The sequence below is a fragment of the Cyclopterus lumpus genome, chromosome 24 (genome assembly GCF_009769545.1).
Source record: "Cyclopterus lumpus isolate fCycLum1 chromosome 24, fCycLum1.pri, whole genome shotgun sequence".
Lineage (NCBI taxonomy): Eukaryota > Metazoa > Chordata > Actinopteri > Perciformes > Cyclopteridae > Cyclopterus > Cyclopterus lumpus.
The window spans coordinates 120,490-260,000 of NC_046989.1; the positions used below are offsets into that span (position 1 = coordinate 120,490).

Genomic DNA, 139,511 nt, shown 5'->3' on the forward strand with positions numbered 1-139,511 from the left:
GCCAGAGGCTGGATGCAGGAAGCGGGGGCAAGGACCCAGGACCAGCTTCAGACACCTCCAGGTCCAATGGACCCTATGAGGCGTGAAGTCACAAAGACTCCGGGGAGGAAGCAGAGTTAATAAGGTGCAATGGAGAGATGTAAATTCATCCATAAGGAGAGAGAGAAGAGGAGATAGGTGCTCAGTGTATCCTAAAACATCCCCCAGCAGCCTATAAGCCTATAGCAGCATATCAAGGGGCTGGACCAGGGCAAACCTGATTCAGCCCTAACTATAAGCACTATTAAAGAGGAAAGTCTTCAATCTACTCTTAAATGTGGTGACTGTGTTTATGTATATGGGTTTCAACAAGAAAGATTATAGTTGACTGTGAACTGTAGCCGTAGACAGCTGGCTAGTCTCTAGAGCTGGCTAGGTAGTTAATAGCTGGCTAGTAGCTAATATCTGGAGCTAGTTAGCTAGTCTCTGGAGCTACGTAGCTATTATCTGGAGCTAGTTAGCTATTATCTAGACCTATGTAGCTCGTCTCTGGAGCTAGTTGGTTATTCTCTGGAGCTAGTTAGCTAATTTCTGGAGATTGTTAACTAGCTTTTCTCTGGAGCTAGTTAGCTAGTCTCTGGAGCTACGTGGCTATTATCTGGAGCTAGTTAACTCTTCTCTGGAGCTATGTAGCTCGTCTCTGGAGCTAGTTAGCTATTCTCTTGAGCTAGTTAGCTCTTCTCTGGAGCTAGTAAGCTAGTCTCTGGAGCTATGCAGCTATTGTCTAGAGCTTGTTAACTATTCTCTGGAGCTAGTTAGCTATTATTTGGAGCTAGTTAGCTAGTCTTTAGAGCTATTTAGCTGTTATCTGGAGCTAGTTAGCTAGTCTTTAGAGCTATTTAGCTGTTATCTGGAGCTAGTTAGCTAGTCTTTAGAGCTAATTAGCTATTATCTGGAGCTAGTAAGCTAGTCTCTGGAGCTACGCAACTATTGTCTGGAGCTTGTTAACTATTCTCTGGAGCTAGTTTGGTATTATCTGGAGCTAGTTAGCTAATCTTTAGAGCTAGTTAGCTATTATCTGGAGCTGCTCCTGGTAAAGTAGTCCGGTCCTGGGGGGAGCAAGGCATAGAACCGTAGATTCATTTTCTGTTAGCAGTGTTAATGTTAGCAACTCACAGTTAATGTTCTTCAATGATGTCGACTTACAGTAAGAAGACATTCATCCCTCTAATGTGGTTCATGTTTACCTGTGAAAAAGTCTATATATCTTATTATGTTATATTATATCTTCATAAGCGTCATTTAAACTCAATGTATTTCACCTCTAAGGCAGAAAACACCGTCACCATGACAACAGATGCAACAACAGAGGCTTCATCTGAAGCGACTCCTACACCCGAACTCGACAGAAGCACTGCCCCCGCTAGCCCGCCCCCTGTGGAGGTGGAGGTAGAGGAGGAGCAGGAGGAGCAGGAGGAGGAGCAGCAGGAGGAGGAGGAAGAGGAATGTGTCAGCGCTCTGCAGCTTGTAGGGGGTCAGTCCAGGTTTTAATTCTGAAAGCCTACAGGAAGAGGAAGTCATAGACCCCGAACCCCCAAAACCGTTAACTAAGCAGTGTTAATAAAGTTTTATGGACAGTAAAGTTCATCAGAAGAGAAAACCATGACCAACACATAGACCAATTGATTGATTCATTGATTGATTGTGTTTTCCAGATTACGGCTGTGAGGAGGAGGAGGTCTTCTAGGTCCTGCTGACCTTTGACGTCCAGCAAATGAACTCCGTCTGGTTAAACTGAGGCAGCTCCACTGAAACTGATCAATGTTACAGAAATCAATAATTAATATCAGTGATAAATGAAAACATGTTATATTATCACTTATGAGATTCAATTATTTTAATAGATTTTATAACTCACGTTCTTATCATTGTAACTTTTAGATGTTTGTATATTTTTATATTGATCCATTTGAATGTAAATAGAACAACACCGGTTGTTTTTTTTGTGTGTGTTTCTTGTGTACTTTTCTCGTAAATGAATGTGTGTTTTTTGTGTATTTTATATTTGAGTTTGTTGTTTCTGAAAAGAGAGAAAACATTGAGAGAATTAAAAAAAACTATGAAATTAGAAATAATACTAATAAACAAATAAAAATGGCCTTGATATTTTATTTTTGCTGCTTTGATGTTGGTTATCTGGGCTCTGATTGGTCCTGACAGCAAGAAGACAAACACACTGAACCGTCCAAACTTTATTCACACGATTCAAACTTTAACATTTTGGAAAATGGTTGTTTGTTTTTTAACTTCAGATGAAGCTGGGCTAACACTTTCCCTGCTCCCAGTCTTCATGCTAAGCTAAGCTACAGTCAGACAAGCTCCAGGGGGCGGAGTCTCTCAGTATCCGAACACCTGTTTGATTGCCTGGAAGTAGAACCGCGTCCAGCCCTCTCTGGTGGAGTCCTCCTCCCCTTCAGGTACTCCTCGACACTCCATCCTCAGCTCTGTCTCGCCTCCTCGGTCTTCCAGGTCCAGCCTGATGGCGGCGTAGTGTTCTGATGGAGACAACAAAAAAGCTCAGATGTCAGATTGTCCCTGAACGCAGCAGCAGAGAAGGTTCTAACGTGTCGTGACCTCATCACAGGAAGACGTACCGCTGGGCCATGTTCTGAACCGCCACCTCATCTCAATCTTTCGGTTTGGTACCTGCGGGGAGGGGAAGGGGTTTGGTTACCGTGGTAATACCGTGGTCAGTACTGATTGGCTGATCAGCGGTGACCTCACCAGCTGTGTGAACTCTCCTCTGACGCTCCCGTCCAACATCTGGAACCTCCCTCCACGCCGCCCATCCACCTCCGCCACCGACCGGGTAAACACCTGCACGAACTGAGGAGACGGAGGATTACCTGCAGTACTGCAGTACTGCAGTACTAGTACTACTACAATACTGTACGACTACACTGATGAGCGTGTCACAGTGCTACTGGGAAAAGCCTACTGATGGGTTCTAGTTCGGCCTGGTTTTACCCTGACCGGTTCTGTTCTGGTTCGGCCTGGTTTTACCCCGATCGGTTCAGTTCTGGTTCGGCCTGGTTTTACCCTGATCGGTTCTGTTCTGGTTTGGCCTGGTTTTACCCTGATTGGTTCTGTTCTGGTTCGACCTGGATTTACCCTGATTGGTTCTGTTCTGGTTCGACCTGGATTTACTCTGATTGGTTCTGTTCTGGTTCGGCCTGGTTTTACCCTGACCGGTTCAGTTCTGGTTCTGCCTGGTCGCACCCAAATCGGTTCTGGTTCGGCCTGGTTTTACCCTGATCGGTTCTGTTCTGGTTCAACCTGGATTTACCCTGATTGGTTCTGTTCTGGTTCGACCTGGATTTACCCTGATTGGTTCTGTTCTGGTTCGGCCTGGTTTTACCCTGACCGGTTCAGTTCTGGTTCTGCCTGGTCGCACCCAAATCGGTTCTGGTTCGGCCTGGTTTTACCCTGATCGGTTCTGTTCTGGTTCGACCTGGATTTACCCTGATTGGTTCTGTTCTGGTTCGACCTGGATTTACCCATATCTGTTCTGGATAGTACCTCCTGGCTGATGAAGGTCCTGTATAGTTCATCAGGAGAGGTTTGGAAGGTTTCCGTCAGATTAAAGGTGCAGGTTGAGATAGGAACACCTGGGAAGGAGGGGGCAGGGCCAGAGGAACACCTGGGGGTGGGGCTTTTCTATAGGATAATTCAAAGAGGTCAGAGGTCACTTTTACACCTGTGTCAGAATGTATGGATGTGTAACTGAAGTATACCTGAGCTTTACAGATCTGTTTCTTCTGGGTCTGAGGTTCAGGTAGCTGCGGTTGGTCGGCCACCTTAGCAAGGATCATTCCTTGACTGAACTCTGTGAGGTCACTCAAGTTACTACAGGGGTCAGCACTGATTGGTTAGTGCAGATGCATTCTGGGTAACATACCTGATTTGAGCTGGAGGACGAACTCGCCCAGAGCCCTCCGGACTTCCTGAACGCCGCACTTCTTCATGAGGTCGAGGAGCGGCGTGTCGGGCTGGTCTTTGCACAGAGACACTGAGATCTGGACGGGAATACGATTATCAATACGATCATCAATTCAGCGATCGGTACAGTGATCAATACAGTTCACCAGGAACAGGAAGTAGTTGACTTACGTCAAGGTCCTCCATGTCGTTCTCGTCCGAGAGGTTGGACACGTCAACGGTTCCTCTGAACTTCACGCCGCCGCTTGTCGTCCCTGCAGACAGGAAACTGTTAACTCCACAGAAGAAGAGCGATGGCTCCTCTTCCATCTGCTCACCTGACAAATACACAAGTTTCTAATCTTCACGTGTCACGAAAAGACTTATTCAACAAACAGGCTTGTTTTACTGTACTGTTAAAATACAAAACACCACATCCTGAGTTGGGAGAACATCATTAAATTCACTGATGTGTCTGGTTTTTAAAATTTTAAATGGTATGGCTCCGCCCCCGCTTAGTGAATTTGTTAAACAAAGCAGTCAAAGCAGCAGACTCACTAGATCTGCTACAAGAGGTGATTGTGTCATTTCATATAGGTCAAGCTCGTTTAGCAGGTCACTCGATGCTCTGCCACCACACATATGTTCACAAAACACGTACAAAACGTTCCAGCAGAACCTGAAGGAATGGCTTGTTGCCAATCAGGTGTGCAGTCATTGATGTGCTGTCTGTCCTGATGCTTGTTTCTCCTATATGTGCATTTGTTTTGTATGTGTATGTTGTATTGTAGCTGGGTTTGTTCTGCCTGATGCTGCAGCCCGTTATGTCTCTGGTCTATTATTGTACGCTTTCTTTTTGCTGTGTATTGGTTTTGTTTATATGTTGTCAGTTTGTCTATGAATTTTATTTCCATTTTATTTTGAGATGTTGTTATTTTAGGCTGCCTCACAAACATCTGGCCAGGGACAGCAGATGGAAATTAGCTTCTCTGGCTCACTTACAGTCCTACTGTTGATTAGTGTGCATTGTCCCTGCAAAATAAATGAATAAAATAAATAAAGTACTGGTTAAATACAGGTAGTACTGTTAAAATACAGGTAGTACTGGTTAAATACAGGTAGTACTGGTTAAATACAGGCAGTACTGTTAAAATACAGGTAGTACTGGTTAAATACAGGCAGTACTGTTAAAATACAGGTAGTACTGGTTAAATACAGGTAGTACTGTTAAAATACAGGTAGTACTGGTTAAATACAGGCATTACTGTTAAAATACAGGTAGTACTGGTTAAATACAGGTAGTACTGTTAAAATACAGGTAGTGCTGGTTAAATACAGGTAGCACTGGTTAAATACAGGTAGTACTGTTAAAATACAGGCAGTACTGTTAAAGTACAGGTAGTACTGGTTAAATTCAATTCAATTCAGTTTATTTTGTATAGCCCAATATCACAAATTACAAATTTGCCTCAGAGGGCTTTACAATCTGTACACATACGACATCCCTGTCCCAGGACCTCACATCGAATCAGGAAAAACTCCCCAAAAATAACCTTTCACAGGGAAAAAAGGGAAGAAACCTTCAGGAGAGCAACAGAGGAGGATCCCTCTCCCCGGATGGACAGAAGCAATAGATGTCATGTGTACAGAATGAACAGCATTTACAAAGTTACATAAACACATTACATGAATATGACAATGTATGAATGGAACTCCAATCCATGAAACAGAAGGAGGTAGAGAGGAGGGGGCGGGGCATCAGCAGGGCCAAGGTGGGAGGCCGGCTCACCAGCATCAGACACCTCCAGGTCCAATGGACCCTATGAGACGTGAAGTCACAACGACTCCGGGGAGGAAGCAGAGTTAATAAGGTGCAATGGAGAGATGTAAATGTATCCATAAGGAGAGAGAGAAGAGGAGAGAGGTGCTCAGTGTATCCTAAAACATCCCCCAGCAGCCTATAAGCCTATAGCAGCATATCAAGGGGCTCGACCAGGGCAAACCTGATTCAGCCCTAACTATAAGCACTATTAAAGAGGAAAGTCTTAAGTCTATTCTTGAATGAGGTGACTGTGTCTGCCTCCCGGACTGAAAGTGGAAGCTGGTTCCATAAAAGAGGAGCTTGATAACTGAAGGCTCTTGCTCCCATCCTACTTTTTAGGACTCTAGGAACCACAAGTAGCCCCGCATTTAGTGAGCAGCTCTCTAGTGGGGCAATATGGTACTACAAGCTCCTTAAGATATGATGGTGCATCACCAATCAAGGCTTTGTAGGTGAGGAGAAGAATTTTAAATGTGATTCTTGATTTTACAGGGAGCCAGTGCAGCGCAGCTAATACAGGAGTCATGTGATCTCTTTTCTTAGTTTGTGTGAGTATACGAGCTGCAGCATTCTGGATCAACTGGAGGGACTTAAGAGACTTATTAGAGCAGCCTGATAATAAGGAGTTGCAGTAATCTAGTCTGGAAGTAACAAACGCGTGAACCAGCTTTTCTACATCTTTTTGAGACAAGATGTGCCTGATTTTTGAAATGTTACGTAGATGAAAAAATGCAATCCTTGAGATTTGCTTAACGTGGGAGTTAAAGGACAAGTCTCGGTCAAAGATAACGCCTAGATTCTTTACAGTGGTGTTGGATGCCAGGGAAATGCCATCAACAGAAACCACATCACCAGATAATTGATCTCTGAGGTGTTCAGGGCCAGTAAAATAACTTCAGTTTTGTCTGAGTTTAACATCAGGAAGTTGCAGGTCATCCATGTTTTTATGTCTTTAAGACATTCTTGAATTTTAGCGAGCTGGTTGGTCTCCTCTGGTTTGATCGATAGATATAATTGAGTATCGTCTGCATAGCAATGAAAGTTTATGCAGTGTTTCCTGATAATATTGCCCAAAGGAAGCATATATAAGGTAAATAAAATTGGTCCAAGCACAGAACCTTGTGGAACTCCGTGATTAACGTTGGTGGTCATTGAGGCTTCATCGTTTATAAATACAAATTGAGATCGATCTGATAAATAGGATTTAAACCAACTTAGTGCGGTACCTGAAATGCCAATCGACTGATCCAGTCTCTGTAATAGGATGTCATGATCAATGGTGTCGAACGCAGCACTAAGGTCTAATAATACCAGTACGGAGATGAGTCCTTTATCTGATGCAATTAGGAGGTCATTTGTAATTTTCACCAGTGCTGTCTCTGTGCTGTGGTGTTTTCTAAATCCTGACTGAAACTCCTCAAATAAACTATTTTGATGTAGGAAGTCGCACAACTGATTTGCGACTACTTTCTCAAGGATCTTAGAGAGGAAGGGAAGGTTAGAGATCGGTCTGTAGTTAGCCAACACCTCTGGATTAAGAGTGGTCTTTTTCAAGGTTTAATTACAGCTACTTTGAAGGAATGTGGTACATGGCCTGTTAGCAAAGACACATTAACAATATCCAGCAGAGAGGTGCCAATTAAAGGCAACACGTCTTTAAGCAGCCTCGTTGGGATGGGGTCTAAGAGACAGGTAGACGGTTTAGAAGTAGAAACCGTTGAAGACAATTGGTCTAGGTTAATGGGAGAAAAGCTATCCAAATATACACCAGGGCATACAGCCGTTTCCAAGGCAACACCTCTTGATGACAGATCGGTAGTAGTTAAGGGCAAGAGAGCATCAATCTTGCCTCTAATAGTTAAAATCTTTTCATTGAAGAAGTTCATGAAGTCATTACTACTGAGGTCTATAGGAATACACGGCTCCACAGAGCTGTGACTCTCTGTCAGCCTGGCTACAGTGCTAAAGAGAACCCTGGGGTTGTTCTTATTTTTCTCTATTACTGATGAGTAATAGGCTGCTCTGGCATTACGGAGAGCCTTTTTATATGTTTTATCTCGCCAAACTAAGCGTGATTCTTCCAGATTGGTGGAACGCCATATGCTTTCAAGCTTTCGTGAAGTTTGCTTTAGGTCGCGGGTCTGAGGGTTCTACCAGGGAGCAAACCTCCTTTGCCTCACTGTCTTTTTCTTCAGTGGGGCTATCAAGTCTAGTGTCATTCTCAGTGAGCCTGTAGCACTATCGACAAGATGATCCATCTGGGACGGACTAAAGTTAGCACAGGAGTCCTCCGTCACATTGAGACGTGGTATTGAATCAAATGCAGAAGGAATCTCTTCTTTAAATGTAGCTACAGCACTGTCAGTTAGACATCTGGTGTAGAAACTTTTGACTAACGGTGTATACTCCGGGAGTATGAACTCAAAAGTTATGAGGTAATGGTCTGACAGAAGAGGGTTCTGTGGGAAGACCTCCAAATGCTCAATGCCATATGTAAGAACAAGGTGGAGGGTGTGGCCAAAGCAGTGAGTGGGTTTCTGTACTCTCTGACAGAAGCCAATCGAGTCCAACAATGAGATAAATGCAGTACTAAGGCAATCATTATCAATATCCACATGAATATTAAAATCTCCTACAATAATAAATAGAGGTAGTACTGTTAAAATACAGGTAGTACTGGTTAAATACAGGTAGTACTGTTAAAGTACAGGTAGTACTGGTTAAATACAGGTAGTACTGTTAAAATACAGGCAGTACTGTTAAAGTACAGGTAGTACTGGTTAAATACAGGTAGTACTGTTAAAATACAGGCAGTACTGTTAAAGTACAGGTAGTACTGGTTAAATACAGGTAGTACTGTTAAAATACAGGTAGTACTGGTTAAATACAGGTAGTACTGTTAAAATACAGGCAGTACTGTTAAAGTACAGGTAGTACTGACGGGTTAGTAGAGTGACATCATCAGTGGCATCTTCACTGACCCAGCCAGCTGGCCCTCAGCTGCCACTCATAGAAGAAGAAGAGCTTCCCTCTGCGGTTGTTGATGGAGGACTCCCCCTCCACCTTGGTCACCTCCGTCAGCTGGACCACGCCCTCCGGCCCTTCCAGACTGACCCCCAGCAGGAGCTCACGGAGGAGGACTGAGGACCAGGAGCTCACATCACGCTCTGTCCTGGGGGTGCATGAGAATGTATCATAACGATATTAGTGTTATTATTAACTTACAATAATAGTAATGTTACATTCTAGTAATAAACAACAACAAATGAGAATAATAAATAATAATAATAATAATATGAAATAATAACAACAATACTGATCAATAACAACAACAACAAATACCCGTAATAATAAATAACAATAACAAATAATAATGTTAAATAACACATAATAACAACAATAAATAATAATGATAATAATTACAGACCAGTGCCAGTTGTTGACGTTGGTTCCATCTACTCTCTGCTCGACGATCCATCGAGGATCTCCTTCGCCCCATTTAGCCATCAGGGAGTACTGACTATATGTATATTACTGTGTTATTGATGTAGTATTACTGCTGTACTGACTAGTATTACTGCTGTACTGACTGTAGTATTACTGCTGTACTGACTAGTATTACTGCTGTACTGACTGTAGTATTAATGCTGTACTGACTATATGTATATTACTGTGTTATTGATGTAGTATTACTGCTGTACTGACTATAGTATTAATGCTGTACTGACTAGTATTACTGCTGTACTGACTGTAGTATTAATGCTGTACTGACTATATGTATATTACTGTGTTATTGATGTAGTATTACTGCTGTACTGACTGTAGTATTACTGCTGTACTGACTAGTATTACTGCTGTACTGACTGTAGTATTACTGCTGTACTGACTATATGTATATTACTGTGTTATTGATGTAGTATTACTGCTGTACTGACTATATGTATATTACTGTTATTGATGTAGTATTACTGCTGTACTGACTAGTATTAATGCTGTACTTATTGTAGTATTACTGCTGTACTTATTGTAGTATCACTGCTGTACTTATTGTAGTATCACTGCTGTACTTACTGTAGTATTACTGCTGTACTAACTAGTATTAATGCTGTAGTGACTGTAGTATTACTGCTGTACTTATTGTAGTATTACTGCTGTACTAACTAGTATTAATGCTGTAGTAACTGTAGTATTACTGCTGTACTAATTGTAGTATTACTGCTGTACTAACTAGTATTAATGCTGTAGTGACTGTAGTATTACTGCTGTACTTATTGTAGTATTACTGCTGTACTAACTAGTATTAATGCTGTAGTAACTGTAGTATTACTGCTGTACTTATTGTAGTATTACTGCTGTACTAACTAGTATTAATGCTGTACTTATTGTAGTATTACTGCTGTACTTATTGTAGTATCACTGCTGTACTTACTGTAGTATTACTGCTGTACTAACTAGTATTAATGCTGTAGTGACTGTAGTATTACTGCTGTACTTATTGTAGTATTACTGCTGTACTAACTAGTATTAATGCTGTAGTAACTGTAGTATTACTGCTGTACTTATTGTAGTATCACTGCTGTACTTATTGTAGTATTACTGCTGTACTAACTAGTATTAATGCTGTAGTAACTGTAGTATCACTGCTGTACTTATTGTAGTATTACTGCTGTACTAACTAGTATTAATGCTGTAGTGACTGTAGTATCACTGCTGTACTTATTGTAGTATTACTGCTGTACTAACTAGTATTAATGCTGTAGTAACTGTAGTATTACTGCTGTACTTATTGTAGTATTACTGCTGTACTAACTAGTATTACTGCGGTACTTATTGTAGTATTACTGCTGTACTTATTGTAGTATCACTGCTGTACTTACTGTAGTATTACTGCTGTACGTATTGTAGTATTACTGCTGTACTTACTGTAGTATCACTGCTGTACTTACTGTAGTATTACTGCTGTACTAACTAGTATTAATGCTGTAGTAACTGTAGTATTACTGCTGTACTTATTGTAGTATTACTGCTGTACTAACTAGTATTAATGCTGTAGTAACTGTAGTATTACTGCTGTACTTATTGTAGTATTACTGCTGTACTAACTAGTATTAATGCTGTAGTAACTGTAGTATTACTGCTGTACTTATTGTAGTATTACTGCTGTACTAACTAGTATTAATGCTGTAGTAACTGTAGTATTACTGCTGTACTTATTGTAGTATTACTGCTGTACTAACTAGTATTAATGCTGTAGTGACTGTAGTATTACTGCTGTACTTACTGTAGTATTACTGCTGTACTAACTAGTATTAATGCTGTAGTAACTGTAGTATTACTGCTGTACTTATTGTAGTATTACTGCTGTACTAACTAGTATTAATGCTGTACTTACTGTAGTATTACTGCTGTACTTACTGTAGTATTACTGCTGTACTAACTAGTATTAATGCTGTAGTGACTGTAGTATTACTGCTGTACTTACTGTAGTATTAATGCTGTACTGACTAGTATTACTGCTTTACTGACTATAATATGAGTACTGATTGTAGTATTACTGCTGTACTACCTGTAGTAGTACTGCTGTACTGACTGCAGTATTACTGCGGTACTTATTGTAGTATTACTGCTGTACTTATTGTAGTATTACTACTGTACTTATTGTAGTATTACTGCTGTACTGACTGCAGTATTACTGCGGTACTTATTGTAGTATTACTGCTGTACTTATTGTAGTATTACTGTGGTACTAACTGTAGTATTACTGCTGTACTTATTGTAGTATTACTGCGGTACTTATTGTAGTATTACTGCTGTACTTATTGTAGTATTACTGTGGTACTAACTGTAGTATTACTGCGGTACTTATTGTAGTATTACTGCTGTACTTATTGTAGTATTACTACTGTACTTATTGTAGTATTACTGCTGTACTGACTGCAGTATTACTGCGGTACTTATTGTAGTATTACTGCTGTACTTATTGTAGTATTACTGTGGTACTAACTGTAGTATTACTGCGGTACTTATTGTAGTATTACTGCTGTACTTATTGTAGTATTACTGCTGTATTTATTGTAGTATTACTGCTGTACTTATTGTAGTATTACTGCTGTACTTATTGTAGTATTACTGCGGTACGTATTGTAGTATTACTGCTGTACTAACTGTAGTAGTACTGCTGTACTGACTCTAGTATTACTGCTGTATTTATTGTAGTATTACTGCTGTACTTATTGTAGTATTACTGCTGTACTAACTGTAGTAGTACTGCTGTACTGACTGCAGTATTACTGCGGTACTTATTGTAGTATTACTGCTGTACTTATTGTAGTATTACTGCTGTACTTATTGTAGTATTACTGCTGTACTGACTGCAGTATTACTGCGGTACTTATTGTAGTATTACTGCTGTACTTATTGTAGTATTACTGCGGTACTAACTGTAGTATTACTGCTGTACTTATTGTAGTATTACTGCGGTACTTATTGTAGTATTACTGCGGTACTTATTGTAGTATTACTGCGGTACTAACTGTAGTATTACTGCTGTACTTATTGTAGTATTACTGCGGTACTTATTGTAGTATTACTGCTGTACTTATTGTAGTATTACTGCGGTACTTATTGTAGTATTACTGCGGTACGTATTGTAGTATTACTGCTGTATTTATTGTAGTATTACTGCTGTACTTATTGTAGTATTACTGCGGTACTTATTGTAGTATTACTGCTGTACTTATTGTAGTATTACTGCGGTACTTATTGTAGTATTACTGCTGTACTTATTGTAGTATTACTGCGGAACTTATTGTAGTATTACTGCTGTACTTATTGTAGTATTACTGCTGTATTTATTGTAGTATTACTGCTGTACTTATTGTAGTATTACTGCTGTACTTATTGTAGTATTACTGCGGTACGTATTGTAGTATTACTGCTGTACTAACTGTAGTAGTACTGCTGTACTGACTCTAGTATTACTGCTGTATTTATTGTAGTATTACTGCTGTACTTATTGTAGTATTACTGCTGTACTTATTGTAGTATTACTGCGGTACTTATTGTAGTATTACTGCGGTACTTACTGTACTTCTACCCTGATCAGCTGTCCTTAAACGTCTCCCGAGTCTGACTGTTCAGCTGAAATTTAAAACCACTTCACTCTGTCTACTTCCGGTATACATTTTCAAAGTAAACCTACACAATCAGAATGCAGCAATGAGCAATAATACTGTGATAATAAACGTCCTTACTACAGCTCTTTTCAAAACAAAATGCAAACTAAATCAAACCACTAATAAAGATAACAAATTAAATGTAATAAAATACTAGGAATAATAATATAATATACATATCAGATATTACAAACTAAATGAAATCACTGTATATACATACAATATATGTTTGTTTTATTTTTATATTTTATTCATTATATATTTGTTTTTATTCTGAAATAAATTGTTCATATTTCATTAGTTTTACGTCATAAAAACGTCTCTTCATATTTTGCTCCGATAAATATACTTTAAATTGAAACCGGAGTTTTCCGTTGATCACTTCCGCTGTTTGATTTTGACGACAACTCCCAGCAGCCTTCACGCGGCCACCGAAGAAGAGTAGCAGCTGAAGGTAAACACTGCTAATTGATTCTGATCGATTATCGCTTTTAAACAAATATCGGTTGGATCAAAGAGCTCGTTCTTTGTCCGCGTGAGTATGTGTTCTGTTCCTGCCGTTTGTCAACAGTTACTTCCGGTTAAAACTCGGTGTATTTATTAGACTGCTAGCATGCTAACCAGCTACCTCTCCAGCTGGGACACAGGATACACAGAATACACTCAGGATATACATATACACAGAATACACTAAGATATACACAGAATACACTAAGATATACATATACACAGATACACAGAATACACTAAGATATACACAGAATACACTAAGATATACACAGAATACACTAAGATATACATATACACAGAATACACTAAGATATACACAGAATACACTAAGATATACATATACACAGATACACAGAATACACTAAGATATACACAGAATACACTAAGATATACACAGAATACACTAAGATATACATATACACAGAATACACTAAGATATACACAGAATACACTAAGATATACATATACACAGAATACACTAAGATATACACAGAATACACTAAGATATACACAGAATACACTAAGATATACATATACACAGATACACAGAATACACTAAGATATACACAGAATACACTAAGATATACATATACACAGAATACACTAAGATATACACAGAATACACTAAGATATACATATACACAGATACACAGAATACACTAAGATATACACAGAATACACTAAGATATACACAGAATACACTAAGATATACATATACACAGAATACACTAAGATACACATATACACAGAATACACTAAGATATACATACACACAGAATACACTAAGATATACATATACACATATACACAGAATACACTAAGATATACATATACACAGAATACACTAAGATATACATATACACATATACACAGAATACACTAAGATATACATATACACAGAATACACTAAGATATACACAGAATACACTAAGATATACATATACACAGAATACACTAAGATATACACAGAATACACTAAGATATACATATACACATATACACAGAATACACTAAGATATACATATACACAGATACACAGAATACACTAAGATATACACAGAATACACTAAGATATACATATACACAGAATACACTAAGATATACACAGAATACACTAAGATATACATATACACAGATACACAGAATACACTAAGATATACACAGAATACACTAAGATATACACAGAATACACTAAGATATACATATACACATATACACAGAATACACTAAGATATACATATACACATATACACAGAATACACTAAGATATACATATACACAGAATACACTAAGATATACACAGAATACACTAAGATATACATATACACAGAATACACTAAGATATACACAGAATACACTAAGATATACACAGAATACACTAAGATATACATATACACATATACACAGAATACACTAAGATATACATATACACAGAATACACTAAGATATACACAGAATACACTAAGATATACATATACACAGAATACACTAAGATATACACAGAATACACTAAGATATACACAGAATACACTAAGATATACACAGAATACACTAAGATATACATATACACAGAATACACTAAGATATACACAGAATACACTCAGATATACACAGAATACACTCAGATATACACAGAATACACTAAGATATACTCAGAATATACACAGAATACACTCAGGATATACACAGAATACACTAAGATATACACAGAATACACTAAGATATACACAGAATACACTCAGATATACACAGAATACACTAAGATATACTCAGAATATACACAGAATACACTCAGGATATACACAGAATACGCTAAGATATACACAGAATACACTAAGATATACACAGAATACACTAAGATATACTCAGAATATACACAGAATACACTAAGATATACACAGAATACACTCAGATATACACAGAATACACTAAGATATACACAGAATACACTCAGATATACACAGAATACACTAAGATATACACAGAATACACTCAGATATACACAGAATACACTAAGATATAAACAGAATACACTCAGATATACACAGAATACACTCAGGATATACACAGAATACACACGGTTGTCAGCATTTCTGCGCCCTATCAGTGAGCCAGATGTGCAGGTCATGTCCCTTACAGTTGGGTTAGGTTTTCAACAGTATTACCTGGATCTATCCCTAACCCCTTAACCTTAACCCCTTAACCCTAACCCCTTAACCCTAACCCTAGCCCCCTAACCCTAACCCCTTAACCCTATCTAACCCTAACCCCTTAACCCCTTAACCCTAACTCACAGTTGGTAGCTGGTTCAGGAGTTACAGAGCTCCTCCCTCACATTCAAACCAACTGCATTCAGTCCACCTTCATCTGAGGGGGCAGTCTTCATTCTGCACTGGCTATGACCGTGTCCTGTCAGCTGTAGTCTTCTTCTTCGTGTTGACAGTTCAAATATTCTTTACTTTGTTTGTCCAGATGATGAAGAGTAAAGCAGACGAGGAAGACTACTGGAACAGCTCCAAGTTTAAAGCCTTCACCTTCGATGATGAAGATGACGAGTTTAGCACAGTAAGACCCAAATCTACACAGACCTGTACAGGGTTACTGAAGCACGGCGAAAGTATGTTCCATATGGAGCACGTTCGGTCAGATACAGGAGAACATTCCTGATGCAGGAGAACATTCCAGATACAGGAGAACATTCCAGATACAGGAGAACATTACAGATACAGGAGAACATTCCTGATGCAGGAGAACATTCCTGATACAGGAGAACATTCCTGATGCAGGAGAACACTCCAGATACAGGAGAACATTACAGATACAGGAGAACATTCCTGATGCAGGAGAACATTCCTGATACAGGAGAACATTCCTGATGCAGGAGAACATTCCAGATACAGGAGAACATTACAGATACAGGAGAACATTCCTGATACAGGAGAACATTACAGATACAGGAGAACATTCCTGATGCAGGAGAACATTCCAGATACAGGAGAACATTACAGATACAGGAGAACATTCCTGATGCAGGAGAACATTCCTGATACAGGAGAACATTCCTGATGCAGGAGAACATTCCAGATACAGGAGAACATTACAGATACAGGAGAACATTCCTGATGCAGGAGAACATTCCAGATACAGGAGAACATTACTGATACAGGAGAACATTCCTGATGCAGGAGAACATTCCAGATACAGGAGAACATTACAGATACAGGAGAACATTCCTGATGCAGGAGAACATTACTGATACAGGAGAACATTCCTGATGCAGGAGAACATTCCAGATACAGGAGAACATTCCAGATACAGGAGAACATTCCTGATGCAGGAGAACATTCCAGATACAGGAGAACATTACTGATACAGGACAACACTACTGATGCAGGAGAACATTCCAGATACAGGAGAACATTACTGATGCAGGAGAACATTCCTGATACAGGAGAACACTCCAGATACAGGAGAACATTCCAGATACAGGAGAACATTCCAGATGCAGGAGAACATTCCAGATGCAGGAGAACATTACTGATACAGGAGAACATTACTGATGCAGGAGAACATTCCAGATACAGGAGAACATTACTGATACAGGAGAACATTACTGATACAGGAGAACATTACTGATGCAGGAGAACATTACTGATACAGGAGAACATTACTGATGCAGGAGAACACTCCAGATACAGAAGAACATTCCAGATACAGGAGAACATTACTGATACAGGAGAACATTACTGATGCAGGATAACACTCCAGATACAGGAGAACACTCCAGATACAGGGAGGAGAACATTCCTGATACAGGAAAACATTACTGATACAGGAGAACACTCCAGATACAGGAGAACACTCCAGATACAGGGAGGAGAACATTCCTGATACAGGAGAACATTCCTGATGCAGGAGAACATTCCTGATGCAGGAGAACATTCCAGATACAGGAGAACACTCCAGATACAGGGAGGAGAACATTCCTGATACAGGAGAACATTCCTGATACAGGAGAACATTCCAGATACAGGAGAACATTACTGATACAGGAGAACATTACTGATACAGGAGAACATTCCTGATGCAGGAGATCATTACTGATAGAGGAGAACATTCCTGATACAGGAGAACATTACTGATGCAGGAGAACATTCCTGATGGAGGAGAACACTCCAGATACAGGAGAACATTACTGATACAGGAGATCATTACTGATACAGGAGATCATTACTGATACAGGAGAAAAGTACTGATACAGGAGAACATTCCTGATACAGGAGAACATTCCTGATGGAGGAGAACACTCCAGATACAGGAGAACACTCCTGATACAGGAGATCATTACTGATGCAGGAGAAAAGTACTGATACAGGAGAACATTCCTGATACAGGAGAACATTCCTGATACAGGAGAACATTACTGATACAGGAGAAAAGTACTGATACATGAGATCATTACTGATGCAGAAGAACATTCCTGATGCAGGAGAACATTCCAGATACAGGAGAACACTCCAGATACAGGAGAACATTCCAGATACAGGAGAACATTCCAGATACAGGAGAACATTACTAATACAGGAGAACATTACTGATGCAGGAGAACACTCCAGATACAGGAGAACACTCCAGATACAGGGAGGAGAACATTCCTGATACAGGAGAACATTACTGATACAGGAGAACATTCCAGATACAGGAGAACATTACTGATACAGGAGAACATTACTGATGCCGGAGAACACTCCAGATACAGGAGAACATTCCTGATGCAGGAGATCATTACTGATACAGGAGAACATTCCTGATACAGGAGAACATTCCAGATACAGGAGAACATTCCTGATACAGGAGAACATTACTGATGCAGAAGAACATTCCTGATGGAGGAGAACACTCCAGATACAGGAGAACATTACTGATACAGGAGAACATTACTGATGCAGGAGAACACTCCAGATACAGGAGAACACTCCAGATACAGGGAGGAGAACATTCCTGATACAGGAGAACATTACTGATACAGGAGAACATTACTGATGCCGGAGAACACTCCAGATACAGGAGAACATTCCTGATGCAGGAGATCATTACTGATACAGGAGAACATTCCTGATACAGGAGAACATTCCTGATGGAGGAGAACATTCCTGATGGAGGAGAACACTCCAGATACAGGAGAACATTACTGATACAGGAGATCATTACTGATGCAGGAGAAAAGTACTGATACAGGAGAACATTACTGATACAGGAGAAAAGTACTGATACAGGAGAACATTACTGATGCAGGAGAACATTCCTGATGGAGAACACTCCAGATACAGGAGAACATTACTGATACAGGAGAACATTCCTGATACAGGAGAACATTCCTGATGCAGGAGAACATTACTGATACAGGAGATCATTACTGATGCAGGAGAACAGTACTGATACAGGAGAACATTCATGATACAGGAGAACCCTCCTGATACAGGAGATCATTCCTGATACAGGAGAACATTCCTGATGCAGGAGAACCCTCCTGATACAGGAGAACATTCCTGATACAGGAGAAAAGTACTGATACAGGAGAACATTCCTGATACAGGAGAAAAGTACTGATACAGGAGAACATTCCTGATGCAGGAGAACATTACTGATACAGGAGAACATTACTGATACAGGAGAACATTCATGATACAGGAGAACCTTCATGATACAGGAGAACATTAACATTACTGATACAGGAGAACACTCCAGATACAGGAGAACATTACTGATACAGAAAGGAGAACATTGCTGATACAGGAGAACATTCATGATACAGGAGAACATTAACATTCCTGATACAGGAGAACATTCATGATACAGGAGAACATTAACATTACTGATACAGGAGAACATTCCTGATACAGGAGAAAAGTACTGATACAGGAGAACATTACTGATACAGGAGAACATTCAAGATACAGGAGAACATTACTGATGCAGGAGAACACTCAAGATACAGGAGAACATTATTGATACAGGAGATCATTACTGATGCAGGAGAACAGTACTGATACAGGAGAACATTCCTGATACAGGAGATCATTACTGATGCAGGAGAACATTATTGATACAGGAGAACATTCCTGATACAGGAGAACATTCCTGATACAGGAGAACATTCCTGATGCAGGAGAACATTACTGATACAGGAGAACATTCCTGATACAGGATATCATTACTGATGCAGAAGAACACTCAAGATACAGGAGAACATTATTGATACAGGAGAACATTCATGATACATTCCTGATACAGGACAACATTCCTGATACAGTAGAACATTACTGATACAGAAAGGAGAACATTACTGATACAGGAGAACACTCCAGATACAGGAGAACATTACTGATACAGAAAGGAGAACATTACTGATACAGGAGAACCCTCCTGATACAGGAGAACATTCCTGATACAGGAGAACAGTACTGATACAGGAGAACATTCCTGATACAGGAGAACATTACTGATACAGAAAGGAGAACAGTACTGATACAGGAGAACATTACTGATACAGGAGAACCCTCCTAATACAGGAGAACATTCCTGATACAGGAGAGCATTACTGATACAGGAAGGAGAACATTACTGATAAAGGAGAACACTCCTAATACAGGAGAACATTCCTGATACAGGAGAACAGTACTGATACAGGAGAACATTCCTGATACAGGAGAACATTACTGATACAGAAAGGAGAACAGTACTGATACAGGAGAACATTACTGATACAGGAGAACCCTCCTAATACAGGAGAACATTCCTGATACAGGAGAACATTACTGATACAGGAGAACATTAAATTAGATTAGATCTACGTTATTCATCCCCAGGGGGAAATTTCTTTGTAGCAGCAGCAATCATGTTTACAATAAAATAAAATAGCAGGGCATATTACATTTAAGAATTTAAATAATATAGAAAATAAAAAAAAATAAAATGTATACAGTGTATATAAAGTGAAGCGGTGCATGGGTTATTTATGTTGTTTAATTTGAGGAGGATCTGGCCAGATGTGATTTATTATACAGTCTTATTGCAGTTCAATTCAGTTCATTTTGTATAGGCCACAACTACAAACTCCCCTCAGAGGGCTTTACAATCTGAACACATACAACATCCCTGACCTTTGACCTCATATCAGATCAGGAAAAACTCCCCAAAAATAGAAAACATCATTTCACAGGGAGAAAAGGGAAGAACCCTTCAGGAGAGCAACAGAGGAGGATCCCTCTCCCCAGATGGACAGAAGAATAGATGTCATGTGTTCAGAATGAAAAAAGTTACATAAACATTCAACGAATATGACAGAAATTATGAATAATGAGTAGTAGGCATGGACCATGATCCAGACCTCCACAATCCATGAAACAGAAGGAGGTAGAGAGGAGGGGGGGGGCATCAGCAGGGCCACAGAGGCATCGCAAAAGAAAGGAGAAGGAGGCCAGGGACTGGAAGCAGGGGCAAGGGATCAAGACCCAGGACCAGCTTCAGACACAGCTAGGTCCAATGGACCCTATGAGACGAGAAGGCAAGACTCCGGGGAGGAAGCAGAGTTAGTAATGAGTAGTGCTGCGATGAAGAGACGTGAATTTGCCCATAAGTAGAGAGAGAAGAGGAGATAGGTGCTCAGTGTATCCTAAAACATCCCCCAGCAGCCTATAGCAGCATATCAAGGGGCTGGACCAGGGCAAACCTGATTCAGCCCTAACTATAAGCACTATTAAAGAGGAAAGTCTTAAGTCTATTCTTGAATGAGGTGACTGTGTCTGCCTCCTGGACTGAAAGTGGAAGCTGGTTCCATAAAAGAGGAGCTTGATAACTGAAGGCTCTGGCTCCCATCCTACTTTTTAGGACTCTAGGAACCACAAGTAGCCCCGCATTTAGTGAGCGCAGCTCTCTAGTGGGGCAATATGGTACTACAAGCTCCTTAAGATATGATGGTGCATCACCAATCAAGGCTTTGTAGGTGAGGAGAAGAATTTTAAATGTGATTCTTGATTTCACAGGGAGCCAGTGCAGCGCAGCAAATACAGTAGTAATGTGATTGATCAAAGATAATGCCGAGATTCTTTACAGTGGTGTTGGATGCCAGGGCAATGCCATCTACAGAAACCACATCACCAGATAATTGATCTCTGAGGTGTTCAGGGCCAGTAAAATAACTTCAGTTTTGTCTGAGTTTAACATCAGGAAGTTGCAGGTCATCCATGTTTTTATGTCTTTAAGACATCTTGAAGTTTAGTGAGCTGGTTGGTCTTCTCTGGTTTGATCGATAGATATAATTGAGTATCATCTGCATAACAATGAACGTTTATGGAGTGTTGCATGATAATATTGCCTAAAGGAAGGATATAGAACCAAGCACAGAACCTTGTGGAACTCCGTGATTAACGTTGGTGGTCATTGAGGCTTCATCGTTTACAAATACAAATTGAGATTGATCTGATAAATAGGATTTAAACCAACTTAGTGCGGTACCTGAAATGCCAATCGACTGATCCAGTCTCTGTAATAGGATGTCATGATCAATGGTGTCGAACGCAGCACTACTACTCCGGTCCTCCGCGACCTTCACTGGTTACCGGTGGCCGCCCGCATCCGCTTCAAAACATTGGTACTTGCGTACCGTGCTGCGAACAGATCGGGTCCTGTCTACATCCAGGACATGGTCTAACCGTACACCCCAGCCCGTTCACTTTGCTCGGCTTCTGCCAATCGGCTTGTAGCTCCTTCACTTCGAGCTAAACACTCAACAAAATCACGACTGTTTGCTGTGCTGGCTCCTCATTGGTGGAACGAGCTCCCCATTGACATCAGGACAGCAGAAAGTCTCTACATCTTCCGTCGCAAACTAAAAACACATCTTTTTCGACTATACCTTGAATAGGGAAGGTAGTAGCACTCTAGTAGCACTTAAATGTCCCTTACCGATAGCACTTTGTTGTTTAGCACTTTAGTAGCACTTAAATGTCTCTTACTGATAGTACTCTGTAGTTTAACGTTATTGAAGAAATTGTACTTGCTTGATTCTTGTTGTTCTAAGTTTGGACTCATGGTTTAATGCACTTATTGTTAGTCGCTTTGGATAAAAGCGTCAGCTAAATGACATGTAATGTAATGTAACTAAGGTCTAAGAAAACAAGTACAGAGATGAGTCCTTTATCAGCACTAAGGTCTAACAAGACCAGTACAGAGATGAGTCCTTTATCAGCATTAAGGTCTAACAAGACCAGTACAGAGATGAGTCCTTTATCTGATGCTTTAGGAGGTAATTTGTAATTTTCACCAGTGCTGTCTCTGTGCTGTGGTGTTTTCTAAATCCTGACTGAAACTCCTCAAATAAACTATTCTGATGTAGAAAGTCACACAACTGATTTGCGACTACTTTCTCAAGGATCTTAGAGAGGAAGGGAAGGTTAGAGATCGGTCTGTAGTTAGCCAACACCTCTGGATTAAGAGTGGGCTTCTTCAGGAGAGGTTTAATTACAGCTACTTTGAAGGAATGTGGTACATGGCCTGTTAGCAAAGACACATTAACAATATCCAACAGAGAGGTGCCAATTAAAGGCAACACGTCTTTAAGCAGCCTCGTCGACAGATCGGCAGTAGTTGAGGGCAAGAGATCATCAATCTTGCCTCTAATAGTTCAAATCTTTTCATTGAAGAAGTTCATGAAGTCATTACTACTGAGGTCTATAGGAATACACGGCTCCACAGAGCTGCTACTACTACTACATTACATTAGGTAATGCAGGGAACAATGCAGGGTTAAGTGTCTTGCTCAAGGACATATCGACTAGGGCGGGGATTGAACCGCAAACCCCCTGATTGAAAGACGGGCATGCTAACCACTGACCCACAGTCGCTACTACTACTACTACTACTACTACTACTACTACTACTACTACTACTACTACTACTACTACTACTACTACTACTACTACTACTACTACTACTACTACTACTACTGAGGTCTATAGGAATACACAGCTCCACAGAGCTGTGGCTCTCTGTCAGCCTGGCTACAGTGCTAAAGAGAACCCTGGGGTTGTTCTTATTTTTCTATATTACTGATGAGTAACGGGCTGCTCTGGCATTACGGAGAGCCTTCTTATATGTTTTAAGACTATCTCTCCAGACGTGGGTGTACGGAGACGCGGCCCTGCGGCGTACTGAGACACCAGGACTTGTGTTTGTGTTCTTCAGTTAAAAGAGTCGAAGCGAACGGTGAACAGCATTCGCTGCCTGGTGGAGGAAGACGATGATAAAGAAGAGGTGGAAAAGGTCAGCTGGAACGGAGAGCCTGTCAGCAGTAAGACATTACTGTGGTTATTAAAACAAATGTTTAGTATTGTGTGACGTGATTGGGTGCAGGGTTAGGATCACTGTCCTGTGTCTCCTCAGGTAATTCCTGGTCGGTCAGTGAGACGGCAGCGTCCAATCAGAGAGCAGAAAGAGAGCCCGCCTTCCCCAAAATCAACACAGTGACAATCAGCAAGAGTCACTCAGGATACTCTCTGAGCTCGCTGTTCAAAGGTGAGACAGATGGAAAGGTAAGCCTGACAGGTGAACCAGGAACATAACTGAAACGCACTGAAGGTTAAATCTGTTTCTCTGCAGGAAAAACTAAAGGAGGAAACTTCCAGTCGTTCACGGACTGTGAGTCTAAACTCATGTTCTAATGAGTGTGTGAATGAGTGTCGTGAGTGAGTCAATGGGTGAGTGAGTCAGTGGGTGAGTGAGTGTGTGACTGACGGAGGGTGGAGTGAGTAAATGGATTAGTGAGAGAGTGAGTAAGTGAATGGATGTGTGATTGTGTGAGTGAATGGCTTAGTAGGGAGGGAGGGAGTGAATGGATTGGTGAGTGATTTATGGAGGAAGGGAGTGAGTGAATGGATTATTGTGAGAGTGAATGAGTGGGTGAGTGAATGGATTAGTGAGGGATGGATGAATGGATTTGTGTGTGTGTGACTGGATTGAAGGTGTGCGAGTGATTTAGGGTGGGAGGGATTCAGTGAGTGAATGAATGAGTGACGTAAAGGACGATTGAATGAATGGATGAGTGACTGATGTTGTTTCTATGTTTTAGCGTTCAGCGACTCGTCTGTCAGACTTTACGCTCCAGAACTCCGAAAACCCAAATCTGAATACAAGGTAACACAAATTAAAGACTGATGGTCTGACTAAAGACTGATGATGTGACTAAAGACTGATGATGTGACTGATGGTCTGACTAAAGACTGATGATCTGACTAAAGACTGATGGTCTGACAAAAGACTGATGGTCTGACAAAAGACTGATGATCTGACTAAAGACTGATGGTCTGACAAAAGACTGATGGTCTGACTAAAGACTGATGGTCTGACAAAAGACTGATGATCTGACTAAAGACTGATGATCTGACTAAAGACTGATGGTCTGACAAAAGACTGATGGTCTGACAAAAGACTGATGGTCTGACTAAAGACTGATGGTCTGACAAAAGACTGATGATCTGACTAAAGACTGATGGTCTGACAAAAGACTGATGATCTGACTAAAGACTGATGGTCTGACAAAAGACTGATGATCTGACTGATGGTCTGACTAAAGACTGATGGTCTGACTAAAGACTGATGATCTGACTGATGATCTGACTAAAGACTGATGGTCTGACAAAAGACTGATGATCTGACAAAAGACTGATGATCTGACTAAAGACTGATGATCTGACTGATGGTCTGACTAAAGACTGATGGTCTGACTAAAGACTGATGATCTGACTGATGGTCTGACTAAAGACTGATGGTCTGACTAAAGACTGATGATCTGACTGATGGTCTGACTAAAGACTGATGCTCTGACTAAAGACTGATGATGTGACTGATGGTCTGACTAAAGACTGATGATCTGACTGATGGTCTGACTAAAGACTGATGATCTGACTGATGGTCTGACTAAAGACTGATGATCTGACTGATGGTCTGACTAAAGACTGATGCTCTGACTAAAGACTGATGATGTGACTGATGGTCTGACTAAAGACTGATGATCTGACTGATGGTCTGACTAAAGACTGATGGTCTGACTAAAGACTGATGATCTGACTGATGGTCTGACTAAAGACTGATGCTCTGACTAAAGACTGATGATGTGACTGATGGTCTGACTAAAGACTGATGATCTGACTAAAGACTGATGATCTGACTAAAGACCGATGATCTGACTAAAGACTGATGCTCTGACTAAAGACTGATGATCTGACTGATGGTCTGACTAAAGACTGATGATCTGACTAAAGACCGATGATCTGACTAAAGACCGATGATCTGACTAAAGACTGATGCTCTGACTAAAGACTGATGATCTGACTGATGATCTGATTAAAGACTGAAGATGTGACTGATGGTCTGACTAAAGACTGATGGTCTGACTAAAGACCGATGATCTGACTGATGATCTGACTAAAGACTGATGATCTGACTAAAGACTGATGATCTGACTAAAGACTGATGATCTGACTAAAGACTGATGATGTGACTAAAGACCGATGCTCTGACTAAAGACTGATGATCTGACTAAAGACCGATGATCTGACTAAAGACCGATTATCTGACTAAAGACTGATGATCTGACTAAAGACTGATGATCTGACTAAAGACCGATGATCTGACTAAAGACTGATGGTCTGACTAAAGACTGATGATGTGACTGATGGTCTGACTAAAGACTGATGGTCTGACTAAAGACTGATGGTCTGATTAAAGACTGAAGAAGAAGTTTATCAGGTTCTAGTGTATTAATGATGTCATCATGTTGTGATCAGGATTATGTCAGTGATTGGTCACCTGAAGAAACGGTCCACAGAATGCAGCAGGGAAAGGTAAGCCACCTGAGAGGTAGTATCACAGGGTAGTATAACAGAGGTAGTATAACAGGGTAGTATAACAGAGGTAGTATCACAGGGTAGTATAACAGAGGTAGTATCACAGGGTAGTATAACAGAGGTAGTATCACAGAGGTAGTATCACAGGGTAGTATCACAGGGTAGTATCACAGAGGTAGTATCACAGGGTAGTATCACAGGGTAGTATAACAGAGGTAGTATCACAGAGGTAGTATCACAGGGTAGTATAACAGAGGTAGTATCACAGGGTAGTATAACAGAGGTAGTATCACAGAGGTAGTATCACAGGGTAGTATAACAGAGGTAGTATCACAGGGTAGTATAACAGAGGTAGTATCACAGAGGTAGTATCACAGGGTAGTATCACAGGGTAGTATAACAGAGGTAGTATCACAGAGGTAGTATCACAGGGTAGTATCACAGGGTAGTATAACAGAGGTAGTATCACAGGGTAGTATAACAGAGGTAGTATCACAGGGTAGTATAACAGAGGTAGTACCACAGGGTAGTATAACAGAGGTAGTATCACAGGGTAGTATAACAGAGGTAGTATCACAGAGGTAGTATCACAGGGTAGTATCACAGGGTAGTATCACAGAGGTAGTATCACAGGGTAGTATCACAGGGTAGTATAACAGAGGTAGTATCACAGAGGTAGTATCACAGGGTAGTATAACAGAGGTAGTATCACAGGGTAGTATAACAGAGGTAGTATCACAGAGGTAGTATCACAGGGTAGTATAACAGAGGTAGTATCACAGAGGTAGTATCACAGGGTAGTATCACAGGGTAGTATAACAGAGGTAGTATCACAGAGGTAGTATCACAGGGTAGTATCACAGGGTAGTATAACAGAGGTAGTATCACAGGGTAGTATAACAGAGGTAGTATCACAGGGTAGTATAACAGAGGTAGTATAACAGGGTAGTATAACAGAGGTAGTATCACAGGGTAGTATAACAGAGGTAGTATCACAGGGTAGTATAACAGAGGTAGTATCACAGGGTAGTATAACAGAGGTAGTATAACAGGGTAGTATAACAGAGGTAGTATCACAGGGTAGTATAACAGAGGTAGTATCACAGGGTAGTATAACAGAGGTAGTATCACAGGGTAGTATAACAGAGGTAGTATCACAGGGTAGTATAACAGAGGTAGTATCACAGGGTAGTATAACAGAGGTAGTATCACAGGGTAGTATAACAGAGGTAGTATCACAGGGTAGTATAACAGAGGTTGTTTTGCCTGGCTAAATAAAGGTTAAAAAAAAAAATAATAATCACAGAGGTAGTATCACATTAGTAGTATCACAGAGCTAGTGTTAGTGTGTACTAATACACATGTTTTTAACAGCGTCTCAGTAACTCACAGGTAGTATGTGTGTACTAATACACAGCGTGTGTGTACTAATACACAGCGTGTGTGTACTAATACATACCGTGTGTGTACTAATACACAGCATGTGTGTACTAATACACAGCGTGTGTGTACTAATACATACCGTGTGTGTACTAATACACAGCGTGTGTGTACTAATACATACCGTGTGTGTACTAATACACAGCGTATGTGTACTAATACACCGTGTGTGTACTAATACACAGCGTGTGTGTACTAATACATACCGTGTGTGTACTAATACACAGCGTGTGTGTACTAATACATACCGTGTGTGTACTAATACATACCGTGTGTGTACTAATACATACCGTGTGTGTACTAATACACAGCGTGTGTGTACTAATACATACCGTGTGTGTACTAATACACAGCGTGTGTGTACTAATACATACCGTGTGTGTACTAATACACAGCGTGTGTGTACTAATACACAGCGTATGTGTACTAATACACCGTGTGTGTACTAATACACAGCGTGTGTGTACTAATACATACCGTGTGTGTACTAATACACAGCGTGTGTGTACTAATACATACCGTGTGTGTACTAATACACAGCGTGTGTGTACTAATACATACCGTGTGTGTACTAATACACAGCGTGTGTGTACTAATACATACCGTGTGTGTACTAATACACAGCGTATGTGTACTAATACACAGCGTGTGTGTACTAATACATACCGTGTGTGTACTAATACATACCGTGTGTGTACTAATACACAGCGTGTGTGTACTAATACATACCGTGTGTGTACTAATACACAGCGTGTGTGTACTAATACATACCGTGTGTGTACTAATACACAGCGTGTGTGTACTAATACATACCGTGTGTGTACTAATACACAGCGTGTGTGTACTAATACATACCGTGTGTGTACTAATACACAGCGTATGTGTACTAATACACAGCGTGTGTGTACTAATACATACCGTGTGTGTACTAATACATACCGTATGTGTACTAATACACAGCGTGTGTGTACTAATACATACCGTGTGTGTACTAATACATACCGTGTGTGTACTAATACATACCGTGTGTGTACTAATACATACCGTGTGTGTACTAATACATACCGTATGTGTACTAATACACAGCGTGTGTGTACTAATACATACCGTGTGTGTACTAATACATACCGTGTGTGTACTAATACACAGCGTGTGTGTACTAATACATACCGTGTGTGTACTAATACACAGCGTATGTGTACTAATACACCGTGTGTGTACTAATACACAGCGTGTGTGTACTAATACATACCGTGTGTGTACTAATACATACCGTGTGTGTACTAATACACAGCGTGTGTGTACTAATACATACCGTGTGTGTACTAATACACAGCGTGTGTGTACTAATACATACCGTGTGTGTACTAATACATACCGTGTGTGTACTAATACACAGCGTGTGTGTACTAATACATACCGTGTGTGTACTAATACATACCGTGTGTGTACTAATACACAGCGTGTGTGTACTAATACATACCGTGTGTGTACTAATACATACCGTGTGTGCAGGTCGTGTCTCTGGAGAAGTTCCGCTCTCTTCAGGACAAGCTGCTGCTGCTGGATTCCTGCGTCGCTGCTCACGATGGAAACGTCATCACGGCTGTAACTTCATTCATTTGGATCCTCGACCGTTTAAAAAACCTTCATCACTTCAAGTTACTGACCTCATGCTGCTTGTTTCTTTCAGGTTTTAATTTATTTAAAGAGGACTCTGAGTAAAGGTGAGCCTGTTGGTTCAGATTCTGGATCAGTCTGTGCTGGTCCTGGATCAGTTCGGCCTGGTCCTGGATCAGACAGATCTGGTTTTGGATCAGACCTGGTTTTGGATCAGACCTGGTTTTGGATCAGACCTGGTGTTATTGACTGTTTTCCTGCTTAGAGGTCTTGTTTCGGGAGCTGGAGCCCAGACAAACGGCTCTGAGTCATTTGATCCACTATCTGACTGAAACCAGAGACCAGAGGCTGCTGCTGGAGCTGCTCAGGTACTCTCACCTGAACCTGTGTCTGTGAACACCTGGACTCACCTGGTGTGATGTCCATGTGCAGTATTCATCTGATGTGCTTTCTTCTTCTGGTCCTCCTCAGAGCTCTTGGCAGGACGGAGGACGTGGCAGTACGTACAACACATCAGCAGTACACAGTTCTAGTACTAAAGTATCAGCAGTACACAGTTCTAGTACTAAAGTATCAGCAGTACACAGTTCTAGTACTAAAGTATCAGCAGTACACAGTTCTAGTACTAAAGTATCAGCAGTACACAGTTCTAGTACTAAAGTATCAGCAGTACACAGTTCTAGTACTAAAGTATCAGAGGTACACAGTTCTAGTACTAAAGTATCAGCAGTACACAGTTCTAGTACTAAAGTATCAGAGGTACACAGTTCTAGTACTAAAGTATCAGCAGTACACAGTTCTAGTACTAAAGTATCAGCAGTACACAGTTCTAGTACTAAAGTATCAGCAGTACACAGTTCTAGTACTAAAGTATCAGAGGTACACAGTTCTAGTACTAAAGTATCAGCAGTACACAGTTCTAGTACTAAAGTATCAGCAGTACACAGTTCTAGTACTAAAGTATCAGCAGTACACAGTTCTAGTACTAAAGTATCAGCAGTACACAGTTCTAGTACTAAAGTATCAGCAGTACACAGTTCTAGTACTAAAGTATCAGCAGTACACAGTTCTAGTACTAAAGTATCAGCAGTACACAGTTCTAGTACTAAAGTATCAGCAGTACACAGTTCTAGTACTAAAGTATCAGAGGTACACAGTTCTAGTACTAAAGTATCAGCAGTACACAGTTCTAGTACTAAAGTATCAGAGGTACACAGTTCTAGTACTAAAGTATCAGCAGTACACAGTTCTAGTACTAAAGTATCAGCAGTACACAGTTCTAGTACTAAAGTATCAGCAGTACACAGTTCTAGTACTAAAGTATCAGAGGTACACAGTTCTAGTACTAAAGTATCAGCAGTACACAGTTCTAGTACTAAAGTATCAGCAGTACACAGTTCTAGTACTAAAGTATCAGCAGTACACAGTTCTAGTACTAAAGTATCAGCAGTACACAGTTCTAGTACTAAAGTATCAGAGGTACACAGTTCTAGTACTAAAGTATCAGAGGTACACAGTTCTAGTACTAAAGTATCAGCAGTACACAGTTCTAGTACTAAAGTATCAGCAGTACACAGTTCTAGTACTAAAGTATCAGCAGTACACAGTTCTAGTACTAAAGTATCAGCAGTACACAGTTCTAGTACTAAAGTATCAGAGGTACACAGTTCTAGTACTAAAGTATCAGAGGTACACAGTTCTAGTACTAAAGTATCAGAGGTACACAGTTCTAGTACTAAAGTATCAGAGGTACACAGTTCTAGTACTAAAGTATCAGCAGTACACAGTTCTAGTACTAAAGTATCAGCAGTACACAGTTCTAGTACTAAAGTATCAGAGGTACACAGTTCTAGTACTAAAGTATCAGCAGTACACAGTTCTAGTACTAAAGTATCAGCAGTACACAGTTCTAGTACTAAAGTATCAGCAGTACACAGTTCTAGTACTAAAGTATCAGCAGTACACAGTTCTAGTACTAAAGTATCAGAGGTACACAGTTCTAGTACTAAAGTATCAGAGGTACACAGTTCTAGTACTAAAGTATCAGAGGTACACAGTTCTAGTACTAAAGTATCAGCAGTACACAGTTCTAGTACTAAAGTATCAGAGGTACACAGTTCTAGTACTAAAGTATCAGAGGTACACAGTTCTAGTACTAAAGTATCAGAGGTACACAGTTCTAGTACTAAAGTATCAGAGGTACACAGTTCTAGTAGTTCTAGTACTAAAGTATCAGAGGTACACAGTTCTAGTACTAAAGTATCAGAGGTACACAGTTCTAGTACTAAAGTATCAGAGGTACACAGTTCTAGTAGTTCTAGTACTAAAGTATCAGAGGTACACAGTTCTAGTACTAAAGTATCAGAGGTACACAGTTCTAGTACTAAAGTATCAGCAGTACACAGTTCTAGTACTAAAGTATCAGCAGTACACAGTTCTAGTACTAAAGTATCAGAGGTACACAGTTCTAGTACTAAAGTATCAGCGGTACACAGTTCTAGTACTAAAGTATCAGCAGTACACAGTTCTAGTACTAAAGTATCAGAGGTACACAGTTCTAGTACTAAAGTATCAGAGGTACACAGTTCTAGTACTAAAGTATCAGAGGTACACAGTTCTAGTACTAAAGTATCAGAGGTACACAGTTCTAGTACTAAAGTATCAGAGGTACACAGTTCTAGTAGTTCTAGTACTAAAGTATCAGAGGTACACAGTTCTAGTACTAAAGTATCAGAGGTACACAGTTCTAGTACTAAAGTATCAGAGGTACACAGTTCTAGTACTAAAGTATCAGAGGTACACAGTTCTAGTACTAAAGTATCAGAGGTACACAGTTCTAGTAGTTCTAGTACTAAAGTATCAGAGGTACACAGTTCTAGTACTAAAGTATCAGAGGTACACAGTTCTAGTACTAAAGTATCAGAGGTACACAGTTCTAGTACTAAAGTATCAGAGGTACACAGTTCTAGTACTAAAGTATCAGAGGTACACAGTTCTAGTACTAAAGTATCAGAGGTACACAGTTCTAGTACTAAAGTATCAGCGGTACACAGTTCTAGTACTAAAGTATCAGCAGTACACAGTTCTAGTACTAAAGTATCAGAGGTACACAGTTCTAGTACTAAAGTATCAGAGGTACACAGTTCTAGTACTAAAGTATCAGAGGTACACAGTTCTAGTACTAAAGTATCAGAGGTACACAGTTCTAGTACTAAAGTATCAGAGGTACACAGTTCTAGTACTAAAGTATCAGAGGTACACAGTTCTAGTAGTTCTAGTACTAAAGTATCAGAGGTACACAGTTCTAGTACTAAAGTATCAGCAGTACACAGTTCTAGTACTAAAGTATCAGCAGTACACAGTTCTAGTACTAAAGTATCAGCAGTACACAGTTCTAGTACTAAAGTATCAGAGGTACACAGTTCTAGTACTAAAGTATCAGAGGTACACAGTTCTAGTACTAAAGTATCAGAGGTACACAGTTCTAGTACTAAAGTATCAGAGGTACACAGTTCTAGTACTAAAGTATCAGAGGTACACAGTTCTAGTACTAAAGTATCAGAGGTACACATGTCTCACCTGCTTCTGTTTCCAGCTGTTGCAGTATAAAGAACACCTGAGCATTGCTGATGAAAACAAGAGGCGGGACTTCCTGAAGAGCTGCCTCAGGTGAGTGAAGTATACAAATACGTTACCACATATACAAATAAAAATTTACTTTGACATATATACAAATACTCTAAAATGATGAACTTTACCTAATATACTTTGATACATTTTGTTCAAATGTAAAGCACATAAAGGTTTGTCATGGCATGATGATGTCATCAGTAACATCACCAACAGCAGCAAGTCTCTGCAGCTGTTTGTTGATTTGTTTGTTTGTTTGTTTCCAGTCTTCCATTTTCCCCAGAAGACTCTTCTCATGTACAGGATCACTACACTCTGATGGAAAGACAAGTTATCATCGAGGTAAGGAACACACCAAACCAGTTTCACCCAGTCTCAAACCAGTAATGGAGAGTGTTAAACCAGAATTAAACCAGTGTTTACTGGTTTAAGGCCTTCAAATAGTTGACCAGTTTACTCAAGTTTATTCTGTCTGCATTGTTGCCAGACGACCGACCGACGGGCAGAACGCGGCGAGAAGGTGGAAAGAGCTTTGATCCTCAACATGCCGCTGATCACAACACTGTCCTACTGCTGCCTCTACCACTACAGCGAGTCAGAGGTTAGTCTGAGTTTAACTAAACCAGATGTCCTACTGCTGCCTCTACCACTACAGCGAGTCAGAGGTTAGTCTGAGTTTAACTAAACCAGATGTCCTACTGCTGCCTCTACAGCGAGTCAGAGGTTAGTCTGAGTTTAACTAAACCAGATGTCCTACTGCTGCCTCCACCACTACAGCGAGTCAGAGGTTAGTCTGAGTTTAACTAAACCAGATGTCCTACTGCTGCCTCCACCACTACAGCGAGTCAGAGGTTAGTCTGAGTTTAACTAAACCAGATGTCCTACTGCTGCCTCTACCACTACAGCGAGTCAGAGGTTAGTCTGAGTTTAACTAAACCAGATGTCCTACTGCTGCCTCCACCACTACAGCGAGTCAGAGGTTAGTCTGAGTTTAACTAACCCAGATGTCCTACTGCTGCCTCCACCACTACAGCGAGTCAGAGGTTAGTCTGAGTTTAACTAAACCAGATGTCCTACTGCTGCCTCCACCACTACAGCGAGTCAGAGGTTAGTCTGAGTTTAACTAAACCAGATGTCCTACTGCTGCCTCTACCACTACAGCGAGTCAGAGGTTAGTCTCAGTTTAACTAAACCAGATGTCCTACTGCTGCCTCTACCACTACAGCGAGTCAGAGGTTAGTCTGAGTTTAACTAAACCAGATGTCCTACTGCTGCCTCCACCACTACAGCGAGTCAGAGGTTAGTCTGAGTTTAACTAAACCAGATGTCCTACTGCTGCCTCCACCACTACAGCGAGTCAGAGGTTAGTCTGAGTTTAACTAAACCAGATGTCCTACTGCTGCCTCCACCACTACAGCGAGTCAGAGGTTAGTCTGAGTTTAACTAAACCAGATGTCCTACTGCTGCCTCCACCACTACAGCGAGTCAGAGGTTAGTCTGAGTTTAACTAAACCAGATGTCCTACTGCTGCCTCTACCACTACAGCGAGTCAGAGGTTAGTCTGAGTTTAACTAAACCAGATGTCCTACTGCTGCCTCTACCACTACAGCGAGTCAGAGGTTAGTCTGAGTTTAACTAAACCAGATGTCCTACTGCTGCCTCCACCACTACAGCGAGTCAGAGGTTAGTCTGAGTTTAACTAAACCAGATGTCCTACTGCTGCCTCTACAGCGAGTCAGAGGTTAGTCTGAGTTTAACTAAACCAGATGTCCTACTGCTGCCTCTACCACTACAGCGAGTCAGAGGTTAGTCTGAGTTTAACTAAACCAGATGTCCTACTGCTGCCTCTACAGCGAGTCAGAGGTTAGTCTGAGTTTAACTAAACCAGATGTCCTACTGCTGCCTCTACCACTACAGCGAGTCAGAGGTTAGTCTGAGTTTAACTAAACCAGATGTCCTACTGCTGCCTCTACCACTACAGCGAGTCAGAGGTTAGTCTGAGTTTAACTAAACCAGATGTCCTACTGCTGCCTCCACCACTACAGCGAGTCAGAGGTTAGTCTGAGTTTAACTAAACCAGATGTCCTACTGCTGCCTCCACCACTACAGCGAGTCAGAGGTTAGTCTGAGTTTAACTAAACCAGATGTCCTACTGCTGCCTCCACCACTACAGCGAGTCAGAGGTTAGTCTGAGTTTAACTAAACCAGATGTCCTACTGCTGCCTCCACCACTACAGCGAGTCAGAGGTTAGTCTGAGTTTAACTAAACCAGATGTCCTACTGCTGCCTCTACCACTACAGCGAGTCAGAGGTTAGTCTGAGTTTAACTAAACCAGATGTCCTACTGCTGCCTCTACCACTACAGCGAGTCAGAGGTTAGTCTGAGTTTAACTAAACCAGATGTCCTACTGCTGCCTCTACCACTACAGCGAGTCAGAGGTTAGTCTGAGTTTAACTAAACCAGATGTCCTACTGCTGCCTCTACCACTACAGCGAGTCAGAGGTTAGTCTGAGTTTAACTAAACCAGATGTCCTACTGCTGCCTCTACCACTACAGCGAGTCAGAGGTTAGTCTGAGTTTAACTAAACCAGATGTCCTACTGCTGCCTCTACAGCGAGTCAGAGGTTAGTCTGAGTTTAACTAAACCAGATGTCCTACTGCTGCCTCTACCACTACAGCGAGTCAGAGGTTAGTCTGAGTTTAACTAAACCAGATGTCCTACTGCTGCCTCTACAGCGAGTCAGAGGTTAGTCTGAGTTTAACTAAACCAGATGTCCTACTGCTGCCTCTACCACTACAGCGAGTCAGAGGTTAGTCTGAGTTTAACTAAACCAGATGTCCTACTGCTGCCTCTACAGCGAGTCAGAGGTTAGTCTGAGTTTAACTAAACCAGATGTCCTACTGCTGCCTCTACCACTACAGCGAGTCAGAGGTTAGTCTGAGTTTAACTAAACCAGATGTCCTACTGCTGCCTCTACCACTACAGCGAGTCAGAGGTTAGTCTGAGTTTAACTAAACCAGATGTCCTACTGCTGCCTCTACCACTACAGCGAGTCAGAGGTTAGTCTGAGTTTAACTAAACCAGATGTCCTACTGCTGCCTCTACAGCGAGTCAGAGGTTAGTCTGAGTTTAACTAAACCAGATGTCCTACTGCTGCCTCTACAGCGAGTCAGAGGTTAGTCTGAGTTTAACTAAACCAGATGTCCTACTGCTGCCTCTACCACTACAGCGAGTCAGAGGTTAGTCTGAGTTTAACTAAACCAGATGTCCTACTGCTTCCTCTACCACTACAGCGAGTCAGAGGTTAGTCTGAGTTTAACTAAACCAGATGTCCTACTGCTGCCTCTACCACTACAGCGAGTCAGAGGTTAGTCTGAGTTTAACTAAACCAGATGTCCTACTGCTGCCTCCACCACTACAGCGAGTCAGAGGTTAGTCTGAGTTTAACTAAACCAGATGTCCTACTGCTGCCTCTACCACTACAGCGAGTCAGAGGTTAGTCTGAGTTTAACTAAACCAGATGTCCTACTGCTGCCTCTACAGCGAGTCAGAGGTTAGTCTGAGTTTAACTAAACCAGATGTCCTACTGCTGCCTCTACCACTACAGCGAGTCAGAGGTTAGTCTGAGTTTAACTAAACCAGATGTCCTACTGCTGCCTCTACAGCGAGTCAGATGTTAGTCTGAGTTTAACTAAACCAGATGTCCTACTGCTGCCTCTACCACTACAGCGAGTCAGAGGTTAGTCTGAGTTTAACTAAACCAGATGTCCTACTGCTGCCTTCACCACTACAGCGAGTCAGAGGTTAGTCTGAGTTTAACTAAACCAGATGTCCTACTGCTGCCTCTACCACTACAGCGAGTCAGAGGTTAGTCTGAGTTTAACTAAACCAGATGTCCTACTGCTGCCTCTACAGCGAGTCAGAGGTTAGTCTGAGTTTAACTAAACCAGATGTCCTACTGCTGCCTCTACCACTACAGCGAGTCAGAGGTTAGTCTGAGTTTAACTAAACCAGATGTCCTACTGCTGCCTCTACAGCGAGTCAGAGGTTAGTCTGAGTTTAACTAAACCAGATGTCCTACTGCTGCCTCTACCACTACAGCGAGTCAGAGGTTAGTCTGAGTTTAACTAAACCAGATGTCCTACTGCTGCTTAACTGAACCAGATTATTTAAACCAGTTTAATTGAGCCTGTTCTCTTTCTGTTTGCAGGGAACTTTCAGCAGTCCGTTGAACATCCGTCAGACCTTCAAGGTGTGAGGAGACGTTGTTTCACCACATTACAGGTAAACGTCGTGCCTCGGTTTCTGACCTCCTTGACCTTTGACCCCAGATCTCAGAGAAGCAGTTCTTTGTGACAGCTTTGGGGGCGCGGGCGAAGCTGAAGGCGTGGTCGGACGTGGACGCCCTGTTCACCAGCAGGAACTGGCTCGGCTTCACCAGGAAGAAATCCCCGCTCGGCTTCCAACGAGTGGTTGACATCCTGCAAAAGAATTCCGCCCCCACACAGGTGAGGAGGGCGGGGCCAAACTAACATCACCACCAAAAAAAGATATAAACGGGTGTTGTGAGGGTGTTTGATTGACAGGTGGAAGTGATTGACAGGTGTGTCCTTTGATTGCAAGGTGTTGCAGGACTACGTGGCGCTGGTTGATGATGCGGAGCTCAGGATCACTTTGGCTCAGAAACATAAATGTCACGACATCGTCATCAATGTGAGACAGTTGATATTAATGCTGCTCTGTGATTGGATGATATTTAAATGAATCATTGAAACCATCTCTGCATAATTAATGATGTGATGTCATGATGACTGGCATGTCTCTGGGCCAATCAGACGTACCGGGACCTGAAGGACCGGCAGCAGCTGCTCGGATACCGGGGAAAGGTGGAGAGAGGGTCCGGGGAGGAGAGGAAGATTGATGAGCTGCTCAACAACCTGGTGAGGAGGGGGCTAGAAGTGACCTGTCATCATGTGACCAGTCATCATGTCACTTGTCTCATGTCACCTGTCATCATGTGACCAGTCATCATGTCACCTGTCATCATGTCACCTGTCTCATGTGACCTGTCATCATGTCACCTGTCATCATGTCACCTGTCTCATGTGACCAGTCATCATGTGACCAGTCATCATGTGACCAGTCATCATGTCACCTGTCATCATGTCACCTGTCATCATGTCACCTGTCTCATGTGACCTGTCTCATGTGACCAGTCATCATGTCACCTGTCATCATGTCACCTGTCATCATGTCACCTGTCTCATGTGACCAGTCATCATGTCACCTGTCATCATGTCACCTGTCTCATGTGACCTGTCTCATGTGACCAGTCATCATGTGACCAGTCATCATGTGACCAGTCATCATGTCACCTGTCTCATGTGACCTGTCATCATGTGACCAGTCATCATGTCACCTGTCATCATGTCACCTGTCTCATGTGACCTGTCATCATGTCACCTGTCATCATGTCACCTGTCTCATGTGACCAGTCATCATGTGACCAGTCATCATGTGACCAGTCATCATGTCACCTGTCATCATGTGACCAGTCATCATGTGACCAGTCATCATGTGACCAGTCATGTTTTTTTCTTCTTCTTCTCTTTCAGCAAATCCGGTGGAAGAACTGAAGACTTTTACTTTGAAACAAAAACGCTGTTTCCTGCCTGAAGAGAGATGCTGTCAACGTGACAACAGGACCAGTCAATCTCATTGGTCACAGAGATGAGCACTTCCTTTGTCTCCGCCCACAGAACGCAGCATGGGCGGGGCTTATATTTCCGTTCAGTGTGAATGTATAAATAATAATGTTTAAAAATAAATAATAAATAATGTGTAAATTAATTGAGTCTTTGCTACTTAATGAGGTGGTTGGTTCTTTATTGATCCATAAGACACATAATCACATCAGTTCAGCCCACATAAATACATGTGTGTGTGTGTGTATATATATATATATATATATGTATATGTGTTTATATATATATATATATATATATATATATATATATATATGTATATATATATATATATACATATATGTATATGTGTTTATATATATATATATATATACACACATATATGTTTATATAAATGTGGGGGGGCGTGGCTTATCTCAGTGGCTTGTCTCCGTAAAAACAGTTATAATTTCAGACAGACAAGAGAGACGACAGTGAGACAGACAAGAGAGACGACAGTGAGACAGACAAGAGGGACGACAGTGAGACAGACAAGAGAGACGACAGTGAGACAGACAAGAGGGACGACAGTGAGACAGACAAGAGAGACAACAGTGAGACAGACAAGAGAGACGACAGTGAGAGACAAGAGGGACGACAGTGAGACAGACAAGAGAGACGACAGTGAGACAGACAAGTGAGACGACAGTGAGACAGACAAGAGGGACGACAGTGAGACAGACAGTGAGACAGACAAGAGAGACGACAGTGAGACAGACAAGAGGGACGACAGTGAGACAGACAGTGAGACAGACAAGAGGGACGACAGTGAGACAGACAAGAGGGACGACAGTGAGACAGACAGTGAGACAGACAAGAGGGACGACAGTGAGACAGACAAGAGGGACGACAGTGAGACAGACAAGAGGGACGACAGTGAGACAGACAAGAGGGACGACAGTGAGACAGACAAGAGAGACAACAGTGAGACAGACAAGAGAGACGACAGTGAGAGACAAGAGGGACGACAGTGAGACAGACAAGAGAGACGACAGTGAGACAGACAAGTGAGACAGACAAGAGGGACGACAGTGAGACAGACAGTGAGACAGACAAGAGAGACGACAGTGAGACAGACAAGAGGGACGACAGTGAGACAGACAAGAGAGACGACAGTGAGACAGACAAGAGGGACGACAGGGAGACAGACAAGAGAGACGACAGTGAGACAGACAGTGAGACAGACAAGAGAGACGACAGTGAGAAAGACAAGAGGGACGACAGTGAGACAGACAGTGAGACAGACAAGAGGGACGACAGTGAGACAGACAAGAGAGACAGACAAGAGGGACGACAGTGAGACAGACAAGTGAGACAGACAAGAGGGACGACAGTGAGACAGACAGTGAGACAGACAAGAGGGACGACAGTGAGACAGACAAGAGGGACGACAGTGAGACAGACAGGAGAGACGACAGTGAGACAGACAGGAGAGACGACAGTGAGACAGACAAGAGGGACGACAGTGAGACAGACAAGAGGGACGACAGTGAGACAGACAGGAGAGACGACAGTGAGACAGACAAGAGAGACGACAGTGAGACAGACAAGAGGGACGACAGTGAGACAGACAAGAGAGACAACAGTGAGACAGACAAGAGAGACGACAGTGAGACAGACAAGAGGGACGACAGTGAGACAGACAAGAGAGACAACAGTGAGACAGACAAGAGAGACGACAGTGAGACAGACAAGAGAGACGACAGTGAGAGACAAGCGGGACGACAGTGAGACAGACAAGAGAGACGACAGTGAGACAGACAAGTGAGACAGACAAGAGGGACGACAGTGAGACAGACAGTGAGACAGACAAGAGAGACGACAGTGAGACAGACAAGACGGATGACAGTGAGACAGACAAGAGAGACGACAGTGAGACAGACAAGAGAGACGACAGTGAGACAGACAAGAGGGACGACAGTGAGACAGACAAGAGAGACGACAGTGAGACAGACAAGAGGGACGACAGTGAGACAGACAGTGAGACAGACAAGAGGGACGACAGTGAGACAGACAAGTGAGACAGACAAGAGGGACGACAGTGAGACAGACAAGAGAGACGACAGTGAGACAGACAAGTGAGACAGACAAGAGGGACGACAGTGAGACAGACAGTGAGACAGACAAGAGGGACGACAGTGAGACAGACAAGAGAGACGACAGTGAGACAGACAAGAGGGACGACAGTGAGACAGACAAGTGAGACAGACAAGAGGGACGACAGTGAGACAGACAGTGAGACAGACAAGAGGGACGACAGTGAGACAGACAAGAGGGACGACAGTGAGACAGACAGGAGAGACAGACAAGAGAGACGACAGTGAGACAGACAAGTGAGACAGACAAGAGGGACGACAGTGAGACGGACAAGAGGGACGACAGTGAGACAGACAAGAGAGACGACAGTGAGACAGACAAGAGGGACGACAGTGAGACAGACAAGAGGGACGACAGTGAGACAGACAAGAGAGACGACAGTGAGACAGACAAGTGAGACAGACAAGAGGGACGACAGTGAGACAGACAAGAGAGACGACAGTGAGACAGACAAGACGGACGACAGTGAGACAGACAAGAGAGACGACAGTGAGACAGACAAGAGGGACGACAGTGAGACAGACAAGAGAGACAACAGTGAGACAGACAAGAGAGACGACAGTGAGAGACAAGAGGGACGACAGTGAGACAGACAAGAGAGACGACAGTGAGACAGACAAGAGGGACGACAGTGAGACGGACAAGAGAGACGACAGTGAGACAGACAAGAGGGACGACAGTGAGACAGACAAGAGGGACGACAGTGAGACAGACAGTGAGACAGACAAGAGGGACGACAGTGAGACAGACAAGAGGGACGACAGTGAGACAGACAAGAGAGACGACAGTGAGACAGACAAGAGGGACGACAGTGAGACAGACAAGAGGGACGACAGTGAGACAGACAAGAGGGACGACAGTGAGACAGACAGTGAGACAGACAAGAGGGACGACAGTGAGACAGACAAGAGGGACGACAGTGAGACAGACAAGTGAGACAGACAAGAGGGACGACAGTGAGACAGACAAGAGAGACGACAGTGAGACAGACAAGAGGGACGACAGTGAGACAGACAAGTGAGACAGACAAGAGGGACGACAGTGGGACAGACAGTGAGACAGACAAGAGGGACGACAGTGAGACAGACAAGAGGGACGACAGTGAGACAGACAAGTGAGACAGACAAGAGAGACGACAGTGAGACAGACAAGTGAGACAGACAAGAGAGACGACAGTGAGACAGACAAGTGAGACAGACAAGAGGGACGACAGTGAGACAGACAGTGAGACAGACAAGAGAGACGACAGTGAGACAGACAAGAGGGACGACAGTGAGACAGACAAGAGAGACGACAGTGAGACAGACAAGAGGGACGACAGTGAGACAGACAAGAGAGACGACAGTGAGACAGACAAGTGAGACAGACAAGAGGGACGACAGTGAGACAGACAGTGAGACAGACAAGAGGGACGACAGTGAGACAGACAAGAGGGACGACAGTGAGACAGACAAGTGAGACAGACAAGAGAGACGACAGTGAGACAGACAAGTGAGACAGACAAGAGGGACGACAGTGAGACAGACAGTGAGACAGACAAGAGGGACGACAGTGAGACAGACAAGAGGGACGACAGTGAGACAGACAAGAGGGACGACAGTGAGACAGACAGGAGAGACGACAGTGAGACAGACAAGAGGGACGACAGTGAGACAGACAAGAGAGACGACGGTGAGACAGACAAGAGGGACGACAGTGAGACAGACAAGAGGGACGACAGTGAGACAGACAGTGAGACAGACAAGAGGGACGACAGTGAGACAGACAAGAGAGACGACAGTGAGACAGACAAGAGGGACGACAGTGAGACAGACAAGAGAGACGACAGTGGGACAGACAAGAGGGACGACAGTGAGACAGACAAGAGAGACGACAGTGAGACAGACAAGAGGGACGACAGTGAGACAGACAAGAGGGACGACAGTGAGACAGACAAGAGGGACGACAGTGAGACAGACAAGTGAGACAGACAAGAGGGACGACAGTGAGACAGACAAGAGAGACGACAGTGAGACAGACAAGTGAGACAGACAAGAGGGACGACAGTGAGACAGACAGTGAGACAGACAAGAGGGACGACAGTGAGACAGACAAGAGGGACGACAGTGAGACAGACAAGTGAGACAGACAAGAGAGACGACAGTGAGACAGACAAGTGAGACAGACAAGAGGGACGACAGTGAGACAGACAGTGAGACAGACAAGAGGGACGACAGTGAGACAGACAAGAGGGACGACAGTGAGACAGACAAGAGGGACGACAGTGAGACAGACAGGAGAGACGACAGTGAGACAGACAAGAGGGACGACAGTGAGACAGACAAGAGAGACGACGGTGAGACAGACAAGAGGGACGACAGTGAGACAGACAAGAGGGACGACAGTGAGACAGACAGTGAGACAGACAAGAGGGACGACAGTGAGACAGACAAGAGGGACGACAGTGAGACAGACAAGAGAGACGACAGTGAGACAGACAAGAGGGACGACAGTGAGACAGACAAGAGGGACGACAGTGAGACAGACAAGAGGGACGACAGTGAGACAGACAGTGAGACAGACAAGAGGGACGACAGTGAGACAGACAAGAGGGACGACAGTGAGACAGACAAGAGAGACGACAGTGAGACAGACAAGAGGGACGACAGTGAGACAGACAGTGAGACAGACAAGAGAGACGACAGTGAGACAGACAAGAGGGACGACAGTGAGACAGACAGGAGAGACGACAGTGAGACAGACAGTGAGACAGACAAGAGAGACGACAGTGAGACAGACAAGAGGGACGACAGTGAGACAGACAGGAGAGATGACAGTGAGACAGACAAGAGGGACGACAGTGAGACAGACAGGAGAGACGACAGTGAGACATACAAGAGGGACGACAGTGAGACAGACAAGTGAGACAGACAAGAGGGACGACAGTGAGACAGACAGTGAGACAGACAAGAGAGACGACAGTGAGACAGACATGAGGGACGACAGTGAGACAGACAAGAGAGACGACAGTGAGACAGACAAGAGGGACGACAGTGAGACGGACAAGAGAGACGACAGTGAGACAGACAAGAGGGACGACAGTGAGACAGACAAGAGGGACGACAGTGAGACAGACAAGAGAGACGACAGTGAGACAGACAGTGAGACAGACAAGAGAGACGTCAGTGAGACAGACAAGAGGGACGACAGTGAGACAGACAAGTGAGACAGACAAGAGGGACGACAGTGAGACAGACAAGAGGGACGACAGTGAGACAGACAAGAGAGACGACAGTGAGACAGACAAGAGGGACGACAGTGAGACAGACAAGTGAGACAGACAAGAGGGACGACAGTGAGACAGACAGGAGAGACGACAGTGAGACAGACAGTGAGACAGACAAGAGAGACGACAGTGAGACAGACAAGACGGACGACAGTGAGACAGACAAGAGAGACGACAGTGAGACAGACAAGAGAGACGACAGTGAGACAGACAAGAGGGACGACAGTGAGACAGACAAGAGAGACGACAGTGAGACAGACAAGAGGGACGACAGTGAGACAGACAGTGAGACAGACAAGAGGGACGACAGTGAGACAGACAAGTGAGACAGACAAGAGGGACGACAGTGAGACAGACAAGAGAGACGACAATGAGACAGACAAGTGAGACAGACAAGAGGGACGACAGTGAGACAGACAGTGAGACAGACAAGAGGGACGACAGTGAGACAGACAAGAGAGACGACAGTGAGACAGACAAGAGGGACGACAGTGAGACAGACAAGTGAGACAGACAAGAGGGACGACAGTGAGACAGACAGTGAGACAGACAAGAGGGACGACAGTGAGACAGACAAGAGGGACGACAGTGAGACAGACAGGAGAGACAGACAAGAGAGACGAAAGTGAGACAGACAAGAGAGACGACAGTGAGACAGACAAGTGAGACAGACAAGAGGGACGACAGTGAGACAGACAAGAGAGACGACAGTGAGACAGACAAGAGGGACGACAGTGAGACAGACAAGAGGGACGACAGTGAGACAGACAAGAGAGACAACAGTGAGACAGACAAGAGAGACGACAGTGAGAGACAAGAGGGACGACAGTGAGACAGACAAGAGGGACGACAGTGAGACAGACAAGAGGGACGACAGTGAGACAGACAAGAGAGACGACAGTGAGACAGACAGTGAGACAGACAAGAGAGACGACAGTGAGACAGACAAGAGGGACGACAGTGAGACAGACAAGTGAGACAGACAAGAGGGACGACAGTGAGACAGACAAGAGGGACGACAGTGAGACAGACAAGAGAGACGACAGTGAGACAGACAAGAGGGACGACAGTGAGACAGACAAGAGAGACGACAGTGAGACAGACAAGAGGGACGACAGTGAGACAGACAAGTGAGACAGACAAGAGGGACGACAGTGAGACAGACAAGAGAGACGACAGTGAGACAGACAAGTGAGACAGACAAGAGGGACGACAGTGAGACAGACAGTGAGACAGACAAGAGGGACGACAGTGAGACAGACAAGAGAGACGACAGTGAGACAGACAAGAGGGACGACAGTGAGACAGACAAGTGAGACAGACAAGAGGGACGACAGTGAGACAGACATTGAGACAGACAAGAGGGACGACAGTGAGACAGACAAGAGGGACGACAGTGAGACAGACAAGAGGGACGACAGTGAGACAGACAGGAGAGACAGACAAGAGAGACGACAGTGAGACAGACAAGAGAGACGACAGTGAGACAGACAAGTGAGACAGACAAGAGGGACGACAGTGAGACAGACAAGAGGGACGACAGTGAGACAGACAAGAGGGACGACAGTGAGACAGACAAGAGGGACGACAGTGAGACAGACAAGAGAGACAACAGTGAGACAGACAAGAGAGACGACAGTGAGAGACAAGAGGGACGACAGTGAGACAGACAAGAGAGACGACAGTGAGACAGACAGTGAGACAGACAAGAGAGACGACAGTGAGACAGACAAGAGGGACGACAGTGAGACAGACAAGTGAGACAGACAAGAGGGACGACAGTGAGACAGACAAGAGGGACGACAGTGAGACAGACAAGAGGGACGACAGTGAGACAGACAAGAGAGACGACAGTGAGACAGACAGTGAGACAGACAAGAGAGACGACAGTGAGACAGACAAGAGGGACGACAGTGAGACAGACAAGTGAGACAGACAAGTGAGACAGACAAGAGGGACGACAGTGAGACAGACAAGAGGGACGACAGTGAGACAGACAAGAGAGACGACAGTGAGACAGACAAGAGGGACGACAGTGCGACAGACAAGTGAGACAGACAAGAGGGACGACAGTGAGACAGACAGTGAGACAGACAAGAGGGACGACAGTGAGACAGACAGGAGAGACGACAGTGAGACAGACAGGAGAGACGACAGTGAGACAGACAAGAGGGACGACAGTGAGACAGACAGGAGAGACGACAGTGAGACAGACAAGAGAGACGACAGTGAGACAGACAAGTGAGACGACAGTGAGACAGACAAGAGAGACGACAGTGAGACAGACAAGAGGGACGACAGTGAGACAGACAGTGAGACAGACAGGAGAGACGACAGTGAGACAGACAAGAGGGACGACAGTGAGACAGACAAGAGAGACGACAGTGAGACAGACAAGAGGGACGACAGTGAGACAGACAGGAGAGACGACAGTGAGACAGACAAGAGGGACGTCAGTGAGACAGACAGGAGAGACGCCAGTGAGACAGACAAGAGAGACGACAGTGAGAGACAAGAGGGACGACAGTGAGACAGACAAGAGGGGCGACAGTGAGACAGACAAGAGAGACGACAGTGAGACAGACAAGAGGGGCGACAGTGAGACAGACAAGAGGGACGACAGTGAGACAGACAAGAGAGACGACAGTGAGACAGACAAGAGAGACGACAGTGAGACAGACAAGAGGGGCGACAGTGAGACAGACAAGAGGGACGACAGTGAGACAGACATGAGAGACGACAGTGAGACAGACAAGAGGGACGACAGTGAGACAGACAGGAGAGACGACAGTGAGACAGACAAGAGGGACGACAGTGAGACAGACAAGAGAGACGACAGTGAGACAGACAAGAGGGACGACAGTGAGACAGACAGGAGAGACGACAGTGAGACAGACAAGAGAGACGACAGTGAGACAGACAAGAGGGACGACAGTGAGACAGACAAGAGAGACGACAGTGAGACAGACAAGAGGGACGACAGTGAGACAGACAGGAGAGACGACAGTGAGACAGACAAGAGGGACGTCAGTGAGACAGACAGGAAAGACGCCAGTGAGACAGACAAGAGAGACGACAGTGAGAGACAAGAGGGACGACAGTGAGACAGACAAGAGAGACGACAGTGAGACAGACAGTGAGACAGACAAGAGAGACGACAGTGAGACAGACAAGAGGGACGACAGTGAGACAGACAGTGAGACAGACAAGAGAGACGACAGTGAGACAGACAAGAGGGACGACAGTGAGACAGACAAGAGGGACGACAGTGAGACAGACAAGAGAGACGACAGTGAGACAGACAAGAGGGACGACAGTGAGACAGACAAGAGGGACGACAGTGAGACGGACAAGAGGGACGACAGTGAGACAGACAAGAGGGACGACAGTGAGACAGACAAGTGAGACAGACAAGAGAGACGACAGTGAGACAGACAAGAGAGACGACAGTGAGACAGACAGTGAGACAGACAAGAGAGACGACAGTGAGACAGACAAGAGAGACGACAGTGAGACAGACAAGAGGGACGACAGTGAGACAGACAAGTGAGACAGACAAGAGGGACGACAGTGAGACAGACAGTGAGACAGACAAGAGGGACGACAGTGAGACAGACAAGTGAGACAGACAAGAGGGACGACAGTGAGACAGACAAGAGAGACGACAGTGAGACAGACAAGAGGGACGACAGTGAGACAGACAAGAGGGACGACAGTGAGACAGACAAGAGAGACGACAGTGAGACAGACAAGAGGGACGACAGTGAGACAGACAGTGAGACAGACAAGAGAGACGACAGTGAGACAGACAAGAGGGACGACAGTGAGACAGACAAGAGAGACGACAGTGAGACAGACAAGAGGGACGACAGTGAGACAGACAAGTGAGACAGACAAGAGGGACGACAGTGAGACAGACAGTGAGACAGACAAGAGGGACGACGGTGAGACAGACAAGAGGGACGACAGTGAGACAGACAGTGAGACAGACAAGAGAGACGACAGTGAGACAGACAAGAGGGACGACAGTGAGACAGACAAGAGAGACGACAGTGAGACAGACAAGAGGGACGACAGTGAGACAGACAAGTGAGACAGACAAGAGGGACGACAGTGAGACAGACAGTGAGACAGACAAGAGGGACGACAGTGAGACAGACAAGAGGGACGACAGTGAGACAGACAAGAGAGACGACAGTGAGAGACAAGAGGGACGACAGTGAGACAGACAAGAGGGACGACAGTGAGACAGACAAGAGGGACGACAGTGAGACAGACAAGAGAGACGACAGTGAGACAGACAGTGAGACAGACAAGAGAGACGACAGTGAGACAGACAAGAGGGACGACAGTGAGACAGACAAGTGAGACAGACAAGAGGGACGACAGTGAGACAGACAAGAGGGACGACAGTGAGACAGACAAGAGAGACGACAGTGAGACAGACAAGAGGGACGACAGTGAGACAGACAAGAGAGACGACAGTGAGACAGACAAGAGGGACGACAGTGAGACAGACAAGTGAGACAGACAAGAGGGACGACAGTGAGACAGACAAGAGAGACGACAGTGAGACAGACAAGTGAGACAGACAAGAGGGACGACAGTGAGACAGACAGTGAGACAGACAAGAGGGACGACAGTGAGACAGACAAGAGAGACGACAGTGAGACAGACAAGAGGGACGACAGTGAGACAGACAAGTGAGACAGACAAGAGGGACGACAGTGAGACAGACATTGAGACAGACAAGAGGGACGACAGTGAGACAGACAAGAGGGACGACAGTGAGACAGACAAGAGGGACGACAGTGAGACAGACAGGAGAGACAGACAAGAGAGACGACAGTGAGACAGACAAGAGAGACGACAGTGAGACAGACAAGTGAGACAGACAAGAGGGACGACAGTGAGACAGACAAGAGGGACGACAGTGAGACAGACAAGAGGGACGACAGTGAGACAGACAAGAGGGACGACAGTGAGACAGACAAGAGAGACAACAGTGAGACAGACAAGAGAGACGACAGTGAGAGACAAGAGGGACGACAGTGAGACAGACAAGAGAGACGACAGTGAGACAGACAGTGAGACAGACAAGAGAGACGACAGTGAGACAGACAAGAGGGACGACAGTGAGACAGACAAGTGAGACAGACAAGAGGGACGACAGTGAGACAGACAAGAGGGACGACAGTGAGACAGACAAGAGGGACGACAGTGAGACAGACAAGAGAGACGACAGTGAGACAGACAGTGAGACAGACAAGAGAGACGACAGTGAGACAGACAAGAGGGACGACAGTGAGACAGACAAGTGAGACAGACAAGTGAGACAGACAAGAGGGACGACAGTGAGACAGACAAGAGGGACGACAGTGAGACAGACAAGAGAGACGACAGTGAGACAGACAAGAGGGACGACAGTGCGACAGACAAGTGAGACAGACAAGAGGGACGACAGTGAGACAGACAGTGAGACAGACAAGAGGGACGACAGTGAGACAGACAGGAGAGACGACAGTGAGACAGACAGGAGAGACGACAGTGAGACAGACAAGAGGGACGACAGTGAGACAGACAGGAGAGACGACAGTGAGACAGACAAGAGAGACGACAGTGAGACAGACAAGTGAGACGACAGTGAGACAGACAAGAGAGACGACAGTGAGACAGACAAGAGGGACGACAGTGAGACAGACAGTGAGACAGACAGGAGAGACGACAGTGAGACAGACAAGAGGGACGACAGTGAGACAGACAAGAGAGACGACAGTGAGACAGACAAGAGGGACGACAGTGAGACAGACAGGAGAGACGACAGTGAGACAGACAAGAGGGACGTCAGTGAGACAGACAGGAGAGACGCCAGTGAGACAGACAAGAGAGACGACAGTGAGAGACAAGAGGGACGACAGTGAGACAGACAAGAGGGGCGACAGTGAGACAGACAAGAGAGACGACAGTGAGACAGACAAGAGGGGCGACAGTGAGACAGACAAGAGGGACGACAGTGAGACAGACAAGAGAGACGACAGTGAGACAGACAAGAGAGACGACAGTGAGACAGACAAGAGGGGCGACAGTGAGACAGACAAGAGGGACGACAGTGAGACAGACATGAGAGACGACAGTGAGACAGACAAGAGGGACGACAGTGAGACAGACAGGAGAGACGACAGTGAGACAGACAAGAGGGACGACAGTGAGACAGACAAGAGAGACGACAGTGAGACAGACAAGAGGGACGACAGTGAGACAGACAGGAGAGACGACAGTGAGACAGACAAGAGAGACGACAGTGAGACAGACAAGAGGGACGACAGTGAGACAGACAAGAGAGACGACAGTGAGACAGACAAGAGGGACGACAGTGAGACAGACAGGAGAGACGACAGTGAGACAGACAAGAGGGACGTCAGTGAGACAGACAGGAAAGACGCCAGTGAGACAGACAAGAGAGACGACAGTGAGAGACAAGAGGGACGACAGTGAGACAGACAAGAGAGACGACAGTGAGACAGACAGTGAGACAGACAAGAGAGACGACAGTGAGACAGACAAGAGGGACGACAGTGAGACAGACAGTGAGACAGACAAGAGAGACGACAGTGAGACAGACAAGAGGGACGACAGTGAGACAGACAAGAGGGACGACAGTGAGACAGACAAGAGAGACGACAGTGAGACAGACAAGAGGGACGACAGTGAGACAGACAAGAGGGACGACAGTGAGACGGACAAGAGGGACGACAGTGAGACAGACAAGAGGGACGACAGTGAGACAGACAAGTGAGACAGACAAGAGAGACGACAGTGAGACAGACAAGAGAGACGACAGTGAGACAGACAGTGAGACAGACAAGAGAGACGACAGTGAGACAGACAAGAGAGACGACAGTGAGACAGACAAGAGGGACGACAGTGAGACAGACAAGTGAGACAGACAAGAGGGACGACAGTGAGACAGACAGTGAGACAGACAAGAGGGACGACAGTGAGACAGACAAGTGAGACAGACAAGAGGGACGACAGTGAGACAGACAAGAGAGACGACAGTGAGACAGACAAGAGGGACGACAGTGAGACAGACAAGAGGGACGACAGTGAGACAGACAAGAGAGACGACAGTGAGACAGACAAGAGGGACGACAGTGAGACAGACAGTGAGACAGACAAGAGAGACGACAGTGAGACAGACAAGAGGGACGACAGTGAGACAGACAAGAGAGACGACAGTGAGACAGACAAGAGGGACGACAGTGAGACAGACAAGTGAGACAGACAAGAGGGACGACAGTGAGACAGACAGTGAGACAGACAAGAGGGACGACGGTGAGACAGACAAGAGGGACGACAGTGAGACAGACAGTGAGACAGACAAGAGAGACGACAGTGAGACAGACAAGAGGGACGACAGTGAGACAGACAAGAGAGACGACAGTGAGACAGACAAGAGGGACGACAGTGAGACAGACAAGTGAGACAGACAAGAGGGACGACAGTGAGACAGACAGTGAGACAGACAAGAGGGACGACAGTGAGACAGACAAGAGGGACGACAGTGAGACAGACAAGTGAGACAGACAAGAGGGACGACAGTGAGACAGACAAGAGAGACGACAGTGAGACAGACAAGAGGGACGACAGTGAGACAGACAAGAGGGACGACAGTGAGACAGACAGTGAGACAGACAAGAGAGACGACAGTGAGACAGACAAGAGGGACGACAGTGAGACAGACAAGTGAGACAGACAAGAGGGACGACAGTGAGACAGACAAGAGGGACGACAGTGAGACAGACAAGAGAGACGACAGTGAGACAGACAAGAGGGACGACAGTGAGACAGACAAGTGAGACAGACAAGAGGGACGACAGTGAGACAGACAGTGAGACAGACAAGAGGGACGACAGTGAGACAGACAGGAGAGACGACAGTGAGACAGACAGTGAGACAGACAAGAGAGACGACAGTGAGACAGACAAGACGGACGACAGTGAGACAGACAAGAGAGACGACAGTGAGACAGACAAGAGAGACGACAGTGAGACGGACAAGAGGGACGACAGTGAGACAGACAAGAGAGACGACAGTGAGACAGACAAGAGGGACGACAGTGAGACAGACAGTGAGACAGACAAGAGGGACGACAGTGAGACAGACAAGTGAGACAGACAAGAGGGACGACAGTGAGACAGACAAGAGAGACGACAGTGAGACAGACAAGTGAGACAGACAAGAGGGACGACAGTGAGACAGACAAGAGAGACGACAGTGAGACAGACAAGAGGGACGACAGTGAGACAGACAAGTGAGACAGACAAGAGGGACGACAGTGAGACAGACAGTGAGACAGACAAGAGGGACGACAGTGAGACAGACAAGAGGGACGACAGTGAGACAGACAAGAGGGACGACAGTGAGACAGACAGGAGAGACAGACAAGAGAGACGACAGTGAGACAGACAAGAGAGACGACAGTGAGACAGACAAGTGAGACAGACAAGAGGGACGACAGTGAGACAGACAAGAGGGACGACAGTGAGACAGACAAGAGAGACGACAGTGAGACAGACAAGAGGGACGACAGTGAGACAGACAAGAGGGACGACAGTGAGACAGACAAGAGAGACAACAGTGAGACAGACAAGAGAGACGACAGTGAGAGACAAGAGGGACGACAGTGAGACAGACAAGAGGGACGACAGTGAGACAGACAAGAGGGACGACAGTGAGACAGACAAGAGAGACGACAGTGAGACAGACAGTGAGACAGACAAGAGAGACGACAGTGAGACAGACAAGAGGGACGACAGTGAGACAGACAAGTGAGACAGACAAGAGGGACGACAGTGAGACAGACAAGAGGGACGACAGTGAGACAGACAAGAGAGACGACAGTGAGACAGACAAGAGGGACGACAGTGAGACAGACAAGAGAGACGACAGTGAGACAGACAAGAGGGACGACAGTGAGACAGACAGTGAGACAGACAAGAGGGACGACAGTGAGACAGACAAGTGAGACAGACAAGAGGGACGACAGTGAGACAGACAAGAGAGACGACAGTGAGACAGACAAGTGAGACAGACAAGAGGGACGACAGTGAGACAGACAGTGAGACAGACAAGAGGGACGACAGTGAGACAGACAAGAGAGACGACAGTGAGACAGACAAGAGGGACGACAGTGAGACAGACAAGTGAGACAGACAAGAGGGACGACAGTGAGACAGACAGTGAGACAGACAAGAGGGACGACAGTGAGACAGACAAGAGGGACGACAGTGAGACAGACAGGAGAGACAGACAAGAGAGACGACAGTGAGACAGACAAGAGAGACGACAGTGAGACAGACAAGTGAGACAGACAAGAGGGACGACAGTGAGACAGACAAGAGGGACGACAGTGAGACAGACAAGAGAGACGACAGTGAGACAGACAAGAGGGACGACAGTGAGACAGACAAGAGGGACGACAGTGAGACAGACAAGAGAGACGACAGTGAGACAGACAAGAGGGACGACAGTGAGACAGACAAGAGGGACGACAGTGAGACAGACAAGAGGGACGACAGTGAGACAGACAAGAGAGACGACAGTGAGACAGACAGTGAGACAGACAAGAGAGACGACAGTGAGACAGACAAGAGGGACGACAGTGAGACAGACAAGTGAGACAGACAAGAGGGACGACAGTGAGACAGACAAGAGGGACGACAGTGAGACAGACAAGAGGGACGACAGTGAGACAGACAAGAGAGACGACAGTGAGACAGACAGTGAGACAGACAAGAGAGACGACAGTGAGACAGACAAGAGGGACGACAGTGAGACAGACAAGTGAGACAGACAAGAGGGACGACAGTGAGACAGACAAGAGGGACGACAGTGAGACAGACAAGAGAGACGACAGTGAGACAGACAAGAGGGACGACAGTGCGACAGACAAGTGAGACAGACAAGAGGGACGACAGTGAGACAGACAGTGAGACAGACAAGAGGGACGACAGTGAGACAGACAGGAGAGACGACAGTGAGACAGACAAGAGGGACGACAGTGAGACAGACAGGAGAGACGACAGTGAGACAGACAAGAGGGACGACAGTGAGACAGACAAGAGGGACGACAGTGAGACAGACAAGAGAGACGACAGTGAGACAGACAAGAGAGACGACAGTGAAACAGACAAGAGGGACGACAGTGAGACAGACAAGAGAGACGACAGTGAGACAGACAGGAGAGACGACAGTGAGACAGACAAGAGGGACGACAGTGACACAGACAGGAGAGACGACAGTGAGACAGACAAGAGGGACGACAGTGAGACAGACAAGAGAGACGACAGTGAGACAGACAAGAGGGACGACAGTGAGACAGACAGGAGAGACGACAGTGAGACAGACAAGAGGGACGTCAGTGAGACAGACAGGAGAGACGCCAGTGAGACAGACAAGAGAGACGACAGTGAGAGACAAGAGGGACGACAGTGAGACAGACAAGAGGGGCGACAGTGAGACAGACAAGAGAGACAACAGTGAGACAGACAAGAGGGGCGACAGTGAGACAGACAAGAGGGACGACAGTGAGACAGACAAGAGAGACGACAGTGAGACAGACAAGAGAGACGACAGTGAGACAGACAAGAGGGGCGACAGTGAGACAGACAAGAGGGACGACAGTGAGACAGACATGAGAGACGACAGTGAGACAGACAGGAGAGACGACAGTGAGACAGACAAGAGGGACGACAGTGAGACAGACAAGAGAGACGACAGTGAGACAGACAAGAGGGACGACAGTGAGACAGACAAGAGAGACGACAGTGAGACAGACAAGAGGGACGACAGTGAGACAGACAAGTGAGACAGACAAGAGGGACGACAGTGAGACAGACAGTGAGACAGACAAGAGGGACGACAGTGAGACAGACAAGTGAGACAGACAAGAGGGACGACAGTGAGACAGACAAGAGAGACGACAGTGAGACAGACAAGAGGGACGACAGTGAGACAGACAAGAGGGACGACAGTGAGACAGACAAGAGAGACGACAGTGAGACAGACAAGAGGGACGACAGTGAGACAGACAGTGAGACAGACAAGAGAGACGACAGTGAGACAGACAAGAGGGACGACAGTGAGACAGACAAGAGAGACGACAGTGAGACAGACAAGAGGGACGACAGTGAGACAGACAAGTGAGACAGACAAGAGGGACGACAGTGAGACAGACAGTGAGACAGACAAGAGGGACGACAGTGAGACAGACAAGAGGGACGACAGTGAGACAGACAGTGAGACAGACAAGAGAGACGACAGTGAGACAGACAAGAGGGACGACAGTGAGACAGACAAGAGAGACGACAGTGAGACAGACAAGAGGGACGACAGTGAGACAGACAAGTGAGACAGACAAGAGGGACGACAGTGAGACAGACAGTGAGACAGACAAGAGGGACGACAGTGAGACAGACAAGAGGGACGACAGTGAGACAGACAAGTGAGACAGACAAGAGGGACGACAGTGAGACAGACAAGAGAGACGACAGTGAGACAGACAAGAGGGACGACAGTGAGACAGACAAGTGAGACAGACAAGAGGGACGACAGTGAGACAGACAGTGAGACAGACAAGAGGGACGACAGTGAGACAGACAAGAGGGACGACAGTGAGACAGACAAGAGGGACGACAGTGAGACAGACAGGAGAGACAGACAAGAGAGACGACAGTGAGACAGACAAGTGAGACAGACAAGAGGGACGACAGTGAGACAGACAGTGAGACAGACAAGAGGGACGACAGTGAGACAGACAAGTGAGACAGACAAGAGGGACGACAGTGAGACAGACAAGAGAGACGACAGTGAGACAGACAAGAGAGACGACAGTGAGACAGACAAGTGAGACGGACAAGAGGGACGACAGTGAGACAGACAGTGAGACAGACAAGAGGGACGACAGTGAGACAGACAAGAGGGACGACAGTGAGACAGACAAGTGAGACAGACAAGAGGTACGACAGTGAGACAGACAGTGAGACAGACAAGAGGGACGACAGTGAGACAGACAAGAGAGACGACAGTGAGAGACAAGAGGGACGACAGTGAGACAGACAAGAGGGGCGACAGTGAGACAGACAAGAGAGACAACAGTGAGACAGACAAGAGGGGCGACAGTGAGACAGACAAGAGGGACGACAGTGAGACAGACAAGAGAGACGACAGTGAGACAGACAAGAGAGACGACAGTGAGACAGACAAGAGGGGCGACAGTGAGACAGACAAGAGGGACGACAGTGAGACAGACATGAGAGACGACAGTGAGACAGACAAGAGGGACGACAGTGAGACAGACAGGAGAGACGACAGTGAGACAGACAAGAGGGACGACAGTGAGACAGACAAGAGAGACGACAGTGAGACAGACAAGAGGGACGACAGTGAGACAGACAGGAGAGACGACAGTGAGACAGACAAGAGAGACGACAGTGAGACATACAAGAGAGACGACAGTGAGACAGACAAGAGGGGCGACAGTGAGACAGACAAGAGGGACGACAGTGAGACAGACAAGAGAGACGACAGTGAGACAGACAAGAGGGACGACAGTGAGACAGACAGGAGAGACGACAGTGAGACAGACAAGAGGGACGTCAGTGAGACAGACAGGAGAGACGCCAGTGAGACAGACAAGAGAGACGACAATGAGAGACAAGAGGGACGACAGTGAGACAGACAAGAGAGACGACAGTGAGACAGACAGTGAGACAGACAAGAGAGACGACAGTGAGACAGACAAGAGGGACGACAGTGAGACAGACAGTGAGACAGACAAGAGAGACGACAGTGAGACAGACAAGAGGGACGACAGTGAGACAGACAAGAGGGACGACAGTGAGACAGACAAGAGAGACGACAGTGAGACAGACAAGAGGGACGACAGTGAGACAGACAAGAGGGACGACAGTGAGACAGACAAGAGAGACGACAGTGAGACAGACAAGAGAGACGACAGTGAGACAGACAAGAGAGACGACAGTGAGACAGACAGTGAGACAGACAAGAGAGACGACAGTGAGACAGACAAGAGGGACGACAGTGAGACAGACAAGAGAGACGACAGTGAGACAGACAAGAGGGACGACAGTGAGACAGACAAGTGAGACAGACAAGAGGGACGACAGTGAGACAGACAGTGAGACAGACAAGAGGGACGACAGTGAGACAGACAAGTGAGACAGACAAGAGGGACGACAGTGAGACAGACAAGAGAGACGACAGTGAGACAGACAAGAGGGACGACAGTGAGACAGACAAGAGGGACGACAGTGAGACAGACAAGAGAGACGACAGTGAGACAGACAAGAGGGACGACAGTGAGACAGACAGTGAGACAGACAAGAGAGACGACAGTGAGACAGACAAGAGGGACGACAGTGAGACAGACAAGAGAGACGACAGTGAGACAGACAAGAGGGACGACAGTGAGACAGACAAGTGAGACAGACAAGAGGGACGACAGTGAGACAGACAGTGAGACAGACAAGAGGGACGACAGTGAGACAGACAAGAGGGACGACAGTGAGACAGACAGTGAGACAGACAAGAGAGACGACAGTGAGACAGACAAGAGGGACGACAGTGAGACAGACAAGAGAGACGACAGTGAGACAGACAAGAGGGACGACAGTGAGACAGACAAGTGAGACAGACAAGAGGGACGACAGTGAGACAGACAGTGAGACAGACAAGAGGGACGACAGTGAGACAGACAAGAGGGACGACAGTGAGACAGACAAGTGAGACAGACAAGAGGGACGACAGTGAGACAGACAAGAGAGACGACAGTGAGACAGACAAGAGGGACGACAGTGAGACAGACAAGTGAGACAGACAAGAGGGACGACAGTGAGACAGACAGTGAGACAGACAAGAGGGACGACAGTGAGACAGACAAGAGGGACGACAGTGAGACAGACAAGAGGGACGACAGTGAGACAGACAGGAGAGACAGACAAGAGAGACGACAGTGAGACAGACAAGTGAGACAGACAAGAGGGACGACAGTGAGACAGACAGTGAGACAGACAAGAGGGACGACAGTGAGACAGACAAGTGAGACAGACAAGAGGGACGACAGTGAGACAGACAAGAGAGACGACAGTGAGACAGACAAGAGAGACGACAGTGAGACAGACAAGTGAGACGGACAAGAGGGACGACAGTGAGACAGACAGTGAGACAGACAAGAGGGACGACAGTGAGACAGACAAGAGGGACGACAGTGAGACAGACAAGTGAGACAGACAAGAGGTACGACAGTGAGACAGACAGTGAGACAGACAAGAGGGACGACAGTGAGACAGACAAGAGGGACGACAGTGAGACAGACAGGAGAGACGACAGTGAGCCAGACAAGAGGGACGACAGTGAGACAGACAAGAGGGACGACAGTGAGACAGACAGTGAGACAGACAAGTGAGACAGACAAGAGGGACGACAGTGAGACAGACAAGAGGGACGACAGTGAGACAGACAAGAGAGACGACAGTGAGACGGACAGTGAGACAGACAAGAGGGACGACAGTGAGACAGACAAGAGGGACGACAGTGAGACAGACAAGAGGGACGACAGTGAGAAAGACAAGAGGGACGACAGTGAGACAGACAGTGAGACAGACAAGAGGGACGACAGTGAGACAGACAAGAGGGACGACAGTGAGAAAGACAAGAGGGACGACAGTGAGACAGACAGTGAGACAGACAAGAGGGACGACAGTGAGACAGACAAGAGGGACGACAGTGAGACAGACAGGAGAGACGACAGTGAGCCAGACAAGAGGGACGACAGTGAGACAGACAAGAGGGACGACAGTGAGACAGACAAGAGGGACGACAGTGAGACAGACAGGAGAGACGACAGTGAGACAGACAGGAGAGACGACAGTGAGACAGACAAGAGGGACGACAGTGAGACAGACAAGAGGGACGACAGTGAGACAGACAGGAGAGACGACAGTGAGACAGACAAGAGAGACGACAGTGAGACAGACAAGAGAGACGACAGTGAGACAGACAAGAGGGACGACAGTGAGACAGACAGTGAGACAGACAAGAGGGACGACAGTGAGACAGACAAGAGGGACGACAGTGAGACAGACAGGAGAGACGACAGTGAGACAGACAGGAGAGACGACAGTGAGACAGACAAGAGGGACGACAGTGAGACAGACAGGAGAGACGACAGTGAGACAGACAAGAGAGACGACAGTGAGACAGACAAGAGAGACGACAGTGAGACAGACAAGAGGGACGACAGTGAGACAGACAAGAGAAACGACAGTGAGACAGACAAGAGAGACGACAGTGAGACAGACAGGAGAGACGACAGTGAGACAGACAAGAGGGACGACAGTGAGACAGACAAGTGAGACAGACAAGAGGGACGACAGTGAGACAGACAAGAGGGACGACAGTGAAACAGACAGTGAGACAGACAAGAGGGACGACAGTGAGACAGACAGGAGAGACGACAGTGAGACAGACAAGAGGGACGACAGTGAGACAGACAAGTGAGACAGACAAGAGGGACGACAGTGAGACAGACAGTGAGACAGACAAGAGGGACGACAGTGAGACAGACAAGAGAGACGACAGTGAGACAGACAGTGAGACAGACAAGAGAGACGACAGTGAGACAGACAAGAGGGACGACAGTGAGACAGACAGTGAGACAGACAAGAGAGACGACAGTGAGACAGACAAGAGGGACGACAGTGAGACAGACAAGAGGGACGACAGTGAGACAGACAAGAGAGACGACAGTGAGACAGACAAGAGGGACGACAGTGAGACAGACAAGAGGGACGACAGTGAGACAGACAAGAGAGACGACAGTGAGACAGACAAGAGAGACGACAGTGAGACAGACAAGCGGGGCGACAGTGAGACAGACAAGAGAGACGACAGTGAGACAGACAAGAGGGACGACAGTGAGACAGACAGGACAGACGACAGTGAGACAGACAAGAGGGACGTCAGTGAGACAGACAGGAGAGACGACAGTGAGACAGACAGTGAGACAGACAAGAGAGACGACAGTGAGACAGACAAGAGGGACGACAGTGAGACAGACAGTGAGACAGACAAGAGGGACGACAGTGAGACAGACAAGAGAGACGACAGTGAGACAGACAAGAGGGACGACAGTGAGACAGACAAGAGAGACGACAGTGAGACAGACAAGAGGGACGACAGTGAGACAGACAAGAGGGACGACAGTGAGACAGACAAGAGAGACGACAGTGAGACAGACAAGAGAGACGACAGTGAGACAGACAGTGAGACAGACAAGAGGGACGACAGTGAGACAGACAAGAGAGACGACAGTGAGACAGACAAGAGGGACGACAGTGAGACAGACAAGTGAGACAGACAAGAGGGACGACAGTGAGACAGACAAGTGAGACAGACAAGAGGGACGACAGTGAGACAGACAAGTGAGACAGACAAGAGGGACGACAGTGAGACAGACAAGAGAGACGACAGTGAGACAGACAAGTGAGACAGACAAGAGGGACGACAGTGAGACAGACAGTGAGACAGACAAGAGGGACGACAGTGAGACAGACAAGAGGGACGACAGTGAGACAGACAGGAGAGACAGACAAGAGAGACGACAGTGAGACAGACAAGAGAGACGACAGTGAGACAGACAAGAGAGACGACAGTGAGACAGACAAGAGGAACGACAGTGAGACAGACAAGTGAGACAGACAAGAGGGACGACAGTGAGACAGACAGTGAGACAGACAAGAGGGACGACAGTCAGACAGACAAGAGGGACGACAGTGAGACAGACAAGAGGGACGACAGTGAGACAGACAAGAGGGACGACAGTGAGACAGACAAGAGGGACGACAGTGAGACAGACAAGAGAGACGACAGTGAGACAGACAAGAGGGACGACAGTGAGACAGACAGGAGAGACGACAGTGAGACAGACAAGAGGGACGACAGTGAGACCGACAAGAGGGACGACAGTGAGACAGACAAGAGGGACGACAGTGAGACAGACAAGAGAGACGACAGTGAGACAGACAAGAGGGACGACAGTGAGACAGACAAGAGAGACGACAGTGAGACAGACAAGAGGGACGACAGTGAGACAGACAAGAGAGACAGACAAGAGGGACGACAGTGAGACAGACAAGAGAGACGACAGTGAGACAGACAAGAGGGACGACAGTGAGACAGACAAGAGAGACGACAGTGAGACAGACAAGAGGGACGACAGTGAGACCGACAAGAGGGACGACAGTGAGACAGACAGTGAGACAGACAAGAGGGACGACAGTGAGACAGACAGTGAGACAGACAAGAGAGACGACAGTGAGACAGACAAGAGGGACGACAGTGAGACAGACAGTGAGACAGACAAGAGGGACGACAGTGAGACAGACAGTGAGACAGACAAGAGGGACGACAGTGAGACAGACAAGAGAGACGACAGTGAGACCGACAAGAGGGACGACAGTGAGACAGACAAGAGGGACGACAGTGAGACAGACAGTGAGACAGACAAGAGGGACGACAGTGAGACAGACAAGAGAGACGACAGTGAGACCGACAAGAGGGACGACAGTGAGACAGACAAGAGGGACGACAGTGAGACAGACAGGAGAGACGACAGTGAGACAGACAGGAGAGACGACAGTGAGACAGACAAGAGGGACGACAGTGAGACAGACAGGAGAGACGACAGTGAGACAGACAAGAGAGACGACAGTGAGACAGACAAGAGGGACGACAGTGAGACAGACAAGAGAGACGACAGTGAGACAGACAAGAGGGACGACAGTGAGACAGACAGGAGAGACGACAGTGAGACAGACAAGAGGGACGACAGTGAGACAGACAAGTGAGACAGACAAGAGGGACGACAGTGAGACAGACAAGTGAGACAGACAAGAGGGACGACAGTGAGACCGACAAGAGGGACGACAGTGAGACAGACAAGAGGGACGACAGTGAGACAGACAGTGAGACAGACAAGAGGGACGACAGTGAGACAGACAAGAGGGACGACAGTGAGACAGACAAGAGGGACGACAGTGAGACCGACAAGAGGGACGACAGTGAGACAGACAAGAGGGACGACAGTGAGACAGACAGTGAGACAGACAAGAGGGACGACAGTGAGACAGACAAGAGGGACGACAGTGAGACCGACAAGAGGGACGACAGTGAGACAGACAGTGAGACAGACAAGAGGGACGACAGTGAGACAGACAGTGAGACAGACAAGAGAGACGACAGTGAGACAGACAAGAGGGACGACAGTGAGACAGACAGTGAGACAGACAAGAGGGACGACAGTGAGACAGACAGTGAGACAGACAAGAGAGACGACAGTGAGACAGACAAGAGGGACGACAGTGAGACAGACAGTGAGACAGACAAGAGGGACGACAGTGAGACAGACAGTGAGACAGACAAGAGAGACAGACAAGAGGGACGACAGTGAGACAGACAAGAGAGACGACAGTGAGACAGACAAGAGGGACGACAGTGAGACAGACAAGAGAGACGACAGTGAGACAGACAAGAGGGACGACAGTGAGACCGACAAGAGGGACGACAGTGAGACAGACAGTGAGACAGACAAGAGGGACGACAGTGAGACAGACAGTGAGACAGACAAGAGAGACGACAGTGAGACAGACAAGAGGGACGACAGTGAGACAGACAGTGAGACAGACAAGAGGGACGACAGTGAGACAGACAGTGAGACAGACAAGAGGGACGACAGTGAGACAGACAAGAGAGACGACAGTGAGACCGACAAGAGGGACGACAGTGAGACAGACAAGAGGGACGACAGTGAGACAGACAGTGAGACAGACAAGAGGGACGACAGTGAGACAGACAAGAGAGACGACAGTGAGACCGACAAGAGGGACGACAGTGAGACAGACAAGAGGGACGACAGTGAGACAGACAGGAGAGACGACAGTGAGACAGACAGGAGAGACGACAGTGAGACAGACAAGAGGGACGACAGTGAGACAGACAGGAGAGACGACAGTGAGACAGACAAGAGAGACGACAGTGAGACAGACAAGAGAGACGACAGTGAGACAGACAAGAGGGACGACAGTGAGACAGACAAGTGAGACAGACAAGAGGGACGACAGTGAGACCGACAAGAGGGACGACAGTGAGACAGACAAGAGGGACGACAGTGAGACAGACAAGAGGGACGACAGTGAGACAGACAAGAGAGACGACAGTGAGACAGACAAGAGAGACGACAGTGAGACAGACAAGAGGGACGACAGTGAGACAGACAAGAGAGACGACAGTGAGACCGACAAGAGGGACGAGAAGGAGGAGGAGGAGTGCTGCAGTAACAGCTGGTCGCCACAAGATGGCATCTGTTACTTTTAACTTTTTCTGATTGATCAGATTGATTATTGATGATCGAGTTTTCAGAATAAAAGCCGCTTCCTGTTGTTTTGTCTCTTGACGAAGAACCGGATGAATAATAAATGATGATGTGAGGATTTAAAGATGGAGATGAATAAATTAATAAACGATGCTCCTCTTTGTGCTGCAGGCAGGACGCACGAGAAGGAGACACGAGGAGGAGACGCAGGACGCACGAGGAGGAGACACGAGGAGACACGAGGAGGAGACGCAGGACGCACGAGGAGGAGACACGAGGAGGAGACGCAGGACGCACGAGGAGGAGACACGAGGAGGAGACGCAGGACGCACGAGAAGGAGACACGAGGAGGAGACGCGAGGAGGAGACGCGAGGAGGAGACGCAGGACGCACAAGGAGGAGACACGAGGAGGAGACGCAGGACGCACGAAAAGGAGACACGAGGAGGAGACGCGAGGAGGAGACACGAGGAGGAGACGCAGGACGCACGAAAAGGAGACACGAGGAGGAGACGCGAGGAGGAGACGCGAGGAGGAGACGCAGGACGCACAAGGAGGAGACACGAGGAGGAGACGCAGGACGCACGAGAAGGAGACACGAGGAGGAGACGCGAGGAGGAGACGCGAGGAGGAGACACGAGGAGGAGACGCGAGGAGGAGACGCGAGGAGGAGACACGAGGAGGAGACGCGAGGAGGAGACGCAGTGAGCTTTACCTTTGATGTTGTTAAACTAGGTTATTATATATATATCTTCATGTACTTTTACACATATGACATCATAGTATTACTGTACAGTATTCTAGCACGAAAATACCGTTTTTTGTATTTCTTTTTGTATTTTTAAAGAACTGTATTTTCGGGGGGGGCAGTCAGTTATAAAGGGGTTCAGGGTTGTGAAGGGCTGATGATGATGAGGAGGATCCTGATCTCGATCTGGTGGACTGGGGGGATCTGGGAGATCTGGACTCTGTTGGATTAGGGGGTGGGGGGGGGGGGGGGGGTCTGGTGGACTGGTGCAGCTGAGTTCTGGATGTCTTGTAGTCTCTTGGTGGTTTTGGTGGACCTGCCGTAAAGGACTCAGTGGAGAGGTGATGAAGACGAGGATGAGCGTTCTTCATCCATCATATTAATGAATGTTTCAGATAAAGTGGTCAATGATCAATAATTAATATCTAATAGCAGTATTCAGAGCACCTGATTGGACGCTGCGGTCATAATAATTTGTATTAATTTATATTATTGTTCAAATGAAAGTATATGAACATGTTTATATACATCTATATACATTGTATGTATACATATATATATACTTATTTATATATATATAATATATATAATATATAATGTGTGTATGTATGTATATACCTGTATATATATATATATATGTATACATATGAATGTAACATAATTGTAAGTCGCTTTGGATAAAAGCGTCAGTTAAATGAAACAGAGACAAATGTGGTTTCATAAAAGGTGAAATCATCATTCTCATGAAGCTCAAAGACTTTCCAGAGCGTTGTGATAATAATTGTGTTGTAACTTCCTGCTCGTTTCAGACAGGAAGTTGAAATGAATCATCTTCCTGTCTGAAAGTTCAACATGTCATGATGCTCTTACTATTTTATATATATATATATATATATATATATATAAAATATGATATATACAGTATATATTTAACATAATATAGATGATAAGTTAGAGATGCTAACAGTCTTCATGTCTTCTGGAACTGATCTAGAATCTGATTGGTCGTCTCTGTCTGCAGACGTCATGGTGACCGGGTCGCTCTCCCTGACCAACAGCACCGGTCCGATGGCGTGCCGGCCTCCGTACGACGAGGGCCGCCTGCCGCTCGTGCTGCTGTACAGCGCGGTGCTGATGGTCGGACTGCCGGCTAACCTGCTGACCGTCTATCTCACCTGGCTGCAGGTGAGCAGGAAGAACGTGCTGGGCGTGTACCTGTGGAGCCTGTCGCTGTGCGACCTCACCTACCTGTGCACGCTGCCGCTGTGGACGCGCTACGTCAGCGCAGGTCACTCGTGGCCCTGGAGCTCGGCGGCCTGCAAGCTGACGGGCTACATCTTCTTCAACAACATGTACATCAGCATCTTCCTGCTCTGCTGCATCTCCTGCGACCGCTACGTCGCCGTGGTCTATAGCGTGGAGTCCCGCGGCCTCCGCCGCCAACGCCTCGCCACCCTCATCGCCGTCGCTATCGTGCTGCTGGTTGCCGTTGGCCACGTCCCTGTCTTCACCATGAGGGAGGGCGATGCCGCGGAGGGCGACCGCCGCTGCTTCGAGCCAAGTCAGAGCGGCGCTACGGTGACGGGCTTCAACTACGCCCGCTTCGCGGTGGGCTTCCTGGTCCCGCTGCTGGTGCTGCTGGGGACCAACTGCGGCATCATGGTCAACGTGCGGCGCAGCACTGGGCTGCGGCGGGAACAGAAGGTGCGCGTCTGCTGGCTGGCGGTGGCGGTGGTGCTGCTCTTCCTGGTCTGCTTCGCCCCATACCACGTCATCCTGCTGGTCCGGGCCGTCATGTTCCACTTCCCCCAGCTGGAGGACGGCACGTGTCTGTTCGAGAGGACCATGTACACGCCGTACACCATCTCGCTCGGCCTGTCCACCGTCAACAGCGCCATCAACCCCATCCTCTACGTCCTGTCCAGCGACAACATCCGCAAAGAGCTGAGCCGAGGCCTGCTGCGGGTCTGGGACCGAGCTCACCTGAGACCACGATCCGACAGCAGCCGGAACAAGATCCGGCCCACCAAGAACTCCTCGGAGCTGAATGTAGTGACCGAGACCGAGAGACAGCAGGGGGGGAAACCACCGGGGAATTGACAGGCCGATCTCCACTGGTCTCTGCTGGACTCTGCCGGTCTCTGCTGGACCCTGCTGGTCTCTGCTGGACTCTGCCGGTCTCTGTTGAACTCTGCTGGTCTCTGCTGAAGTCTGCTGGACTCGGCTGGACTCGGCTGGACTCTGCTGGACCCTGCTGGTCTGTGCTGGACTCTGTTGAACTCTGCTGGTCTCTGCTGAAGTCTGCTGGACTCGGCTGGACTCGGCTGGACTCTGCTGGACCCTGCTGGTCTGTGCTGGACTCTGTTGGTCTCTGCTGGACTCTGCTGGAGTCTGCTGGACTCTGCTGGACTCTGCTGGACTCGGCTGGACTCTGCTGGACTCTGCTGGTTTGTCCTTTGAGATCAGGACAGTTATTGATCATCGTGCGTGTGTGTGTGTGTGTGTGTGTGTGTGTGTGTGTGTGTGTGTGTGTGTGTGTGTGTGTGTGTGTGTGTGTGTGTGTGTGTGTGTGTGTGTGTGTGTGTGTGTGAAATCTTTAAAGCAGCTCTTAGACTCTTAATGTGCAAACAGGAAGTGGTTCAGTGAAGCAGAAACAGGAAGTTGAAGAAACGTCTCAAAGTGTTGAGTGTGTCTTTATTTCAGATGAAGTGAGTAAAGACCGTCGTGGTTCTGGGTTTTTAATCTGTTGTCCTCCCGGGTCCAAGTGACTGTTTCTAAAGCATTCAAATTATTAATTATAAAAACCTGAAATATAATATATAAATATCCATGAATCACCCCGGGGGGTTGCAGGTTCCTAAAGGACTGCGAGGATAAAAATTCATAAAACTAACAGACGGAGTAAAAGCAAAATAAAACATGAATGTTTCCTTAATGAATAAATATATGTATATAAACTCAAGAATAGGTCAATTAAAATTGGAAATATATATATATATATATATATATATAAAAAGGAGGGAGAACAAATACAACATGAATAAACATATAACATTTTTAAAAAAGAAGGGAATAAAATATACAACAAAGAAGATGAAAGGAAACATCAGGTTAAGAATAAGTGCTATAAAAGTGACATTTTGCTCCCTAGGTCCACACCTGTAAGCCGTTGGAGGAAGGGGGGGGGGGGGGGGGATGACTCCTAAAAGGGGCTAAAAGGGGCTAAAAGGGGCCTCGTCCGGAAATAAACAGGGGACCTTAAAAATGGGAATTAATAAACATTAGATCAAATAAATTAACTAAAAAAACATACTGGATAAATTAACAATAAAGGTTTGGGTTCGGGTTCGGGTTCGGGTTAGTAATATAGTAGTAGGGTTAGTTAGTAATATAGTAGTAGGGTTAGTTAGTAATATAGTAGTAGGGTTAGTTAGTAATATAGGAGTAGGGTTAGTAATATAGTAGTAGGGTTAGTTAGTAATATAGGAGTAGGGTTAGTTAGTAATATAGGAGTAGGGTTAGTTAGTAATATAGGAGTAGGGTTAGTTAGTAATATAGGAGTAGGGTTAGTTAGTAATATAGTAGTAGGGTTAGTAATATAGTAGTAGGGTTAGTTAGTAATATAGTAGTAGGGTTAGTAATATAGTAGTAGGGTTAGTTAGTAATATAGTAGTAGGGTTAGTTAGTAATATAGGAGTAGGGTTAGTTAGTAATATAGGAGTAGGGTTAGTTAGTAATATAGTAGTAGGGTTAGTTAGTAATATAGTAGTAGGGTTAGTTAGTAATATAGTAGTAGGGTTAGTTAGTAATATAGGAGTAGGGTTAGTTAGTAATATAGGAGTAGGGTTAGTTAGTAATATAGTAGTAGGGTTAGTTAGTAATATAGTAGTAGGGTTAGTTAGTAATATAGTAGTAGGGTTAGTTAGTAATATAGGAGTAGGGTTAGTTAGTAATATAGGAGTAGGGTTAGTTAGTAATATAGTAGTAGGGTTAGTTAGTAATATAGGAGTAGGGTCAGGGTTAGTAATATAGTAGTAGGGTTAGTTAGTAATATAGTAGTAGGGTTAGTTAGTAATATAGGAGTAGGGTTAGTTAGTAATATAGGAGTAGGGTTAGTTAGTAATATAGTAGTAGGGTTAGTTAGTAATATAGTAGTAGGGTTAGTTAGTAATATAGGAGTAGGGTTAGTTAGTAATATAGGAGTAGGGTTAGTTAGTAATATAGTAGTAGGGTTAGTTAGTAATATAGGAGTAGGGTTAGTTAGTAATATAGGAGTAGGGTTAGTTAGTAATATAGGAGTAGGGTCAGGGTTAGTAATATAGTAGTAGGGTTAGTTAGTAATATAGGAGTAGGGTTAGTTAGTAATATAGTAGTAGGGTTAGTTAGTAATATAGGAGTAGGGTTAGTTAGTAATATAGTAGTAGGGTTAGTTAGTAATATAGGAGTAGGGTTAGTTAGTAATATAGGAGTAGGGTCAGGGTTAGTAATATGGTAGTAGGGTTAGTTAGTAATATAGTGTTAGGGTTAGTAATATAATAGTAGGGCTAGTAATATAGGACTAGGTTTAGTAATATAGTAGTAGGGTTAGTAATATAGGACTAGGGTTAGTACTATAGGACTAGGGTTAGTAATATAGGACTAGGGTTAGTACTATAGGACTAGGGTTAGTAATATAGGACTAGGGTTAGTAATATAGGACTAGGGTTAGTAATATAGGACTAGGGTTAGTAATATAGGACTAGGGTTAGTAATATAGTAATGTTTGATCTCTGCTGGGCGGGGGCAGCTGGGCGTAGCAACTCAGCGGGAAGTATTGTAATGAGCACAAGTCAACATTCAACAAGTCTAATGTATTAGAATATTCAGCATATATTTATAGTGTAAATTCATTCTTCCTATGAGACTTCCCTTGAATCAACAACCAGAGCCCATCCGGCTTTACAAACATGTTCTTTTGGTGTGTCCTTCGGGGTCCAGTTGACCGGAGACCTTTAGGTCCAGATAACTATCCGTTACAAAAACAAACTGTTCTCTTATGAATCTAAATGTAGTGTGTTCAAATTATGTTATATGATGATTTTTTTCTCCAACAATCTGTTGATGTTTCTTCAGTCATGACCACAGAAGAAGACCATGTGTGTGGCTAAAAGCTCTACAAACAGGAGCGTGAAGAATAACTCAACTTAATTCATGCAGTTTTCTGCTTTCTGATTGGCTCAGCTGTCTCTCTACTCCCAACTGGACGCTCCGATTGGCTGGTCTGGCCATTTAATAAAGGCCACGCCCCTCCTGAATATTGAATGACAACTCATGGTCATGTGTCCTCATTTTGTCCTCATAATGTTCTCATTTCAGTGTCTTTGGGAGGTGGGCGGATACGCTGTGGCGCTATGCAGGGTCGCATTATGCTTTTCTGGGTTGACGACGTTGCACATGGACAGTCAGTGCGCTAGCGTTAGCGTTAGCCATGACACATTCGTCATACTGTGATTTGTGGTGATTTTTTAGGTGGTTAAACAAGTTCGTTGAACTTTTTTTGAGGCTGCGCTGTAGGGTGACACCCCCCATCTCTTTCTAGCCCTTGTGGTTGGCTGACTGTTAGTTGAGGAAGGGCTTGATTTGATGTGTGGCAGAGCAGCATTTTAAACGCCAATATCGCTGCTGATCATGCTCATTTAATCACCAAAATCGTGATCGCGATTAAAATTCAATTAATTGCGCAGCCCTACCTCATAGTGTACTCAGTGTGCTCTCAGTGTGTCCTCATAGTGTCCTCAGTGTGTCCTCATAGTGTCCTCATAGTGTCCTCAGTGTGTCCTCATAGTGTCCTCAGTGTGTCCTCATAGTGTCCTCAGTGTCCTCATAGTGTCCTCAGTGTCCTCATAGTGTCCTCATTGTGTTCTCATAGTGTCCTCATAGTGTCCTCAGTGTGTCCTCATAGTGTCCTCAGTGTGTCCTCATAGTGTCCTCATAGTGTCCTCAGTGTGTCCTCATAGTGTCCTCAGTGTGTCCTCAGTGTGTCCTCATAGTGTCCTCAGTGTCCTCAGTGTGTCCTCAGTGTGTCCTCATAGTGTCCTCAGTGTGTCCTCATAGTGTCCTCATAGTGTGTCCTCATAGTGTCCTCAGTGTGTCCTCATAGTGTCCTCAGTGTGTCCTCATAGTGTCCTCAGTGTGTCCTCAGTGTGTCCTCATAGTGTCCTCAGTGTGTCCTCATAGTGTCCTCAGTGTGTCCTCATAGTGTCCTCAGTGTGCTCTCATAGTGTCCTCAGTGTGTCCTAATAGTGTACTCAGTGTGCTCTCATAGTGTCCTCATAGTGTCCTCAGTGTGTCCTCATAGTGTACTCAGTGTGCTCTCATAGTGTCCTCAGTGTGTCCTCATAGTGTCCTCAGTGTGTCCTCATAGTGTCCTCAGTGTGTCCTCATAGTGTCCTCAGTGTGCTCTCATAGTGTCCTCAGTGTGTCCTCATAGTGTCCTCAGTGTGTCCTCATAGTGTCCTCAGTGTGTCCTCATAGTGTACTCAGTGTGCTCTCATAGTGTCCTCAGTGTGTCCTCATAGTGTCCTCATAGTGTCCTCAGTGTGTCCTCATTGTGTTCTCATAGTGTTTTGTGTGTCCTCATTGTGTTCTATTCTATTGTTTATGCTTTTGAAAAATAAAACAACATCAATGACTCTTAAGATTATTTTATTGAGTTTCCGTTCGGCTGCTAACATGTTCCATAATTACAAAGATTCTTTTAACTGGTGAAACAAAGCAGTAGTGTGCACCCCCCCTCACCAGACTCCAGCTGGCCTCTGGGGTCAGAGGTCAGAGGGTGGGGACAACAGGAAGATCATCACTGACACAAAATCAAAGATGATTTTGCTCCTACAACAACAATATTGATGATGTGCAATTTAACAAAACTTTTTAAATGAATTCATACAGTGTATTTTCATCAGAGTGAGACCTCTGTCAATGTTAGCTTGGCAGCTAACATCCTGGTAAAGCTCATTAGCAAGTTATTTAATAAAGAAGGAGGCGATTGGTCCCACAGAGCCACTCAGAATAAGGGTCAAAGGTCAAACACAGCAGCCATCAGCAGGGTTGAAACCAGGGGGCGGGGCTTCCCAGCAGGTAAAATCCAACAAAAATAAAAGCAGCTGGAAGCTCAGACTCACCCTGCCTCAATAAAATCATCAAGTAAAATCTAAACTCTGCAGCCCCATTGGTTCATAAAGCCCCTCCTCCTGACATATATGGGCGGGGCCTCAGGGATCCATTTCCAGCCCGTCCAAGGTGAGCTGGCTGCGGTGGGGGGAGTTGGGACTGGGGGGGCTGCTGGGGTTAGAGCTGTTGGAGGGGGTCGAGTGTTTGGTGGAGTCCGAGTCCGGCTGGGGGGGGGGGGGGACATACAGAGAGGTGGGTAGAGAGAGAGAGAGAACAAAGCAATCAAAAACAGAACACCTAAACCCGATGTTACAAATGACATAATATTAGATAATTTACAGAGTGTGTGTGTGTGTGTGTGTTACCTCTCGGTCCAGGTCATGTTCAGGTTCAGAGATGTTGCGAGATGAAGCTCCTCCCCCAAAATCTGAATCAATAAAAACAGATAAAAGGACGTCACATCTCAGTGATAGTGTCTCAAACTACACACCAATATGTACAGGTGTGTGTGTGCGTACCTGAGGCTGTTCGTGTGATGTGTGTCTTGCTCCTCTGTTGCCGGGAGATACTGGACAGTGGGCGGGGCTTATCTTTAACTGGGTCATCTTGAGAGGAAGGCATCACACTCTACAAACACACACACACACACGCACACACACACACAGTTAGAGGTTCGGATGACCGCTAGCTTCCGTCTCACGCACGCGAACGGGAGCCCGGCGGACAGGAAGTGGAGTGGGACAGGAAGCAGTGAAATAAGACAGGAAGTGGAGTATAAAATGGGGAATAGAAAGATCAGGGCAACATGTAGCAGTTCGATGAAGAATGAAAACAAACAGAATAAAGAAAGACTCACACAAACCAAGCAGACCAGGTAGGAGACAAGTGAAGGAGTGTGGGGAAGGAGAGGGGGAGCAGGGGCGAGGGAGACAGAGAGAAGCTGGCCTACCATTCCCAGAGAGGAGGTTGAGGGAGAGGAAGAGGAGGAGGAGGAGGAGGAGGAGGAGGAAGGCTGCAGGAGGCTCTGCTGGGAGGAGGAAGAGGAGACGTCTTTCTGCAAGAAGGCGCCGGCCGACGCCAACGTCATGTGATAGACATGCTCAAAGTTGGAGGGCGGAGAGATGAGAGTGTGGCGGTAGGAGGAGGGGGAGGGGGAGGGGGAGGGGGAGATGACATCACCAACCTGAAGATCAGGGAGGAGTAGTAAGGGAGGGGGGGGAGAAGAGAGGAGTCAGTATGATGGGGAGAGGGGGTGAGAGAGAACATGCCGGCAGGAAGAGGAGGTGGTGCAGGGAGGAGGAGTTACCAGAGGAAGGTCCATGAGGACCTGCATGCCGTCTCCTGGTCCCATGTGGGCCACGTGGTTAAAGTTTGTGGGATTAGAAATCATCTTTGATCTGAGCTCTGGATCCCTCAGCATCTCTCTGAAAACAACAACCCCCCCCCCCACACAAACACACACACACACACACACACACACACACACACACACACACACACTTATACATTAATTAATTAATTAATTACACACAATAACTAATACACATGAATGAAACGGTCACCTCCTCTGCTGAAGCCGCTCCTCCTCTGGAACCTTAAACAGGAACTTCCTCTTGCTGCGTGTTCGAACCATCAACTTCCTGCTTTGGTCCGACGTCTCTGGGATGGTGAGGTCTCCCTCTGAGGACAGACAGGTGGATACAGACGGGTGAATACAGCATGTAGAGACAGACGGGTGGAGGCAGATCGGTGGAGACAGACGGGTGGAGACAGCATGTAGAGACAGACGGGTGGAGGCAGATCGGTGGAGACAGACGGGTGAATACAGCATGTAGAGACAGATGGGTGGAGACACATGGGTGGAGACAGACTGGTGGAGACAGACGGGTGGAGACAGACGGGTGGAGACAGATGGGTGGAGACAGACGGGTGGTTACAAACGGGTAGAGACAGACGGGTGGAGACAGATGGGTGGAGACAGACGGGTGGTTACAAACGGGTAGAAACAGAAGGGTGGAGACAGATGGGTGGATACAGATGGGTGGTTACAAACGGGTAGAGACAGAAGGGTGGAGACAGATGGGTGGAGACAGACGGGTGGTTACAAACGGGTAGAGACAGAAGGGTGGAGACAGATGGGTGGAGACAGACGGGTGGTTACAAACGGGTAGAAACAGAAGGGTGGAGACAGATGGGTGGAGACAGACGGGTGGTTACAAACGGGTAGAGACAGAAGGGTGGAGACAGATGGGTGGAGACAGACGAGTGGTTACAAACGGGTAGAAACAGAAGGGTGGAGACAGATGGGTGGAGACAGACGGGTGGTTACAAACGGGTAGAGACAGAAGGGTGGAGACAGATGGGTGGATACAGACGGGTGGATACAAACGGGTAGAGACAGAAGGGTGGAGACAGATGGGTGGAGACAGAAGGGTGGTTACAAACGGGTAGAGACAGAAGGGTGGAGACAGATGGGTGGAGACAGACGGGTGGTTACAAACGGGTAGAAACAGAAGGGTGGAGACAGATGGGTGGAGACAGACGGGTGGTTACAAACGGGTAGAGACAGAAGGGTGGAGACAGATGGGTGGAGACAGACGGGTGGTTACAAACGGGTAGAAACAGAAGGGTGGAGACAGATCGGTGGAGACAGACGGGTGGAGACAGCATGTAGAGACAGACGGGTGGAGGCAGATCGGTGGAGACAGACGGGTGAATACAGCATGTAGAGACAGATGGGTGGAGACACATGGGTGGAGACAGACTGGTGGAGACAGACGGGTGGAGACAGACGGGTGGAGACAGATGGGTGGAGACAGACGGGTGGTTACAAACGGGTAGAGACAGACGGGTGGAGACAGATGGGTGGAGACAGACGGGTGGTTACAAACGGGTAGAAACAGAAGGGTGGAGACAGATGGGTGGATACAGATGGGTGGTTACAAACGGGTAGAGACAGAAGGGTGGAGACAGATGGGTGGAGACAGACGGGTGGTTACAAACGGGTAGAGACAGAAGGGTGGAGACAGATGGGTGGAGACAGACGGGTGGTTACAAACGGGTAGAAACAGAAGGGTGGAGACAGATGGGTGGAGACAGACGGGTGGTTACAAACGGGTAGAGACAGAAGGGTGGAGACAGATGGGTGGAGACAGACGAGTGGTTACAAACGGGTAGAAACAGAAGGGTGGAGACAGATGGGTGGAGACAGACGGGTGGTTACAAACGGGTAGAGACAGAAGGGTGGAGACAGATGGGTGGATACAGACGGGTGGATACAAACGGGTAGAGACAGAAGGGTGGAGACAGATGGGTGGAGACAGAAGGGTGGTTACAAACGGGTAGAGACAGAAGGGTGGAGACAGATGGGTGGAGACAGACGGGTGGTTACAAACGGGTAGAAACAGAAGGGTGGAGACAGATGGGTGGAGACAGACGGGTGGTTACAAACGGGTAGAGACAGAAGGGTGGAGACAGATGGGTGGAGACAGACGGGTGGTTACAAACGGGTAGAAACAGAAGGGTGGAGACAGATGGGTGGAGACAGACGGGTGGTTACAAACGGGTAGAGACAGAAGGGTGGAGACAGATGGGTGGAGACAGACGGGTGGTTACAAACGGGTAGAAACAGAAGGGTGGAGACAGATGGGTGGAGACACACGGGTGGTTACAAACGGGTAGAGACAGAAGGGTAGAGACAGACGGGTAAAGAAGGGTGAGCTTCAGGGAGACAGGTGAGTGGGGTTACCTGACGAGGTGTTGCTGAAGTAAATCAGACGAGGAGGTTCTGAGCTCAGCAGGTTTAACGTCCCTTCAACGTTCAGAGGTCTGATCTGAGGACAGAGACTGTGATGTCATCAACTACTTCTCCACTGTGATTGGCTAGTTCCCAGCAGAGCTGAGATTGATTACCTTGCGCAGGGAGATGGTCTGGACCCACTCCGTGGTGTGAATATCGAAGACGTCGAGTCCATATTCACTGTAGACCGTCAGGTGGGACGAGTTGGAGCCTGGAGAGACGGACAGGTGTTGATATTCATCAATACCTTTAAGATATGACCACTGGTGATCAAGTCGCATTATTAACGTACTGCATGCGAGCGGCGGGGCGGGCCACATCAGCTCCTGGGTTCGGGACCGGCGTCCTTGTCCGTCCACGTAGATGCCGAGCTGACTGAAGCAGAGCAGCAGCTCGTTGGATCCCACCTCCAGGGCGTGCAGCGCATCCAAGGGATGCTGGGCCAGGAAGGCCAGCGACGGGTCGGCTGGGCTGACCAGGCTGATGGGGGACGACTCCCCCTGCAGGGCCAGCAGAGCGAAGCCCGAAGGGTAACCGACACACAGCCGCTCCCTCACCATACCCAACCACTGCACCACACCCGGAGCCTGCACCTCCCACAGCTTCTTATGGTGGGGCTTCGCTCGAGTAATCTCGTAGCACAAAACCTGGAGGATCAGAAACCAACATTAGAACAGGAGCAGAACCCCAGTGAGGTGTCTGGTTCTGTCCTTCAGAATCCTGACCTGACGTTTGACGGCAGCAAGCAGGCAGGCGGGTCCTCCAGGTCGGAGCACCCCCGTAGTCAGAGCCTGGCAGCCTTTGGTCTCCGTCAGCTTGATGTCAAAGGTGGACTCGGCGCCCTCCAGCGCCCACCAGTGGTGGAGGTGAACGTGACGGTTTCGACCGCAGAGCAGAGCAATGATCTTTTCCTTCGGGATTAAATTGATCTGATAGACCTTCTTACTGTCTGCTGCTCGCACAATCACTAGAGAGGGAGACAGAGAGAAATGAGACATCTACCAATTATCAACCGGCTAACTGTTCGTCTGTCCGTCTGTCTCACCGTCTCTGGTGACCTCCACCACAAAGAGTCCGTCTTCGGTTCCCAGGGCGATCCTCTCCCGGTCTGCAGAGAGAGGAAACGTTCACCAAATGTTCCTAGGTACTACTACTCAGTCCTGTCTGTAGGTACTAGTACTCAGTCCTGTCTGTCGATATACTAGTACTCAGTCCTGTCAGTAGGTATACTAGTACTCAGTCCTGTCTGTCGGCACTAGTACTCAGTCCTGTCTGTCGGCACTAGTACTCAGTCCTGTCTGTTGGCACTAGTACTCAGTCCTGTCTGTCGGCACTAGTACTCAGTCCTGTCTGTTGGCACTAGTACTCAGTCCTGTCTGTCGGCACTAGTACTCAGTCCTGTCTGTTGGCACTAGTACTCAGTCCTGTCTGTAGGTACTCTGTGTCTCTAGTATCAGTATAAGTTGTAGTCGCTGACCGAGCACAGCGGCAGACAGCGTGGTCTTGATGATGGGCAGCGAGGCGTCGTAGGCCTCGTGTAGGACGTGGACCTGTTGGTTCTTCAGAAGGTTCTTGGTCAGGATGCTCTGCAGACCCTCTAGTATCCGGACCCACTTCCTCTTCTCCACCTCACTCTCCGCCAACACCAGCAGAGATACCGCCGACTGCTGCGATATCAACTGTGACGACGTCACCTGATTGTGGCAAAAACAAGGATCAGAGTCACATGGAGGTCGGAGGTCAAACAGTGAGCGGTCATATGGGACAGGGTGTCCTACCCTGAAGATGCAGGGGATGTCCTTCCTGGTGGCGTGGATCACGTCCGAGGCCAAAACAGAGTTGACGGAAAACTCCTCTTCTCTGCAACACACAAGAACATGTTTCCCATTAGAGCTTCCTGTGATCCATATAAGTCTTTACATGAATTCAAATCAAGAATAATGATCAAATGACTCCATCTGTTAACCTTCTGTTAAATAGAGTGCTGACAGTCACCTGAGATCCAGCACCAGACTGGCCCCCACCCCCGGCTGGGTGGACTTTCCCTCTGGAACGTCGTAGAGGAACAATTTACAGTCAGAGACCAAGGCGAAGGCTCGCTGCCAGCCCTTCTTCACGCCACTGGGCTTCGGGATCTGAAAGAAAGATACCTCATGACCCCATCTCTTACCCTGACGTAGCCCTTGTAGGCGGTGCTCATACCTCATGATCGTATCCCTTACCCTGACGTAGCCCTTGTAGGCAGTGCTCATACCTCATGACCCCATCTCTTACCCTGACGTAGCCCTTGTAGGCGGTGTTCATACCTCATGATTGTATCCCTTACCCTGACGTAGCCCTTGTAGGCGGTGCCCATACCTCATGATCGTATCCCTTACCCTGACGTAGCCCTTGTAGGCGGTGCTCATACCTCATGATCGTATCCCTTACCCTGACGTAGCCCTTGTAGGCGGTGCTCATACCTCATGATCGTATCCCTTACCCTGACGTAGCCCTTGTAGGCGGTGCCCATACCTCATGATCGTATCCCTTACCCTGACGTAGCCCTTGTAGGCAGTGCTCATACCTCATGATCGTATCCCTTACCCTGACGTAGCCCTTGTAGGCGGTGCCCATACCTCATGATCGTATCCCTTACCCTGACGTAGCCCTTGTAGGCGGTGCTCATACCTCATGATCGTATCCCTTACCCTGACGTAGCCCTTGTAGGCGGTGCCCATACCTCATGATCGTATCCCTTACCCTGACGTAGCCCTTGTAGGCAGTGCTCATACCTCATGATCGTATCCCTTACCCTGACGTAGCCCTTGTAGGCGGTGCCCATACCTCATGATCGTATCCCTTACCCTGACGTAGCCCTTGTAGGCGGTGCTCATACCTCATGATCGTATCCCTTACCCTGACGTAGCCCTTGTAGGCGGTGCTCATACCTCATGATCGTATCTCTTACCTTGACGTAGCCCTTGTAGGCGGTGCTCATACCTCATGATCGTATCCCTTACCCTGACGTAGCCCTTGTAGGCGGTGCCCATACCTCATGATCGTATCCCTTACCCTGACGTAGCCCTTGTAGGCGGTGCTCATACCTCATGATCGTATCCCTTACCCTGACGTAGCCCTTGTAGGCGGTGCCCATACCTCATGATCGTATCCCTTACCCTGACGTAGCCCTTGTAGGCGGTGCTCATACCTCATGATCGTATCCCTTACCCTGACGTAGCCCTTGTAGGCGGTGCCCATACCTCATGATCGTATCCCTTACCCTGACGTAGCCCTTGTAGGCAGTGCTCATACCTCATGATCGTATCCCTTACCCTGACGTAGCCCTTGTAGGTGGTGCCCATACCTCATGATCGTATCCCTTACCCTGACGTAGCCCTTGTAGGCAGTGCTCATACCTCATGATCGTATCCCTTACCCTGACGTAGCCCTTGTAGGCAGTGCTCATACCTCATGATCGTATCCCTTACCCTGACGTAGCCCTTGTAGGCGGTGCCCATATCTCATGATCGTATCCCTTACCCTGACGTAGCCCTTGTAGGCAGTGCTCATACCTCATGATCGTATCCCTTACCCTGACGTAGCCCTTGTAGGCGGTGCCCATACCTCATGATTGTATCTCTTACCCTGACGTAGCCCTTGTAGGAGGTGCCCATACCTCATGGCCCCATCTCTTACCCTGACATAGCCCTTGTAGGCAGTGCCCATACCTCATGATCGTAACTCTTACCCTGACGTAGCCCTTGTAGGCGGTGCCGATCCCTCTCTGGACGTCGATGCCCTGCGGCCTCTTGGCATGCTCTGCTGGGATTGGACAGACCAGGGGGGCGTGGTCTTTACAGGAAACGTGGCAGATGAAGGAGCACACTGAGGAGAGACAGACAGAGTCAGGACCTTTGGGTGGTCTACTCTGGGACATATAACTATGTTCAGTGATCAACGATGATCGGCCCCTCTGTCACATTCTTTGGTCTGTATGTTTTTAAAGATTACTCCACGTAAACTAAAAGCTTTGCAGTTTAGCATCGCAAAGGTCTTAATATTGTGCTACCCAAATTTTAAGCCGATCCGGGGAAATCTGTAGCAAGAGTTAGTTAAAGTGCTTGGAAATGGCCCAAAATAGTACATTCAATTAAAAAAGGCCGACTTTCTTTGGGGTTTATGTTTTACCTCCAGAAGTCTTCACGTTACATAATTTCATACATCTAGGGGCCACACCCAAAACCCTTAAAACATAAATATTCACTACTTCTAATGGAAGTACAACGTGTTTTACGCTTTTGAGCTCCTTTAGCCGCTGTAGAATTAGATAATTTACTAAAGCTATATATAAATTAGGATTTAATAATTTGCTATGACTTAACATGGTTATTGAAGAATATCTATGTGTAGATTATTATTTAATGGTTTACTATATTATTGAAGAATATCTATGTGTAGATTATTGTTTGACAATATACTGTATTATTAAAGGATGTCTGTGTAAGTTGTGTAAGTTATTATTGTTAATAGTTGTTATTATTAGTATTCATTTTAATTAAACACTTTATATTATAACTTTTCGTCTCTGGACTTTTCTTCGGGTCCACCCAAAGGTTTTTGACAACACACAACACCGATCAAACGTTTGATTCACTAGAAGAAGAATTTGAAAACCGAGATTTAATGGTAACATTAGTGGGAACAACTTTTCTTCCTAACTGTGTCATGAGCTTTCGAGATTAAGATCATAAGAAGGCTGTTAGCTAATGAGAAACTGTTACCTGGAGGCAAAAGTGTGCATTAGTGCATGTTGTGTACCTTCACAGGCGTATCCCTGTCTGAGGAGTCCCACCATCAGCGAGGTGCAGTGTGTGCACTGAGTCGGACTGGAAAAGGTCTTGATGCTCAGCTGGTGAGCTTTGGGCTGTGAACATAACACACAAACATGATGTTCAATATAACACTTGAACAAAGAAAAAGATGCTATTGGAAGAAAAGTTTGAAAACTGACGAGTAAAAGATTCAGAAACATCACATGACAAACTGGATTATTGAAGTACCACAGTCGATCTGGACCAGTTAAAAACGCCACTCACCTCTCAGGACAGCTACTGTAGCGTTAAACCTACATTACACTTTCTACATCCGCCACGGTCCAACAGGGTCTGCTAGGTTGTGCTTAAGTCCGCCAGGGACTGCTTAAGTCCGCCAGGGTCCACTAGGGTGTGCTTATGTCCACCAGATCTGCCAGGGTCTGCTTGTGTTCGACATGGTCTGCTTGGGTGTGTTATGTCTGCCAGGATCTACGTCCAGCAGGGTCTGCTAGGGTGTGTTTATGTCCGCCATGGTCTGCTAGGGTGTGCTTATGTCCGCCATGGTCTGCCAGGGTGTGCTTATGTCCGCCAGGCTCTGACAGGGTGTGCTTATGTCCGGACTCTACACTACAGCACCGGTTTCAACACACAGACTGGAGTATGTTTGTCACCCAAGGACACCTTGGACTCCCACACAGACATTGTCTCTTTTGCCTCCATCCGTTCTGGACTACATCAGCACCAACATTGATAGTGTCACCTCCAGACACATCAAGACGTTCCCGAATCAGAAGCCATGGATGAGCAGTGAGGTCCGCCTCCTACTGAAGGCCTGCGACACCGCCTTCAGATCAGGTGATCTGCAGGCCTACAGCCCATCCAGAGCCAATCTGAAGAGGGGCATCAAGAGGGCCAAGCACAGACACAAGCTAAGGGTTGAGGAGTATTTCCACAATAACTCCGACCCTAGACGCATGTGGCAAGGCATCCAGGCCATTACAGACTACAAAGCCTCCAACACCACCCACCCAACCGGCGACACCTCCCTTCCTGACGAGCTGAACAACTTTTATGCTCGCTTCAACAGGGATAACCAGGAAGTGGCCATCAGTTGTTCCTGATCCGATGTGAGGTCCTGGGACAGGGATGTCGTATGTGTACAGATTGTAAAGCCCTCTGAGGCAAATTTGTAATTTGTGATATTGGGCTATACAATATGAATCGCCACCTTAACGTGGTGGAGGAGTTTGAGTGGCTCAGTGATCCTGGGAGCTATGTTGTCCGGGGCGTCAGCCCCTGGTAGGGTCTCCCAAGGCAAACAGGTCTCGGGGGAGAGCCCAGACTAAGAGCGGTTCAATAAACCCTGATGAATAGCAGCCCACGGATTGTAGCCACCTTGCCCGGACAAGGGAAACCGGGGCACCCTCCCGGAGCCAGACCCAGGAGGGGAGCTCGTCGGCGAGCGTCTGGTGGCCGGGCTTTCGCCCATGGGGCCCGGTCGGGCTCAGCCCGAAAGAACAACATGGAGCAGCTGTCACCCTGTGGACCCACCACCCGCAGGGTGAATTATCGGGGTCGGGTGCTATGTAGACCGGGCGGCGGGCCAGGCGGGAGACCTGGGCGGGCCGATCGCCGGCAGCATAGACTAGCTCTAGGGACGTGGAACGTCACCTCACTAGCGGGGAAAGAGCCGGAGCTGGTGCAGGAGGTGGAGCGGTACCAGCTAGATATAGTTGGGCTCACCTCCACGCACAGCATGGGCTCTGGAACCAAGCTCCTGGAGAAGGGTTGGACTTTGTCCTTTTCTGGAGTTGCCCAGGGTGAGAGGCGCCGGGCGGGAGTGGGGATACTCACGAGCCCCCGGCTGAGCGCCGCTGTGTTGGAGTTTTCCCCGGGGAACGAGAGGGTCGCCTCCCTGCGCCTACGGGTTGCGGGGAGTAAGGCTCTGACTGTTGTTTGTGCTTATGCACCGAACAGCATTTCGGAGTATCCGGCCTTCTTGGAGTCGGTGGGAGGGGTCCTGGAAAGGGCGCCGCCTGCCGACTCCATAGTTCTCCTGGGAGACTTCAACGCTCACGTGGGCAATGACAGAGAAACCTGGCGGGGCGTGATTGGGAGGAACGGCTTGCCCGATCTGAACCCGAATGGTGTTTTGTTGTTGGACTTCTGTGCTAGCCACAGTTTGTCCATAACGAACACCATGTTCGAACATAAGGTGGCTCATAAGTGTACCTGGTACCAGAACACCTTAGGCCGGAGATCAATGATCGACTTTGTAATCGTATCATCTGATCTGCGGCCGTATGTCTTGGACACTCGGGTGAAGAGAGGAGCAGAGCTGTCAACTGATCACCACCTGGTGGTGAGTTGGATCAGATGGCGGGGGACTCGGCTAGAGAGACCTGGCAAGCCCAAACGTGTAGTGAGGGTGAACTGGGAACGTCTGGCAGAGGATCCTGTCCGGGAGGTCTTCAACTCCCACCTCCGGAAGAACTTCTCACAAATCCCGAGGGAGGCTGGGGACATGGAATCCGAGTGGACCTTGTTCAAAGCCTCTATTGTGGACGCGGCTGCTCGGGGCTGTGGCCGGAAGGTCATCGGTGCCTGTCGTGGCGGCAACCCTAGAACCCGGTGGTGGACACCGGGGGTGAGGGTAGCCGTCAAACTGAAGAAGGAGGCCTTTCGGGCCTGGCTGGCCCAGGGGTCTCCTGAAGCAGCTGACGGGTACCGGCGGGCCAAAAGGGCTGCAGCGACGATGGTCGCGGAGGCTAAAACTCGGGCATGGGAGGAGTTCGGGGAGGCCATGGAGAAGGACTTTCGGTTGGCCTCAAGGAAGTTCTGGCAAACCATCCGACGGCTCAGGAAGGGAAAGCAGGGTCTACCCCAGGCTGTTCTCAGCAGGGGGGGGGAACTGCTGACCCGGACTGGGGACATCGTCGGGCGGTGGAAAGAGCACTTTGAGGAACTCCTAAACCCGGCCAACATGTCCCCCGGAGAGGGGGCAGCGCCGGAAGACTTTGGGGTGGATTCACCCATATCCCTGGCAGAGGTCGCTAAGGTAGTCAAAAAGCTCCTTGGTGGCAAGGCGCCAGGGGTGGATGAGATCCGCCCTGAGATGCTGAAAGCGCTGGACATTGTTGGGCTGTCTTGGTTGACACGCCTTTTCAGTGTCGCATGGGGGTCGGGAACAGTGCCCATGGACTGGCAGACCGGGGTGGTGGTTCCCATCTTCAAGAAGGGGGACCGGAGAGTGTGCTCGAACTATCGTGGTATCACACTGCTCAGCCTCCCGGGAAAAGCTTATGCCAGGGTGCTGGAGAGGAGGCTCCGACCGCTTGTCGAACCTCAGATTCAGGACGAACAGTGCGGATTCCGTCCCGGTCGTGGAACAGTGGACCAGCTCTTTACCCTCGCAAGATTACTGGAGGGGTCCTGGGAGTTTGCCCAACCAGTTTACATGTGCTTTGTAGACCTGGAGAAGGCTTTCGACCGGGTCCCTCGGGGGTTTTTGTGGGGGGTGCTGCGGGAGTATGGGGTGCCGGACCCGTTGGCACGGGCCATCCGGTCTCTGTATGCCTGCAGTAGGAGCTGTGTTCGTCTCCTCGGTAGTAAGTCAGACTCATTCCCGGTGGGTGTTGGCCTTCGCCAGGGCTGCCCTTTATCACCGGTCCTGTTCGTGACCTTCATGGACAGGATATCTAGGCGCAGCCAGGGGGCGGAGAGGATCCGGTTCGGGAGTCTCGGGATCGCCTCTCTGCTGTTTGCGGATGATGTGGTCCTGTTTGCCTCCTCGGACCGTGACCTCCAGCATTCACTGGGGCGTTTTGCAGCCGAGTGCGAAGCGGCAGGGATGAGAGTTAGCACCTCCAAATCTGAGGCCATGGTGCTCTGCCGGAAACCGGCGGATTGCTCCCTCCAGGTGGGGGCAAACTGCCTACCCCAAGCGAAGGAGTTCAAGTATCTCGGGGTCTTGTTCACGAGTGAGGGTAAGGTGGAGCGGGAGATCGATAGGCGGATCGGTGCGGCTGCAGCAGTAAAACAGGCGCTGTACCGGTCCGTCTTAGTGAAGAGGGAGCTGAGCCGGAAGGCAAAGCTCTCCATTTACTGGTCGGTCTACGTTCCAACCCTCACCTATGGTCACGAACTCTGGGTCGTGACCGAAAGAACGAGATCTCGGATACAAGCGGCCGAAATGAGCTTCCTCCGTAGGGTGGCCGGGCTCAGCCTTAGAGATAGGGTAAGGAGCTCGGACATCAGGGGGGAGCTTGGAGTCGAGTCGCTGCTCCTTCGTGTCGAAAGGAGTCAGCTGAGGTGGTTCGGGCATCTAGTTAGGATGCCTCCTGGACGCCTCCCATTAGAGGTTTTCCGGGCACGTCCAACTGGTAGGAGGCCCCGGGGAAGACCGAGGACACGCTGGAGGGATTATATCTCCCGGCTGGCCTTGGAACGCCTCGGGATCCCCCAGAATGAGCTGGAAAGTGCTGCGGGTGAGAGGGAAGCCTGGGTCGGCCTGCTGAACCTGCTGCCACCGCGACCCGACCCCGGATAAGCGGGTGATAATGGATGGATGGATGGATGGATGGGCTATACAAAATAAACTGAATTGAAATTGAATTGAACACCATCATCCCCTCAAAAGTGAATACCAAACTAGGTAACCTTGGCATCAACACCTCCCTCTGCAGCTGGATGCTGGATCTCCTCACCAACAGACACCAGTGTAGTGTGTCCTCTACCCTCACCCTGAGCACTGGTGTTCCACAGGGCTGTGTGCTGAGTCCTCTCCTCTACTCCCTGTTCACCCACGACTGAACACCTGTACATGGTTCCAACACCATCATCAAGTTTGCAGACGACACAACGGTGGTGGGCCTCATCAACAACAACGATGAGTCGGCCTACAGGGAGGAGGTCCGGCAACTGGTACTGTGGTGCACCAACAACAACCTTGCCCTCAACACCGGAAAGATCAAGGAGATCATTGTGGACTTGAGAAAAGACCAAACGCTGCACACACGCCCCCATCCACATCAACGGACCTCTCTTGGACCCTCAACACCTCAACCCTGGTCAAGAAGGCACACCAGCATCTCTTTTTCCTGAGACTGAAGAAGATCCACATGTCTCCTCAGATTCTGGTGAACTTCTACCGCTGCACCATCGAGAGCATCCTTACTAACTGCATCACAGTTTGGTATGGGAACTGCTCTGCTTCAGACAGCAAACTCCTACAGAGGGTGGTTAAAACGGCCCAACGCGTCACCGGAACTTCACTCGCTGACATGGAGTCCATCCACCTCAAGCACTGCCTGCGGAGGGCTCGCAGCATCGTCAGGGACCCCTCACATCCCAGCCAGACTGTTTGCCCCCCTTTCCTCTGGGAGGTGCTACAGGAACCAGCAGGCTCAGGAACAGTTGACATTCACCAAAGGTCTACCAGGGTCAGCTAGGGTTGGTAAAGGTCTACCAGGGTCAGCTAGGGTTGGTAAAGGTCTACCAGGGTCAGCTAGGGTTGGCAAAGGTCTACCAGGTCAGCTAGGGTTGGTAAAGGTCTACCAGGGTCAGCTAGGGTTGGTAAAGGTCTACCAGGGTCAGCTAGGGTTGGCAAAGGTCTACCAGGTCAGCTAGGGTTAGCTAAGATCTACCAGGTCAGCTAGGGTTGGCTAAGATCTACCAGGTCAGCTAGGGTTGGCTAAGATCTACCAGGTCAGCTAGGGTTGGCTAAGATCTACCAGGTCAGCTAGGGTTGGCTAAGATCTACCAGGTCAGCTAGGGTTGTCCAGGTTCTGTCATCAGAGAGTTTACGCGTCGGTTTGGTACGGACATTTGTGTACCTCCACTTTGTTGTGACTGCGCAGACGCAAAGCGATTTACTGCACATGTACCGCTTCCTCCAAGTAGTATGAACAGAACTACTACGCTACCGTGGGGTCCATGTCGGCTTGGGAGAATAATTAAGCTTTACTGGTACCACACTATATTTACTATTCCTACACCCTCCAGGTAATGTCTCACCTCGGGACACGGTAGCGTACCTTTGGTGTGGTCAGTGCTGAGCTCTGGTAGGTGGGGGAGGGGCTCGCTGGGAACGAAGCAGCTTTAACTTCCTGTTGAAACAAAGGGTACAAGACTAAGGACAGGTCAATGACCACCAACCCTCACTTTGATGGAAGAATTATAGGTACTCCTCTGTCGTTTTCAGCGTTTCAGAATCGTGGCGGTTTCTTGTCAAAGGTTTCTGACCTTGAACGATAACTGCAGTCTTGTTTGAAATAGAGGCGTTTAAATGTGCAATTCTTAGGGTGTCACTCTGAGTCCACAATTCTAAGGAAGGAACTTTATATCAACAACTTGAGTGCCTCAGTTTACGAGGTTCACCTGAACGCACCATGAGTTCCTGTAGGAGTACAAAGCAATCCACTGGTGACTTCAGTCTCTAAATCTTCTGCAGATTAGTAAAATACGATATGTTGTTTAGCTCTTTCCTTCTAAAGGACACAAGTCAACGTGGGAGGAGAAGAAATACTGCGAAAAAAGACTGCTCTTTGATGTTGAGGTCAAAAACTTATTCTGATCCATTTTCGAGATGGTAAGGTCTTTATTACATATGTAGACATCTGTGTTTGTGACTGACCTCGTGTTCGGAGATGGCGGAGGGTGAAGGGGGCGTGGTCGCTGACTTCAAGGGGGTGGAGTTGATGTCCGTGGTCTGCATGTAAAAGAGAGGAAACGTTGATCAATGAAGACTGTTGACACACTTCAACATGCATGAAAACAGAACTGGGTTTTTATTGACGACTATAGATGGAAAATAGTTTATTCAGTAAAGAAGTACAGCTCATTATGGAAAGGTATTAGTTCAGTAGCATTAAAATAAAGTAAGCCAAATTCAAAACTGATTCTTCAGTCAAACTCTATTAAAATATTATATATTAAATCTAAAGCTTTAAAAGTTGTTTTCAATATTTATCAGTTACATTTCCAAATATTTATCAGTCATTTTTTATAATCTACATGAACTCTTCTTTAAAAGCTGTTTGCTGAACAGCAAGTAGCTTTTAAAAGGTCTGAAACAGAAGCAGCTTGATTATTCTCTGGTCTTGCTCCGATAAAGTTATGAAATCCAAATAGTTCTGTGTGTTTCTGATTCAGTGTGATTGTAGCAGGAAGGCGTGAATAGAACATAAACACTGAAATGTTTCTGATGCTACTCTGAGGTGAAAGCAGGCCTTGTTTTCTCCAATTACTTTAAAGCACAGATGTTTGGTTTTCCTCAAATTGTCATATTCAGCTTTGTAGACACGTTTACTATCATCTACCAGTTTATATTCATTAAAAAAATAAAATATTCAGCTGTTCTCTTTATAGACATGTTTACTATCTACCAGTTTATATTCAGCTGTTCTCTTTATAGACATGTTTACTATCTACCAGTTTATATTCAGCTGTTCTCTTTATAGACATGTTTACTATCTACCAGTTTATATTCAGCTGTTCTCTTTATAGACATGTTTACTATCTACCAGTTTATATTCAGCTGTTCTCTTTATAGACATGTTTACTATCTACCAGTTTATATTCAGCTGTTCTCTTTATAGACATGTTTACTATCTACCAGTTTATATTCAGCTATTCTCTTTATAGACATGTTTACTATCTACCAGTTTATATTCAGCTATTCTCTTTATAGACATGTTTACTATCTACCAGTTTATATTCAGCTGTTCTCTTTATAGACATGTTTACTATCTACCAGTTTATATTCAGCTGTTCTCTTTATAGACATGTTTACTATCTACCAGTTTATATTCATTAAAAAAATAAAATATTCAGCTGTTCTCTTTATAGACATGTTTACTATCTACCAGTTTATATTCAGCTGTTCTCTTTATTTACTGTGATACTGAACCGATTGTTTTTTCATCATAATAGTTTATTTAGTGTAGTGTATTAACTGGATCCCCATTAGCTGACGGGGTCCACAGAAAGGACAAAATGTAAAACATACAAACATGCAAAACATGACGTGAAACAAAGTTAAAAAACAGTACAAACAGAATTAAAATGTTTAAAAAGTGCAGTGGAGGACTGTGATGTATATTGTGCAGTACATCCGTAATGTATACAAAGAAAGATCAGATGACTCCAAAAGTGATGGAAACTGTCAAGTAGTTCATGTCAACTGGTGGACATGAACTAATTATGCCAAATTATTACCTGTATGAGATAGATGATGAGGTAGTAAATTCCAAGCAGTAATTGCACGAAATAAGACTATTGTTGTGGATGGACCTCAGAGATAATAATATGAATATACGTTTCATCTTTCACTGATTTATGATATGAGAGAAAGAGGAACAGTTTTTACTTTAATCTACTTCCTGCAGTATCTCTGCTTGCTTTCCAGCTCTGTGGCGCCCCCCTGTGGAGGATTTGTCTGTGACAGCCTATAGTCTGCAGTCTTTTCATCTTAATGGCTGCCAGAGCCACAGTATATTAATTTATTCATAACATTTTAGATGTGACGTGGTATTTTCATTGGAGAAGAACATGGAATATGGTCAAAAGCTCTACAAGCTAATATTTCAAGGTAGCTACAATCTTTAGCGCGCTAACAGTCAGTGATGGCTTTCCTATCTGCTCATTGGCTGACGGCAGCATGTGAACAACAAACTGATGTTCCTGAGAGGTCATTGGGGTTCAAGGTTAAATCACCTCAAACTGGAGTCTAGCTACAATTAACAGCCTACTATTAGCACTAAGCTAGCAGCTACAACTGAGGTTAGATCTGACAGCTAGCTGCCCCAGAGGATTGTGGGTACGGGTATCGGTATGCAGAGTATTGTGGGTAACATGGGAGATGGACTTACGTCTTCCCAGAGAGCGAGCAGCGAGGAGGAGGAGCAAACTGACGCCTCCATGTTGCAGAGAGAAACAAACAGCTTCAGATACTACACCTGAGTGACATCATCATCATCATCATGTGACATCATGTGACCTGCTGCTTGGTGAGTTCTGGGTTCATACGTGTGATTGGTTTAATACCAGCTACTCTTCATATTCTACTGTTAAAAGCAATGTAATATTCTTACTATTGTTTTGTTTCGGACTATGTTGGAGCCGAGGGAGGAAGGTAATATATTCAGAGAAAAACAACTCAAGGAATTAATGCCGTAACTTTGAGAAAGAACTTGAATATTCTCTGAGATTAAACTCATAAACCACAGACAGTTAAACACTGTGGTTTAAAATGTATACATTCTCATAGTATTTATTTATGTTCATAGAACATGAAAGAACCCCAGTCGGCTCCATTGAACAAGGATGTGAGTCGCACGGGTTGTAAAGTCGACGTTTCACATTCTTTTTGTCTTGCGACACCTTTAAATTATTTACTGTCTCCTAGCAACAGCTGGTTTCAGGTTTTCATTTCTGACAGTTAAATCATCATGTGGCCCTTTTGGGGGGTGCTGGGCCTCAGGTTGAGTATTAAGAGGTCACAAGGAAAAGAGGCTGGAAACAACTGAACAGACAGACAGGCGACTCACTCTGAAGCTGAGGTCAGGAGCCAAAGGAGACGTGTTGAAATATTCAAATATGGAGTCTTGGAAGTCGGGAAGCTTCAGACCTGCAGAGAGAGAATTAAATCAGTTAGTTTCACCTTGAACTGGACCCTGAGGGACCACCAAGCGGGACACCATAGGCCCATGAACTGGACCCTGAGGGACCGCCATAGGCCCATGAACTGGACCCTGAGGGACCACCAAGCGGGACACCATAGACCCATGAACTGGACCCTGAGGGACCGCCATAGGCCCATGAACTGGACCCTGAGGGACCGCCATAGGCCCATGAACTGGACCCTGAGGGACCGCCATAGGCCCATGAACTGGACCCTGAGGGACCGCCATAGGCCCATGAACTGGACCCAGAGGGACCACCAAGCGGGACACCATAGGCCCATGAACTGGACCCTGAGGGACCGCCAGAGGCCCATGAACTGGACCCTGAGGCACCACCAAGCGGGACACCATAGACCCATGAACTGGACCCTGAGGGACTACCAGGCGGGACCGCCAGAGGCCCATGAACTGGACCCTGAGGGACCGCCATAGGCCCATGAACTGGACCCTGAGGGACCGCCAGAGGCCCATGAACTGGACCCTGAGGGACCGCCAGAGGCCCATGAACTGGACCCAGAGGGACCACCAACCGGGACACCAGAGGTATATGAACTGGACACTGAGGGACCACCAAGCGGGACACCATAGGCCCATGAACTGGACCCTGAGGGACCACCAACCGGGACACCAGAGGTATATGAACTGGACACTGAGGGACCACCAAGCGGGACACCATAGGCCCATGAACTGGACCCTGAGGGACCACCAACCGGGACACCAGAGGTATATGAACTGGACACTGAGGGACCACCAAGCGGGACACCATAGGCCCATGAACTGGACCCTGAGGGACCACCAACCGGGACACCAGAGGTATATGAACTGGACACTGAGGGACCACCAAGCGGGACACCATAGGCCCATGAACTGGACCCTGAGGGACCACCAACCGGGACACCAGAGGTATATGAACTGGACACTGAGGGACCACCAAGCGGGACACCATAGGCCCATGAACTGGACCCTGAGGGACCACCAGGCGGGACCGCCAGAGGCCCTGAAGGACTCCAAGTTGTCTCACCCTTGTCAGAGCGGGAGCGGCTGTCCTCCATCTCTTTCCTCAGACTCTCCACCTGCTCCCCCATCTCCCAGCTCTTCTCCTCCGACTCCTTTAGCTTACTGCAGACAGACAGGCAGAGAGACAGGTGAGGAGACATGCAGGTGAGGAAGGAGAAGCTGTTAGTCTCTGTGTGACCTCTGACCTCTCCAGGTTGATGTTGGCAGCTTTGACTTTGCGCAGCTCATCCTGAACCAGCTGTTTGGCTCTGATCTCAGCATCCAGAGCCGACTGGAGCTCCAGGCGAGCCGACATGTCCAACTTCTGACTCCGACGCACCTTCCACAGGGGGTCCTGCAAGGGGGGAGGCAGTGGTAGAGAGGGAGGGAGGGAGTGGTAGAGAGGGAGGGGGCAGTGGTAGAGAGGGAGGGAGGGAGTGGTAGAGAGGGAGGGGGCAGTGGTAGAGAGGGAGGGGGCAGTGGTAGAGAGGGAGGGAGGGAGTGGTAGAGAGGGAGGGGGCAGTGGTAGAGAGGGAGGGAGGGAGGGAGTGGTAGAGAGGGAGGGAGGCAGTAGTAGAGAGGGAGGGAGGGAGGGAGTGGTAGAGAGGGAGGGAGGGAGGGAGGAAGGGAGTGGTAGAGAGGGAGGTAGAGAGGGAGGGAGGGAGGGAGGGAGAGAGGGAGGGAGGGAGGGAGGGAGTGGTAGAGAGGGAGGGAGGCAGTGGTAGAGAGGGAGGGAGGGAGGGAGGAAGGGAGTGGTAGAGAGGGAGGTAGAGAGGGAGGGAGGGAGGGAGGGAGGGAGGGAGGCAGACACAGTCAGTCTCTACAGAGCCTTGCAAAGTATTCACACTCTGTCATTTTGTTGGGTAAAACCTTCAATTAAAATAGATTTTTATTTGGATTTGATGTAATAGACCTACACTAGGAACATTGAATTAAAAAGAAAAGATTCTAAAAGTGAATTCTAAAATAACAATAAACGCTCAAAGTACCGTGTAGCCCCTAAACAACATTATTTAAGGAACCCGTTTTTTTTGGATTTCGTTCTGACAGAGGCCCCCCTGACAGAGGCCCCCCTGACAGAGGCCCCCCTGACAGAGGCCCCCCTGACAGAAGCCCCCCTGACAGAGGCCCCCCTGACAGAGGCCCCCCTGACAGAGGCCCCCCTGACAGAAGCCCCCCTGACAGAGGCCCCCCTGACAGAGGCCCCCCTGACAGAAGCCCCCCTGACAGAGGCCCCCCTGACAGAGGCCCCCCTGACAGAAGCCCCCCTGACAGAGGCCCCCCTGACAGAAGCCCCCCTGACAGAAGCCCCCCTGACAGAAGCCCCCTGACAGAAGCCCCCCTGACAGAGGCCCCCCTGACAGAGGCCCCCCTGACAGGGGCCCCCTGTGAGCTAAGCTAAAACACTTTTTCTTTAACAAAATAATTCCCGTCTCTAAAGGTGTGAGGGATCTGTGGTTTTGCTACTTGGTCCAGAACTGGTTCCCTACTGGCTCTGAATGTGTGTGTGTTACCAGAGGTCTTGTTCCTAGACTGGAGCTGCGCAGTGTTTCCAGCTCCTCTGTCATCTTGGTGGCCAGCGCCTGAAGGTAGCCTCGAGCGTCTTTCTCATCGCTCACCCTGAACACACAGAAACATGGTGATAACACAGAGCACCACCTCCTGGTCCACCAGACTCCTCCTGGTCTGACTTACCACTGGATGATCTCTGCGATCTGAGCCTCCCAGTGAGCCACGCTCTCCTTCTTAGACGACAGGTCCTGCAGATCGTCTTCCAGCTGACGATTCTGAGCCGTCAGCTGGTCCACAAAGTTACACAGCTAAGAGCCAATAACAGTTACTAGCTGAGCATGTGAGGTCACAGCATGTCATACTTGAGACTGATGGACTACTTCAAGACCACTTTAATGTATAGACCACTGTACTTCAGGAATACTGTACTTCAAGACTACTTTCATTTAAAGACTACTGTACTTCAGGACTACTTTTTATTTAAGACTACTGTACTTCAGGACTACTTTCATTTAAGACTACTGTACTTCAGGACAACTTTCATTTAAAGACTACTGTACTTCAAGACTACTTTTTATTTAAAGACTACTGTACTTCAAGACTACTTTCATTTAAGACTACTGTACTTCAGGACTACTTTCATTTAAGACTACTGTACTTCAAGACTACTTTCATTTAAAGACTACTGTACTTCAGGACTACTTTCATTTAAAGACTACTGTACTTCAAGACTACTTTCATTTAAGACTACTGTACTTCAAGACTACTTTCATTTAAAGACTACTGTACTTCAAGACTACTTTCATTTAAGACTACTGTACTTCAAGACTACTTTCATTTAAAGACTACTGTACTTCAAGACTACTTTCATTTAAGACTACTGTACTTCAGGACTACTTTCATTTAAAGACTACTGTACTTCAAGACTACTTTCATTTAAAGACTACTGTACTTCAGGACTACTTTCATTTAAAGACTACTGTACTTCAGGACTACTTTCATTTAAAGACTACTGTACTTCAGGACTACTTTCATTTAAAGACTACTGTACTTCAGGACTACTTTCATTTAAAGACTACTGTACTTCAGGACTACTTTCATTTAAAGACTACTGTACTTCAAGACTACTTTCATTTAAAGACTACTGTACTTCAGGACTACTTTCATTTAAAGACTACTGTACTTCAAGACTACTTTCATTTAAAGACTACTGTACTTCAGGACTACTTTCATTTAAAGACTACTGTACTTCAGGACTACTTTCATTTAAAGACTACTGTACTTCAGGACTACTTTCATTTAAAGACTACTGTACTTCAGGAATACTGTACTTCAAGACTACTTTCATTTAAAGACTACTGTACTTCAGGACTACTTTCATTTAAAGACTACTGTACTTCAAGACTACTTTCATTTAAGACTACTGTACTTCAGGACTACTTTCATTTAAAGACTACTGTACTTCAGGACTACTTTCATTTAAGACTACTTTCATTTAAAGACTACTGTACTTCAGGACTACTTTCATTTAAAGACTACTGTACTTCAAGACTACTTTCATTTAAGACTACTGTACTTCAGGACTACTTTCATTTAAGACTACTGTACTTCAAGACTACTGTACTTCAAGACTACTTTCATTTAAGACTACTGTACTTCAGGACTACTTTCATTTAAAGACTACTGTACTTCAGGACTACTTTCATTTAAGACTACTGTACTTCAAGACTACTTTCATTTAAAGACTACTGTACTTCAGGACTACTTTGATTTAAAGACTACTGTACTTCCAGATCTACATTTACTTCAAGACTACAGGACTTGAGGACTATAGTACTTCACCTTGTCAGTTTCAACCATAAGTTTGTGGTTTTCTTCTGTCAGAAGGTTTTTCTCTCGTTCAGATTTCTCCTTCAGAGCTGAAACAGCTTCATCCATCTCTGCTCGTCTGCAGGAAAAAACAAGACCTAGTCAGGACTCACCTGCCCCCGTGCGGACCTGGTTCAAGACTCACCTGCCCCTCTTAATAATAATACATTTGATTTGTGTAGCGCTTTAAAAAAGGTACTCAAGGCACTTTACATGTACAAGACAAACAATATAAACAAGAGAGAGGACAATAGTGAGAAACTCAATAAAAATTAAAGCTGCGAGCAGCGATGAACGGGTCCTCGCTCACCCGCTGCGGTCGGGGGCGCCGGCGGGACACCGACCCGCGCGGCCGAGAACGCGGGGCCACCGATCGTGCGTTTTACCGTTTGCCGCGTAACCCCGATATTCTTTCGCCAGTAGGTGGCGCGTCGACAGCGAGTGAAAATAAGCTTGTATCCTCAGGCCGCGACTTGTAACAAGCACGGGTAGTTTGGGGCAGATTAAAGCAAGTCCAGTTGAGCCAGTAGGGGGCGCTTTGAGAATGTGAACAAATACATGCATCACGTGTCTCTACGTGAAGTCTAGACCACATCATGTAAATTAAAGGTACAAAAAAAAGTGATGAAAAAAACACACAACTCTCACACTCAAGTCAGGTGTTTATCTCACTGCGCCACCAGTTTGCTGAAAAGATTTGATCGGAACTCGTATAGCTAGAAAATATTGGTGTCTAAAACACATCATTTTATTTCTTTAGTCGGTGTTCCAATGACAATTTCGAATGTTTTTTCTTGGGAATGTGTTCAGGGCTTGAGTGGCATCATGCATGATTATTTTTGGAAAGATTGGTTTAGTTAAAGCAACAGTCTCTAGCATAACAACAAACAGGAAGTGGGATTTTATTTGAATACGACAAGTGAGTATGGGTGAAAGCGACGTTTTTTTGCAGAATAATCATCTTTAAGGCCTTCTGATCATCCTGGAAAGAAGATTGAAGTCGATCGGATTTTTTTTGTGGGAGATAACGTTAAATGTATAACGGCAAAAAGTGCCAAAAACAAGCTAAAAACTCGCAAATTCTGTGAATTATTGTAGCGCCCCCTAGTGTTCAAATCGCACAAGATCTTTTGTACAAGTTAAGGCATGCCATGTGCACTTAGGACAAATGTTTCAAAGTGATTAGTCCCAATAGTGTTGACGCTATGAGCATTGAAAAACAAGACACGCCCCTAAGATGTTCATTGGGCCACAGATCCTTACCACAATGAGATATAAATAAACGGTTGACATATTCTACGTCATCTGGCTTCAATGATTTGATTGATATCAGGTTTTGTTGAATTAGACCAAGCATGTAGTTAAGAAAGTCAATTATGTGTTTTCCACAAAATTCAAAATGGCGGAAAATCTAAGTAGGCGGAGCTTAGGGGTCTGAGAGGGTTTTTTGTAGAGCAGGTGTAAGTGGACATGTGTGAAACATTTCAAGTCAATCGGACATTCTGGGTGAGGGGCGTCGCCGGTCAGAATTTTAGGGGGCGCTAGAGAGCAACTATGAATTGCAAAAATGTGACTCCTTGATCACATGGCTATTTTCACCAAGTCTGACAAGCGTGCCAAATTTGGCTAGTTTTCCAAATGGTTACGTAACCCAAAAATGGTTCCAATGTTCAAAAATAAAAAAGCCGGAATAATAAGAACCCTATCCATCCATCCATTTTCAATACCGCTTATCCTCATTAGGGGGCGCTGGAGCCTATCCCAGCTGACATAGGGCGAAGGCAGGGGACACCCTGGACAGGCCGCCAGTCCATCGAGGGCACATGTAGGGACATACAACCATTCACTCTCACATTCACACCTATGGGACATTTAGAGATCAATTAACCTGCAGCATGTCTTTGGACTGTGGGAGGAAGCCGGAGAGCCGGAGAGAACCCACGCTGCCACGGGGAGAACATGCAAACTCCACACAGAAGGACCGCTCCGACCGGGAATCGAACCCGCGGCCCTCTTGCTGTGAGGCCACAGTGCTAGCCACTACACCACCGTGCAGCCCAGGCAGCATTGGAATAAGAACCCTAACAAACTCAATAGGGTCCTAACTAGCATCACGGGTTCAACGCAGATTTAAATAAATGACTTTTATGTGTTGAAAGAAGAATGTCTGAGGTGATGGGGGAGAGTTCCAGAGCAAGGCCCTGTCCCCCCCAGGGCCCATGCTTGGACAGAGTATGGGGGGGCTTGCTAACCTGGTCCATGACTCACCTGTCACTCTTGCTGACCTGGTTCAGGACTCACCTGTCCCTCTTGCTGACCTGGTTCAGGACTCACCTGTCCCTCTTGCTGACCTGGTACAAAATCCACCTGTCCTACTTGCTGACCTGGTACAAAATCCACCTGTCCTACTTGCTGACCTGGTACAAAATCCACCTGTCCTACTTGCTGACCTGGTACAAAATCCACCTGTCCTACTTGCTGACCTGGTATAGGACTCACCTGTCCCTCTTGCTGACCTGGTACAGGACTCACCTGTCCCTCTTGCTGACCTGGTTCAGGACTCACCTTTTCCTCTTTCTGACCTGGTTCAGGACTGATCCGTCTCCAAGGACTCACCTATCCCTCTTGGCCTTGTCCAGCTTGTCTCGTAGCTGCAGCAGCTCCTTGTTGGCGGCGAGCTGGGCCCCCTCGGACTCATGCAGGTCTTTACGGAGGTTTTTCATCTCGGAGGAGTGAGAGGAGTCTCTCCTCAGCAGCTCCTCCTCGTAGAACAGGATCTTCGTATCGAGATCTGCCTTCAAACGGGACAGCTCCTGCTGAAACTCTGCCCCACCGGATACTGCTCCCCGACCCTGAGACTGAGACCAGAACCACAATCACCCACTTCTGTTAATTTAGTGAGAAGCAGTTTGAGATTCGTTTGAGATAGTTTTAGTTTCTGTTTTATTACTGTGCAAAAGAAGGACAATATTAGGAGGATCATTATTTATTTTCCAATATCAGTATTTACTTGGTCGGTCCTCCAGATCTATAAACGGCCAGAATATTATAAATGATAAATTAACTGTACTTGTAGAGCGCTTTTCTAGTCTTCCAGCCACTCAAAGCTCTTTCACACAACTTGTCATCGTTCACCCATTCACACCCTGATGGGAGGAGCTAAGGTTCCACCTGTCCATCAGCAGTAACTAACATTCATACACTGAGGGGAGGAGCTAAGGCTCCACCTGTCCATCAGCAGTAACTAACATTCACACACTGATGGGAGGAGCTAAGGTTCCACCTGTCCATCAGCAGTAACTAACATTCATACACTGAGGGGAGGAGCTAAGGCTCCACCTGTCCATCAGCAGTAACTAACATTCATACACTGATGGGAGGAGCTAAGGTTCCACCTGTCCATCAGCAGTAACTAACATTCATACACTGAGGGGAGGAGCTAAGGCTCCACCTGTCCATCAGCAGTAACTAACATTCATACACTGATGGGAGGAGCTAAGGCTCCACCTGTCCATCAGCAGTAACTAACATTCATACACTGATGGGAGGAGCTAAGGCTCCACCTGTCCATCAGCAGTAACTAACATTCATACACTGAGGGGAGGAGCTAAGGTTCCACCTGGCCATCAGCAGTAACTCATTTTATAAGAATAGCTTAATTGCATAAACAACCTATCATATCACTGTATAACTGGACGTTAAAAATCATGGACAATAAACCAATGAGTTGGCACCATTGTCAGATCTTGCTAAAACACAGTATGTTCAGCTTTGAAAGCTTTATAAACTATTCCAGCTTAAAGCTTGTTTTTAAATGCCTACATGGTCATGCCCCTTCCTGCTTAATGAATGTGTTACAAGACACCAGCAGAGTGAGCACACGGCCTCAGGGAAAGGGAACTGTCCTAATCCAAATGCACAAGACCTCATTTGGACAATCAGGTTTCTCTGTTCAAGGAGCAAAAGCATGGAACACAATTTTAATGGGTTTTTTGTTCAACAATTATGGTTTTATGGAACCAGCATCCACTTTCAGTCCGGGAGGCAGACAGAGTCTTTGTGACTTCATGTCTCAGAGGGTCCATTGGACCTGGCTGTGTCTGGAGCTGGTCCGGACTCCTTGCCCCCTGCTCCCTGCATCCAGCCTCTGGCCTAGACCTGGCCTCCTTCCCAATGGCCCTGCCTCCTTCTCTGGGCCTCTTGCCTCAAAAGGCCTGACCTCATTGATCCTGCCTCATGCCTTATTTTATAAATGTGTTTTTTTATCTCATGTGTTCAATGTTTTACTGTAAAGCACTTTCAGTGTACCTGTGTTTGACTTGATTGATTGTGTGAGGGTCAAAGAGGGTGCACAAGTGCATTCCAAACGTGTGTGTGTGTGTGTGTGACCTCTGACCTTCAGGTGCTGCATCTCCGTTTCCAGCTGTTTGGAGTAAACCTCACTGTGCTCCCTCAGCTTTCTCTCCTTCTGCGCCTCCGCCTTCGCATCGTCCAGCTGAGCCTCCAGCTGACAAACACATGAAATGCTTTTATTCTGAAGGATAGGAAGTGACTGACATAGAAGCTGTTTTTATGTAGTGCAGATCAGTATGTCTCAGATAAATATGTGATGGTGCTTGTCCTCCTCTGCTGGTGAACTGGGGGAACTACAGCAGATGTTTCTGTTGGACCTTAAATCTGTATTGATTAACACGATTAAAGATTAATTAAAAATTGAGTAAATGTTGGTGTTAATAGTGACCTTGAATTGGGATTATTGTTCATATTAAGCAGATTTAACTCAATGTTTGTTTTTCAGTACCACCATATTTTCAATGGTTCTCTCACCTCCTTGCGGTTCTTCTCAGTCTTGCGGATCTCCTGTCTCATGATGTCCATCTTCTGCAGGAGGGCCTCCATTTCCTCCTCTTTGTCCCGGAGCTGACGGGTCAGACGCTGTTTCGAGGATCGCAGGTCAGCCATCCTCTCCGATAGATCGGAGAATTCCTGCAGGGCCAGCTTCCTCTGAGAATGAGCCTCCTTCAGCTCTTTGGTCTGACTCCTCAGACGCTCCAGAGAGTCTGCCAGCTGCTGCTCACACAGACCAGGTGATTCAGGACACAGGTGATACAGGACACAGGTGATACAGGACACAGGTGATTCAGGACACGGGTGATACAGGACACGGGTGATACAGGACACGGGTGATACAGGACACAGGTGATACAGGACACGGGTGATACAGGACACAGGTGATACAGGACACGGGTGATACAGGACACGGGTGATTCAGGACACGGGTGATACAGGACACGGGTGATACAGGACACGGGTGATACAGGACACGGGTGATACAGGACACGGGTGATACAGGACACGGGTGATACAGGACACGGGTGATACAGGACACGGGTGATTCAGGACACGGGTGATTCAGGACACGGGTGATACAGGACACGGGTGATTCAGGACACGGGTGATTCAGGACACGGGTGATTCAGGACACGGGTGATTCAGGACACAGGTGATTCAGGACACGGGTGATACAGGACACGGGTGATTCAGGACACAGGTGATTCAGGACACGGGTGATACAGGACTAGTCTCTTTCAGGTAGGGTGTTTATTTAAAAAATAAGAGACCATTACCCGGAATGAGCTCAACCAAACACTGCATCACTATTATCTATAGACAGCATTTTGAACCTAATCCTTGACATGAGGACACTTAGACCTGATTATATTAAACCTGAGGACAATTAGACCTGATCCTATTAGACCTGATGCTAATGAACCTGAGGACACTAAGACCTGATCCTATTAGACCTGATGCTAATGAACCTGAGGACACTAAGACCTGATCCTACTAGACCTGATGCTAATGAACCTGAGGACACTAAGACCTGATCCTATTAGACCTGATGCTAATGAACCTGAGGACACTAAGACCTGATCCTATTAGACCTGATGCTAATGAACCTGAGGACACTAAGACCTGATCCTATTAGACCTGATCCTAATGAACCTGAGGACACTAAGACCTGAATATATTAGACCTGAGGACAATTAGACCTGATCCTAATGAACCTGAGGACACTGAGACCTGATCCTATTAGACTTGAGGACACTTGGACTTGATCCTAATAGACCTGAGGATACCTAGACCTGATCCTAATATACCTGAGGATGCTTAGACCTGATCCTAATATACCCGAGGATACTTAGACCTGATCCTAATATACCTGAGGATACTTGGACCTGTTCCTAATAGACCTGAGGACACTTGGACCTGTTCCTAATAGACTTGAGGATACCTGGACCTGATCCTAATAGACCTGAGGTTAATTGGACCTGATCCTAATAGACCTGAGGATACCTAGACCTGATCCTAATAGACCTGAGGATACTTAGACCTGATCCTAATAGACCTGAGGATACTTGGACCTGATCCTAATAGACCTGAGGATACTTAGACCTGATCCTAATAGACCTGGTCATAGCTGAGCCCATTATATGTACTTGGGTAGACCAGTGAACAGTATCAGTGATGTGAAATACCTTGTGGACTTCGTCCTTCTCCTGTCTCAGGGTCTTCACCTGCCTCTCCAGGGTCTTCAGTTTGGAGGCGGAGCTCTCATAGTCCTGTCGGAGTGTGACGGCCTCCTCCAGCTGGTGCTCCAGCCTATCAGAGTCTACCACAGAAGAAGGGCGGGGCTTACTCACCTCATATTGACTGTTGAAGATGACCATCGTTGCTGCTGGTACAAGTACTTCTACTAGTACTGACTCTAATACTACTACCAGTACTACTACTAATACTACGACCACCACTCTGACCTGCCAGCTTCTTCTTCAGCCGTTCAATCTCCTCGTTCAGCTTCTTGATCTCTTTGTCTCGGGTCAGAGTTCCTCCTCGAGCTGGAGCCTGCAGGGCCTGAGTCGACTCTGCAAATACAGAGGTCAGAGGTCAAGAGCCCTACATCTAGTGAGCAGAGGTCAGGACTAAGGTATCCAGGGAATACTTGAGACCTGTACACTTCAATGTCGGTGAATCTTTAAACATATATGTCTGTCTCACCCTGCAGTTTGCGGTTCAGCTCCTGTTTCTCCTGCTCAAGTCTGCGGATCCTCCTCTCGAATGCCTCGACCTCCTGACCTCCTGCACCTGCCTCATCCTGGCGGAGGCCGAGTCCCGTCTCGCTGACGGAGCTGCGGTCGGCGAAGCAGCTGTCAGTGGTGTAAGTGAAGCCGACGAAGGGGAGGTGCTGACCAGTGAAACCAGTGTGAGATATTGGAGGGCTGATGTCCTGCAGGAGAAACACTATGAGACTGGACGAACTTTGTATATACGTATAAGAATGTCGACAGGTCTTTAACGTGGACCGGACCAGAAAGACTAGAGGCAGGACCCAAGAGACTAGAGGCAGGGCCAGAGAGACTAGAGGCCATAAAGACTAGAGGCAGGACATGAGAAACTAAAGGAAGGACCAGAGAGACTAGAGGCAGGGCCAGAGAGACTAGAGGCCATAAAGACTAGAGGCAGGACATGAGAAACTAAAGGAAGGACCAGAGAGACTAGAGGCAGGGCCAGAGAGACTAGAGGCAGGACATGAGAAACTAAAGGAAGGACCAGAGAGACTAGAGGCAGGACATGAGAAACTAAAGGAAGGGCCAGAGAGACTAGAGGCAGGGCCAGAGAGACTAGAGGCAGGACATGAGAAACTAAAGGAAGGACCAGAGAGACTAGAGGCAGGGCCAGAGAGACTAGAGGCAGGACATGAGAAACTAAAGGAAGGACCAGAGAGACTAGAGGCAGGACATGAGAAACTAAAGGAAGGGCCAGAGAGACTAGAGGCAGGGCCAGAGAGACTAGAGGCAGGACATGAGAAACTAAAGGAAGGACCAGAGAGACTAGAGGCAGGACATGAGAAACTAAAGGAAGGACCAGAGAGACTAGAGGCAGGGCCAGAGAGACTAGAGGCAGGACATGAGAAACTAAAGGAAGGACCAGAGAGACTAGAGGCAGGACATGAGAAACTAAAGGAAGGACCAGAGAGACTAGAGGCAGGGCCAGAGAGACTAGAGGCAGGGCCAGAGAGACTAGAGGCAGGGCCAGAGAGACTAAAGGAAGGACCAGAGAGACTAGAGGCAGGGCCAGAGAGACTAGAGGCAGGGCCAGAGAGACTAAAGGAAGGACCAGAGAGACTAGAGGCAGGGCCAGAGAGACTAGAGGCAGGACATGAGAAACTAAAGGAAGGACCAGAGAGACTAGAGGCAGGACATGAGAAACTAAAGGAAGGACCAGAGAGACTAGAGGCAGGGCCAGAGAGACTAGAGGCAGGACATGAGAAACTAGAGGCAGGACATGAGAAACTAAAGGAAGGACCAGAGAGACTAGAGGCAGGGCCAGAGAGACTAGAGGCAGGACATGAGAAACTAAAGGAAGGACCAGAGAGACTAGAGGCAGGACATGAGAAACTAAAGGAAGGACCAGAGAGACTAGAGGCAGGGCCAGAGAGACTAGAGGCAGGACATGAGAAACTAAAGGAAGGACCAGAGAGACTAGAGGCAGGACATGAGAAACTAAAGGAAGGACCAGAGAGACTAGAGGCAGGGCCAGAGAGACTAGAGGCAGGACATGAGAAACTAAAGGAAGGACCAGAGAGACTAGAGGCAGGGCCAGAGAGACTAGAGGCAGGGCCAGAGAGACTAGAGGCAGGGCCAGAGAGACTAAAGGAAGGACCAGAGAGACTAGAGGCAGGGCCAGAGAGACTAGAGGCAGGACATGAGAAACTAAAGGAAGGACCAGAGAGACTAGAGGCAGGACATGAGAAACTAAAGGAAGGACCAGAGAGACTAGAGGCAGGGCCAGAGAGACTAGAGGCAGGACATGAGAAACTAGAGGCAGGACATGAGAAACTAAAGGAAGGACCAGAGAGACTAGAGGCAGGGCCAGAGAGACTAGAGGCAGGACATGAGAAACTAGAGGCAGGACATGAGAAACTAAAGGAAGGACCAGAGAGACTAGAGGCAGGACATGAGAAACTAAAGGAAGGACCAGAGAGACTAGAGGCAGGACATGAGAAACTAAAGGAAGGACCAGAGAGACTAGAGGCAGGGCCAGAGAGACTAGAGGCAGGACATGAGAAACTAAAGGAAGGACCAGAGAGACTAGAGGCAGGACATGAGAAACTAAAGGAAGGACCAGAGAGACTAGAGGCAGGGCCAGAGAGACTAGAGGCAGGACATGAGAAACTAAAGGAAGGACCAGAGAGACTAGAGGCAGGGCCAGAGAGACTAGAGGCAGGGCCAGAGAGACTAGAGGCAGGGCCAGAGAGACTAAAGGAAGGACCAGAGAGACTAGAGGCAGGGCCAGAGAGACTAGAGGCAGGACATGAGAAACTAAAGGAAGGACCAGAGAGACTAGAGGCAGGACATGAGAAACTAAAGGAAGGACCAGAGAGACTAGAGGCAGGGCCAGAGAGACTAGAGGCAGGACATGAGAAACTAGAGGCAGGACATGAGAAACTAAAGGAAGGACCAGAGAGACTAGAGGCAGGGCCAGAGAGACTAGAGGCAGGACATGAGAAACTAAAGGAAGGACCAGAGAGACTAGAGGCAGGACATGAGAAACTAAAGGAAGGACCAGAGAGACTAGAGGCAGGGCCAGAGAGACTAGAGGCAGGACATGAGAAACTAAAGGAAGGACCAGAGAGACTAGAGGCAGGACATGAGAAACTAAAGGAAGGACCAGAGAGACTAGAGGCAGGGCCAGAGAGACTAGAGGCAGGACATGAGAAACTAAAGGAAGGACCAGAGAGACTAGAGGCAGGGCATGAGAAACTAAAGGAAGGACCAGAGAGACTAGAGGCAGGGCCAGAGAGACTAGAGGCAGGACATGAGAAACTAGAGGCAGGACATGAGAAACTAAAGGAAGGACCAGAGAGACTAGAGGCAGGGCCAGAGAGACTAGAGGCAGGACATGAGAAACTAAAGGAAGGACCAGAGAGACTAGAGGCAGGACATGAGAAACTAAAGGAAGGACCAGAGAGACTAGAGGCAGGGCCAGAGAGACTAGAGGCAGGACATGAGAAACTAAAGGAAGGACCAGAGAGACTAGAGGCAGGGCATGAGAAACTAAAGGAAGGACCAGAGAGACTAGAGGCAGGGCCAGAGAGACTAGAGGCAGGACATGAGAAACTAAAGGAAGGTCCAGAGAGACTAGAGGCAGGACATGAGAAACTAAAGGAAGGGCCAGAGAGACTAGAGGCAGGGCCAGAGAGACTAGAGGCAGGACATGAGAAACTAAAGGAAGGACCAGAGAAACTAGAGGCAGGACATGAGAAACTAAAGGAAGGGCCAGAGAGACTAAAGGAAGGACATGAGAAACTAAAGGAAGGGCCAGAGAGACTAGAGGCAGGACATGAGAAACTAAAGGAAGGACCAGAGAGACTAAAGGAAGGACCAGAAAGACTAGAGACAGGACCCAAGAGACTAGAGGCAGGGCCAGAGAGACTAGAGGCCATAAAGACTAGAGGCAGGACATGAGAAACTAAAGGAAGGACCAGAGAGACTAGAGGCAGGGCCAGAGAGACTAGAGGCCATAAAGACTAGAGGCAGGACATGAGAAACTAAAGGAAGGACCAGAGAGACTAGAGGCAGGGCCAGAGAGACTAGAGGCAGGGCCAGAGAGACTAGAGGCAGAACATGAGAAACTAAAGGAAGGACCAGAGAGACTAGAGGCAGGACATGAGAAACTAAAGGAAGGACTAGAGAGACTAGAGGCAGGGCCAGAGAGACTAGAGGCAGGACATGAGAAACTAAAGGAAGGACCAGAGAGACTAGAGGCAGGACATGAGAAACTAAAGGAAGGACCAGAGAGACTAGAGGCAGGACATGAGAAACTAAAGGAAGGACCAGAGAGACTAGAGGCAGGGCCAGAGAGACTAGAGGCAGGACATGAGAAACTAAAGGAAGGACCAGAGAGACTAGAGGCAGGACATGAGAAACTAAAGGAAGGACCAGAGAGACTAGAGGCAGGGCCAGAGAGACTAGAGGCAGGACATGAGAAACTAAAGGAAGGACCAGAGAGACTAGAGGCAGGGCCAGAGAGACTAGAGGCAGGACATGAGAAACTAAAGGAAGGGCCAGAGAGACTAGAGGCAGGACATGAGAAACTAAAGGAAGGACCAGAGAGACTAGAGGCAGGGCCAGAGAGACTAGAGGCAGAACATGAGAAACTAAAGGAAGGACCTCAAAGACTATATGCAGGACCTGAGAGACTAGAGGCAGGAGCTTAATCACTACATACAGGACCTAAGTGACTAGAGAAAGGACCTGAATGACTAGAGACCAGACCTTAGTGGCTAGAGTCCAGACCTCAATGACGAGTTAAACTGTACAAAGTCCTCACCGGGTTCTTGAGGACGTCGTCGTCGACATCGAAGTTGGATGTGTCGGTGGGCGAGGACACGTCGGGGATGTAGGGTGCCTCGGCGGACCGGATGTTCTCCCAGTCGATCCCGCTGAAGAATGGGTGGTCCTTGAAGTCAGAGATCCCGTTTGCGCCGAGTCGGTGTTCCCTGGAGCAGAGCAGGCGCTGGATCAGGTCCTTGGCGTCCTCGGACACGTCGGCCACATGGGAGGGGAACTGGAAACGCTCCTGAGACAAACAGCGAGGAGAAACATCATGAGAACAGAGTGGCGGAAAGAGATAATGAGACAGAAATGGCGAGCAGGACGCCGGCGTTCGTCCACTGAGACCAGTCCAGATTTAGAAAAGAGGAAGTAGGACGAGAGTCAAGAGACGTAACCTGGAAACAGCAGAGGAGCTGAAAGATGAATCCTGTTTCACACATGGAATTCAAAGTCTTTTGTTTTGTTCTTTCAAACTAAAACATTTGACTTAATTGAGAGGCAGTTCCACATGAAGTCCACAGACTGACCTCGTGGTTCATGATCTTGCCGTAGGTTTCCACCAGTGACTCGGCGTAGAACGGCGTTTCTCCGTAGAGCATCTCGTACATGCAGACTCCCAGAGACCACCAGTCACACTCCGCTCCATAGCGGCCCATCCCGTCCTCCATCGCCTGCAGGATCTCTGGGGAGATGTAGTCCGGAGTACCCACAGCCACGGAGGACTGCACCTACACCGAGACCAGGGACACCAAGGACGAGTCCGTAAGTCTGTCCCGGGAGGACTAAAGTCCACATGATAACAGGAGTGTTGGTGTGTTACCGTGCCGTCCTCCATCATGCGGAGACAAGATCCGAAGTCAGCGAGGCGGATGTGACCATTAACGTCCAGCAGGACGTTGTCCGGTTTAATATCTCTGTGACACAAAGAGACCATTAAAACACATTCAATAACCATTCAAATGCACTAAATAGCCATTAATAACCATTAAAACAGACTAAATAACCATTAAGACAGAATAAATAACCATTACACACTAAATAGCCATTAAATCACCTGTCTCACCTGTCTCACCTCAGATGACAGGTGAGACAGCAGCCTCTAAAAGTCATGTGACCACCAACGTCTGCTTATTTTGTTGCAGTGTTACCATCAAAACCAGCCTCCATATAGAACCAGTACCTGTGGATGTAGTGCTGCTGGTGGATGGAGTGGACGGCGAGCACCATCTCAGCCACGTAGAACTTGGACATGTCCTCTGGAAGACGGTCCTCAAACTTACTGAGCAACGTCAGCAGGTCCCCGCCCACGTAGTAGTCCATCACCAGGTACTGCAGACCAGGAGACACAAGACCAGTACCAATCAATTTAGTCCATCACAGGTACTGCAGACCAGGAGACACAAGACCAGTACCAATCAATTTAGTCCATCACAGGTACTGCAGACCAGGAGACACAAGACCAGTACCAATCAATTTAGTCCATCACAGGTACTGCAGACCAGGAGACACAAGACCAGTACCAATCAATTTAGTCCATCACAGGTACTGCAGACCAGGAGACACAAGACCAGTACCAATCAGTAACACACCATCAGGACTCAGTCATTCACCAATTAATCACTCATTCAATACCAGTAGCAGTAGTACCAGTTGTAGCACTGGTAGTACTACCGGTGGCATTAGTACCAGTAGCAGTATCAGTAGTAGTAACAGCAGTACCAGTACAAGTAGCAGCAGAAGTATTACCAGTAGCAGTGTTACCAGTAGTACCAGTAGCAGTGTTACCAGTAGTACCAGTAGCAGTGTTACCAGTAGTACCAGTAGCAGTGTTACCAGTAGTACCAGTAGCAGTGTTACCAGTAGTACCAGTAGCAGTGTTACCAGTAGTACCAGTAGCAGTGTTACCAGTAGTACCAGTAGCAGTAGGAGTACCAGCAGTATTACGAGTAGCAGCATCAGTACTGACCAGATAGTTGTCGTCCTGGAACGCGTAGTGTAGCGTTGTGATCCACTGACTGTCTCCTTTCACCAGAACGTCCCGTTCTTCTCTGAAACACGCCGTCTGAACACAGAACATGTTTACATGTTATATGTTTACATGTAAAAACAGAACATGTGTGTGAGGAACGTCTGTCCTGTGTGTGAGGAACGTCTGTCCTGTGTGTGAGGAACGTCTGTCCTGTGTGAGGAACGTCTGTCCTGTGTGAGGAACGTCTGTCCTGTGTGTGAGGAACGTCTGACCTGTGTGAGGAACGTCTGTCCTGTGTGTGAGGAACGTCTGTCCTGTGTGAGGAACGTCTGTCCTGTGTGTGAGGAACGTCTGTCCTGTGTGTGAGGAACGTCTGACCTGTGTGAGGAACGTCTGTCCTGTGTGAGGAACGTCTGTCCTGTGTGTGAGGAACGTCTGTCCTGTGTGAGGAACGTCTGTCCTGTGTGAGGAACGTCTGTCCTGTGTGTGAGGAACGTCTGTCCTGTGTGAGGAACGTCTGACCTGTGTGTGAGGAACGTCTGTCCTGTGTGAGGAACGTCTGACCTGTGTGTGAGGAACGTCTGTCCTGTGTGAGGAACGTCTGTCCTGTGTGTGAGGAACGTCTGACCTGTGTGAGGAACGTCTGTCCTGTGTGAGGAACGTCTGTCCTGTGTGAGGAACGTCTGTCCTGTGTGTGAGGAACGTCTGACCTGTGTGAGGAACGTCTGTCCTGTGTGAGGAAAGTCTGTCCTGTGTGAGGAACGTCTGTCCTGTGTGAGGAACGTCTGACCTGTGTGTGAGGAACGTCTGTCCTGTGTGAGGAACGTCTGTCCTGTGTGAGGAACGTCTGTCCTGTGTGTGAGGAACGTCTGTCCTGTGTGTGAGGAACGTCTGACCTGTGTGAGGAACGTCTGTCCTGTGTGAGGAAAGTCTGTCCTGTGTGAGGAACGTCTGTCCTGTGTGTGAGGAACGTCTGTCCTGTGTGAGGAACGTCTGTCCTGTGTGAGGAAAGTCTGTCCTGTGTGAGGAACGTCTGACCTGTGTGTGAGGAACGTCTGTCCTGTGTGTGAGGAACGTCTGACTTGTGTGTGAGGAACGTCTGACCTGTGTGAGGAACGTCTGACCTGTGTGTGAGGAACGTCTGACCTGTGTGAGGAACGTCTGACCTGTGGGAGGAACGTCCGACTTGTGTGTGAGGAACGTCGGACCTGTGTGTGAGGAACGTCTGACCTGTGTGAGGAACGTCTGACCTGTGTGTGAGGAACGTCTGACCTGTGTGAGGAACGTCTGTCCTGTGTGTGAGGAACGTCTGTCCTGTGTGAGGAACGTCTGTCCTGTGTGTGAGGAACGTCTGACCTGTGTGTGAGGAACGTCTGTCCTGTGTGTGAGGAACGTCTGACCTGTGTGAGGAACGTCTGACCTGTGTGAGGAACGTCTGTCCTGTGTGTGAGGAACGTCTGACCTGTGTGAGGAACGTCTGACCTGTGTGAGGAACGTCTGTCCTGTGTGAGGAACGTCTGTCCTGTGTGAGGAACGTCTGTCCTGTGTGAGGAACGTCTGACCTGTGTGTGAGGAACGTCTGTCCTGTGTGTGAGGAACGTCTGACTTGTGTGTGAGGAACGTCTGACCTGTGTGTGAGGAACGTCTGTCCTGTGTGTGAGGAACGTCTGACCTGTGTGAGGAACGTCTGACCTGTGTGTGAGGAACGTCTGACCTGTGTGTGAGGAACGTCTGACCTGTGTGAGGAACGTCTGACCTGTGTGTGAGGAACGTCTGACTTGTGTGTGAGGAACGTCTGACCTGTGTGAGGAACGTCTGACCTGTGTGTGAGGAACGTCTGACCTGTGTGAGGAACGTCTGTCCTGTGTGTGAGGAACGTCTGACTTGTGTGTGAGGAACGTCTGTCCTGTGTGAGGAACGTCTGTCCTGTGTGAGGAACGTCTGACCTGTGGGAGGAACGTCCGACTTGTGTGTGAGGAACGTCTGACCTGTGTGTGAGGAACGTCTGACCTGTGTGAGGAACGTCTGACCTGTGTGTGAGGAACGTCTGTCCTGTGTGAGGAACGTCTGTCCTGTGTGAGGAACGTCTGTCCTGTGTGAGGAACGTCTGTCCTGTGTGTGAGGAACGTCTGACCTGTGTGAGGAACGTCTGTCCTGTGTGAGGAACGTCTGTCCTGTGTGTGAGGAACGTCTGTCCTGTGTGAGGAACGTCTGTCCTGTGTGAGGAACGTCCGACTTGTGTGTGAGGAACGTCTGACCTGTGTGTGAGGAACGTCTGACCTGTGTGAGGAACGTCTGACCTGTGTGTGAGGAACGTCTGTCCTGTGTGAGGAACGTCTGTCCTGTGTGAGGAACGTCTGTCCTGTGTGAGGAACGTCTGTCCTGTGTGTGAGGAACGTCTGACCTGTGTGAGGAACGTCTGTCCTGTGTGTGAGGAACGTCTGTCCTGTGTGAGGAACGTCTGTCCTGTGTGAGGAACGTCTGTCCTGTGTGTGAGGAACGTCTATCCTGTGTGAGGAACGTCTGTCCTGTGTGTGAGGAACGTCTGACCTGTGTGAGGAACGTCTGTCCTGTGTGAGGAACGTCTGTCCTGTGTGAGGAACGTCTGTCCTGTGTGAGGAACGTCTGACCTGTGTGAGGAACGTCTGACCTGTGTGAGGAACGTCTGACCTGTGGGAGGAACGTCCGACTTGTGTGTGAGGAACGTCTGACCTGTGTGTGAGGAACGTCTGTCCTGTGTGAGGAACGTCTGTCCTGTGTGTGAGGAACGTCTGACCTGTGTGAGGAACGTCTGACCTGTGTGTGAGGAACGTCTGACCTGTGTGAGGAACGTCTGACCTGTGTGAGGAACGTCTGTCCTGTGTGAGGAACGTCTGTCCTGTGTGAGGAACGTCTGTCCTGTGTGTGAGGAACGTCTGACCTGTGTGAGGAACGTCTGACCTGTGTGTGAGGAACGTCTGACCTGTGTGAGGAACGTCTGACCTGTGTGAGGAACGTCTGTCCTGTGTGAGGAACGTCTGACCTGTGTGAGGAACGTCTGTCCTGTGTGTGAGGAACGTCTGACCTGTGTGTGTAGAACGTCTGACCTGTGTGTGTAGAACGTCTGACCTGTGTGAGGAACGTCTGTCCTGTGTGTGAGGAACATCTGACCTGTGTGAGGAACGTCTGACCTGTGTGTGTAGAACGTCTGACCTGTGTGAGGAACGTCTGTCCTGTGTGTGAGGAACATCTGACCTGTGTGTGAGGAACGTCTGACCTGTGTGTGAGGAACGTCTGACCTGTGTGAGGAACGTCTGACCTGTGTGTGAGGAACGTCTGACCTGTGTGAAGAACGTCTGACCTGTGTGAGGAACGTCTGTCCTGTGTGAGGAACGTCTGTCCTGTGTGAGGAACGTCTGACCTGTGTGAGGAACGTCTGTCCTGTGTGAGGAACGTCTGTCCTGTGTGAGGAACGTCTGACCTGTGTGAGGAACGTCTGACCTGTGTGTGAGGAACGTCTGACCTGTGTGTGAGGAACGTCTGTCCTGTGTGTGAGGAACGTCTGACTTGTGTGTGAGGAACGTCTGACCTGTGTGTGAGGAACGTCTGTCCTGTGTGTGAGGAACGTCTGACCTGTGTGTGAGGAACGTCTGACCTGTGTGTGAGGAACGTCTGACCTGTGTGTGAGGAACGTCTGACCTGTGTGAGGAACGTCTGACCTGTGTGTGAGGAACGTCTGACTTGTGTGTGAGGAACGTCTGACCTGTGTGAGGAACGTCTGACCTGTGTGTGAGGAACGTCTGACCTGTGTGAGGAACGTCTGACCTGTGTGTGAGGAACGTCTGACCTGTGTGAGGAACGTCTGTCCTGTGTGTGAGGAACGTCTATCCTGTGTGAGGAACGTCTGTCCTGTGTGAGGAACGTCTGTCCTGTGTGAGGAACGTCTGACCTGTGTGTGAGGAACGTCTGACCTGTGTGAGGAACGTCTGACCTGTGTGTGAGGAACGTCTGACCTGTGTGAGGAACGTCTGTCCTGTGTGTGAGGAACGTCTATCCTGTGTGAGGAACGTCTGTCCTGTGTGAGGAACGTCTGTCCTGTGTGAGGAACGTCTGTCCTGTGTGAGGAACGTCTGTCCTGTGTGTGAGGAACGTCTGACCTGTGTGAGGAACGTCTGTCCTGTGTGAGGAACGTCTGACCTGTGTGTGAGGAACGTCTGACCTGTGTGTGAGGAACGTCTGACCTGTGTGTGAGGAACGTCTGTCCTGTGTGTGAGGAACGTCTGACTTGTGTGTGAGGAACGTCTGACCTGTGTGTGAGGAACGTCTGTCCTGTGTGTGAGGAACGTCTGACCTGTGTGTGAGGAACGTCTGACCTGTGTGTGAGGAACGTCTGACCTGTGTGTGAGGAACGTCTGACCTGTGTGAGGAACGTCTGACCTGTGTGTGAGGAACGTCTGACTTGTGTGTGAGGAACGTCTGACCTGTGTGAGGAACGTCTGACCTGTGTGTGAGGAACGTCTGACCTGTGTGAGGAACGTCTGACCTGTGTGTGAGGAAAGTCTGTCCTGTGTGAGGAACGTCTGTCCTGTGTGTGAGGAACGTCTATCCTGTGTGAGGAACGTCTGTCCTGTGTGAGGAACGTCTGTCCTGTGTGAGGAACGTCTGACCTGTGTGTGAGGAACGTCTGTCCTGTGTGTGAGGAACGTCTGACTTGTGTGTGAGGAACGTCTGACCTGTGTGAGGAACGTCTGACCTGTGTGTGAGGAACGTCTGACCTGTGTGAGGAACGTCTGACCTGTGGGAGGAACGTCCGACTTGTGTGTGAGGAACGTCGGACCTGTGTGTGAGGAACGTCTGACCTGTGTGAGGAACGTCTGTCCTGTGTGTGAGGAACGTCTGTCCTGTGTGAGGAACGTCTGTCCTGTGTGTGAGGAACGTCTGACCTGTGTGTGAGGAACGTCTGTCCTGTGTGTGAGGAACGTCTGTCCTGTGTGAGGAACGTCTGACCTGTGTGTGAGGAACGTCTGACCTGTGTGTGAGGAACGTCTGTCCTGTGTGAGGAACGTCTGTCCTGTGTGTGAGGAACGTCTGACCTGTGTGTGAGGAACGTCTGTCCTGTGTGTGAGGAACGTCTGACCTGTGTGTGAGGAACGTTTGTCCTGTGTGAGGAACGTCTGACCTGTGTGTGAGGAACGTCTGTCCTGTGTGAGGAACGTCTGACCTGTGTGTGAGGAACGTCTGACCTGTGTGTGTAGAACGTCTGACCTGTGTGAGGAACGTCTGACCTGTGTGTGAGGAACGTCTGACCTGTGTGTGAGGAACGTCTGACCTGTGTGTGAGGAACGTCTGTTCTGTGTGTGTAGAACGTCTGCCGTAGAACGTGACTCACCTCAGCTCTCTTCAACATCTCCCACTTGTTGAGGATCTTCATGGCGTAAACTCTCTCTGTGTGCTTCATCTTCACCACGGCGACCTGAGAGAAACAGACACACCTCAGACCAGGTAGATCGTTACGTCATGCAGGTGAGCTGCTGCCAGGTGCTTCTGGTCAGGGTCTGGTTCAGAGTCAGGGTCTGGTTCAGGGTCTGGTTCAGGGACAGATGCATGGTCTGGTTCAGAGTCAGGGTCTGGTTCAGGGTTAGGGTCTGGTTCAGGGACAGATGCATGGTCTGGTTCAGAGTTAGGGTCTGGTTCAGAGTCAGGGTCTGGTTCAGGGACAGATGCATGGTCTGGTTCAGAGTTAGGGTCTGGTTCAGAGTCAGGGTCTGGTTCAGGGACAGATGCATGGTCTGGTTCAGAGTCAGGGTCTGGTTCAGGGTTAGGGTCTGGTTCAGGGACAGATGCATGGTCTGGTTCAGAGTTAGGGTCTGGTTCAGAGTCAGGGTCTGGTTCAGGGACAGATGCATGGTCTGGTTCAGAGTCAGGGTCTGGTTCAGAGTCAGGGTCTGGTTCGGGGTTAGGGTCTGGTTCAGGGACAGATGCATGGTCTGGTTCAGAGTCAGGGTCTGGTTCAGGGACAGATGCATGGTCTGGTTCAGAGTCAGGGTCTGGTTCAGAGTCAGGGTCTGGTTCAGGGTTAGGGTCTGGTTCAGGGACAGATGCATGGTCTGGTTCAGAGTCAGGGTCTGGTTCAGAGTCAGGGTCTGGTTCAGGGTTAGGGTCTGGTTCAGGGACAGATGCATGGTCTGGTTCAGGGACAGATGCATGGTCTGGTTCAGAGTCAGGGTCTGGTTCAGGGTTAGGGTCTGGTTCAGAGTCAGGGTCTGGTTCAGAGTCAGGGTCTGGTTCAGGGTTAGGGTCTGGTTCAGAGTCAGGGTCTGGTTCAGGGTTAGGGTCTGGTTCAGGGTTAGGGTCTGGTTCAGAGTCAGGGTCTGGTTCAGGGTTAGGGTCTGGTTCAGAGTCAGGGTCTGGTTCAGAGTCAGGGTCTGGTTCAGGGTTAGGGTCTGGTTCAGAGTCAGGGTCTGGTTCAGGGTTAGGGTCTGGTTCAGAGTCAGGGTCTGGTTCAGGGTTAGGGTCTGGTTCAGGGACAGATGCATGGTCTGGTTCAGGGTTAGGGTCTGGTTCAGGGACAGATGCATGGTCTGGTTCAGAGTCAGGGTCTGGTTCAGGGTTAGGGTCTGGTTCAGAGTCAGGGTCTGGTTCAGGGTTAGGGTCTGGTTCAGAGTCAGGGTCTGGTTCAGGGTCAGGGTCTGGTTCAGGGACAGATGCATGGTCTGGTTCAGGGTTAGGGTCTGGTTCAGAGTCAGGGTCTGGTTCAGGGTTAGGGTCTGGTTCAGGGTTAGGGTCTGGTTCAGAGTCAGGGTCTGGTTCAGGGTTAGGGTCTGGTTCAGAGTCAGGGTCTGGTTCAGAGTCAGGGTCTGGTTCAGGGTTAGGGTCTGGTTCAGAGTCAGGGTCTGGTTCAGAGTCAGGGTCTGGTTCAGGGACAGATGCATGGTCTGGTTCAGGAACTGGGAACGTTACAGACTGTTTTTCTTCTCGTTGACATGAAGTCTGTTCAAACAGGTTATTAACTTGTGAGTCAGACTTTACCTGAGAGCCACACCTGTTACAAACACACACACACACACACACACACACCTGTCTGTCTGTCTGTCATATATTTATCTTGACTTTTCTTCTGCATTTCTAATCAACAAGTCAAAAAGGAGGAGGAGGAATATGAGGAGGAGCAGAGGAGGTGAATAAGATGACTTCTGGTCTTTGCATCTTAGCTCCTCCCACTATGAGCAGAGGGGGCGAGGAGATAGGAGTCAAGGAGAGACGAGGCATCATGCCTTTAACAAACAGGAAGTCTTACCTCTCCAAAAGCTCCTCGTCCAATCACCTTCAGCATCTCAAAATCGTCTCTGTGCAGTCGCATGTCCTTCACTGTGGTGGTGAAGGGCTTCACTGAGGACAGAGACGCACACTGTTATTACACTGGTATTAATATGTTATTACACTGTAATATACACATTAACACTGGTATTAATATATTATTACACTGATATACATTAAACACTGTTATTACACTGGTATTAATATGTTCTGTTACACTGTAATATACACATTAACACTGTTATTTCACTGGTATTAATATGTTATTACACTGTAATATACACATTAACACTGGTATTAATATATTATTACACTGATATACATTAAACACTGTTATTACACTGGTATTAATATGTTCTGTTACACTGTAATATACACATTAACACTGGTATTAATATGTTATTACACTGATATACATTAAACACTGTTATTACACTGGTATTAATATGTTATACTGTAATATACACATTAACACTGTTATTACACTTGTGTTAATATGTTATGGTTACACTGTAATATACACATTAACACTGTTATTACACTTGTGTTAATATGTTATGGTTACACTGTAATATACACATTAACACTGTTATTTCACTGGTATTTATATGTTATGTTACACTGTAATATACACATTAACACTGGTATTAATATGTTATTACACTGATATACATTAAACACTGTTATTACACTGGTATTAATATGTTCTGTTACACTGTAATATACACATTAACACTGTTATTTCACTGGTATTAATATGTTATACTGTAATATACACATTAACACTGGTATTAATATGTTATTACACTGATATACATTAACACTGTTATTTCACTGGTATTAATATGTTATACTGTAATATACACATTAACACTGTTATTACACTTGTGTTAATATGTTATGGTTACACTGTAATATACACACTAACACTGTTATTACACAGGTATTAATTTATTATGAGTACACTGTAATATACACATTAATAGTGTTATTACACAGGTATTAATTTATTATGAGTACACTGTAATATACACATTAATAGTGTTATTACACTGGTATTAATATGTTATACTGTAATATACACATTAACACTGGTATTAATATGTTATTACACTGATATACATTAACACTGTTATTTCACTGGTATTAATATGTTATACTGTAATATACACATTAACACTGTTATTTCACTGGTATTTATATGTTATGTTACACTGTAATATACACATTAACACTGGTATTAATATGTTATTACACTGATATACATTAAACACTGTTATTACACTGGTATTAATATGTTCTGTTACACTGTAATATACACATTAACACTGTTATTTCACTGGTATTAATATGTTATACTGTAATATACACATTAACACTGGTATTAATATGTTATTACACTGATATACATTAACACTGTTATTTCACTGGTATTAATATGTTATACTGTAATATACACATTAACACTGTTATTACACTTGTGTTAATATGTTATGGTTACACTGTAATATACACACTAACACTGTTATTACACAGGTATTAATTTATTATGAGTACACTGTAATATACACATTAATAGTGTTATTACACAGGTATTAATTTATTATGAGTACACTGTAATATACACATTAATAGTGTTATTACACTGGTATTAATATATTATGGTTAAACTGTAATATACACATTAATACTGTTATTACTTTTATTACACTGATATTAATATATTAGGATCACACTGTAATATACACATAGTGTTATTATACTGTTATTACACTGGTATTAATATATTATGATTACACTAATATACACAGTGTTATTATACTGGTAATACACTGGTATTGATATATTATGATTACACTAATATACACATTAATAGTGTTATTATACTGTTATTACACTGGTATTAATATATTAGGATTACACTGTAATATACACATCAAGTGTTATTAAAATCATATTACTAATATTATTACACTGATAAAGTTCACCAGTGTAATACATGTATTATACTGCTATTAATATGGGGCACTAGGACCATGAAAACAGTTTGCTCTTCATTTATTTTATATTTTTAATCTGGATCACACATCAATAAAGATGTAATGAAGCTTAATCTGCGGTTGATCAGTAAAAGACCACACACACACACACACACACACACACACACACACACACACACACACACACACACACACACACACACACACACACACACACACACACACACACACACACACACACACACACACACACACACACACACACACACACACACACACACACACACACACACACACACACACACACACACACACACACACACACACACACACACACACACACACACACAGTGGATAAAGCAGGAGTTCCAACAGCTTCCTCTTTCTTGGCAAACTGCAGAAAATGGGCGTGTCATGGCCGCCACGTCAAGGCCGTTCAAGGACAACTCACCATTTTGATAACTTTTCATCATCAAGGTCTTCAGATCATCGTTGACCAAAATTGAAGTTGATCGCATACATTTTGTACAAATGCTCAAAACTGCAAAATATTATAAAGAAAGCCAAGAATTGGCCAAACTACTGTAGCACCCCCTAGTGTTTAGATTGCACGAGACATGTTGGGGTATCTTCCAGGGTGCAATGTGCACAAATGCTGCAAATATGGAGTCATTAGGCCAAATAGTTTTGAAGTTATGAGTATTGAAAAACAAGACATTCAGTGATCCATATCTAACACAAAGAGATATCCAGAAGCTTCTGATACCTCTTGATGACATTGGTCCACTAAGGACCACATGAGATATCCAGAAGCTTCTGATACCTCTTGATGACATTGGTCCACTAAGGACCACATGAGATATCCAGAAGCTTCTGATACCTCTTGATGACATTGGTCCACTAAGGACCACATGAGATATCCAGAAGCTTCTGATACCTCTTGATGACATTGGTCCACTAAGGACCACATGAGATATCCAGAAGCTTCTGATACCTCTTGATGACATTGGTCCACTAAGGACCACATGAGATATCCAGAAGCTTCTGATACCTCTTGATGACATTGATCCACTAAGGACCACATGAGATATCCAGAAGCTTCTGATACCTCTTGATGACATTGATCCACTAAGGACCACATGAGATATCCAGAAGCTTCTGATACCTCTTGATGACATTGGTCCACTAAGGACCACATGAGATATCCAGAAGCTTCTGATACCTCTTGATGACATTGATCCACTAAGGACCACATGAGATATCCAGAAGCTTCTGATACCTCTTGATGACATTGATCCACCAAGGACCACATGAGATATCCAGAAGCTTCTGATACCTCTTGATGACATTGATCCACTAAGGACCACATGAGATATCCAGAAGCTTCTGATACCTCTTGATGACATTGATCCACTAAGGACCACATGAGATATCCAGAAGCTTCTGATACCTCTTGATGACATTGATCCACCAAGGACCACATGAGATATCCAGAAGCTTCTGATACCTCTTGATGACATTGATCCACCAAGGACCACATGAGATATCCAGAAGCTTCTGATACCTTTTGATTACATTGATCCACCAAGGACCACATGAGATATCCAGAAGCTTCTGATACCTCTTGATGACATTGATCCACCAAGGACCACATGAGATATCCAGAAGCTTCTGATACCTCTTGATGACATTGATCCACTAAGGACCACATGAGATATCCAGAAGCTTCTGATACCTCTTGATGACATTGATCCACTAAGGACCACATGAGATATCCAGAAGCTTCTGATACCTCTTGATGACATTGATCCACTAAGGACCACATGTGATATACAGAAACTTCTGATACCTTTTGATTACATTGATCGACTAAGGACTATCCTAACCCTCCACGAAGACCACCTGAAGATAAGCTGACCCCTATGAAGACTACCTGAAGACAACCTGAACCCCATGAAGACCACATAAAGTGCACCAGACTAACCATGAAGACCACCTAAAGACAAACTGACCCCAAATGAAGACCACATGAAGACTACGTGAAGACCAAATGAAGACACCTGACCCCCCATAAAGATTACCTTACGCTCATGAAGACCAAATGAAAATAAGCTGACGCCCATGAAGACAACCTGACCGCCCCCCCCATAAAGATCACCTGACACCCATCTGAAGACCACTTGACCCTCATACAGACTCCTGGCCCCCTCTGGGTGGATCCTAACCTAGCCTATGTGCTTTGCCTGAACTGCTCCACAGAGTGAACCGAGACCAGGACTCACCCCAGTCCAGGAAGTCGTTGACGTGCTTCTCCCTCTTGAGGGGGGAGTGCGAGACCTCCGTGTAGAAGCAGAGCAGCAGGTCCAGCAGCGCCTCCACGCTCAGACCCTGCTGCTGCAGGACCAGCTCCTCCAGCCGCTTAAGACGGGCCTGGGCCGACATCCTGGACCCGAACCCTCCGGCTCCGCTTCCGGTCTCCGCCTGCTAGCTAGTTAGCTCGTTAGCTCCGCGGGAACATTCCCGACATTTTGATCCGTGAGAGTCGGTGAGTTGGTGGATCTCCTCCGGTTACCGGCGGCTCGTCGGGTCTGCAACCGGTCTGTCGGTCTGTAGGCGTATGCCGGTTCTCTGCACCGGGTTTAATCCGGTAAATCTGGACTTTCCTCTCAGAAACCGGGACAGTCCGCGGACTCCCTCAGGACGTCCGCTCCATGTCCGCGGGCCGGTGTTTCAGCTTGGTGGCTTCGGGGCGGACTTGGGTTTAACAACGGGGACCGTATGGGACCGGGCCCTGGATCACCGAGGGTTCTGGAGGGTGAGACAGACTGCCGGTGAGGCTGTCGGGGGGAATATGGCTGCTGACCTCAGATCAGATCCTTCAACAAGCTGGAGGCAGCGCGAGACACTTCCGGTGGCACAGAGTTTCAAAAGAAAAGACACTGTATCGCATTTTAAATATTGATCGATATATTTATTGGTTTTCTGAAACGGGACAGGACACTTTTATTCAAAATGCACAACTTTTGAAATGTGAAAGATAATCCAAAATAAAGGTTATTCAAAATGCAGAACTAGAACGTTTTTAGCTAGAATATGTCAATAATCCCAAATTAAAGTGTGGATATAAATTTGAAGAATAAATACAATGTATTATTTGCTCTTTAAATTCAAACTCATCAACGTTTAATTAAATCAACATCTTAGTTTAAATCACGACTGTTTGCTGTGCTGGCTCCTCATTGGTGGAACGAGCTCCCCATTGACATCAGGACAGGAAGTCTCTACAGACTAAAAACACATCTTAGTGACTACACCTTGAATAGGGAAGGTAGAGCCGTAGTAGCACTTTAGTAGTTTAACACTTTAGTAGCACTTAAATGTCTCTTACTGATAGCACTTTGTAGTTTAACACTTAAGTAGCACTTAAATGTCTCTTACTGATAGCACTTTGTAGTTTAACACTTTAGTAGCACTTAAATGTCCCTTACAGATAGCACGTTGTAGTTTTTATTAACTTTATTGAAGAAATGTTACTTTCTCCCTCTCTTGTTGTTCTGAGTTTGTACTCATGGTTGAATTCACTTATTGTAAGTCGTTTTGTGTGATGTAATGTAATCCCTCTCAGGACAATATTCACATATTTCGATTTCCTAAAAAACAGAACATAATTGCGAATATATATACATGGTGATCAGCGTATATAAATATATATATATATTTATAACTATTAAACCAAAAAATAAGAAACGTTTAGCCAAACAGAAGCCACTAAAATCACTCGAGGCTTTTACTTTGAAGGATAATATACTCATTCCGGAAACCGGTGCTTGCTGCCTTGTGCTGACTTGACTCACCTGTCTGCTTCCCCCTGAGGAACAGAGCCTTCCTGCACCGGAAACGGTCTGGATACATGACGTCATGACGGGATTGACATGAGCTGGGAGAGACTGGTACATCCCCCTCCTCCCCATGCCAATACACACACACACATACACACACGCACAAACACACCTTGACGTCATCGGTGTGACATTACAATATAAAAACATTTCTTTACTAAAATTAAGTTTGTTGTTTCATTGATTTAAGTTTTCCCTTTGAGAGGAAAACGATAATAAACAGTTGAATGAATTAATCTAAAGATGAAGTAATGTAAAAATAATAATATCAATAATAATACACAAATATCAACAACAGCATGACTCCATCAAAGAGACTGTTTAAATGAAAAATAATGAATACAAATACATTTTGTAAAAAGAAAAATTGTTGTATGTATATAAAGTACATGAGGACACAATCTTCTTTCTCTAACCCCAACAAACTCTTCTCTATCTTCTCCAACCTCCTTGACCCCCCTGGTCCCCCCTCCCTCCACCCTTCAGCCACTTTGTTGACTACTTTACAAAAAGATAGACGACATACGCTCTTCATTTACTAATCCATCTTCCATAACTACACCTCCACTAACTTCACCTTCTTCCCCCTTGTTTTCCTCTTTTATCCCCCTGTCTCCTAATCAAGTTCTTACCTTGGTAACCTCTGACCCCCCAACCACCTGCCCCCTTGACCCCATCCCTTCTCACCTTCTCCAGTCCATTGCTCCGGACCTTCTTCCCTTTCTCACCCATCTTATTAACACCTCCCTCTCAACCGGCTGTTTCCCCAACTCTCTGAAGGAGGCGGAGTCAACCCTCTCCTGAAGAAACCCACTCTGACCCATCTGAAGTCAACAACTACAGACCTGAAGTCAACAACTACAGACCTGAAGTCAACAACTACAGACCTGAAGTCAACAACCACAGACCTGAAGTCAACAACCACAGACCTGAAGTCAACAACTACAGACCTGAAGTCAACAACCACAGACCTGAAATCAACAACTACAGACCTGAAGTCAACAACCACAGACCTGAAGTCAACAACCACAGACCTGAAGTCAACAACTACAGACCTGAAGTCAACAACTACAGACCTGAAGTCAACAACCACAGACCTGAAGTCAACAACTACAGACCTGAAGTCAACAACTACAGACCTGAAGTCAACAACCACAGACCTGAAGTCAACAACTACAGACCTGAAGTCAACAACCACAGACCTGAAGTCAACAACTACAGACCTGAAGTCAACAACTACAGACCTGAAGTCAACAACTACAGACCTGAAATCAACAACCACAGACCTGAAGTCAACAACCACAGACCTGAAGTCAACAACTACAGACCTGAAGTCAACAACTACAGACCTGAAGTCAACAACTATAGACCTGAAGTCAACAACTACAGACCTGAAGTCAACAACTACAGACCTGAAGTCAACAACTATAGACCTGAAGTCAACAACTACAGACCTGAAGTCAATAACTACAGACCTGAAGTCAACAACCACAGACCTGAAGTCAACAACTACAGACCTGAAGTCAACAACTACAGACCTGAAGTCAACAACTACAGACCTGAAGTCAACAACTACAGACCTGAAATCAACAACCACAGACCTGAAGTCAACAACCACAGACCTGAAGTCAACAACTACAGACCTGAAGTCAACAACTACAGACCTGAAGTCAACAACTATAGACCTGAAGTCAACAACTACAGACCTGAAGTCAACAACTATAGACCTGAAGTCAATAACTACAGACCTGAAGTCAACAACTATAGACCTGAAGTCAACAACTACAGACCTGAAGTCAATAACTACAGACCTGAAGTCAACAACCACAGACCTGAAGTCAACAACTACAGACCTGAAGTCAACAACCACAGACCTGAAGTCAACAACCACAGACCTGAAGTCAACAACTACAGACATGAAGTCAACAACTATAGACCTGAAGTCAACAACTACAGACCTGAAGTCAATAACTACAGACCTGAAGTCAACAACTATAGACCTGAAGTCAACAACTACAGACCTGAAGTCAATAACTACAGACCTGAAGTCAACAACCACAGACCTGAAGTCAACAACTACAGACATGAAGTCAACAACCACAGACCTGAAGTCAACAACCACAGACCTGAAGTCAACAACTACAGACCTGAAGTCAATAACTACAGACCTGAAGTCAACAACTATAGACCTGAAGTCAATAACTACAGACCTGAAGTCAACAACTATAGACCTGAAGTCAACAACTACAGACCTGAAGTCAATAACTACAGACCTGAAGTCAACAACCACAGACCTGAAGTCAACAACTACAGACATGAAGTCAACAACCACAGACCTGAAGTCAACAACCACAGACCTGAAGTCAACAACTACAGACCTGAAGTCAACAACTATAGACCTGAAGTCAACAACCACAGACCTGAAGTCAACAACTACAGACCTGAAGTCAATAACTACAGACCTGAAGTCAACAACTATAGACCTGAAGTCAACAACTACAGACCTGAAGTCAATAACTACAGACCTGAAGTCAACAACTATAGACCTGAAGTCAATAACTACAGACCTGAAGTCAACAACTATAGACCTGAAGTCAACAACTACAGACCTGAAGTCAATAACTACAGACCTGAAGTCAACAACCACAGACCTGAAGTCAACAACTAACAGACCTGAAGTCAACAACTAACAGACCTGAAGTCAATAACTACAGACATGAAGTCAACAACTACAGACCTGAAGTCAACAACTATAGACCTGAAGTCAACAACTACAGACCTGAAGTCAACAACTATAGACCTGAAGTCAACAACTACAGACCTGAAGTCAACAACTATAGACCTGAAGTCAACAACTACAGACCTGAAGTCAACAACTACAGACCTGAAGTCAACAACTATAGACCTGAAGTCAACAACTACAGACCTGAAGTCAATAACTACAGACCTGAAGTCAACAACCACAGACCTGAAGTCAACAACTACAGACCTGAAGTCAACAACTACAGACCTGACATCAACAACTACAGACCTGAAGTCAACAACTATAACTACAGACCTGAAGTCAACAACTACATACCTGATGTCAATAACCACATACCTGAAGTCAACAACTACAGACCTGATGTCAACAACTACAGACCTGATGTCAAGAACTACAGACCTGAAGTCAAGAACTACAGACCTGATGTCAATAACCACATACCTGAAGTCAACAACGACAGACCTGAAGTCAATAACTACAGACCTGAAGTCAACAACTACAGACATTAAGTCAACAACTACAGACCTGATGTCAATAACCACAGACCTGAAGTCAACAACTACAGACATGAAGTCAACAACCACAGACCTGAAGTCAATAACTACAGACCTGAAGTCAACAACCACAGACCTGAAGTCAACAACCACAGACCTGAAGTCAACAACTACAGACCTGAAGTTAACAACTACAGACCTGAAGTCAACAACCACAGACCTGAAGTCAACAACTACAGACCTGAAGTCAACAACTATAGACCTGAAGTCAACAACTATAGACCTGAAGTCAACAACCACAGACCTGAAGTCAACAACTACAGACATGAAGTCAACAACTACAGACCTGAAGTCAACAACCACAGACCTGATGTCAATAACCAAAGACCTGAAGTCAATAACTACAGACCTGAAGTCAATAACTACAGACCTGAAGTCAAGAACTACAGACCTGATGTCAATAACTACAGACCTGATGTCAATAACCAAAGACCTGAAGTCAATAACTACAGACCTGAAGTCAATAACTACAGACCTGAAGTCAAGAACTACAGACCTGATGTCAATAACCACAGACCTGAAGTCAACAACTACAGACATGAAGTCAACAACTACAGACCTGATGTCAATAACCAAAGACCTGAAGTCAACAACTACAACAGACCTGAAGTCAACAACTACAGACCTGAAGTCAACAACTACAGACCTGAAGTCAATAACTACAGACCTGAAGTCAACAACTACAGACCTGTCTCTCTCCTCCTCTTCCTTTCCAAAACTCTTTAACCAAGTGTCCTCCTTTCTCCACCATCCCAACCTTCTAGACCCTCATCAGTCTGGATTCAAGGCCGCCACTCAACAGAGACCTCTCTCCTCTGTCCTTATCCTTCACACTAGAGCATCCTCTGTCCTTATCCTTCACACTAGAGCATCCTCTCTCCTCTGTCCTTATCCTTCACACTAGAGCATCCTCTCTCCTCTGTCCTTATCCTTCACACTAGAGCATCCTCTCTCCTCTGTCCTTATCCTTCACACTAGAGCATCCTCTCTCCTCTGTCCTCATCCTTCTAGACCTTTCTGCTGCCTTTGACACAGTGAACCACCAGATCCTCATGTCCTCCCTCCAGGACCTGGTATCTCAGGCTCTGCTCTCACTCTTCTCATCCTACCTCACCGACCGCTCTTACCGGGTAACCTGGAGAGGATCTGTGTCTGAGCCTTGTCCTCTGACTACTGGGGTCCCTCAGGGCTCAGTCCTTGGTCCTCTTCTCTTCTCTCTGTACACCAACTCTCTCTCTCTGTCATTCTCTCTCATGGATTCACCTACCACAGCTATGTTGACGACACCCAACTGATCCTCTCGTTTCCCCAATCTGAAACACAGGTAGCAGCACGAATCTCTGCCTGTCTGACTGATATCTCTCAGTCGATGTCCGCACACCACCTGAAAATTAACCCTGACAAGACTGAACTTCTTTTCCTTCCAGTAAAAGGCTCTCCCACCCACGACCTGTCTATCACCTTCAACAACTCAGTGTTGGCCCCGCCCCCGACTGCCAGGAACCTCGGTGTGACACCTGTCAGTCAACTCTCCCTGACTGCCAACATCACCACAACAACACACTCCTGTAGGTACATGCTGTACAACATCAGGAGAATACGACCTCTTCTCACTCAGAAGGCGGCACAGGTTCTGGTCCAGGCTCTGGTCATCTCGCGTCTAGGCTACTGTAACTCCTTCCTGGCAGGTCTACCTGCTAATGCCATTCGACCTTTACAGCTCATCCAGAATGCAGCTGCTCGACTGGTCTTCAATGGTCGAACGAGCTCCTCAGTGGTGGAAAGAGTTCCTCAGTGGTGGAACGAGCTCCTCAGTCGTTGAACGAGCTCCTCAATGGTGGAACGAGCTCCTCAATGGTGGAACGAGCTCCTCAATGTTGGAACAAGCTCCTCAGTCGTGGAATGAGCTGTGCAACGAGATCCTCAATGGTGGAACAAGCACCTCAGTCATGGAACAAGCTCCTCGATGGTGGAACAAGCTCCTCAATGGTGGAACTCAGTCGTGGAACGAGCTCCTTAGTGTTGGAACGAGCTCCTCAATGGTGGAACAAGCTCCTCAATGGAGGATCAAGCTCCTCAATGGTGGAACGAGCTCCTCAATGGTGGAACGAGCTCCTCAGTCGTGGAACGAGCCCCTGCATGTTGGAACAAGATCCTCAATGGTGGATCAAGCTCCTCAGTTGTGGAACGAGCTCCTCAATGTGGAACGAGCTCCTCAATTGTGGATCAAGCTCCTCAATGGTGGAACAAGCTCCTCAATGGTGGAACGAGCTCCTCAATGGTGAAACGAGCTTCTCAATGGTGGATCGAGCTCCTCAATGGTGGAACAAGCTCCTCAATCGTGGAACGAGCTCATCAATCGTGGAACGAGCTCCTGAGTGTTGGAACAAGATCCTCGATGGTGGAACAACTCTCTCCATCTTCCGCCGGAATCTTTTGGATCTTTTCCAACTATACCTTGAATAAAAGCAGATTAGCACTTCAGTGGCACTTAAATGGCACTTACTCATGGTATTACTTATGGTAAGTACACGAGGACACTCTGTGAAGGACGTCCTCTCTTCTCTATATATATATAAGTACATGAGGACACTCTGTGAGGGACGTCCTCTCTTCTCTATATATATATAAGTACATGAGGACACTGTGAGGGACGTCCTCTCTTCTCTATATATATAAGTACATGAGGACACTCTGTGAGGGACGTCCTCTCTTCTCTATATATATAAGTACATGCGGACACTCTGTGAGGGACGTCCTCTCTTCTCTATATATATAAGTACATGCGGACACTCTGTGAGGGACGTCCTCTCCGTAGTGTCCAGCTGGTTAGGGGGTGGGGGGGTGGAGAGTCTTACAGGCTGATTAGCTGTAAGAAGATTAACGGATGTTAACGGTGCCTGAAAACTCAGTTTCTCAGCAGCAATATTTGTTTCTGTGTGGTGAAACTAAGCAGAGCTGCCGAGGACGCCGGGGGACGGAGGACGGACATACCGCTGCTGGACCCGTCTCCAGGTAAACTTCTGTCCTCTATCAACTGTTGGCCGATTGGCTGAGTGAGATAAGTTTACTCATAATCAGAAACAGGGAATGAGTTATTATTGTTTCTAGTTGTGAACTTTTGTAATTGCAGTTTATTATGAACGTCACCATAAAGGATCCGTTGTGTTCATATCTGTGATGTCACCTGATCAAACATCGCTTCTGTGGGAGTGATGCTCCTCTGGGATGGATCTGTTACTCGTAGTGTTAGTTGTCCTTAACATCAACAGGTGGCTTCTTTCTGTCTTCCATGATTCTTGTTCATTATCTGATGAATGAATCAGGTTCAGTCTTTCACACCAGTTGTATCTTTGATCTTCTTCCTGCAGTGAACAGATCTTGGTTGTGGAGTTGTGGACTGCAGTCAAGAAAACCTAAAATACCTCACTAAGCTCCTTATGGCGCTCTGAGACCAGCTCTTTTTTTAACCCTGAAAACTGACCCCTGAACTCTGATCTATGAACTTAGTTCTTAACCCTGAATCCTAAACCTTGAACACTAATCTCTAAACCCAGAACTCCAAACCTTGAACTCTAAACCCTGAACTCTAAACCATGAACAATGAACCCTGAACTCTTAACCCTGAACAATGAACCCTGAACTCTTAACCCTGAACAATGAACCCTGAACTCTAAACCATGAACAATGAACCCTGAACTCTTAACCCTGAACAATGAACCCTGAACTCTTAACCCAGAACTCTTAATCCACAACACTGAACCCTGACAAATAAAACTATTTTAATCCTGAACAATTAACCCTGAATTATTTTAACCCTGAACTCTAAACCTTGAACTCTTAACCCTGAACTCTAAACCCTGAACTGTATAACCCTGAACTCCTAACCCTGAACAGTAAACCCCTAACCCTGAACTCCTAACCCTGAACAATGAACCCTGAACTCTAAACCCTGAACTCCTAACCCTGAACAGTAAACCCCTAACCCTAACCCTGAACTCTAAACCCTGAACTCCTAACCCTGAACTCTAAACCCTGAACTCCTAACCCTGAACAGTAAACCCCTAACCCTAACCCTGAACAGTAAACCCCTAACCCTAACCCTGAACTCTAAACCCTGAACTCCTAACCCTGAACCCTAAACCCTGTGCCCTGCACCCTGACTCCAGAACAAAGAACACCACACACAGTTTTACAATTTAATGTTGAAGACATTTCATTTCAGAAACCAAATGTTTCAGATTGAGTCTAAAATTACTCACAAGACATTCAGAAGACAAAAAAGTATTTTTGATTTAAACAACTTTAAAGGGGAAATCTAATTTTAGGTGTTTCATAATTAATTAATGGACCAAACGCTGCCACAAACGGAACCAGATGAAAGTAATTTAGCCACAAAGATGATGTCATGTGGAGAGATGACGTGTCTGGAATGCACCCCCTAGTGTTTGTAAGTCGTACAGCACCTTAAGGCAGTCCAGTTTTTGACCATGTTTTTGCCTACTTGGACGTGAGACATAAAATCAAACTGACATGGCGGTCGGGAAGCTGAGCTTCACCAAGGCGGAGAGAGAGAAGCTGGCGGAGGTCCTCTGGCTTCTCAACTGGATCTCCGTGCTGACGGGAGCGATCCTGTTCGGTTTGGGCTTATTCCTCAAAGTAGAGATTCAGAAATGGCAGGAAGTGATGTCAGAGGGGACCCTCTATGTGCCACATATGCTGATCACCACGGGCCTGGCAGCCTGCTGCATTAACTTCCTGGGTGGGAAGATTTGTCTGGACTGCGCCGACACCAACAAGTTCCTGCGCTGGAAGCTGGTGATGATGCCGTACATCATCTGCACCTTCTTCTTCACCTCCTGCGTCCTGGCGGGGGCGCTCATGTGCTACAGCATCCGCAGCCAGCTGGAGGAGTCGCTGTCCCTGGGCTTGAGGAAGGCCATGAAGTACTACAAAGACACAGACACACCAGGCCGCTGCTACCTGAAGAAGACTCTGGACTTGCTTCAGATCCAGTTCCAATGCTGTGGGAACTCTGGGTACCGGGACTGGTTCCAGGTCCAGTGGATCAGCAACCGCTACTTGGACATGACCAGCAGCAGCGTGGTGGAGTAAGTGTCACCAGATCTGCTAAGCTTTGATGGAATCTTTGTTTCAGGAAATCTTGCTGGATTCCAAAAGTTTCTTGGTGAATACTGGAAGATCTGCACTGACGTTAGGCAGTTTTATATGAACCCAGTTAAGGATTTCAATGCTTTGTAGATTCCACAAGGGCTTTACCTGAGTCCAGTATGTTTAACTATAGTTTGAAGGATCATCCAATATTTAAAAGGTGCATTCAGACTAAATCCAAAACCCATTCAAAGTACAAATATGTAGATGAATTTGCTGGATTCTGGTGTACCTGAAAGAGTCTATAGCTTTCTATAAACCAAAAGAACACTTCCATTCTACTAGAACCTAGTTTCTCTTTTTGGTTTTGGTGGATCCTCTTAAGGTATTTTGATTGAAGGTAGATTCTAATGGATCTCTCTGAATCTCAGACCACTCAGAATCACCTGAGACAGTCTCACTGTTTTCACGCCCAACCGGTCCTTATCACCCACCCAGGTCTGTCTTTTAGCTTCGAAAGAACCTATGAACATGAGGCATTTCAAAATAAAGTTAAAAAGTTTAACACAATGACTCAGGATGTACAGCTGTGAGTAACATAAAGGGGAAGTAGTTGTAGTAATAGTAGTACTAGTAGCAGTAGGGGTATGTAAGATTTGTGTTCAGAGCTCCGGGTCCCGTGGCCACAGGAAATTCAGGATTCAATGAGTTAAAGTTTAACAATATTTAATGGCAAAGATAATACTCATGTAGCGTTCACGATCGTGGGGCCAGAAAGGAGGAACTCTCCACAGACGGACTGCAGCTCCCAAGGAGCAACAGACCGGGGCTGTCTCGAGTCTCCAGACCAGTAGAACCAAGTCTCCAGACCAGTAGAACCATGTCTCCAGACCAGTAGAACCATGTCTCCAGACCAGTAGAACCATGTCTCCAGACCAGTAGAACCATGTCTCCCCAGAACAAATGCTCGGTCGTTAGTATGGTCATGCAAATGAATTCACACCTAAAGGTTAGTTCCATTGGTCAGTTCAAAGGATGCCGCAGTTCTGTTCGCTGAGCTAATTAGTAAACAGGCGGGGTCAAAGTGCACACATCCGGTCAGGGACCGGAAGTTCCCCGTCAGAATAAAACCTATCCTGCCTTCAGAATAAAAGCAACATGTCAGGTTTCAATCGGCATCCATTTTAAATATTGTCTAAACAATAAAACATTAATTCATTCTCATGCATCATACAGTTACATTTGTCATTAACAAACAGAATAATCAAACAGTGATCCCCTGTTATGTTTCATAATACATTCCTCCAGAATATTCCTCATAATATCCCAAATTAATTATCATAACTTTCTTTATGTATTAATTTAAAACATAAACTTCTCTTATTTACATGTGCAAATATATATAAAATCCACTACAACTCAACAGGTACTAGTACTAGTAGTAGGTAGTAGGTACAGTAGCAGTATAACTAGTAGCAGTAGCAGTATAACTAGCAGCAGTAGCAGTAGTACTAGCAACAGTAGCAACGGTACTAGCAGCAGTAGCAGTAGTAGGCCTACTAGCAGCAGTAGCAGTAGTACTAGCCGCAGTGGCAGTAGAACTAGCAGCAGTGGCAGTAGTACTAGGAGCAGTGGCAGTAGTACTAGGAGCAGTAGCAGTTGTACTAGGAGCAGTGGCAGTACAACTAGCAGCAGTGGCAGTAGTACTAGCAGCAGTGGCAGTAGTACTAGGAGCAGTAGCAGTAGTACTAGGAGCAGTAGCAGTTGTACTAAGAGCAGTGGCAGTACAACTAGCAGCAGTGGCAGTAGTACTAGCAGCAGTGGCAGTAGTACTAGCAGCAGTGGCAGTACAACTAGCAGCAGTGGCAGTACAACTAGCAGCAGTAGCAGTAGTACTAGCAGCAGTGGCAGTAGTACTAGCAGCAGTGGCAGTACAACTAGCAGCAGTGGCAGTAGTACTAGCCGCAGTGGCAGTAGAACTAGCAGCAGTGGCAGTAGTACAACCAGCAGTGGCAGTAGTACTAGGAGCAGTAGCAGTTGTACTAGCAGCAGTGGCAGTAGAACTAGCAGCAGTAGCAGTAGTACTAGCAGCAGTAGCAGTAGAACTAGCAGCAGTGGCAGTAGTACTAGGAGCAGTAGCAGTTGTACTAGCAGCAGTAGCAGTTGTATTAGCAGCAGTGGCAGTAGAACTAGCAGCAGTGGCAGTAGAACTAGCAGCAGTAGCAGTTGTACTAGCAGCAGTAGCAGTAGTACTAGCAGCAGTAGCAGTAGTACTAGCAGCAGTAGCAGTAGAACTAGCAGCAGTAGCAGTTGTACTAGCAGCAGTAGCAGTTGTACTAGCAGCAGTGGCAGTAGAACTAGCAGCAGTGGCAGTAGAACTAGCAGCAGTAGCAGTTGTACTAGCAGCAGTGGCAGTAGTACTAGCAGCAGTGGCAGTAGTACTAGCAGCAGTAGCAGTAGAACTAGCAGCAGTAGCAGTTGTACTAGCAGCAGTGGCAGTAGTACTAGCAGCAGTGGCAGTAGAACTAGCAGCAGTGGCAGTAGTACTAGCAGCAGTAGCAGTAGAACTAGCAGCAGTAGCAGTTGTACTAGCAGCAGTAGCAGTAGAACTAGCAGCAGTAGCAGTTGTACTAGCAGCAGTGGCAGTAGTACTAGCAGCAGTAGCAGTTGTACTAGCAGCAGTAGCAGTTGTACTAGCAGCAGTAGCAGTTGTACTAGCAGCAGTAGCAGTAGAACTAGCATCAGTGGCAGTAGAACTAGCAGCAGTAGCAGTTGTACTAGCAGCAGTAGCAGTAGTACTAGCAGCAGTGGCAGTAGTACTAGCAGCAGTGGCAGTAGTACTAGCAGCAGTAGCAGTAGAACTAGCAGCAGTGGCAGTAGTACTAGCAGCAGTAGCAGTAGAACTAGCAGCAGTGGCAGTAGTACTAGCAGCAGTAGCAGTAGAACTAGCAGCAGTGGCAGTAGTACTAGCAGCAGTAGCAGTAGTATAAGTAGTACGGCAGTCCTTAACTGCCTGCTCCTCCCTTCAGCCGCCTGAGGAGTAACGTGGAGGGGAAGTACCTGACGGACGGTGTTCCCTTCAGCTGCTGCAGCACCTTGTCCCCTCGGCCCTGCATCCAGCAGCACGTCAGCGACAGATCGCTTCACTTTAACTACGACCAGCGCAGCCAGCAGCTGAACCTGTGGAGGAGAGGCTGCCGGCCAGCCCTGATGGACCACTACACCGGCATTATGCAGTCCATCGGCCTCACCGTGCTCCTCATCTGGCTGTTCGAGGTGCTGACACACTCTCCGACCAAATACATCCATAAATATCTGCATTGAAGTGATCTTAGTGGCTCAGTACAGAATGCCCCCCCAACAAGTCCAACGCTGTCCTCCTGGGTCCAGTTTAGTGCAGCAGGTCACATGTTACACTAAAGACTCCATGTTTTCCTTCCTCCCACCAGCTGCTTGTTCTGACAGGAGTCCGCTACCTGCAGACGGCCATGGAGAATGTTCTCCGGCGGGGCGATCCAGACTCAGAGGTTGATGGTTGGATTCTGGAGAACAGCCTGGCAGAAACAGCCCGTTACAACTTTAACATCATCAAGAACATGGGGAAGTGTTACCAGGTCGATCACGACCCAAACATCAACATCCCGACTGCCTCCGCCGAGCAAGAGGTGCCGTCCCGCCACGTCAAGATCCCTGAGACCAGCTAACATCTAGAGGAGTCCTCTGAAAGACCAGGACCAAACGGAACAGCCTTGCTCTGTTGATGCCTCCTGAACTCAGACCCAGGTCCGGCTCCAGAAAGCTCCAAAGAGGATCCATGCTCTGGTCCTCGTACATTTAGTATTCGATGACTTCCAAATGTGAAGTTTGGAAAATGTTCAGCTGCTGCGTCGGCTGCCTTCAGATGAAAGGCAGAACTTCACATTTTCACAAGGTTTTTAAAGCATCCTGCGGTCCGCTGTGGGAATCACATGCAGCAGAAATGTTTTCATTTCCTGTTCTAAATATTTCTGAATATTTCTGGTCTATATGGTTTTGAATGGAAATTTGAGACTCCAGAAAGTTTTATGAACCAAATCACAGTATGACTTCTTCTCTGGTGCTGCTGGAGGTCTTTGTGTCTTAATGTGGGATTTTTGAGTTGGTGCAGAGAAATAAAGCCAAAGTGTGAAACACTGCAGTTCCTCAAATGTCCACTAGAGGCTCCAACTGAGTGTCAGTCCCCATAGACCTTAAAACAACAGCGTTGGTCTCTAAGGCTAACAAACCTGTTCACAACAACTGAAGGGCTGAATATAATTAAAGATTAAAGTTAGTCAAGAGGGCGCGGCCTCTTTGAGGTACAGGTGGGTGTGGTCTCAGGCCGCTAGCAGCGAGCTTATAATAATAATAATGAGTCAGAAAAAATCGAGTCAGTCAGGTTCCACTTCTCTCAACAGCAACAGCATGTATTCTTCTTAAAGGAACAGTCCAACATTGGCTTAATGAGATGCATCTATATGCATGTGGTTAGCTTAGCTTAGCATAAAGACTGAAGTCCAGAGGAAACTAATCTGTGATTATTTTATGATTTTAATAAGGATCCCAGTGGATGTGTTTCCAACCCTGTTTTTGTGTTTATTCATGAACACAAGACATGTGGCAGCCGGTTTATTAATATTGTTATGTTGTGATGTCTCAACATTTGGCTGCTTGTTATTATTGTTTTAATAAAACGTGAAATTTGAAACTGTTCAAACGAGTTCATGAACTGGACTTCTGACCAGGAATCACATCAACACCTGTCTGTCTGCATGTGTCCTGTCTGTCTGTCTGCCTGTATCCTTGTCTGGCTGTCTGTCTGTCTGTGTCCTTGTCTGTCTGTCTGTCTCTCTGTATGTCTGTCTGTCTCTCTGTGTCCTTGTCTGTATGTCCCTCTGTGTGTCTCTGTCTGTCTGTGTCCTTGCCTGTATGTCTGTCTCTCTGTATGTCTGTCTGTCTGTCTGTGTCCTTGCATGTATGTCTGTCTCTCTGTATGTCTGTCTGTCTGTGTCCTTGTCTGTCTGTATGTCCCTCTGTGTGTCTCTGTCTGTCTGTGTCCTTGTCTGTCTGTCTGTCTGTCTGTCTGTCTGTCTGTCTGTCTGTCTGTGTCCTTGTCTGTCTGTCTGTCTGTCTGTCTGTGTCCTTGTCTGTCTGTCTGTCTGTCTGTCTGTCCCTCTGTGTGTCTCTGTCTGTCTGTGTCCTTGTCTGTCTGTCTGTCTGTCTGTGTCCTTGTCTGTCTGTCTGTCTGTCTGTCTGTGTCCTTATCTGTCTGTCTGTCTGTCTGTGTCCTTGTCTGTCTGTCTGTCTGTCTGTCTGTCTGTCTGTGTCCTTGTCTGTCTGTCTGTCTGTCTGTGTCCTTGTCTGTCTGTCTGTCTGTCTGTGTCCTTGTCTGTCTGTCTGTCTGTCTGTCTGTCTGTGTCCTTGTCTGTATGTCCCTCTGTGTGTCTCTGTCTGTCCATAAGAGACGATCTTAATCCTTCGTGGACACTTGGATTCCTGTGTGTTGTCTTCTCCTCACTACCTGTTCTGTATGATATCACAGGCTCTGATTGGCGGAGACAGCTAGGTAACTGAGTCCAGGGGCATTGTGGGACATTTGGAAGGTACTGCAGTCCGCTAAAGACAAATTTAAATCTGACTTTGTTTAATCCTCGTCACCACGGGAACCAACACATGCGCACAAACGCACGCACACACACACACGCTGTTCAGAGAGAGAGAACGATGAAGAGGATGTGTTACATAACAGGAGAGGGGACGAGCAGAATAATCTGGTGCATTTAGGACCATGTGGTTGTCACCCTGCTCCCTCTGTGATTGGCTGTTGGTGGAGCTGCAGTACTGCTGAACACCAGCAGAAGGAAACAAAGGTCACTGCTGACCAACAGCAGCTCCCCATTCCTCCCAGTGCACTGGAAGTAGTGGTTTCATCACCTCAGACAGGTACCAGTGTGTCTCTGTAGTATATTCAATTCAGTTTATTTAGTATAGCCCAAACTCACAAATGTGGCTTTGGGCTTTACAATCTGTACACATACGATATCCCTGACCTTTGACCTCACATCAGATCAGGAAAAACTCCCAAAAAAATAGAAAAAACCCTTTCAGGGAGAACCCTTCAGGAGAGCAACAGAGGAGGATCCCACTCCCCAGATGGACAGATGAATAGATGTCATGTGACCAGATGATCAGCGTTACAGAGTTACATAAACACATTACATGAATATGACAGAAATTATGAATAATGATCCATGAAACAGAAGGAGAAAGAGGGGGGGGGGGGGCATCAGCAGGTACACAGAGGCAGGAGGCATCGCAAAAGAGGCCGGACCAATGAGGTCAGGCATTTGAGGCAGGAGGCCCAGAGAAGGAGGCAGGGCCATTGGGAATGAGGCCAGGTCTAGGCCAGAGGCTGGATGCAGGAAGCGGGGGCAAGGACCCAGGACCAGCTTCAGACACCTCCAGGTCCAATGGACCCTATGAGGCGTGAAGTCACAAAGACTCCGGGGAGGAAGCAGAGTTAATAATGAGCAATGGAGAGATGTAAATTCATCCATAAGGAGAGAGAGAAGAGGAGATAGGTGCTCAGTGTATCCTAAAACATCCCCCAGCAGCCTATAAGCCTATAGCAGCATATCAAGGGGCTGGACCAGGGCAAACCTGATTCAGCCCTAACTATAAGCACTATTAAAGAGGAAAGTCTTAAGTCTATTCTTAAATGAGGTGACTGTGTCTGCCTCCCGGACTGAAAGTGGAAGCTGGTTCCATAAAAGAGGAGCTTGATAACTGAAGGCTCTGGCTCCCATCCTACTTTTTAGGACTCTAGGAACCACAAGTAGCCCCGCATTTAGTGAGCGCAGCTCTCTAGTGGGGCAATATGGTACTACAAGCTCCTTAAGATATGATGGTGATGTGATTCTTGATTTTAGAGGGAGCCAGTGCAGAGCAGCTGAGGAGTAATGTGATCTCTTTTCTTAGTTTTTGCACAGAACCTTGTGGAACTCCGTGATTAACGTTGGTGGTCATTGAGGCTTCATCGTTTACAAATACAAATTGAGATCGATCTGATAAATAGGATTTAAACCAACTTAGTGCTGTACCTGAAATGCCAATCGACTGATCCAGTCTCTGTAATAGGATGTCATGATCAATGGTGTCGAACGCAGCACTAAGGTCTAACAAGACCAGTACGGAGATGAGTCCTTTATCAGCACTAAGGTCTAATAAGACCAGTACGGAGATGAGTCCTTTATCAGCACTAAGGTCTAATAAGACCAGTACGGAGATGAGTCCTTTATCAGCACTAAGGTCTAATAAGACCAGTACGGAGATGAGTCCTTTATCAGCACTAAGGTCTAACAAGACCAGTACGGAGATGAGTCCTTTATATCAGCACTAAGGTCTAATAATACCAGTACAGAGATGAGTCCTTTATCAGCACTAAGGTCTAACAAGACCAGTACAGAGATGAGTCCTTTATCAGCACTAAGGTCTAACAAGACCAGTACAGAGATGAGTCCTTTATCAGCACTAAGGTCTAACAAGACCAGTACAGGGATGAGTCCTTTATATCAGCACTAAGGTCTTACAAGACCAGTAGAGAGATGAGTCATTTATCAGCACTAAGGTCTAACAAGACCAGTACAGAGATGAGTCCTTTATATCAGCACTAAGGTCTTACAAGACCAGTAGAGAGATGAGTCATTTATCTGATGTATAGAAGTTATAGTAGAAGTAGTAGAAGTATCAGAGAGTTTCAGCATCTCAAACAGGAACTATTACATTACATTACTTTACATGTCATTTAGCTGATGCTTTTATCCAAAACGACAATGAGTGAATTCAACTATGAGTACAAACTCAGAACAACTAGAATCAAGAAAGTAACGTTTCTTCAAAGCCAAACGAGTGTTTAGCTCGCAGTGACAGTCACATGTCGATTGGTAGATGCCTAGCGGAGTGAAAGGGCTGTATTGTAAGGTTAGACCATGTCCTGGGTGGGAGGTTAGACCATGTCCTGGGTGGGAGGTTAGACCATGTCCTGGGTGGGAGGTTAGACCATGTCCTGGATGTGAGGTTAGACCATGTCCTGGGTGTGAGGTTAGACCATGTCCTGGGTGGGAGGTTAGACCATGTCCTGGGTGGGAGGTTAGACCATGTCCTGGATGTGAGGTTAGACCATGTCCTGGGTGTGAGGTTAGACCATGTCCTATATGTAGACGGGACCTGATATGTTGGCAGCACGGTACGCAAGAACCAATGTCTTGAAGCGAATGCTGCAGCCACCGGTAACCAGTAAAGGGAGCGGAGAAGCGGAGTAGTGTGGATGAATTTAGGTTGAAGACCAGTCGAGCTGCTGCATTCTGGATGAGCTGTCGAGGTCGGTTGGCCTTAGCAGGTAGACCTGCCAGGAAGGAGTTACAGTAGTCTAGGCATGAAATGACCAGAGCCTGTGCCGCCTTGAGTAAGAAGAGGTCGTATTCTCCTGATGTTGTACAGCATGTACCTACAGGAGCGTGTTGTTGTGGTGATGTTGGCAGTCAGGGAGAGTTGACTGACAGGTGTCACACCGAGGTTCCTGGCAGTCGGAGTCGGAGCCAACACTGAGTTGTTGAAGGTGATAGACAGGTCGTGGGTGGGAGAGCCTTTTCCTGGAAGGAGGAGAAGTTCAGTCTTGTCTGGGTTAATTTTCAGGTGGTGTGCAGACATCCACTGAGAGATGTCAATCAGACAGGCAGAGATTTGCACTGCTAGCTGTGTTTCAGATTGGGGAAACGAGAGGATCAGTTGGGTGTCGTCAGCATAGCTGTGGTAGGTGAAGCCATGCGAGCGAATGACAGAGCCAAGAGAGTTGGTGTGCAGAGAGAAGAGAAGAGGACCAAGGACTGAGCCCTGAGGGACCCCAATAGTGAGAGGACAAGGTTTAGGTGGTTCACTGTGTCAAATGCTGCATACAGGTCTAGAAGGATAAGGAGAGGATGCTCTAGCAGTGTGAAGGATAAGGACAGAGGAGAGAGAGGCTGCTCTAGTGTGAAAGATAAGGACAGAGCAAGGAGGGTCATCTCTGTTGAGTGGCGGCCTTGAATCCAGACTGATGAGGGTCAAGAAGGTTGAGATGGTGAAGAAAGGAGGACACTTGGTTAAAGAGCTCGCTCTAGAGTTTTGGAAAGGAAGGGGAGGAGAGAGACAGGTCTGTAGTTGTTAACTTCAGGTCTGTTGTTGTTGACTTCAGGTCTGTAGTTGTTGACTTCAGGTCTGTAGTTGTTGACTTCAGACGGGTTGAGAGTGGGTTTGACTCCGCCTCCTTCAGAGAGTTAGGGAAGCAGCCAGTAGAGAGGGAGGTGTTAATAAGATGGGTGAGAAAGGGAAGAAGGTCCGGAGCAATGGACTGGAGAATGTGAGACGGGATAGGGTCAAGGGGGCAGGTGGTTGGGGGGTCAGAGGTTACCAAGGTAAGAATTTGATTGGGAGACATCTTTTTTGTAAAGTAGTCAACAAAGTGACTTGGTAGAAGGGTGGAGGGAGGAGGGGGACCAGGGGGGTCAAGGAGGTTGGAAAAGATAGAGAAGAGTTTTTTGAGGTGAGAGAAAGAAGATTTTTGGTTTGGTTGAAAGAGCTTTTGGCTGAGAAGGAGGAGAGAATAGAGTGATAGGCGAGCAGGTCGTCTGCATGTTTAGATTTTCGCCATTTCATTTCCGACGCTCGCATGGTGACTTGATCTAGAGCAGTTTCTTGTGAAAATATAGTCACGGTGGTTGCCGGCTTTGTGAGTAGGAGGGGAAGGACTGAGCGAGAGAGCAAAGGAAGACAGTAAGAGTAGCAGGTCACATGACTTCTCATGTTCAAGTCACCCAGAAGGATGAGCGGGGGCCGTTTTCTGAGAAGTTCGAAAGGAGGACGTCTAGTTCTTCCAAGAAATCTCCCAAAGAACCAGGTGGACGGTAGAGAACAACAATGATTAGTTGAACCGGATGAGTAACTGTCACAGCATGATACTCAAAAGACAGTGGGGTAAATGGTGGAAGCGGGTAGAGTGAAAAACTCCATTTGGGTGAGATGAGTAGACCTGAACCACCACCCCGACCAGAGGGTCTGGGTGTGTGGCTGAAGGAGAAGGCCGAGGAGAGAGCAGCAGGGGTTGATGTTGTCTGGTGTGATCCAGGTCTCAGTGAGAGCCAGGAAGTCCAGCGATTGCTCGATAGCAAAGCCAGAAATGAAGTCTGGCTTGCGGTTAGCTGACTGGCAGTTCCAGAGGCCCCCTGTGACGAGGTGCTGGGTGTAGAACGAGTGGGAAAGATAACAGAGGAGGGATTAGTGTTATACTCAGCTACC

At 46.7% G+C, this 139,511-nt stretch overlaps 6 protein-coding genes across 16 annotated transcripts in view; 4 read left to right on the plus strand and 2 right to left on the minus strand.

Annotated features, from left to right (window-relative positions):
* Positions 1-2,138, plus strand: part of brf1b (BRF1 RNA polymerase III transcription initiation factor subunit b) — a 37,458-nt gene extending 35,320 nt beyond the window's left edge. Inside the window, exons 18-19 of one of the 2 annotated variants that reach the window (XM_034527420.1) lie at positions 1,309-1,513; positions 1,695-2,138. In XM_034527420.1, the coding sequence (XP_034383311.1) occupies positions 1,309-1,513; positions 1,695-1,726 (237 nt within the window). In that variant the 3' untranslated portion in view covers positions 1,727-2,138. The remainder of the gene's footprint in view (positions 1-1,308; positions 1,514-1,694) is intronic. The other variant, XM_034527421.1, reaches the window with a different exon arrangement.
* An 80-nt stretch (positions 2,139-2,218) lies between these two features.
* ahsa1a (AHA1, activator of heat shock protein ATPase homolog 1a) lies at positions 2,219-12,959 on the minus strand. Of its 2 annotated transcripts, none has more exons than XM_034527426.1 (10): positions 12,865-12,959; positions 9,207-9,299; positions 8,761-8,951; positions 4,150-4,232; positions 3,938-4,055; positions 3,774-3,865; positions 3,559-3,696; positions 2,764-2,865; positions 2,634-2,685; positions 2,219-2,534 (listed from the first exon to the last, which is right to left on the minus strand). In XM_034527426.1, the coding sequence occupies exons 2-10, from the start codon at positions 9,284-9,286 to the stop codon at positions 2,377-2,379; spliced, it is 1,014 nt and encodes a 337-aa protein (XP_034383317.1). In that variant the 5' UTR covers positions 9,287-9,299; positions 12,865-12,959; the 3' UTR covers positions 2,219-2,376. The 2 variants fall into 2 exon arrangements, with proteins under 2 accessions (XP_034383317.1, XP_034383318.1); XM_034527427.1 differs by having other exon boundaries at positions 3,537-3,696.
* Positions 12,960-13,301: 342 nt separating this feature from the next.
* Positions 13,302-38,911, plus strand: vipas39 (VPS33B interacting protein, apical-basolateral polarity regulator, spe-39 homolog). 2 transcript variants are annotated; one of them, XM_034527422.1, is made up of 19 exons: positions 13,302-13,408; positions 15,937-16,029; positions 23,710-23,815; positions 23,908-24,039; positions 24,124-24,162; positions 24,593-24,657; positions 26,310-26,366; positions 29,325-29,417; positions 29,503-29,536; positions 29,695-29,797; positions 29,901-29,928; positions 33,025-33,098; positions 33,326-33,401; positions 33,547-33,660; positions 37,272-37,313; positions 37,393-37,569; positions 37,685-37,774; positions 37,897-38,001; positions 38,677-38,911. In XM_034527422.1, exons 2-19 carry the CDS (start codon positions 15,937-15,939, stop codon positions 38,695-38,697), a joined length of 1,449 nt encoding a protein of 482 aa, XP_034383313.1. In that variant the 5' UTR covers positions 13,302-13,408; the 3' UTR covers positions 38,698-38,911. The 2 variants fall into 2 exon arrangements, with proteins under 2 accessions (XP_034383313.1, XP_034383314.1); XM_034527423.1 differs by having other exon boundaries at positions 13,369-13,489.
* A 25,022-nt stretch (positions 38,912-63,933) lies between these two features.
* Positions 63,934-67,826, plus strand: LOC117727850 (probable G-protein coupled receptor 132). 6 transcript variants are annotated; one of them, XM_034528360.1, is made up of 2 exons: positions 63,934-64,354; positions 65,362-67,826. In XM_034528360.1, the coding sequence occupies exon 2, from the start codon at positions 65,394-65,396 to the stop codon at positions 66,465-66,467; it is 1,074 nt and encodes a 357-aa protein (XP_034384251.1). In that variant the 5' UTR covers positions 63,934-64,354; positions 65,362-65,393; the 3' UTR covers positions 66,468-67,826. The 6 variants fall into 6 exon arrangements, with proteins under 6 accessions (XP_034384251.1, XP_034384253.1, XP_034384255.1 ...); XM_034528362.1 differs by having other exon boundaries at positions 65,389-67,826; XM_034528364.1 differs by having other exon boundaries at positions 64,268-64,323.
* Positions 67,827-71,034: 3,208 nt separating this feature from the next.
* On the minus strand, positions 71,035-119,729 carry cdc42bpb (CDC42 binding protein kinase beta (DMPK-like)). 3 transcript variants are annotated; one of them, XM_034527008.1, is made up of 39 exons: positions 119,115-119,729; positions 114,813-114,904; positions 112,905-112,988; positions 107,534-107,629; positions 106,748-106,896; positions 106,388-106,481; positions 106,095-106,295; positions 105,563-105,811; positions 101,228-101,456; positions 100,987-101,094; positions 100,708-100,841; positions 98,999-99,241; positions 98,568-98,678; positions 96,788-97,029; positions 94,145-94,250; positions 92,486-92,610; positions 92,305-92,410; positions 90,997-91,145; positions 90,816-90,913; positions 89,660-89,739; positions 88,982-89,026; positions 86,746-86,820; positions 86,147-86,218; positions 80,116-80,221; positions 79,046-79,182; positions 77,311-77,450; positions 77,094-77,175; positions 76,793-77,009; positions 76,361-76,423; positions 76,041-76,282; positions 75,608-75,962; positions 75,429-75,526; positions 75,265-75,349; positions 73,079-73,196; positions 72,823-72,940; positions 72,466-72,699; positions 72,035-72,143; positions 71,882-71,943; positions 71,035-71,740 (listed from the first exon to the last, which is right to left on the minus strand). In XM_034527008.1, the coding sequence occupies exons 1-39, from the start codon at positions 119,272-119,274 to the stop codon at positions 71,618-71,620; spliced, it is 5,337 nt and encodes a 1,778-aa protein (XP_034382899.1). In that variant the 5' UTR covers positions 119,275-119,729; the 3' UTR covers positions 71,035-71,617. The 3 variants fall into 3 exon arrangements, with proteins under 3 accessions (XP_034382899.1, XP_034382897.1, XP_034382898.1); XM_034527006.1 differs by lacking the exon at positions 72,466-72,699 and having other exon boundaries at positions 119,115-119,728; XM_034527007.1 differs by lacking the exons at positions 72,466-72,699; positions 88,982-89,026 and having other exon boundaries at positions 119,115-119,274.
* Positions 119,730-128,576: 8,847 nt separating this feature from the next.
* Positions 128,577-133,696, plus strand: LOC117727019 (photoreceptor outer segment membrane glycoprotein 2-like). The gene is made up of 3 exons (XM_034526970.1): positions 128,577-129,160; positions 132,191-132,437; positions 132,611-133,696. Exons 1-3 carry the CDS (start codon positions 128,583-128,585, stop codon positions 132,863-132,865), a joined length of 1,080 nt encoding a protein of 359 aa, XP_034382861.1. The 5' UTR covers positions 128,577-128,582; the 3' UTR covers positions 132,866-133,696.
* The last annotated feature ends 5,815 nt before the right edge of the window (positions 133,697-139,511 follow it).

What these genes read in the sequence shown, in the direction of transcription:
- ahsa1a (XM_034527426.1), bottom strand. Translation starts at nt 9,286, where the DNA reads ATGGCTAAATGGGGCGAAGGAGATCCTCGATGGATCGTCGAGCAGAGA. An exon ending in GCTGAGGGCCAGCTGGCTGG is followed by an intron (nt 4,233 to 8,760) that starts GTCAGTGAAGAT and finishes TCCTGTCTGCAG; the next exon opens with GGACGACAAGCGGCGGCGTG. An exon ending in GAGGAGAGTTCACACAGCTG is followed by an intron (nt 2,686 to 2,763) that starts GTGAGGTCACCG and finishes CCCTCCCCGCAG; the next exon opens with GTACCAAACCGAAAGATTGA.
- vipas39 (XM_034527422.1), top strand. Translation starts at nt 15,937, where the DNA reads ATGATGAAGAGTAAAGCAGACGAGGAAGACTACTGGAACAGCTCCAAG. An exon ending in ACAGAATGCAGCAGGGAAAG is followed by an intron (nt 26,367 to 29,324) that starts GTAAGCCACCTG and finishes CCGTGTGTGCAG; the next exon opens with GTCGTGTCTCTGGAGAAGTT. An exon ending in ACATCCGTCAGACCTTCAAG is followed by an intron (nt 37,314 to 37,392) that starts GTGTGAGGAGAC and finishes CTTTGACCCCAG; the next exon opens with ATCTCAGAGAAGCAGTTCTT.
- LOC117727850 (XM_034528360.1), top strand. Translation starts at nt 65,394, where the DNA reads ATGGTGACCGGGTCGCTCTCCCTGACCAACAGCACCGGTCCGATGGCG.
- cdc42bpb (XM_034527008.1), bottom strand. Translation starts at nt 119,274, where the DNA reads ATGTCGGCCCAGGCCCGTCTTAAGCGGCTGGAGGAGCTGGTCCTGCAG. An exon ending in CAACGACTTCCTGGACTGGG is followed by an intron (nt 114,905 to 119,114) that starts GTGAGTCCTGGT and finishes CTCTGTCCTCAG; the next exon opens with TGAAGCCCTTCACCACCACA. An exon ending in CCGCTCCCGCTCTGACAAGG is followed by an intron (nt 89,740 to 90,815) that starts GTGAGACAACTT and finishes CTCTCTCTGCAG; the next exon opens with GTCTGAAGCTTCCCGACTTC.
- LOC117727019 (XM_034526970.1), top strand. Translation starts at nt 128,583, where the DNA reads ATGGCGGTCGGGAAGCTGAGCTTCACCAAGGCGGAGAGAGAGAAGCTG. An exon ending in ACCAGCAGCAGCGTGGTGGA is followed by an intron (nt 129,161 to 132,190) that starts GTAAGTGTCACC and finishes TCCTCCCTTCAG; the next exon opens with CCGCCTGAGGAGTAACGTGG. An exon ending in TCCTCATCTGGCTGTTCGAG is followed by an intron (nt 132,438 to 132,610) that starts GTGCTGACACAC and finishes TCCTCCCACCAG; the next exon opens with CTGCTTGTTCTGACAGGAGT.